Source organism: Aythya ferina (assembly GCF_964211825.1).
Source record: "Aythya ferina genome assembly, chromosome: 2".
NCBI classification, from domain to species: domain Eukaryota; kingdom Metazoa; phylum Chordata; class Aves; order Anseriformes; family Anatidae; genus Aythya; species Aythya ferina.
In genome coordinates this window covers 131,273,188-131,417,366 of record NC_140297.1, presented here as the reverse complement: position 1 = coordinate 131,417,366, position 144,179 = coordinate 131,273,188, and the positions used below count along the sequence as shown (strand labels likewise).

General features: G+C 41.1%; 1 protein-coding gene across 9 annotated transcripts; it reads left to right on the top strand.

The window, feature by feature from the left end:
• The first annotated feature begins 29,545 nt into the window (after nucleotides 1-29,545).
• On the top strand, nucleotides 29,546-138,462 carry PAG1 (phosphoprotein membrane anchor with glycosphingolipid microdomains 1). 9 transcript variants are annotated; one of them, XM_084511230.1, is made up of 12 exons: nucleotides 53,342-53,510; nucleotides 53,708-53,831; nucleotides 54,397-54,467; nucleotides 54,919-54,978; nucleotides 87,285-87,326; nucleotides 93,449-93,513; nucleotides 116,515-116,726; nucleotides 118,843-118,894; nucleotides 119,425-119,521; nucleotides 121,691-122,289; nucleotides 126,964-127,023; nucleotides 128,604-138,462. In XM_084511230.1, the coding sequence occupies exons 7-12, from the start codon at nucleotides 116,602-116,604 to the stop codon at nucleotides 128,952-128,954; spliced, it is 1,284 nt and encodes a 427-aa protein (XP_084367356.1). In that variant the 5' UTR covers nucleotides 53,342-53,510; nucleotides 53,708-53,831; nucleotides 54,397-54,467; nucleotides 54,919-54,978; nucleotides 87,285-87,326; nucleotides 93,449-93,513; nucleotides 116,515-116,601; the 3' UTR covers nucleotides 128,955-138,462. The 9 variants fall into 9 exon arrangements, with proteins under 9 accessions (XP_084367351.1, XP_084367358.1, XP_084367356.1 ...); XM_084511226.1 differs by lacking the exon at nucleotides 87,285-87,326; XM_084511231.1 differs by lacking the exons at nucleotides 53,708-53,831; nucleotides 54,397-54,467 and having other exon boundaries at nucleotides 53,417-53,510.
• Nucleotides 138,463-144,179: the final 5,717 nt, after the last annotated feature.

Sequence of the window (144,179 nt, the reverse complement as noted above, 5' to 3'; positions counted from 1 at the left end):
CATGTGTTAGAGCTTTGACATGTGCTGGAGGTACAATCAGGAAAAAAAAATCTTTGAATGAAATCTGGATTTTGAGTATTGGATGTCAACCAGAATTGGAAAATACAGCTTGCTGAAATTACAGGCCTGCTAATTAGGCTGCTGGTTACTCCAGAGCAGCCTAAAGAATGATCTGACAGCATAATATGAATAAAATAAAACTATTGCGAGAACAACGGAACAGTGATAAAAGATTTATTGATACACCTAATCAAAACACATTTTTGTACGATTTTGACACAAACTGAGTATTTATAATATACATTTGGAGTGAGACAAGTGATTTGCATAGTCATCTGTTGTGCAGAGTGTAATGTGGCATGGATCCACCCATTAATAAAAAGACTACCAGAGAGATACAGGCACTCTTCTGCTTTTCCCTAGATTGCCTTTGCAGTGTCTGAATGGCCACCCTTGCAATAATTAAAAACATTCAGTACCACAAGTATCTCCAACACCAGCAGTAAGAAGAGCCTCTGTTACTTTAAGGCCTGTATTTCATGCACACAAAGGTTAGATCCCATTCAAATCCCTGGGACTTCTGTAATGCAGGAGTCAGCCTAGTGACAAGCCAGCTGCCTTAACGCATGTCCTCCCCAACTGCCCAAATAAGTAATGCCACTGTGCAACAAAGGACTACTCGCAAGAAAAAAATCACTGGGAGGGTACAATGGGCCCTTCATAAGGCCTCCTTCTGCACTTTTTCGAAGTCAGTCATAAGCCAGCTGTTACCATCTGCTGGAAAGAGCTCTTGGCATGGGACCCGTTGCAAAAGGCTGCCAAGCACCAGCCCCTTGACGAAGTGGGCCATCCGACTTCTCACAGGCTGAATCCCCTCCAGAGACACAAGGATTCATAGACCTGGGGACAGCTGTAGTTATACTTGCTGTCCACGTATCTCCCAGGTAGCTGTTTCAAGGTAGAGGAAGATTTTTATGGATTGAATCCATGAAAGTGAAATAGTAATTTTTTCATGGGTAATTAGGAAAAGCTGATTTGAATTTTAAGCACAGATACTGTCATTATTGTAAAAGCAACACCTTTTGGGGGCATTTAATTTCCTCTAAGCCATCTTTAATAATCATTATATTTTTATTAAATTTCTAGCCCTAGGACTAACTATTAGCATTGATTTAAAGAATAAATTACTGATGAAAAGTTTTTCCATAACAATTTCGTCCCAGTCTCACTTAGATACTGAAGACTGTCAAGCTACCACCATTAAAAACAGTTAATCTCAGTCTAAAATTAAGCAGTTGAATTTATCTGCATAAGGATAAATTGACATCTTTAATCCCACAGAGAAAATTCCATACTCCTAATACCAGATCCTGTCATTTAAGATTGTGTTGGTGTTGAAGTCTGGAGATCCTCTTAACATGTGATTTATTTTTAATGCTTCACTGAAATTACAAAATGATCACATTTCTCTTCAATGGATTTAAGTGTTTTTTTTTTTTTTTTTTTTTTTTTTTGTTTGTTTGTTTGTTTGTTTTTGTGTGTGTGTGTGTTTTTGTTTTTTTCCTTTCCAGCTATGCTCAAGCACTGCACAAAGATTTGAAGCTATTGATGCATCACTTCTGGAATAGTCTTCAAAAGAAAAAATGCTCAGCCAACATTATAGGAATTTGCCTTGGAAACATTCATATAGCCTGACATGCAATGTGAAATGTGAAATGCAATGTGAAACAGGAGGAAAGGGTGACTGTAATAGGAAACTAGTGACATAGTCCAGAATGAAAGGTCCGTTGAATATAAAAATACAGATTGATAGTTCACACCTCCATAAATTACATTGCTTTGGACTTGTTTGTAGCAAAGAAAATAAAGTAATTTAAGACACCAAGCTCTGAACCTTTTAAAAGCAGTATGCCTGTTGTAACCTCTGTAACAAAAGTCTTGATTTAAATTGCTCATCATTTATACACATGTAGGAGCTCTTTGAATGACAAGTGTACACACTGCTTTAATACCTGCATCTGTTCCAACTCATTAAACCCAGCTGTTCTTTACTTTTCCTCTTCCCCTTACGGTTCAATGGCAGTAAAACCATTCCTCCCAGGCCATGAGTTAAAATCAGAAATAGTGTTTGAAGAACGCCTTGAGGAAGAGCATGATTTTCCATGCTTAAGTGTAAACTGATCCACAAAATATATTCACTGCACAGAAATAAAGCCCGTTTTGCTGTGGAATGGTAAGTCACACACAGCTATGCCGATGTCCTCACAGCATTGTAATGATACATACAGGTCAAAATGGAAATGTAGAAGTTCCCTCAGGCAAATTGAGAAGTCCTGGTATGAAGCTTGTTCAGCTGTACACAAGAGACATACCTGTCCTCATGCCTGAAATGCCAGTATGGCCTGTGCTCATACACCAGCTCACAGCCATCACAGACTATACCACCATACTACCACAGACAACTCCTTCCTGACAAACAATTCTTAAACACTCATAACTACTAGCACAATCCTATTTTAGATAGGGAGAGGAGAACCAGACCCACATGGCACACATAAGTTAAGTTCCCCCTTATTTTAACAAAAGCTCATAAAACCTGGGTATGTTACTATGGCCCTACAAGGCTGACCTTGCTTTCTTAGGCATGTAAGCATAAAACGTGCTGCACAGGGCATCATCAGCTTGATCATGTATCCGACCTTAAATTCATATCAGTATTCCTAAAATTAACATTTACCACTGTGGAGTACTCCTGATGTCCCACTGAGAAAGAGACCCCGTGATTTTGGGATGTTTGTATGGAAGTCTAAGTAGGCACCTTGTTTCCTTCTGTCCATGGCAGAAACAGCCTGCTGGGCAAGAGGGATTGTGCACGTACATGATGTAAGTTAGGAGCTCTGCAGATGTCTTCCACTCCACACTATATAAAGCTTCCCCAAGGCACCACACCTTACTGTAAGGATGTGGTAGGGCAAGAAGGGCTGCAAAAAAAAGGGTTACTGTATAGGAAAACAGACCTAAAATCCTGGTTAAAGTGTTGTGATTTAAACATCTGTTAATGCTGGATTATCGATAGTGATAACACAAGCCTCTGTTAGCCTTTTGCCAACACTGCACTGTAGCAAGTGTTCATAAACATGAACTTTATTCCAGATCCGTGTTTTGGACACTGGCTGCAAGCTAAGGCACCAATGATTTTCTTCTTTCTGTCTTCTGTTTTCTTAATACAAATTTGACAAGCATGAGCTCCACAGCTGTATTTGATGGGTATTACAGTTTACCAGATGGATTTTTAGAGCACTATAAAACTGGCAGCAGCCTTGGAGAAAACTCTGAAAGCAGAAGAAGCAGGATCAGACCCCATCCTGGGGCAGATCCTGGAAGTGGGCACACAAGCAAGCATCTGCAGGAACATTTGGGTAAAAATTAAGAACAAATCAGAGAGGAAGCATCAGCAGCAACTTGAGTCACAGCTTCATTCAAGCTGATGCTGCCTGGACAAATATTCCGTGCAATCTCGTGACAGATGATTGGCATTATTTTGATTGATACTACTTGCTGTAGGATTGCTTTTGTTTCAGTTGAGGGATGAAGCTAGGTGTTTCTGCCATCACTAACATGTGATCTCAGTGAAAGGAAAGCAAAAATCAAAGCATGCAGCTAGGAACTTTTTCTACTAGTCTTTAACTGAATACCACTTTATAACTCAGCATCCTGATTTTTTGCCTACATTTTTTTCAGTCTTGGTTGTTGAAGCCTGGTGATTTTGAACTCAAACGAGTCGCTACAATTCCTACTCCCTCCTGTAACTTGCAATCCTTCTTCAGCCACTGACTTGTTGCTCCATCACCAAGTGACAAAAGGCTTCTTAGAACAGAAACACTTTTATTTGAGAGCTGAGAAAATAGTGCCTGCTCCAATTTAGCAGCTGCAGTAAATTAACATAGATAGACTATGGTATAAAGACCATAACTGGTAAAAAAGGTCATGTTTGAATTTTGCCCTGGCTGTCTGCCAAGCTAAAAATTATTTCCTTGATTTTTATAAAAATAACTGAAATCTCAAGCCATTGCTATTGTTTCTGCAAGCTAATAACCTAGGAGGCAAACACTTCTCGTAGATGCACATTGAAAGAAGAAACAAAGGCTTAGTGAACTGTCAGAGGTATCTAGTTGTGACCTTGCTATGGGAAAGAACATGAAAAGGTATTTTCTTTCATTACTTTCCTTGGACAGAGAAAATATTGTCTTGCACTCATTGTGTGTCAGGACTTGCACTTTTTCTAGACTGTAGCAGCCATTGAAAGCTTTGGAGAAAGGAACTTTGCCCAGCAGGGGAAAGGAGGAAGAAAAAGAAACTGCAAGGATGTGCAGGCTATGTGAGCTTGGCCACCTCCATGAGCAAGGAGCTAGAGGAGAAAGGGGCAGGTTGGTGATGGCCAGAGAAGGTAAGGAGATACCAGAGTGCCACAAGCAAAGATGGACAGTGAGGGTGCAGGGGCAGGGGGCAGCCGGGATAGGGCAGCATATCTCTCCATAGCCCCAGCTCCAGCACCATTTCTGTTCTGCTGGAAATGCTGTGGTGGACAGAGGCCAGTCAGGACATCATCACTGGCACAGGTTTGGGCCCCTTCCTCCTCTGCCTGGGGAGAAAGGCAGAAATAGTGGTACCATGTAACCCCAACACTGGGGAAGCGACACATTGTGGAGATGGGGTCCTCTCCACACACAGCACAGCAGGCATTTTGCTGCCATTCACAATCCTTATTTACTCTCTGCTTGGTTCTTAACAAAGCTATTTTTGTTATTTTTTAAACATCCATTACCTGCTGCAATAAAGACCTTAGTTCCACAGCTCACTGGTGGATAAACACTGAAGGAAACACAAAGAACAGAAAGGCTCATCCAAACTTTTAATGGATTTCAAAATGACATGAGGCAGTTGCCAGTTGGCATCGACACAACAAAGCAATGGCGCTGCATTTCCTCACCCTGTTTCCCCACACACCGCCTCTTGCCACACAAAGCTCCGGGCGCACAAAGCCCTTTCCATGCCTGCCTCTTTTGGACTGCTCCCAATGATGACAGATGAGGTTTTTAGCTGCCTGTGCCAGACCTGCAAACTGATGGTGTCCTGAGCCCACGCCGACAAAAGCTCTTTGCATTATCTGTGTAATTGTTGTGCCATTTACCTCCTGCCCCATGACTTTGAAGAACACTGGGTTGCCTGGCACCTCAGCTGGGTTGCAGACAGTGCCATTTTGCTTTCAGTTTGCCTAAAACTGGTTCTGCTTCCATTAAGCAGCAGTTCAGTGCACAACTGAGCCATCTCCTGCCAGGTGCTCGCATAGCAGGAGATGGCCTCATCAGCCAGGCTGGTAGAGGGCACACTGAACTCTCCTGAAATAACAGCACGTACTCATATTTTAGAAAGGAGAAAAGATGTTTTCATATTCAAATTGATTTGGGCCACATAGCACTGTGAACATTGCCAAGGTATCCCACCGCAGTATTCACAAAGGCTCTGTCTACAATAATAAATTAGATGTGCCTAGGAGCACTCCCAGGTGCTGAGGCCAACTGGCATTGAATAGCTTGCATCTATGCTAATAAATTGTCTTATCCTCTAAAACAGGGCTGCTGCATGCAAACCACCTACAGGTCTCTAACCATGCCCAGGAATTACTCAGGAAGCTTGCTAGCTGTGGTGGGCCAGGCGCAGTCTCACAGATCGATCTAACAGTTTACTAGAATAGAAACTTGTAGGCTTGCTGGGCACGCATGAATCTGATAGCATGAGAGCAGCTGAGTTTGCCCTCATCAAATAAACCATCTTCAGTGTTTCGGTATTTTTCTTTCACACTGATATGTCCACAGAGTTTCTACAGTGCAGCCACTGTGTATGTGGGAAAGGAACATTTAAGGATGTGGCACTTTGGAACTGTGCTCTCCTCAAGCTGGGTATCACTTCAGAGGCAACAATAAAATCATCAGTTTGGCAATCACTATACATTGGTAATCATGGCACAAATTTCCACCACCACTATATGGTGCATCCAGGGATGGATGCCCCCTCCCTGAAAGCATTTAAGGCCAGGTTGGATGGGGCTCTGGACAACCTGATTTGGTGGGAGGTGTCCCTGCCCACGGCAGGGGGGTTGGAAGTAGTTGGTCTTTAAGGTCCCTTCCAACCCAAACCACTCTATGATTCTATACCAATGGTTTGCTGGTTGGCATCAGACTGATCTGACATCGGCTTGTAACAGTCACCACCTGCTGGATCCCAGCTGTAATCTGTGTTGGTGCTGCCTTTGTAAAGCTCCATGAAGATACTGCTCGGCAAGCACAAGCTCTTCTGTCCGTACTTGTTATCTTGAGTCTGCAGCGCAAAGGGAGTAGCAATGACTGCAAAACATGAAATCCGAGAGATGATAATAGGGGAAATTCTCTGATCTTAAGACCTGTCTTCTTTAACATTTCCATCCATGATTTTAGCACATTAAGTAATAGTAATGTTGATGAAATTTGCTAATGCCTTGAAGCTGGACAGTATCATAAAATGAGAGAAGGCTTGGATATCCTATTCAAATTACCAGATGAACTTCAGCACCACAGCAGTGGAAATTGAATGAATTTCAGTAAAACCATGAACTATATATTTGATGAAAACAAAAATCAAACACATGAAACTTTGTTGTTTACAGACCTTATTGTTGACAGAGAGAGAGGCATGTATTTGCCAACTAAACAAAGAATGACTATGAACCACCATTGGAGACAACCATATGAAAAGCAAATGAGATTCTAGGAAGTATTTGCAGTGATGAGACCTTATGAAGAGCCCTGCCTACTGGGCTGGTCACTCATCATAAGAGTGAGTGCAACAGGTAGCAGAGGGTGGGGAAGGGGAAGGCTGTGTTAGGAGAGAGGGCTTGCAGCCCTTCACTTGCTCAGCCAAGTGGGGAGCAGTAAAAGGGGTATACACTTTCTACTTATAACTGTACCACGGCAGTGGTGTAGGAACACTTCAGAGAAAGGACAGTGTTGGCACAAACCAATATTTTGCATGCTACATATAAATACACTTAGGCTAGGAAATAGAGAGTGCCCCCCTTTTCTACAATTGTGCTCTCTGGAACAGCTGTTCAAGGACAGCATAAATGAAGAGATTTTCAGGCAGTCCTCATTAAGTTCAGAAAAAGAATTGTAAGAGGTAATTGCTTGTGAGGGCAGGGACCAGGGCCCGGCAGTCCATATATCCAGTGTGGCCCTTTTGTCCTACAGGGAAGAAACAGCTGTCTGTGCTTGTGTACATCCCAGTCCCTGAGAGCTGGGAGAGGGTTCAGAGAGGCTGCTGCCTGCATCAGCTGTCTCCACACTCGCTCTGGATGGTCTCCACGTCATGGCCTGCCCCAGCTGCTGCTGTCCTCTAGGGATCTTCTCCCAGCTTTCATATCCCTCATTTGCATCTGTATTTGTGTAATTGAAGAGAATTTTTTAATTTGCTGCCCTTGATTACTGAAGTCAGGTCTGGTAGTGGTGGAAAGGGACAGAAGTGAGGAGATTGCAAATGGGAAAAAACATCTGTCTTGGTGGCCATCTCTCCCCATCAGAAAAGACTGAATATATCCAGAGGCATAAATGAAAAACAACATATAACCAGTGAAGCCCTGACGTTTGTCAGTATGAAGTGAAGTATCATTAATTGATACAAATTGTTTGTTAAGGAGTGGCTCATTTGTCATGGCTTGCACAGTGCCTTGAATGAAAAAATTCTCAAAGACAGAATAAAACCATTTGCTCTAGTTGTGGAGGAGTCTCTGGAACAAACTGCACATATGCTTTCTAGCTCTGCTTGATGCCTGCCAGAGCAAGACTTTTATCATTCATTTTCTGGTACTAGTACGGATCTTAAATGAGCAACCATCACAGTTGGCAGCTGATGCCAGTTCTGGCTGGGAAGGATGCGAGGAGCTCTAGCGATAGTATCAGTGTTGTGTTTATTGAAACTGTCTGAAATGGATGGCAACACCGGCCTTTGTGGAGCATGGAGGCCTGCGCGGCCCTGCTGAGAAAGGGGGGAAGAAAGCTGGGGAGCTGGGCCTGTGGTGACTGAGGGGATGGCAGGCAGTGCCGCACCGATGTGACACTGTCCCCTGCACCCAGTGAGGACAGCGGGGCACAGCCGGTGACAGCAACAGGCTCAGACCATGTTCGGGCCCCAGCAGGTGCAGCCCCAAATGGACATCAAGAGTTCAGCTGTCCCATGTGTGGTGCTTTGCCCCTTTTGTCTGAGGGACAAGTCCTGGGCTTAGATCCAGGGAAGTACTTTCTAAGTAAGGAAGAGTACAGGACAGAGGCCAGCCTGACAATTCACTCACTGCAGTCTGGCTGAAGGCACAAAAGGTTTTGAGGCAGCCAGCTTTGGTCACGGGTGCCTGCTCACAGGGGAGACACCATCAGCCAAGCACCTCACCCTGCTCCTCCGTGTGAGGCGAACCCAATGCTGAGGACAGCAAAGTTTTTCATGCACTTCTGCTTCAGCTTCCTCCTTTGACAATCAGATATGCACCCCATAGGACTTCAACAACCAGCATTCTTGTATCATTTCTGTGACACACCTGCCATTTTTTTGTACATGAGCCCTTTGGGTCTGTAACTCAGCTACTTGGCTAGGTAGGCCTAGCATGCTAAGGCCTGTCTCCAGTGTTGGGTTGTCCATTTTCTCATATATTTTTTTTTTTTCTGATAGAAGTGGGCAATTTTACTTTGAAGACCTCACCAAACACACAAAAATCTTGAATTTGTGGAAAACTGGAGGGTTAGAAATTTCTATGGACTGCATTCAGCAGTGTAATTTCACCGGATAGAGGCTACTGCTAATCTAAGTTTTGTTATCAATTTAGGGAAAAGCCAGAGCAGGAATTACATGGGAGTCTGTACTGTTATTACCAGGCTGAATCGGTAATAAAGTTGCATGCATTTTTCTATAATCTGAAATTTACTGCTACCCCTCTTTACTGCCCCTGCTGCCCTTGCTCATTGACACATCTGTGCTGTGTGTACCCACTGAAAGAAAGTCAGGAACAAGAAAAAAATTACTCTTTTTTTTGGTGAGGTAGGTGTTATGCAGAGTAACTGGGACTGTGCAATAAAAGGGATTTTCATCATAGATCTGATCTGGACACATACAATACAGTAAAGTGTTTCTCAGATTTGTACTTTGCTGGTGGTTGTAGGAAATCGGTGATAACGTGTCAGGGCTTGATATACACACTTGATCTTGTGTGGATGAGGTCAAGCTATCATTACTGGTCAGGAGCAATTACTGCTGCAAAGATAAAAGTCATTTCCACCTTCAGAAGCTTTATGTTGTTGTAAATTAAGATATTGGTTTGAATTTAAATTGAACATTTCACTAAGAAACAAGCTGATATAAATTGATCCTTATAAGCCAAATACAAATTATTACAGCAGTCATTAATGTAACCAGCAGTAGGAAAATATTACAGCTATGAAACTGTGTGTTGTAATTACTGGTGTTATCTCAGTGCTTTATATTCAAAGTTCTCTGTTGTGGACACTATTAATGAATATTGATCAGAGAACAGAAAAAGAACTTCTCAATATTAAAAGTGGTTTAGCTGTATTTAAACCAAGACAGTTCCTTTTTTTTTTTTTTTTTTTTTTTTCTGCCTTGGCTGTATCTTTAGACCCCTATCTAACAGCAGCTGTGATTTATTTTTAGCTCTTTTTCTTTGCATATTTAAAAGAGTGTTTCCGTATGGTGTGAAGCATAAGCTAGTATAGCAATTAACCGGCAAAGAGACTGAGCTTTACTATTCTGAATAACTCAGAAATCAATTTCTGCTATGAATCAAAGACATCTACACAAAGTGAATAGTACGCCTCTGATAAAGACACATTTTATGGATTTGTCCAATCTAGGGACTCAGTGGTGCATACAAGCTGAATTCAAAAGAAGACATCTAGCAGTGGGTTTAAATGCCCATAATACCACGATGCTAACTGAAGTGTTGTAGGGTTGTCTTTTTAATTCATATTATATCAATTGAATATTGCAGAAATCAGCAATATCCTTTCAGAAGCACTACACTGTACATGTTTGTAATGAAGCAAGATCCAAAGGCTACATTTGCATCTAAATACAATGATCCATGCAGAAAATATCTGGCTTTTATATATAAATTACAATGCTGCTCTGAATTGTTCTCTTTGAAGAAAAGGAAGCTCCATCTTCCAAAAGGCAGTGAACAACTGGTTTCATATTGTTTGGATAAGGTACAGTGATCTTACCAAGGCATGTTGAACATAAGGAGTTACAAAACTGTGACTATATAAATGGTTTTTTGTTCTACCATGTTCAACTAGTCAAACAGCCTTCAGTAAATAAATGATGTGAGTACAGAGCAAGCTCTTTTTGCACTGCATTTTAATTAAGAATTAATTAACAAGAACTCATAAAGAAATAATTAACTTCCAGATCTTTACTTTTCTGTTTTGTTATTCCAAACAAATCTGTGGGGGTTTTGACCTAAAAAAAAAAAAAAAAAAAAAAAAAAAAAAAAAAAACACAAAAAGTCTTCACAGCTAGAAAGCACCCTGATCTTATTGTTGTGCGCATTAAAATTTTAACAATATAAATCAGTGTGGGGTTGTTTTTTTCATACTTACAAAAACCCATAGAATTCTCTGTCTCACCCAGTTCTTTTTCAGAGACAAGGCAGTTGGTTTCTGACCTCTGTGCTCTCATCAGCAGGGATGGTGAAGAAGGGCTTAGGTTCCCTGTTCTGTTTTGCTCATTTATGCTGGTTTACAAAGCAGGCACTTTAAACTTGTTGAATATCTTCAGGGCAGGCTAAGACCACCCTAGGCCTCCTTCAGGCCTTTCCAAAAGGGGCACTCCTTTACACAGTCAATTAAAAACCAGCAGTGAAACCTGCAGAGATCTGGCCAGACACACAAATCTGCCTCCTCAACGCATGGCACTCTGTCTTCCCCAGCTCCCTCACCCTGTTATCGCTTCAGCTTGGCCCCTCTCCAGGCTGAATCAGGTGTAGCTAGTGGGTATGAGCTCTACCCAGCCAGAGCCCCTCTGCTGCTTCCCAGCTCATAAAGGGACAGAAAACCCATCTGCCTGCAGCACTTAAATTGAGGAACTTATCTGGGAGACAGCTTAGAAAATACTGCTTTTTAAGCAATTGCTTAGCACCACAGCAAATCTCTGGCACATGGGATAGACCCTAACTTCTCTTCATTGTGCACAGCCACTCCTTCCTCTCCTGTTCCTTCTGAATACGCCTGCATTGCAGTCACTGTTCAGAGAAGCACTGCCAGACTGGGTTAAGCTCACTCAACTCCTGCTAACTGCTGCTGTAACAGCAAAAAGCCCTCTTACAAATGCTGCTTCAGCAGATTTGTGCATTGCTCTGCTTTTTTTTTTTTTTTTTTTTTTTTTTTTTTTTTTTTTTAATTATCTGTAGTTTAGTTAGACAAAACTTTTAAAAGTGAAGGTCTGTGGCCTGGCTGTCTGAAGAGCTGTGCACCCAGGAATTCTAGGAACAAGTTGTTTATTTAGATGCATGGATTCAGGCATTCACTTTTTAATAAACAGTTGCCCATTGTAACTTTGTGAACTTCTGCTATTGAAAAGATAATTATATTGGGTAATTACATTTCCATAACAAAGACTGTATTTCTGCATATCTCTACTCATTTTTTCTTGAAATTCAACAATAGTCACCAATCTTCTTCTTTCTTCTCATAATACTCAGGAGTTTCCAGTATACACCATCAGGGATGAAATGTGTGAATTTCTGCACAACTCTCTCCAAGGACTTTTTCTCTGTTATTATGGCTGTGTTTATCCCAGGCTCTCTAGGGACGTGTTCCCTCTTTTCCTCCCTTCAATGCTTCTGTAACAATGACAGGAATAGGAGAAACTTGATTGAGGGTACTGGGATTTGCTACCCCAAAGCCAGGACAGGTTTTGGTCAAGGTTAGATAGTCCAGGACCAAAATCTCTGTGCTCTGGCTGCAGTACAAGAGATTTCTCTTATCACAGAGGAAGGACTGCTATACAGTCATCTGAATTCTGTGGAGGATCAGGTTCCTGCATATGGCTATACATCTCTGGCAGATTTATTGCATGCTGAAATACCTCCAACAACACTACATGATGCTGCAGCTGTGTTACCGGACATGCAACAAGACCTACATCCACAGCACATCGTTGTCCTGACTTGTGTCCATTAATCTTCATAACGTGGGTGTCTGGTAGCAACTTGTGTTGCATGGCACAACTCACCACTTCTGGTCCTCAGTTCAGATGGCCAGATCAGAGCATGCTGGGGCTCTCTGGAGAGCAAAAGGAGCAGGATTCCTCTGCTCCTCTACCAACTGGAGCCTCCTACACCACATCAGTGGCACTGGTAGTAATGCTGCTGTTGCTATGTACCAATGTGTTTGCTAAGGAAATGAAATCTCTGGACTGCTGAAAATGCTTTCATTGTTCATTCATACATGATTAATTGTTTACATGGTCATCAAATTGCCCTCTGGAGGGTATGATGGGAAAATAAGTCCTAATGATAAAGTACACCGTCAAAATTGTCTTCATGTAGTTTTAATTACTTTGGGTGTTAAGCATAAACTCTACTCCAGTAGACAATTATTCCACATATATTTTATAGTGGGTCTAGATGTACACATAAAATTAATTGATTCAAAATGGAATACACTGTTTAGACAGCCAGCTTTTGTTAAGGAGTGTGCTCCTATCATTAAAGGAGGGAATATAGCTGAAGTAATTTATGAATGACAGGTGGAACATAGTATTGAATAGCAATGTGCTGAGCATGCTAGATACTGAAAAACAAATATATATATATATTTTTGATTGTCTCTTTGAGTATAAGTGGTGGCACTTTCAGGAGCTGTTCTTTCATCCTTGAAGGCTCAGACTGAATATGTGAGAAATTAATTAATATGTCACTACACAATTTCATCTGTGGGACAGCCATAACTTTGCTAATATAATTAGAAAAGCACATCTTTCAGTATTTCTATATATGGTGTCGTCTGTGAAGGTGAAAATGGCAGTGAACTTCCCATGAAAAAAAAAAAAAAAGACTTTTTGGCAACTGGGATGCCAAAATACATGCCCTTGTCACAGCACACAGGTCCAAAAGCTTACCAGCCACTGGAGCATGGCTTCTCCTTGGTGAGGTGCATGTCAGACCCAGGCCACTTCTATCTTTGTTCGGTTTGCCATCTTTCAGCCTGGAAAGGAAAATTTGAATGTAGCATCTTCCAAACATCACTCAGGACCTAAGAGTAACCAAGCTGAGTCAGATCCATCTAACCCAGGTTCTTCTCTCTAGCTGGGACCAATAGCAAATGCCAAAGGAAGGGCATAAGAAACGGACAAGCATGTAGTGCTATTTCTCTGATAGTCTCTCCCAGCTTCCAGTGAGTTGTGGCTCAGGGACTTCCTTAGCTGGAGGTGGTATTTAATAGCCTATTAAATGCACTCAATGGTAGGTACTTAATACGTAGCATGTATTTAATAGTGCTCAGTAGATTATTCTTCCATTAGTTTATCTGAGATGCTTTTTTAACCCATGGAAATTTTTAGCATCCAATGTACCCTGTGGCAAGGAATTTCATAGCTTAAACTGGACCCTGTATGAAAAATATTTTATCTTATTAACCTCAAATTTGCTGCTGTTAGTTGCATTTTTTTGCCTCTTGCTTCTTATATTTAGAGAGACAGAGAACAATCATTCCCTATTCACTTTCTCTATGTAACCCACAAATCTGTAGATTCCACTGTTTCCCCTCAGACATGTCTTTCTTTCTTCTCTTTGTCTTCCTTTTCTCCCTCTGTACACCTGTTTCAGTTCTCCTTCTACTTATTGGGATAGGGAGATCAAAACTGCATACAGCATTCAAACTGTGGATTAATATTCTGTATACTAATAATTTCTGACTTGGCCTTTATTTTTTTTCCCTGTGTAGTTCCTAACATGAAACTTGTTTTTTTATCAGTACTATGTGTAGAGCTTATATTTTCAGAGAATTATTTATTTTAAATCTCATTCCTTTGTGGTTCAACTCGGTCAGAAGCCATCACTGCATATATAAAGTCAGAGCTGGTTTTTGCTGTGTTCATCACTTTGCATTTACCTTCATTGAATTTCATCTTCTGTTTCGTTACCTGGCTCGCTCAGTTTCATGACTCTGTCTGTATCTATTCAGAGTTGGCCTTTTCTTTTCCTACACAAATACCTTAGGTTCATCTCACAGTGCTACCTTGCCCTCAGAACAGTTATGAATATGTTGAACAGAACAAGCTCTCATGGGCTCTCTTCAGGGCTCTGTCTCCCTGGAGTGACCTTCCCTTCTGTGAAAATAGACCTTTCATTCATAGCCTTCATTTGTTATCTTTGAAATAGGAATTTATCCAGGTGAGAACCAACCTTTTATATACCATAAAAATTTGGTTTCAGAAGCTTTAGGTGAAAGAGTCTTTAAAATAGCTTGTTAAAGTCTATGTAGAATATGTCAACAGTATGAGCTGTTCACATTTGTTGACTCCTCACACTCTGGTACATCTTGGAGACCTTCCCAAAAGCACTGTTTGCTGTTAACACATTCAATTTTTGATGCGTCCACTCATTCTGTTCTTTAGAAGAGGTTCGATGAACTCACTTTTTTGACCTTTAGTGTAATTTCCCCCAGAGGCCAAGCAGTGCCATCAGCTTGAATTCCCTATAAACAACGAGCAGCGGCAGCTGAGGGCTTTGAGCACACCTCATGGAGTGACAGTATCTTACAGACCCAGGCCCAGGCTGGGCTCACAGCATTCTGCTGCTGCCATCGCTGTGAGAAGGTTTTGGTACTGCAGTTTAATTACTGTTGGCTCACTGGATTCTGTCCCAATGCTAGGAAAAGTAAGATTTGCTTTTTAACTGCTCTCCTTTTAAAAGTAAGAAGGAGTCCCTGGGAAAGCCCATCCTATGAGAAAGAGCACCAGGAGCTGTGGATTGTGACATTACACTTGCTAGATTTACCACTCCATTTTCATTCATGGATCAACTATTGCACCTTCTTCATCTCCATTTTTAGACCCAAACTAAACTTTTTAGACTAAAACCTTTTCCAGTCTTTTAGAAATAGCCCTCCTCACAGTTCTACTAGCAAGGTCAGAAATGAATCAAAAAAAAAAAAAAAATAAAAATAATAATAAAAAAAAAAATCTACTAACATTTCAGAAATGACAGTGTCTGCACATCTACATTAGCATTTCAGTTCAGATCACAAGTCTGCTTTTGAAGTGAGTCTCCTGATCATGCTCTATCAGCTATGGTTTCATTTTCATCCTGGAGTGGTGTTGGAGGGCATGAGATGAAGTCCTTTTGGATGTAACAAAATGAGGAGACACCTGATGTACTTCAAACAGAAGTTGGCATTGAAACCATAGGGCCAGACTAGAACTGGTCCAGAAACACTCCCTGAAAGATGCAGACTTCTGATGCCATTACATGATTGTATTGCAAACCTTGTAAAACTACAGCTTCCTCAGAGGATATGGATGCTGGATCTTCAGCACCAACTGCTTTGCTATACAAATCACTTCACTGTTTGATGTGACTGGCTAATATAAACAGCCTATAGCACATGGACAAGTCAGCAGCAAATGACAAGAATCTGCTGTGCTCAAATGACTGAGAGGAGAAAGGAAAATGGATTAGAAAGAGCCCTTATCTTCTGAGTGCTGAGAAAAACCACAAGCACCAAGTTCTGAAGTGCAAGATTATCAGCTGTCACCCTCCGCCTGCCACCAACCTTGATGAAAGTGCCTGTGCAGACACTACCTCCATTGCCTCACTGGATAAGTTTGTTTGTGGTTACACCCACCTGTGTTTCTGCTGTGCGAATCATACCAAAAGCACCAAGAGGAAGGAAGACAGAGGCGACACTGCTACTTCTAGTCTGGGGATTCGAGTAACAGAGATCAGAAAATAATGCTGCAATTAAACTCAACTGAACATTTCTCAAAAGAAATCCAACAAGACCTAGCCCAAAAGACTCAGAACCAAATGCCTTTAGCTGACAACCAGTTATATTTGCATGAATAAATTATTGGTATATTCCTCCTCAGCAATCCATTTTTGGTATTTCCACTTTAAATTCTTTTGTACCTAAATTCATAAGATCAAGTCAGAATATTAAGCCTTTCTTGTACAGCTAGGATATTGATTTGCATATAAACATAGCTATTTAGTTCCCTTGCTATTTATTCTCAATTTTAAATGTTTGCAAAATTGCAGCCTGTTTAACCGCATTTTGAAGGAGCTGCAGCTGTGTAATTCAAATACGCAATGTGTTAGAAAAGGGCACCTCTAAAATAGATCAGTAAATTAAAAAAAAATTGGTACATCATCTTCCAAGCTTTTCCCATTCTTCTTAAAAACCCCACATGCCAGATCCTCAGGTGGGAGGAAAACCGCCTTGGTTTACACCGGCTGGGAAGCAAAACTGTTAGTGCCTATCCTGAGCTGCTGTGAGCCCACTACTTATTTCACATGCAAGCGCCTGGTGCCTGAGCAGAGCCATGTGACAGTCAGTGTGGCAATACAGCTTCCTCATACTGAATGCAAGTTTGCAGCATTTGTTCAGAATATATTCCATGTAGACGAGGTTTAGCCAAAGTGAATTACCAGTGATAGTGTGCAATGGCTTGCATTTGCACACAGAGATCTGATGAAACCATTAAAAAATGGGAAGTTTGGGTGTCATGTCTGTACTGGTGAGCAGACAACTGTTACAGTGAGAAAAGAACAAAAAATAAGCCCACGCTTTTAAAAACACACAGACAAGGTAAAAATCAGCTAGATCAGCTTCCTGGCAACAAAGAAAAAACATAGTTTTTTGAGGTCACCAGGCTGTTTGCTAACTGGGAAGAAATATGAAGAAAATCTGGTATGTGAGATGCAGTTTTTAAATGAGTTGCAGTTATATGCAGATATGTATTGATTCCTGGCCGATCCCTCAAATAGAGATGAATGAAACAGCAACAGCAATAATATTTACACATATCTAGCCCCATATGTATCTGGGAGCAGACTCCTCTATTCTAACCTAAAGCCAGTAATGCCGTGTGACTGCTTGCTGCTTCTCCCAGGCTCTGCATCTGACAGCTGATGGTGTGACTGTACATGCAAAATCCCCCCTGTAACACACAAAACCCCTTTGTCTGATGCCATTCATTCCGGTAACCATTCCCGGTCAGCCAGACAGGTGTCAATCAAAGTAATGCCTCTCAACACAAAGCCAATCTGTCTGTGGTTGCAGGGTTTGAGCCAATTTAATTTAATTTATTAGAGTTGAAAGGAACCTTTGCCTCTGTGACAATGGGTGAGACAGTTTGTAATGATTCTCATTTAATTGATGAATGTAGACTTGGCACTTGACAATTAACCAGACGTGTTAAGACACTGGGGGTGAAATCCCAAAAGGATTTCACAAGCATCTTCATGATGCCGAGGTTTACTTTCCTACAGCAAGTTCGTCTGCAGCCTTTCTCAGCTGGGCAAAGCTGGAGCTGCTCAGCTGTGTCTCATGGAAGCAGACATCCACCATTCAGAGAAATCGTCTTGCTGTGCAGGAGGAGGACCCAAGTCCCATCTCTGCTCTCAGTGTGAAACCCTTTGTGCTCAAAATACACAGCCCCGTGGCTAGTCTATTCCTGCACAGTCCTGTGCTACGTGGACCTTCTGCCCCTGATGCACCTGTGCACGAGTAAGGGACATTTAAAAATGCATTAACCACAAAAAGCCTACAATGAATTAATCATTCTGCACAAGGCTGCTCTGAAGGAGAAATTTTGCTTTCTGGAAGCAGTTTTTTTTTTTCCTACCTCTTTTCCTAGCGCTGAAACATAACTTGTTTCTACGTTTTGTCCTTTATGGTTGTCTGATTAACCAACCCACTTTGATTAACTTTTCTGTATTAATTAACACACTTTCAACCCTTCTAATCACATATTGCTCAAGGGTGGTTATTGTAGAGTCACAGATTTTAAATCCAGGGTGCATCATTGCATCATAACACCCTACATTTTTACCCTATACCCTGGGAATGCCTACTGAACGCCTATCTGTTGACTGAATGAGAGCATTTTTAGAGGAATTACAATACTGGTTCAAAGATTTAATGCAAGAGAGAAGCTAACCACATCCTCTCATGAGCTGTTGCATTGGTTGAGATCTAGATTTTATTTTTAGCTTGAACTTGCCCAGCCCCAGCTTCTACCCACTGAATCTTTAGGACTTTTTTTTCTGAAACGTGTCATTTACAGACTGTGACAGACCACTTCAGAATCTCCTAATTTACAGGCTAATTAGATTTTTCTACAGACGTTTTTATCTTTCTCACCAAAAGAAAAACCCTGGAGAACAGCTTTTGTCCTCATGCTTGTGCCTCTACTTCACAGCAGAGTCTCCTGATTTGCACTAAAGCTGCTCCTCGCCAGCACAGTACTCTCCTCACCAGGACAAAATGTCTCCAGGTCCATCAGACTGTCACTGCCCTCACCCCTGCCTGCTCTGGTGATCACCCAGCCAGCAACAGCACCAGCACCAGCACCAGCACCAGCACCAGCACCAGCATTGGTTGCTGCTTCCATTTTTCCATAGCCTTTCTGAAGTGCAGCCTCCAAAATCTGGATGATATTCAAACATGATACTGCGATATTTCTTCTTGGTGGTTTCCTGCTTCTCCAAGCCTCCTGTCAGTCTTCTGACCCCACATATCCCACAGGGAGCTCATGTTCACCCATCACCTAGGAGGCCACCTAAATCCTTTGCACAATCCCTGATCTCCCCATCAGTCCACATTCTAGGCAAGCCACAGTCACTCAGATGTTTTTATTTTTCTTTATTGACAACTAATTTTTCTTTTTTTTTTTTTTTTTTTTTCCTTTTTTTTTTTTTTTTTTTTAAATCATGTTAGTCCAAAGGTTTATACTCCAACAGGAATTGTTCTGAGAACTCCTCCATGCAATATCTGTAAGCTTAGTTAACATGTTTATGCCTGCTCTGTCCCCTGGTGTCTGCTCTGTAAAGAAGGGTTTTAATATTGTTTTAAAAAGTGATGTTCAAATTTGTTCTGACGTACTTCAGATTTGCTTTACCTCCTTTTCTCCTTCTCCTTACACATTCCTCTGTCTGCAGCCTACGTTTTCTGCCTGCCAGCTAAAAAGAGATTTCAGAATTTTAAAAATAGCTATTTAAAAGCAACAAACCAAGGCTGAAACGAAATACAGCAGGGAAGAGCTGTTCTGGGGAAACTCAGGAAGTTAGAATACGCCAGGGCTTTCCTGCAGGGTTTTAATGGCGACTGCATGTAGCTGCAGAGACCTAAACCTACACATTAGCTGAACCATCACTGTGAGAGGTCTGTCTTTCATGTGAATGCAGCTAATTGCAGATTTACATTGTGAAGAGTAATTCCAGAATTAAATGAATTCAAACTAAGTTTTATTATGTATCCTTCTGTTTCTGTGAAATCTTACTCTCCCTTCCTGAGAGTTTACAGGCTAAATCTGGATTTAGATGTCTCTGAGCAAACAAACTCAACCAATTTTTCTCCATGGTATTTAATGAAAAAGAAAATGCCACGAGGCCTTTCCCTTTGGAAATAATCAGCTGCGAAAAGATTAGTGAAGATAGATTTATGTTCAGACTGTCCCCTGCAGCGAGGTTAGGGGGTTAGGGGGTACATTCATCATATACATCAGGATTAACTCAGTTTCTGTTGTAGTACTGCAGTTCCCTTTAAAATGTATAGCCACTGACCTACTTTTCAGGTGTCTTGGTGAAAGTCACTCCAAATCCTTCTGGCATTTCAGCGCCATAAAATTGTGATGTTTTGCTGGAATAGAGCATCTTTCTGAAACAGCAAATAATACAAAGGTAAGTCACACAGCTGAATCTGGAATCTCACCCTTGGGAAAACAATTCTCGTTTCTGTAACAGGAGCACACAAACAGCGAGCCCCTACTAAAATGCCCTTCAGGAATTTGTCTCCAAGGGCAGGCTCTGTCCCCAGAGATCTCATCATCTTTGATGCCATTGTTCTTCTGCTCTTCTCTTTTTTGTACGAAAGTTACCGGTAGACTTTCTTCTAGCTTTTATTTCACCCTTATTTTTAATTCATGCAAAATAGTAGCTTTACTAAAAACAGGCCTATGTTTATGTAGAATTGTGCCAGCTGCACACTACCCAGCACTGTCTATCTCAGTAATTCCTGAGGCTGAGATAACACCAGCTTTCTCCACAGTCCTCACACACTGCTAGCACCGTGTCTGTGTAAAATCCCTCTAGGAATATTGACCAGCCTGGGAGCGAGGTGGTAAGAGCCAAGGACTGGTCTGTCCTGCTCCTTCTTCTGCTGTTTGCACCCGTATATCTGGAGTAGGACACATGGTAAATTAAAGCAGCCCAGTGTGGTATGGACACAGCATTGGCATCCTGGAAAAAAAAAAAAAAAAACAACAACATGGAAGGATGGCCACATGTGGTAACAGCAGACAGAAAAGCAAGAGCTTACAGGGAGCAAATCCTTAATCACTATCTTAAACACAAGGAAGATTTCTCATAAATTAAAACCTACCAGGTTATTATCTTAGGTTCTTTAAAGATTTGCTTCTGATTTGACAGTATCAGCCTCGGTGTAAAGTGGAACAACAGTTTCGGTAGTGACCTTACAAACTCCTGAAGTATGTTATTTTATAGCAGGAGCTCTGGCAGACGCTGTATCTGCTGTATCACTAGCATTACAATGGTAAAACGATCTGCTGCACCGCTTTAGCCCTTTTGAGGATCTGGTGGGGTTATTAGAGAGCATGTTTCTGCTTTCAGCCCCAGCTGTACAAGACTGCCCTAGAAAAGAGGGCATGTACATCACTCCCAGGCATCTCGAAATCCACATTGATTTGTCTTGCCCAGTAATTACACTGGTATTTCTGTAGTGGGGTTATACTGTATAGCCAGGGGGGAAGGCAAGAAAAAGGAACTGATGAAGGAAAAAAGGACAAAGTCAGCGAATTAACTGTTCTGCTGAAGGATATGCGGTATATTGCATATTGTTTCTGCAGAACTTTTTTCTTCAGAACAATATTGCATATTGTCTCTTTCAGAACTGGTCACCAGTTCAAGAAACTGATAGCAATATTTAAAGTAGTCTGTGTTTCCATAAGAAATGCTGGAGGATAACTAATATAAACATAGCTCAAAAATGTGCACTTTTTATGAGCAGTGAGAATTTTCCCTCTACTACCCTGCCATGTACATTGGAGACATAGAGACCAGCTCTCACTGGTGCTGAAAAACCCACCTGACATACTGCAGAAGTGCCAAGAGGGACAACTCAAGTGGAGGCATCAAGGTTGCAAACGCAGGAACCAACTAGGCAGCCTAAAGTTTGTAACATCTGGAAGAAAAGCATCTGAAAATGTCAAAAAAGAGTTTGTATCCAAGGAAACAGAAGGTTTGCGTCCAGTGGGACAACTGACCCCTCTAACAGGTCCCTTGGAAGTGTCTCCAATGAAGACATTAATTTGGCTTGTTTTCTTTTATAAGAAAAATGTTTTATAAGAGAATTTTTTTTTGTTTTTAAAAAAAAAAAAAAAAAAAGAGCAGACACTCCTGTGAGTGAATGTTGCAGAGTGATATAGGGTAGTGGCTGCCAGGAGTTTAAAGAGTCTTCAGAAAATTGAGGATTAAATGTCTTTCCTAACATTAACACTGTACTAAATCAAAAGCTTTACTCCCCTGAATTTGAAATAGGTGTAGCTATAGAACTAAGCAGATATCCTTTGAAACAGAAAGGCCTTTTTATCAAAAAGGAAATAGTTCCGGAGTTTGCCTGAGGCATGTTTCTTTCCATAAGATTTGGAAAGGTGGGAAAAGAAAGTGGAAAAATCTTTCATCTAACTTATTTTAATACACACATAATATTACATTTTTGCATTTCAGATAATGGCTTGCTTTAATTTTATTCTGTCTGAAATTTTTCTCTGTGTAACAGATTTTGTTTGCCCCTCATTTTAAACACATCCCTGTCTTGGGGCACCTGAAGTACACATTTAGCTCAAAATTAATTTCTGCAGTTTTAATTAATTATGAGGGCTGTATTAAAACAGAACTTCAAGGTTATTTGTAAAATCCTTTTTTCTTACTTGTAAGATACCAACAGAGAGGGTAGATATACATAGCCATATAAATCATTCTCAAGGTTGAAAATAGATTTATTAATTTGCTTTTAGGTCTTTCAGGCTTCTCTTCTGATTGTGTAACAACCCAAATACCATCGGTAGAAGCCTGAAACAAAAAGTATTGCAGGAGTAAAAGTCTATGTGGGGGCTGGACCCCCAAGGTACACCAGGATAGGGTTACCTCTCCACCCGTGAGCTGCTCCTTTGAAGATGCTGGGGCCCTGTGGTCACTTGTGCCACCTGTAGCCCTCGTGATAGCACTTCTCACTGCATAGAAAACCACAAGCCTGTCATTCAGCTGCTGCATTTAGTGATTTTACTTATCACTCTGCAACATTTGCTCACAGAAGGGTCTGTTCCTTTTTTTTTTTTTTTTTTTTTAACAAAACAAGTATAAAAGAAAACAAGCCAAATTAATGTCTTCATTGGAAGCACTAACTCACTTCCAAGGGACCTGTTAGAGAGGTCAGTTGTCCCACTGGACACAAAGGATCAGAATCCTTTAATTTGACCTCCAGCTTGCTGGTAAAGGAGGTTAGAAAGGTCAACTGCTTTAGGCTGTAATCCTTCAAACCTCTTCCTCAATGTGGCCAGCTGTGAAAAGAATTCACAAGGTGCAACATTTGTCATTCAAACTGAGCATTCAGCCTGGCTCCTTCCACCCCTAAGCCCTGCCAGACTGGAGACCCTCACCCAGACCACGAATCTACCCGAGGCCGGGGAGGCAGGACCCGTGTTTCTGCTGGGGGTGGGAATGGGCAGCAGTGTCTCATCCGCTATATGCTGATTCTAGCGCAGGATAATTTGCACCTTGAGAAATGTAATTCCCCTCCTGCATCACCACAGCTTCTTCCCTGGGCCATGACTTTAGCACTTTCCAGGCAGAGCTTTCCTGCTCTCTGCATTTTTCTGGTGTTTTGTGAGTAATAATTAATCACTCTTAGCCTAAGGCAAAGAATTTTTTCTAGCCTTCACAAGAATCAACCTTTTACCTAAATGTGTGACAGAATGGCAATAGTACTATTTTTCCTTTCAATAATCTTTCTTTCTCTCTCTCTCTCTCTTTTTTTTTTTTGGCAAAAAGCTACTTTTGAGCATTAATGGCCACAATGTGTTCAGGTTCATTACACTTGGCAGGTGGGCTATTAATTGAAATGTGCACTAGTGAATTCAGAAAGTCTTTTTTTACTCAATTCCTCAGGCAGGTTTTGATTTGTTTCCAAATGCTCTCTCCTCATTCTGGCTAGACATTTGTAATGGGCTCTGCTATGGTAATGTCTTGGATTTCTTGATATTTCTGTTTTTCAGTCTGTTTTTAATGGTTACTTCAGCTTCTTTACACATGATGCAGTGCAACTTTGTCCATATTGCTCCTTGATTCTCAAAAACCAGCAATATGTCTTGAACTTTGCTGCAGCAAACTGCAATTGTGTAGTTATCACATTTTCAATACAAAGACGGGGAGCTCAGATAGACTAAGCAATTTGTAGATTCAAGCATGATGCTTGTAACTGCCATTACAAGTCCGCCTGCCTTCCTAGTAATTAGATTCAGATGGGGTTTGGTCAAGCTCACTTGCTATACTGCTTCTCCTAGAAAATGATCCTACATGTTCTTGAGCAGTAGTTTAAAAAATGTTGAGGGAGCTTTATATCACAGCAGCCTTCAAGATTTTATTTAGGGTAGGTATGAAAAAAAAAAAAAAAAAAGTAATTTGTGTAGTTTATATACATAGATTGTCATTTTTCATATTAACAATGAATTTCCTGACTGAATAATTCGTATACAGATTTCTAATACTTGTGAAAAAAATTGTATTGATGAAATGTTCTAAACCAAAATATTTTCTCAGTCAGTTACAGCCATTAATTTTATTTATTTATTTTTTTTCTCTTTCCCAACCATCATCTACAATCAATATTGGAGATGCATCAATAATATAACTTTTCCAGTTCTCTATCATCATACTGAAAGTCTGATTCTCAGAAGTCAGGTTAAGAGAGCAAACATTTTCCTTTGTCCCAGTCAGACTATCCCCAATGCAAAAATAAATAAAGCCATAAAACCAACAATATTTTCCAGTAATGAATCAAGATAAGAAGAGTAACAAATTGCTCCTGAGTAGCAATACCAAAGCACTGTCAGCTAAAATGCTGCCACGGACACCTGCTCACTCCCTCTGAAAATAAACTGCTGGATTGTGTCACCAGAATTGATGAGCCCAAAACTCTAATGTCTCATGACAATAGGATTCCTGGGTGGAAACCTGTTTGTGGAAAACTACTGGGCATATGTGCAGTGGACCTCACTCTGATCCGTTGTAGTTGTACTGCTGACGAGTAATTACAATGGAGACAGGGCAGCGAGGCACTCAAAGCTCAGCAAAGTGGGTCCATATTCACAGTTAGGCTTTCAGAGCTCACCTGCAGTGGGAAGGCTGACCATTTGCTAAGTCCGATCTCGGGTCCAGGTTCTGTGGGGCAGAGACAACAGCTGCTTTGTTCTTCTCCTTGTGTAACCACTGAAGAGAAGCAAACTGCATGTGGAAGTGGGCTTCCCCATTGCTGGCGTCATGAGGAATTACTTTGTCAGTTTAATGAATTCCTCTCCTTTGGAGAAAACCTTGGCCCAGTGCTTTTGTAAGAAAATTGCTCACTTGCCCACAAGGACCCAGCATTAACCAGGATGCAGAACTAACAATGATCGTCTCAGATAAATCGGCCACGCCAGGGGCCGTTTCTTTGACAGAGCTATTTTACACGCCTCAACCATAATGTGATTTGTCATTGATTTGAGAGATGCAGTAGTCACTCAGGCTCTCACAGGGTTTTTTGGACTGTAAGAAACTTCTATTAGATTATTTAATGTCCTCTTGCCGGTGGCAGTTTCTTACTGATGTGCTCCTTGAATGGAAGCAATGCTTTCCTACCAACCCCCATATTTCTTTATAGAGTCCTCTTCCTATCCACAGTGGCTTGGTTTCCAGAGGTGCTTGTATCCTCGGGTCCTTTTGCCCCTTAAAGAACTAGAGCTGCTCAGACCTCTTGAAAACCAAGCCAACAATGTACAGACAGAGGGGTAGTTGTTATCTTTGGGGGCAGGTCAGGGCAATCACATAATACGCCCTGTTAAGTAATGACAAAGTCCATGTTAGATGGAGTGGGTGGATGAGAGGCTGGAAGTGAGGCAGGATGGGGATGAAGAAAGAAACACGCATCAGCCTATTCAACGTGTTTGCCAATGTGGAAGGAAAGTGTGGAGGATGAGCCTCTCCCTGGTCTCAAAGCATATAGTTCATGCTATATCACACAAAGAGGCTTGGGTGAGGGACACTGGAAGGGCTCATTTTAACAGCACTTCCGTTCATTAGTCACCCAGAGGAAATTTACATTTGTGTAGTTTGGTGTTGCATCCTTGTTATAATAGGTTTGCTTATACTATATACAAATGGTAATTAGGGGATATCTCAATGCATCTTCAAAAGATATTTCACTTTCCCCAAACCACAGAACCCTGCAGGCTGAGAACTCAGAGTTTTCCCCAATTACTTATTAAAACTCCTTTAATGAGTATTTCTACATGAATAAGAGATGTGGAATTAAGACCATGCCATACATTACATAAAATAGGAATTAATTTAGGGACTGCAGCCAACTGCAGAGCTGCCTGCTCTGGCAGAGTTAGCACATTTTTGGGTTAACGTGTAAATTGCCCTCTAATGCTTCACTTATGAGTACCTAAGCACATTTGAAGGCTTGCTCTTGCCATAGTGGGAAAGTTTTGTTCCTTCTCCTCCTTTTCCTTCTCCTCTAAAGCAGACCTCATCCCAGTTACATAGACCCGACCTCCTCAGTTGCAGTGGCTCTGGAGCTTGTTTGACTTGCCTGTGAGCTGATTCAATGCACTGACCCAGCAGAAAACTGTGCACCTGTTTCTTCCTTGGTCATGTTTCCACTTGGTTAGTGAATGGCATTAAGTGAAGGAATTCAGACATCAGAGCTGAAAAAAGAGAAATAATGGGATTGCATGGCTGGGAACAGGGCCTCCTTGTCCTGCCAGAGGTGCACTGCTGGCTTAATGTGCTCCATCCCATGAAACTGAAAACGAACTGATCCAGCTGGAAAATAACTCGTCCATCCAGCTCACTTGCAAAGACTTGCACTGGCACAATGTGGGACAGTGGAGGGCTGAGCAAAGGACTGAACAGGCTGCTCCAGTCCGGGAAGGTGGTGAAGGCAATGCACATCCAGCCGCACCTTGCTGCTGCTCTCTGTCAAAATGTTACAAGCCAAGGGCTGTGACCTCCATCAGCAACCATGTCTTTGCTTATTGTGTTAACTTCGAGTCCTGCACGGCTGACTACTACCAACAGCAGCTTTTGGGGCTAACGGTTACATTGGGTACTCGATTTTTCTGGTATTTTTAATGTGCAAAAAATCAACAGAAGTGATTGAGAAGAGTGGGTCACTGATACGCATGTGCATTATTCACATATTATTCAGATATGGTTGTGAAGTAGTGTAACATAGGTTCCAATGCAAGCTTTCAGCTACCCTTCCTCTCCTTCTCCCTTATGCTATTTTTCACATTCCTTTGCTGCATTTTGGCTCAAGCTAAACTGTAAGGCCCTTGTGGCAGGGACCACGTCATTTATGTATCAGCACAAGGCCTCACATAATGGAGCTCTAACAGTGATCGGGGCCTTTGGGAACGCCTGTCACAGAAATGACAAGAGGGAATAGTTTCACTCTTGCGGAGTGTAGAATTAATTGTGCCTGAGAGTGCTTGATTTTTGCCAGCCTTTTTGAGGGACTTCATCTTTTCCTCTTGCCTGCAGTCCCTTTTCCTCCATCTCTGCCATTGCCTTCACACACGTGGGGACACACTTTCTGTTTTGACTCCATGACTGGTCCTTCCCATTTGTCAAGAGACCACAGGTTACATCCTTTCCTTCATACTCTGCATCTCTCCTTTCCTTGCTGATCTTTTCCTGTATGCTGAATAGGGCTGCAAATAAAGGTTAGTTAATGAACAAACCCCACTTTCATTGATTATTGTTTGAAAGAGAAGCATATAGTAACTTTTATTCCTAAATACAGGGGTAGATAAATTAAACCAAATGGCATTCAGAGCTAGAAGACAAAGGTCCACCTAGAGAGGAGGTGGGTGAGAAGAAAGGTGAAAGGCAAAGGAGAGCTGACCTTGGACTTGATCTTTGTAGGTCCCTTCCAACTGAACTATTCTATTCTATTCTATTCTATTCTATTCTATTCTATTCTATTCTATTCTATTCTATTCTATTCTATTCTATTCTATTTTCCTTAAGAACCATCTTCAGCGTTGTTTACATTTGAAGAGGAGCATAGGTTAAGATGAGAATAAAAATTATTATGGTAATACCCTTTTTTATACTGTACATAGTGACTCTTGTTCAACAGCAAATATATGGTTTTGATTTAGCTTATGGGTTTTTTTTTTTTTTTTTGGAAGGTTTTGGAAGGTTAGCTTACGTTTTGGAAGGAACTAATTAAATTTAAACAAAAGAAGTATCTGGAGGACTGGCAATGTCCGCATCAGGTTAAGAGAGTTTTAATATTTCTACTGGTTTCAGTGTACCAGCATGTTTTGTGTATCCCTTGTGAATGCTTGAGGGAAATTGCTTTCTGCTGATGACATCAAACTGGGCCAGAAGATGCAGCTGAAGGGGGGCAGCTGCTAGAACCTTGGTTCCCAGTCTTTCTGGACCTGTACACTAGTCTCCAACATTTCCTACAAATCACAATGCAATTTCACGCTTTAAACTGAAAACACTGTGAAGGCACTAAGCGTCAATGATGACCTACCAGGACTTTATGGGACACCCGTGATCCTTGTGTAGAGTTGGGGAACCACTGGTGCAGAATGAGGGAGGACAGAGGTAGAAAAAAAAAATCTTGATAAAGTGGCTAACTCCAGAAGTGCAAATTGTCATTGACTAGAATGACAAGAAACCAACACAATTGGCTGGGAAGGAGTTAAAGTCATTCTGATAGCTGGGTTCATTGCAGAGTCACCGCGTGGGATGTGGATGGAGATGTGAGGGGTGTCACAAAGCATCCTTGTTACCAACGGTTTTGATAGGAACTCTGTGTGAAAAGGACAAGCAATGGAAATCAGACAACGTCAGAGAAAACCATCATTAGGTCAGCTACAACGTGTTGGGTAGTACAGTGGCATGTGAGGAACAGAGAAGAAAAACAACACCAGATTGACAAAATGACAATAACCAGCTGGATATTACATGAGCTGACAGACTACATGATAGAATAATACACATTTTGTGGCAGGGGCCACATGGATAAACTGGGCTGTGCTCTTCTAGACATGGACGATGTTGTCTTGTGAGGACAGGAGTTGTTGGACAAAGAGCATAAAGAAGGCTCAAGAAATAAAATAAATAAATAAATAAATAAATAAATACAAACTTATATGCTGATGGCCATGCTGTATTTGGATTTTTATTTATTTTTTTATTTTTTTTTTTTATTTTTTTAGAAAAAGAGCAAACCAAACCAACCAAACAGAAACCATCTTCCTTCACAGGTAAGTCCTTGCTTGGCAAGCATCAAATGCAGATGCAGGCTCAGACCTTGAGCCAGCCGCATGTCACATACATATTACTGCAGGATGGAATAGGGGGCTTTGAACTTGTCCTCGGGAAGTAAGAAACTCACTGGGTGTTAGGTCAGTCCCCACATGTGGGTGGAAACGTATAGTAATTGTGCAATTTCCCTAAAACTTCCCCTGAGATCTAAGTTAAAGCGTTCTGCCCTTGCAGCCTTTCCTGCCGTTGCTCTCAGAGCGCCCTGCACTCGGTCCTTGCACTCCTCTGCGCGATGAAAAACGCGGCGATCCCTTCCACTTCAACACCTTCTTCCTACATTAAACACCCCCCCAGGACCTACCCGGAGGTCCTTTTTGTCCTAACACCTGTCCTTCCCAACCACGCTCGCGGAGCAGAAAGGCAAAACAACCATCACCATAATGAAAAATAATGATGATAAAGAATAAGAATAATAAAATTCCTCCTCTCCCTCCCTTCCAGGCTGCCCACCGCGGGGACATGCGCACTCTCCGCGGGCCGCGCTCCGGCCCCCCCCCGACCCTCCCGGCGGGCGGAGGAGGAGGAGGAGGAGGAGGAGGAGAAGGAGGAGAAGGAGGGAGGGGAGAGCACCGCGCCGCAACTTGCTGCTGCTCCTCCTCCGTCGCCGCTGCCCGGCCCCTGCGGGCAGCGCTCCGCGGGCTGCAGGCGGCATCCGCGGGGCCGGCGCCTCCCGGTGAGTCGGGGCTGCGGGGGGCTGCGAGGGGCTGCAGGGGGCTCGGGGAGGTGCGGGGGGCTCGGGGAGGCTGCCCCCCTCCCCTGTCCGGGCTCGGCGGCCATTTGGGGGCGAGTTCCCGCAGGATGCGGCCCCGCAGCTGCGGGCACGGCGTTGTGCGGGTGCCCGGCCGCCGGGATGCGCGGCGCTTGCGGGCTTCGCTCGGCTGGGTTTTGGGTCGGGTGACAGAGCCCTCCGGCTCTGCTCCTCCGCTTGGGACCTCTGGAAACACAGGAGGAGGCGACCGGGGTAAAGCTGGGGCCGCTTTTGGAGGCGCGAGGGGCAAAAGGAGCTCGCTGCCGAAAGTTGGGCTGCCCCGGTGTGCCATGCGCTAATGGCCTCAATTAGCTGAACAGAGCGCCGCAGTGATTCGTAGGTGCCTGAACTATAACGCTCTGAGTGATAGAGCTCTTTAACCTTTCTTTCTAATCTGCCCCGCCGAGATTTGGGTTTAAGCAGAGTCATATATCATCTGTGGTGCTGAATGCTTGAGTTGATTGCGTTTGTAAAAGGAGCGGGCTTTGAAATAATACTGAGCCATTAAGCAACAAACGCAGGGAAAGAGTGACAGTGAGAGAGAGCAGAGAGAAAATTCTGGCAGAAGAGATTTTTCCCCTTCCTGTCAGACAGGCTCGATTAACTTTTATCCAGAGTTCTCATTTTATTAAATGAAACTTCAAAAAATAAGTGTGCTGTGTGAAACCAGAAGCAAGTCTTACTTCGTCCTGTTGAAAGTCTGTGTTGCAGGTAAATTATGATTGGAGTCACATCTATTAAGAGACTTTGCAAAAACAAGCTCTGCTTAAGATACCTCGTATGTAAATGGAAGTACTTTGTTACTGTGTTTGTTTCCTTTAGATGATACAGAAGCAGAAACTGCAGGGTTTCAGATTTTAAATCTTTAACAATGTTATCCTGATAAACATACCTGTGTGTGAGGGGTACAGCTTCGTTATAGCAAAAGTGCCTCCCCTTGCTGGAAAAGTGATTTATTCAGCTGTGAGTTTATTTAACAAGGGCCAAATTCTGCAGCCTGTAGCCCAACTCATGTAAGGGGTGAGAGGCTCTTGCTCTTGTCAAAAAAAAATAGTGAGTACAATATACACAGCATCTTGCAGGCCTGAAGTACAAGAGCAGTTCTATCTTTAACCAGTATTTCAACACAGGATTTCATTAACATAAAATCAATATTCAGGTCAGCAATGAGGATCTGCAACTTTTGAATGAGAAGCTGATCTGAAGGCAGCACGTTGCTTATATGAGTAAACGTTGTGGGATGTGACACTCGACGAGCTCATCTATCTCTTATTAAGTTCCTTTTATGAAATGTCACTTAATGAGGAACAAAGGAGGTAATCTATTGCATTTTTAGGCACAGCGCTCCTCAAAAACCTCATTGCCAGGCACTTGAATCTGCCTTTAGATCATGTATTGTATGCAAATGACTACTACTACTAGATAACATACTCTCTAAATCTATCCTACTATTAAAGTTACATTGATTAGAAAGTGGCAACTGGACTTCAAGTCCTGAATAAGAAATGCTTGATAATCTAGAAGTAATTTATATTTTAAGAAGGCTGAGGAATCCACAAGAAATGCATTGAGTTTTCCTTGCTGGCTGTGCAGTGGCATTTAGTTAACGAACACTTTCCTAGGGCAGTGCTGACTTCATTGACAGACAAAGGAGTTAAATCCGTTTATCAGCTCATTGATGCTAATGGTGAAGTGCTGGTGAGTTCAGTGGCTGGAGCAGGACTCACACAGTCCTTCTCCTTCCAGTGGGGATGGAGGTGGAAAATGCAGGGGCTTTTTCACAGTAGTTCCAGTGCTGTATCATTTGTAACTGCAAAATACAATGCAAGAATAAGATTAATAGACCAAGTAGACTGGAAGACATTGTTTAACGTTTAATTGAAACAATAAATCATTCAAAACAGCATGATGCTGTAGGGATGCTGCTGCTTCCGGGTGTTTTGAACCCAGCAGGTGTTGTGACCTGGGTGGGAGCGCTTTGCTGCGGTGCCAGTAGCTCGGCCCCAGCACCTCTCTGCCCAGCCACGGCTCTGCTGGGGTAACTCCCTCGCAAATTAGGGTGTTTGCATCCCAAGGATGCAGGAGCTGTCTTTGCTATCCGTTGCAGTCTGTATATTGTGTATAACGATGCCACAAATGTCTCTTCTGGTGAGGGAGAAGGTTTGGGATGGCTTCTTCCTCAGGCAAAATGCACATTTCTGAGCATTTGTATCATCAGATATGGCTTATGCTGACTAAAACATGGAAAGGGCAAGCAGTGCACATTCATTTCTGTAGTACTGCTGGTAGTAAACTCTAGACTTTGAATCCACTGCATGTTCGTGAGGACTTGTGGATGTCCTGTAGAAACCCGCTGTATGCGGCAGGAAGCTTAAGCCTGAAGGCTTAAGTCTGAATGTTCAGGTGCAAATTTACTGAAGTTAAGACCCACTTAGTTGCTGTTCCCCCATCTCCATCCTGGTATCTCTCATGCTCTGAATTGATATGCTCCAGGGCTTCCCTGCAGGTCTCTCAGGGCACATGCTACATCCTGCTTGCCTCGTCCCTGTGTGAGGAACCCCTGTGTGCCAGGCAGGCACCGCTGCGTTGTGCAGACTGCTCATGGACCAGGGTCAGCAGGAACCCCCAGCTGCTCAGCGGCTTCTTCAAGGGCAGAAGCAGCAAACCCCTCTGTAGTTTCACCCTTCTTGTCTTCAGTGGGAAAACATTTTATTTTACAACACTGTCTCCACAGTTACTTAAGCAAACTGTGGCACCGAAGCCAGCAGCATCAGTCAAATCTGACAAGCAGCATGTCCCTCTATGGGAAGGAGCTTGATTCAGCACTGCAGTTTGGGGATTCTGGGAGCATGGGAGAAGGTGGTGGGGGATCCCCTGCAAAAGGGCACCAAGCAGCCAGGTTGTCAGGTGAAAATGAATGACAGGAGGCGTTTCCTCACTTCGTGTGTGTGGTATAACCAAGGTTTAATTAAAACAGTGATGGTAGATTATTAGGGCAGATAAATACTGCCTTGTTACAGCCCTCTTGGGTCGTATGTAAGCAGTATTCGTTTTAGAAAGGATGAATGAACAGTCAGTGTGGAGGATAAAGATCAGCATTGTTAATTGCTCTGGAAGTCTTCCGTGGGAAAGTATCAACTCATGAGGAAAGATACTGTCCATAAATGCCATTTAAATATTTACATAACTCAAGGATAAAATTTCAATATTAAAGGCGTGTGAGTACAAAGTCATGTTTTGGGTCCTGTTGGAGATAAGCAGGACTTGTACAGCTGGGTTTGGTCAGTGGTTAATGTATTGTTTGTGCTGTGTTTCCGAATGCTTTGCTGGCAGTAACCAAGAGCTCTTCTTCAGTGCAACCTGTGAAAAACCTTTAATTGTTCTTGTTTAAGTACTGATTAAAAATTTAGATACTTGGGAGACTACATTTGCTTAAAGCCTTGTGCTTCAGATGTGGTTAACTTCTAACTTTCGGTGTTCCGGGGAAAGAAGCATGGAAGTCACCATTATCTAAGCTAGGTGCATGGCGATTGATCATCCACTTACAGTTTGTGGCTGTTGATAAGTCTGCAGGGTAAGAAGGAATTGTTCCGATGGGATTTTTTATTTTTTTTTTGCCTTTTTTTGGTCTTTTTTTTTTTTTTTTTTAACTCTGTTACAAATAATTGGAAATGGTAGGAATGTTCCTGTGCTGATCATTGATTTTGTAGTTCTCGCAAAAGGTGATTTTATTTTATTTTTGTCATTTTCCAGTTCTCAGAATGTGGTACAATGCTTTAAAAAATCTGTCTGCTTTCATGTAAACATGATGAGGGTGAGCCTTTGAAAACATATCTTAGCTGATGTCGATAAACAAACTAGCTTGGCCAGAGTAAATCTTTTCATCTAACTTAAAGAGCCACACTGTAATGAGGTAAATATAGATGTACTTAATGTGCTCCTTTCATCCAAATACATAACAAACCCCTTAAAGTACCACAAACAAATCTAAAATGGATTTCTAAGTGGCTTTCTTTGTGATACTGGAGCAGTTTAGTCTAGCCAGAATAAGACAGGAGTAGAATTTATTCCTGGAGTCATTGAGGTGCTGAGGGGAGTGCTGGCCTAAATGGGAGGGTGCAGAGAGCATGTGGGAGACCCAGCTCTTCTCCTGAAGTTCTATGAAAAAGGCAGAAAATGCTTGTTCTCAAATGTGTTTTTTTTTGAAAGTGTGGCTTTTGAAAGAAGCCACTGTAAGGTCTGCCTGGAGCTTTTACTTCAGGCTGCATAACCGCAACTCCCTCAGCCTGTCTGCACAGGAGATGTGCTCCAGCCCTCTGAGCATCTTTGTGGTCCTCCCCTGGACTTGCTCTAACTGGTCCATGTCCTTCTTGTGCTGGGGGCCCCAGAGGTGAACACAGCACTCCAGGTGGAGCCTGACAAGAGCAGAGCAGAGGGAGACAATCACCTCCCTCACTCTGCTGGCTACATTTCTTTTGATGCAGCCCAGGATGCAGTTGGCTTTCTGGGCTGCAAGTGCACATTACCAGCTCGTGCTGAGTTTCTTGTCAACCAACACCCTCAGGTCCTTCTCCTCTGAGCTGCTCTCAATAACTAAGTAAATGTGGCCTCGGAGCCACCTTGACACTCACAGAGAGGTATGAGCGGCAGTGTCGATGACGTTGGCAGTACCATGTTGGTTGGAACTTGCAAGAAAGAGGTTTTGAAAAGAACAGTTCAAGAACAATCTGAAGGTGTGACAGAGGGTTTGATTTTCATTTCCAGACTTCCAACATGACTTTTCAATCACATCATTTTAAAATAGATTATTTGCTTACTGTGGAAAGCATGCTTAGCAAATTTAAACATTTGGTTCCATTGTCCTTGCTTCACGAGGAAGACCACCATGTAACATTTGTATTTTCCATATCACAAAAAAAGTCTTTGGATCTTCTGTTTAAAAAATGCAATTAAAAAATATAAAGGGAAGTGTTTTGTTTTGAAAAAGATAAACCCTCTTTTGGAGAAAAAGACCATAGCTTGGTGTTTTCTTTCTAAACAGAAGAAAATCAGCTCTATTTCATTCAATTGTGGAATAAAATTTCATTGAAAGCTGGGTGATATGTTTATAAGATTTTGAAAATTAGACTGTTTAGACAACTATGCTAGCATAATTACAGAAATTTTTCAGGATGACCTTTTTCTTTGCTGAGATGTTGATGAGTAGGAGGTAATATAAAGAATGATTTCTTTGAGTTGGAGGAATGTTGTGAAATAGCTTTGAATCTAGCAGACTCTTGTACTTTAAAAACATATCAGTAATTTACTGATGTCCAGATTCAGCTCACCATTTGACACCATGAGTAGTCAGACATCCAATTTAGCTCGTGTCTGGTTGCTTTGTGCCATGTGTACAGAAGTGAAATGTATTAAAAACTGTTCAGCTTTGGATGTGTTCATCTGGGGATTTACTCATAAATAATTGATAACCCTCTGAAACAAAATCTCTTCATTACTCCTTGGATTGCTCACCTCATCCCGCCCATGCTCATTGTTCTTGTAGACGCAGGGGAAGAAAGAGGCACTGCTTTAATGAAGGTGTACATCAGCCTCCAGTGCTCCTTTCAAAAGGTCACCCACCTAAACAGGGGAAATGAAATGCATGACAACAGATAAACATTTTATTGTCCTGTGGAGAAATGTGGCATTTCAGTGTTTTAGAGGAACCACTTAGCTGTTGTATTTAACACTTCTTTTCATCCTATCATAGGAGCAGTGCTTATGATGAATTATCAAATCAATGAAATGTTTGCATCTAGTGCCCAGCAGGATAGGACATCAAATTAAGGGCTATTTGATGTGCATTACCAATTATAACTGTGATATTTGGGTTTTATCTTTCAAGATTTTACTGCTGTTAAGTATCCTTGCTCAGACTGTTGACTGCAGTGGAGCAAGTCTTTGCTTTGTGAGCAATGGTTTCTCGGTGGAGTAAGGGTTTGCATGATTGAACTCTTGTTTACCAGACATAGAAGCATAATGATGAATTTCCTTTCTTGTGAAAAATGAAAGCCTTTCTGCTACCCACAGATCTAATAAAATGTATTTGATTTGATCTAACAAAATCTCGTTTTAATGGAAAAAGTGTCTTAATGTAAGTTCATCTTTCTGATGACTTGATTGCTTTAGAGTTATTAGCCAAGGTCTGTAGCAGTCTTTAATGGTGCTAATATTTGCTTGCAGTTTAATAGCCCTAACCAGTGCTAACGTACATGAAATGTTCAAATCACATAATTAAGAGAACCCTAACAAATATTACAGCTATTTTAATGTGAGGTTTCAGATATTAGTCTTGTTTAATTGAAAGGTGAATGCTGTAAAGGCTTTGTCAGTCTGCTGTTTCAGTATGACAGCACATTCCATGGAGTAAACACAACTCCCAGAGTGCTGATTCCAGCTTTCAGCTTCAGGCAGGAGTCATAGCTCAAACACTTCCATTTTCGCCTGGCAGAAGTGTGCATCTGTGGTGTTATCTGAATTTGTGTCTTCCAAAAAAATACTGGTTTCAATCAAATAAAACAAGAAAAAAAAAATGAAATAGTCACGTTCTGCCTGATACTGGAGAAAAGGAGGCCTTCACTCCTTCTTCTATAAACCAAAAGATTAAGCTTGCTTATAAAGGATTAACAGAGCTCTCTTCTGTTAATTCGTAGTGGTGTAGTCAAAGTGCCTGATTCTACATCAGTGGAAAATCCATTATCAATCAATGGGAATTTTACAGCTGAAGCCAAAGGGTTTAGAGGCTCATCATTTGGAAGTGACTGAAGAAGAGAAAGACCTGGATATGCTTGTTGTCACATGGCTGTGAGCCACCACTAGGGTACGGCCGCCAAAAATGGCAAAGCAAGTCCTAGGTTGCTTCAGGCAGGTTATTTCAAGAGATGTATGAAAGGACAGGGGGGCAGGGCTGTGCAGAATGTTACCTGGGATGACACTTAGCATCCTTGTTACTCACCTGCAGTAACTCACAAGGCAGAAGGGGTACGCAGAGAAACGCATCTACCATGCACAGAGAAACGCATTGTACCATGGTGAGGAGAATTAATGTGAATTAATGACCCTGGTTTGAGGAGGTCAGACATCCAGGATTTAGGAAGAGACATGGAGAGTGGCACAGATTTGGGAATGAGGGCTGTGTAGGAGCACTGGTGCCTGCACCATGCTGCTGCTCACTGCCACCCGGGGACATTGTTTTAAGAGACTGGAATATAAGGGAGAGGCGGGAGGAACTTACTCAGTTTTGAGTATGGCATCCTAGCAAATCACACAGCCTGCAAAAGTTTCTTCTAAATAAATAATTGCTACTTTTCCTTCTAGTAGAGTGTGTGGACCAGTGTTCAGACTATTAGAGCATGCACACCGTGAGAAAAACCCGTAGTTCCACACTGCTTTAATCAGGAATATTCATCAAGCACATTCCTAAATGTAATTTTTCTTTCATTTGAAATGCTGTCATTGAGCTTAGTTTAAAAGTAGCTCTGATCCAGAGCCTCGATGTGGACAAAAGTCCCCATGACTTCTGCTGCAGCATTTGGCAGATACATTTCCAAGGGTGGTAATTAATACATCACACACACACACACACACACACACACACACACACACACGTACACACAAAAACAACAACAACAAAAAAAACTGTTCAGAGTAAAAAATACATTTCATACAGTGATTTGGTAAATGTAAATGTATTGTTTTTATCTGTTATAATAGGCAAGATTGTGTGATTTATTTTGGCAATTACAGAGATTAAATTAATTTCATTTTCCTTTATTCTTGTTAAATGCAAAATAATTGAGCCCACATCATGGAAGGTTGGGGCATTGCTGTTTGTAGCTTCATCATTTATTAATCTAACGCATTAGATGAGAGGCTTTATAGATTTGCTTGCCTAAGGAAAAAGAAGAGGAAAATAGATAAAGGCCAAACTGGATCTGTGTATTCTGCCTCACACTTTGAGGTACTGTCAAACTGTTGCCTCATTTTTATCACGTTTCTGTAAGAAAGAACACTTCCCCTGAACAGCGACCTAATGCTTAAACAGTCTGAATATGCCCAGATTTGGGCAAGCCCTCCCTATCATGCTGCTCACGTAGGGATGTAATGTTGTAATGGGACAGGCAAAATAAACTACAAACAAGCATGCCATAGAAAGGTATGTTTAGTACTATTTGGCCATCTTAATTGTCTGTCCGAGTTACAGGAGGAAGCCAGAACACAGTACTGGCCTAATGTAGGCTGTGTTGCCATAATCAGCTCAGAAGTGACAGAAGTGCTCCTTTCTTACCTTGATGTAGCTGGAGGGGGTTTGAAAATTGGATATTTCTCTCTGCCTCTGCAGCTCCAAGTAGCCCTGACACTGCCAGCCACGGATTAGTAAAATAAATCCCTCACGTTGATAGTTAAGTGGAAAGTAAAAAGAACATTTTCAGCTTTTTTTTTTTTTTTTTCCTTTTTTAATGTGTCATTCATTGGCTGGTACAGTGACCTCCATTTCATGACTCTTGTGATGTGACTTGTCACAGAGCTTTTCTGCGGGGATTAATTCATCACACAAGGGAGTAGTGGCATGTGACATTATGCATATGGACCTGAGGTAAACGGTTGCCTATAGACCTCCTATAATGAATCTGCACTTAAAGTGTTATCTATTCATGCAGTTTGACTTTCTGATGTGATTTTCATTCCTTCTTGTTTTATCTCTTCTTTTAGCTATGTCCTTGGTAGTCAAATGAAATGCGTTTATATAAGCACCTCTTAGTGTTGCCAGTGTAGACAACTTGGAAAAAAATATTCTGTCAATTAAGGACATGAAATTTGCCAATGTATTGGAAAACATTTCTGTGCTAATTATGTAGAGGTATGGTACAGCAGTTCGGTTTTCCAGGGTGTCTTGGTTGGCTGCCTGTCAAATCTTTTAAATTATGGCTCCAGTCAATTTTATTGGCTGAAGTGAAAGCAAGAATTAATTTTTCTTTCCATTCTTAAGATATCACTTCATACTCTTGATTTACATTGCAGCATCAGCTGTGTATTTTAATGTGTGAGTGAACCCTGCAGCCCTTTCTCACTTGTGACTCCTCCTTTAATTTTATTTAACATGTCCATCTCATTTCTGAGCCACACACACCAGGAGCTGATTAGAGTTAACAGTCAAATAATATGTGTGGAAAAACGTGATGTCTGTATCTGGTTACATGAGTAAGTTATGGTGTAGGCTGTAACCAGTTAGCATGAACTAATGGATGTTGGTTTTTCAGGTGACTCTGTTAGCATCTTCATGAGCAGTTTTGTTTACAGAGAAGTGCTGGAGAAAACAAACTAGCCTAGAAGCAGAGCATTGATTTCCCCCCAAAAAAGAGAGGTAGTTATTATACAGAAATTAGCTAAATTATTTACTCAGCAAAGCAGGCAGCCAATAATTCAGCATTTATGCCTTTACTATTTTTTCAGCATTCAGGCACAGTGTGTGCATGTAACGTGGTGCAGTTTGTTCTTGACAGGCACGTTAACATCAGCAGGTTCAGTTAGAGACAGCTAGGGTGGGCTGACAGGAGAGGCCCAGGCTGTGAGACATGTGATGGGACCCCCAAACTCTTGTCTGGTCAACCAACAAAGGAGGGCAGCCTCACCAGAGCTGCCTGGCCACCTGGTTTCCAGCACTGTCAGAGATGCTGGGTAGGGCAGGTCCTGGGGAGGTGACTTTGGGTTTCATTGCCATCCGTGGAGCACAGGGCCTGGAAGTGCTGGAGCCATCCAGCAGTGCAGGATGTGGCTTGATGCAGGAGTGAGGTGGCCCAAAGAGCTGGGTAGAGTCACCCTGGAGCACCACAGCCCTGCAGGTGTGGATCTCATGCTTGGCTGTTTGGGAATCTGGAAACGCTTGGTTGATTTTTGTCACTTTGCTTCTCCCAGCTGTGGGAATTACTGCCATTGGACAGTGGTAAAATTAGTAGGAGTTGTCAGTTTTAATCAGCAACCAATAATATTTTATTCAGGATATACAGGTAGTAACATTTTCTGAAAACTTGTTTTCATTTGTTTTTCTGAACAGGGCAGAAATTATATTTTGCAGTGCTGTGATAATAGGAACAAGAACTTCCAAGGCTTTGCAGCTACTGTGTTCCATGGAGCAAGCTGCACGCTCTGCTCTGCTCTTTTCTATATTAATTTTGAGCTCGTATATTTAATTACACTGATGATTAAGAAACAGTAACAGCTTTAAACAGGAAAGGCTTCCTTTCACTGGAGTCTAGACTAATAGAAATAAATTAAAAAACAACAGTAACAACAAAAACTAATTTCTATGTTTAAGCTATCTGACGATAGATAATACTAAGTTTTCTGAGGTATAACTCTGAAATGTTAGTTTTCATCATTTAATAAAATTCATACACCCTGCAGTTCATCTGTAGCTGACACTTAGAAAGAATGAATTCAGAAAAAATAAGTGTGAAGATAGTTGTGGGTAAATGACCAGAACTGAGAGATTAATACCTTTTTAAACAACTAGGTACCTGGTTTTATTGGTACTCTGGCACCTCTGGTGTGTGTCTCTATCAGGATGATTTTATGCAGGTAGGAGCGAGCTCTTGCAAAAAAATCATTTATTTTAAGTCAATTATTCTTTAAAGAGTGAGGTTTCTGTGACAGGGAGAAGTGCAGTACTGCTTCCTCTCCCTGCAGCTGGTGTTTCAGCCTAAAAGCAGAAGGGTGCTGAAGGCACACGCTGCAAACTTGATTTTTCCTTACCCTTCCATGTCACCCTCTCTAATGGACTTTTATCCCTCAGCTCTGGCAGTGGTGAGGGTTTGATACAGTAAGGGGTTAACTTCCCAAAGCGTAGCCTGGCAATTTGGTGTGTACCAAACTAAATTAGGGGATGCTGATGCTGCAGGTAGTTCTTGGAGGTGGATGTAGCTAACATGGGAGTTAGGACTGGAGGTAGTTTGTATTCTGACAGGGGTGCCTGGCTTCTGGTGAGCCACTTGTGCCTGTGGCTTGCCCTGGCTGGTCAGTGCTGTGTCCAGGGGATGTCAGCTTCTGCTGCATTACGGACAGTAGCCAGGAACTGTCCCACATCCAAAATTTAAATATGGGAATAACTGGGAACAAGGGGAAGTACCAGGTCCTGTACCTGGGGAGGAACAACTGCAGGCACCAGGAGGTGCTGGGGGCCACGCAGCTGGGACGTAGCTCTGCAGAAAAGGACCTGGTGGTCCTGGTGGGTGACACATTGAGTGCGAGTCAGCAGTGTGCACTTGTGGCAAAGAATTGGTATCCTGACTGTGTTAGGCAAAGCATTGCCAGCAGGTTGAGCGAGGAGATCCTTCCCCTCTTTATGCTCAGCACTGGTGAGGCCACACTTGGAGTGCTGAGTCCAGCTCTCCAGTACAGGAGACACACGGACATACTGGGGAGAGCCCAGCAAAGGGCCATGAAGATGATAAAGGGATGGAGCACCTCAGATATGAGGAGAGGCAGTGAGAGCTGGGACTGTTCAGCCTGGAGAAGAGAAGACCTAGGGGGAATCTCATCAATGTCTATAAATACCCAAAGGAAGGGTGCCTAGAGGTGAGAGCCAAGCTCTTTTCAGTGGAGCCCAGTGACAGGACAAGAGGAATGGGCACCAACTGGAACACAAGAGGTTCCCTCTGAACATCAGGAGGCAATTCTGTACTGTACAGGTGACTGAGCACAGGCTGCCCAGAGGGGTTGTGAAGAATTTCTGTATATCTCCCTGCAGATCATCAGAAGCTTCATGGACATGGTCCAAGGCAACCCTCTCACTCCAGGTGTCTCTGCTTAAGCAGGGGGCTGAAAACATATAATTTCCAGAGGTTACTTCCAACCTCAGGCATCCCATGATTTTGTGGCCACCCCAGCTACTCTCATAAGCAGCTGTGCTGGATGAGTGGTAGGACCACCTATGGGCCATCTTCTGTGCAGACTTTTTTTTTATAGAGCCTGCTCTTAAATAACAGTTCCCTAGTTTGTTCTTTAAAGACTTTGAAATGATTCTTCACTCTCACCCAGAAAAAGATCTTAATATATTATTGGTACCTCTTGTCTGCTTCTCAGTTCATTCCTGCTTCTTCTCTCTCGGTTTTGAAAACAGAAAATCTCATGTGTGCACATTGGGTTGGTTGTTCAGCAGGGAAGCAGGTTGTCATCTTCTCCTGTTCCTGCAGGGTGTGTACAAAAGAGCAGGATTTTCATCTCTGTTGTGACCACGTATGTGAAAAATAAGCAGAAACCTCATTCTTAGCAGTGACTCGAGTCTGTAAATGTTTATTGTGCAAGTTCCCTGTACAGCTTTTTCTAAGTATTGCTTTTTCTTAAGAGCCCATTTTTACTAGCTGTGTTTGTGCATCACTTGTAGCCAGCATTGTGCCACATTTGTCTCCATGGAATAACAAACTAGGTGGTGAGCTTGGCTGTCGTGCTGATAGCCCGTAAGCAGTATCATAGCCAAGATGCAAGGTGGGAGACTTTTATCAACACAGGCCTACAAAGAGCATTTTTGTTGTAAAACACAAAGGTGTGCCACTGAGTTTGTTTCTTCCTTCTGACAGAGCTAACAGCAGCTTGCAAACAGAACACACAAAATATGCAGCTTTTTACACAAGTGAAAGAAATGGAGATGTTATCAGTGACCTTAGCTTTCTCATTTTGTTTTGCAAGCTAATTTTGTATTAATTGCAGGCACAGCTTTTGTCTTTGTCAATAGGGCAATGGCAGTGGAGTTACCCTTTGACTATTGATGTCCAATTTGTTTTTATCCCCTGACTCTCTATTTGAAGAATAAAGTCTGAAACCTTTTTTATATTAATTTATTATTTGGGATTTTCAAAGTTGGAAAAGAGACTGTTCACTGATATATTGGTGCTGCCTTCTCATTGTAAATAGTATTGCTCAAGTGTGGTCCTTGGTGACTGGGAGACTTTCCAGGTCAGGGATGAAGTTGTTTGAGGTGGAAGAGGAGCAGCCTTAACGCAAGTTGTTTGATTTTCTTGAAGGAGGAGAGTTGCCATTTTAGAAAAGGATGAAATCTAAGCCTTTACTAAGTCCTCCCCAAATTACAGGCACAAGAGCTGTTTAAATTCTGGATGTACCTACAATATCAGAAACTTCCAAAGAGAAATGACTGCGTATATGAAACTGTGGCTAAGACCTTCATGAGATGCAAAATGGGTGATTTTTTTTTTTTTTTTTCCAAGACTTGAACTGAGAAGTGGACGCAAACTTTGGTAGGAACAAGTTTAACCAAAGGAGGAACAGATACATGTATTTCTTCCTGCAGAAAACAGATTTCGTTTTTTGGTTTTGGTACTTGTAGCCTCTGGTGTGGGAAGAAAAAACACTTGGCAGGATTGGAGTACGTATGGTGTTTTAAGTCATTTTTACATGTTTCGAATGATTAAGAAACAAATCACATTGTTAAAAGAAAAGTCTTCAAAAGTCAACAGGCCAAATGTACTTGACCAATAGCTGTTGATGAGATTTCCATGATAACTGAAGAATATGTGGATTTTAAACACTTCGTAATTTTGTATGTTGATACCCTGTTGTGGTTTCAAAGGGATTATGTATACAAACTCCTCTGTGCAGAGAGGTGGTTGTGTGTATAAAATGACACTTGGTGCTACATTTGCTCTTTATTATATAAGAGATATGTTCATTTTAATTTCATTTGTGTAAAAACTGTACATTCCTAGCACTGAGAAGTATTCTGATGTTTCCCTCTTTTTATTGCAGCAAATTGATGAGGTATACTCTGAATTGATAAGAGCTAATATCTGAAACTAGTAAGAAATTTTATCAGATTTTTTTGACTGTTGTATGTTTGATTTGCCTCATTCATGCACGTGTGGCATGAGCAGTGAACTTGAATATATGCTCTTGTTCCTTTTAGGAAAACTTCCCATTTGCTACACAATGAAAATGCATACTAAGACTTCAAAGAGTTTCAGAAAAGGTCCAAGTTACAGTGTGTGCATATCTATCTTTTAACTTTTAGGGCTTTTTAGACACCGAAGTACCTTTCCCACACACAAATAACAGAAGACTAGTTAAAAATAGGATTAAAGTCAGGAGGAAGAAAATTCATTTCCTCAGACCCTCAGAGTCGGCATGGGAGGCTGCTTGAACACGTTGTAAAAGTCACATAAGGCATCTGCATCTGAATACAAGCAAGCAGAAACAGTGGTCTGCTGAAAGCACAAATGTTAGGAGTTGTTCGGACTACAAAGCTATTCTTGAGCATATGGGTATCTGCCCCTAATGAATCCAACAGAAAGCAGCCAGGCTGTGTTGAGTCAAATACAAGCTGAACACCGAGATCTAAAAAGGACTTTGAAGAGCAGAGAGTCTGCAATATGAAAGTAAATGATAAACCGCATAGATATCAGAAGGTGGATAGCTGTAAGAGCACTGGTGGGCATGCAGGATCACCGTGCTGCTGAGAGGACATGAGAAGAATGAAAAGATAGTTTAATTGTTCATCACAGGGGAATTTGGGCAGGTGCTTTGCTGAGTGACAAGGATGAGAAGGTGTCAGACTGCTGACATATAGAAACAGAAGTGCTGGGAGAAACTGGCAAGCTGGGTACGGAGATGTCTCCCTGTGTTGCGCAGAGCGTAGCCCGTGCTCTGAAGAGGCAGCATTGCTGACAGAAAGCATGCCACGTGCTGGGATGCTGCAGCTGGGATTTGTGAATCTGCACTGCCCTTTTTGGATTTCACATTTAAAAAAAAAAAAAAAAGGAATTGGCAGAAAGGAAGAAGTGATTTTAAAGAATGGTGATAGTCCTGGGAGGCTGAGAGCTCCCTGGGGATCAGTTTCTCTCCTTGGCACACTCCAGCTGGCTTTCTTTGCCTTCTCCTTTCCTCTCACACAGGTGGGTACAGCCATCCTGCTGTGGTCAGCTCGTGCAGAGCTCTTTGTAAGCCTGTAACTAATTTCACTGTGCAAATCCATCCTTCCCAAAACCTAGCTGTTTCTTGGTAAATGCTCATCTTTAGGTTCTCCCCTGATTTCTGAAACTGAAGAAAAATAATGGAAAAAAATGGATGGTTAGCCTTTTGGATATTTCATGAGATGGCTGTATTATTTATAAATAATGTATGACTTTGAAGCTACACACTTTCTCCCCAGGTTATATGTCTTGCATAACTGAATGGTATGATTTACCTTAAATTGCCCATCTGACATGCATCGTGAATCTCTGCACACCACTGTTTTTCTTATCCACAAGTGAAGGCCATGCAGGATACGAGATTTGCATAAAATGATTTTTTCACGTAAATGTGATCAGGCCGAGGCCCCAGCATCTTGTTATAACATATGTACCAATCCTCTTGAATTGGGTTAGCGTCTACCTCGGTAATTGAATCTATTTGTTTGTTGCTTTAGTTTCAGGAATTAGCACTGAGCAGGATGCATGCACTTGGGTGTTTTTACTGCAGTCTTTGTATCGTTGTCTTATACTAAGGATTCACATAAATAAAGCACTGGGCAATGGTCGGGAAGGGGTTTCCACTGAGGCTGCCTCCAGCTCCTGCCCAAATGGCTTCAGGCATGCTTCTCACCTTATCTCCACTGGCCCTGACCAGGCGGCCGGCCCCCATGCAATTAAAATGGTGTGTAAGCTGGGGAGATAAGAGTCCCTGTCATTCAGGTGGTGACACGGTGCCCTTCAGTAGAAGGAGTGCACTGGAATCTGCCTTTAAACCCTAGGAGATAAGGCACCATTGAACGATGTGGTGAGCCTGAGCTGAATTTTCCTTTTTCAGACTGCCTTGGAGGCCATAGGTTTTGGGTGTAACACTCTTCAGAGGCGAAACTGGTGGTAGAAGTCCTGAGCAGGAGCAGTGATGAAGAAAGCCGTGGTACAAGTAACTAGGCAGCGGCTGAATCTTGTTCTGACAGCAAGCTTGGGGACTGCCTTGAACAACAACTCAGAAGTGCTCTTCAGCTGGGATTGACTCCATTTTTGTTTCCTGGTTTGGATTAGAAGCTTCTCTCTAACCTTAGGCACAAACCTTGTGTCTTTGCTTTGGCAAACTTTACGATTTGGGTTCTCCACTGTTCAGGCAGTGGTAGAAGAGGTTGATGAGAAGAGAGACAAGGATTTTCAGGGGAACCCGGTGTGACAGCCCTCTGGTAGTTTGGCACAGGTTCTGTCCAACTCCAGCTTTATTTGATCTGTCACAGCAAGTCAAGGTGCTCCTGTGGCCTACTGTTGGCCAGGGAATGTGTCGGGGCTGGGCCTAGCACCAGTGTGGACCCTGGTCTATGTGTCGTTGTCCCCGTAATAATGTAGGAGGCTCTGCGCAAAGCTGCTGCATTCACTGGGCTGGAGACAGCCCTGTGTTTGTGTTGTGCTGCCCCGGTGTCACCAAACTCTGAGTCTGGATAATCCAGAAACCAAATAGCATGGTCCTGATTCCACTGGCTTTAGACGTGTATTTGTACAGCTTTGAGTGTTGGTTTTGTGCTTTTTTTTTTTTTTTTTTTTTTTTTTTTTTTTTGTGTGTGTGTGTTTTGTTTTGTTTTGTTTTGTTTTTAATCCCTAAGCACTGTTTTTGGCTGAACCTCTTCATTCATGTTCTTTCCTTCCTTGTTCAGTTTGCTTTCTTTCTGTTCTTCCAGCTCCTTGGATAGCCATCTTACCCCAGCTTCTGTGATCTTCCCCTAACCTCGTTGTCTGTGCTTTACCTGAAGCATGAATAAATGAGATAATGAGACACAGGCCAGTCATCCCAATTACGTTGTATATGAATGCATATGTATGTCCTAATGTCTCCCTTGTCTCTCATCTTTCTATCCTTTTATACAGCAATCTCTGGAGGACGGGATTATCTTTTGGTGTGCATCTAGCATGTTGACACTGCTGCGGTATGAATAGCATTGACTGATGGTATACATTTTTGAAAAACTGGAGCTGTATTGTAGTGTTCATTTGGGCTAGTAATAGCCAGCAAATTACGGTGAAACCTAGCTTGTCATCACTGTCAATAAAGTATTTTCCTGCATTCAGGTTGTCATTGTACAGCTTTTACTTTTGAAGTCAGAAGGGTAGATAAAATGTAGTGGGTACAGCCTGTAATAATTATTTGATGCATTTTATATTAATGTTAATGTGTTCTGAGTAATGGTTTATGGGAAAGATGTGCTAATTTGGGTAATGGCGGTAGTATTTTGATCAGGTGTGTAGTAAATGCAGAAATTTAAGGGTATATTTTGAAGGCTTCTCCATCTTTCTGTAATTACCAGATAGATAATATGAACTTGCCAGATCCAGCATGCTAATGATTGCCTTCCAGCTTTTAGAGAGACAGAAATTATACGCTAGCTGTGTTTGAACGAGATTTTTCTTTGGTAGTGTAATAAAACATACAATACTTTGCTCGCTTGCCGTTTCGTAAACATCCATGAATATGTCCCTGGTCTTTCAATACAGAAAATAATGAAGATGAAGCTAAATCTACTTTAAGAGTACTCAAATGGCTATTGATGGCTGGGGAATGCTGGGTTATCAATAGTGGATGAACTGCTTTGCTGCTGTCTGACACTTTGGAGGGGTGTCTCGTGAATCATTTTCAGATAAAAGGTGAATGTTCTTGCTGTCCAATTTTGCTCCTCTTAAATTGCTACATTTTTCAGCTTCATCTGCAGATTTCCTGGAGCAAACTCTCTGTGGCTGAGGTGCAGGGTACTTTCTTAGTGAGATGCCTTTTTGAGCTGTGCTGCTTGATTAAAGGCAAGTCTGCTGAGATTGTAGCATGTGATGATCATCTGCTGCGCTCTGTATTCCACAGACAACTTATGCCATTAAGAAGAAAGTAAAGAGAAGGGTATTTGGATAATATTCTTAAATGTACCAGGTACCCATGGTGCCTCGCAGTTGGGTCTAGAATAATGGGCAAGGGAGCACGTTGGCTATTGTGCCACTAGCCATTTCATTAGTTACACCTTGCTGTATCTTACTTTTAGAGGAACAATCTGCAGCCACAAAAATCCCCCCTGTTGGAGGGAGTTCTTTCCAGTATATATTTTCTTCTGTAATACATTGGGTATAGGAGATTTACTCGGAGGGACACAGAGAGCTTTAGTCTTTCATCCTTATTTCCATCACATTGGGACTGTGTAGGCAAAGGAGCAGTTGAGGGTAGCAAGTCAGCTGTTAGATGAGGGACAAAAGAAGTGGTAGAAGCTGTGGCAACAATATTTCTGAGTCTGCAAGAAATCATCTAATCCCTAGTTGATATAAAACACTCTCAAATTCGCCTAAGCTTTTGAAACGGGCTTCTCTGTTTCAGAAGCAAGAGATGCAGCCCCAAGGCAATGAGTGGCATGAGTTTGGTGTGGTGCTGCTGAGGGAAGGCCTTTGGATGTGAGACCATAACACTACTTGGTTGTTTGGCTCCAAAGGCGTGAACCAGATCACATGTTGTTGGAGAACACTCTGCAGGGTGCGGGGGGAGTCCTGGGAGAAAGCCTTTGTGAGTTTATTCTGTTTGCTTTATTCTGAAACCAGAAAAATGAGATGCTGCTATTAAAAGTATCTGTTTTGGGCTGGTCTGTGCTATGAGTAAGCGGTGAGGCTCACATTCTCCTGTGCTTTTTCCAAGCTACATGTACATAGAGCCAACTCTTGCCAGGTACTTATTTGTATGGTGAGTATCAGTGTCTGTAAACAGTCGGACTTCTCTAGCTGATGTGAGGACTGAAAGATGGTGCCTGAAGCTTTGATTTGGGCACAGAAACCTCATTAATGGGTAATGAAGGGAGGAGGTGGAATGCAAGGAAATCAGCTTTTATGTTTTTGGCAGACTGGAAGGCTGCTGCTTATTCTCTGGCCTTTCCTGTCTTTCCCCCCACCCTCCAGGATCTCCCCTTGAATTTGCTCTAGACAATTACATGAAATTAAGCTTTATTATGTGAAATTAGACTTTATTAAAACTATTGCTTCAGACAGTGGTGAGATCTCTCCCCCTTTCCCCCCCCACCCCCCGATTTCTTCCAGTAGCTGAAGAGGCTGCTGTTGACATCTAAGTGTATTGCTGAGTTGCTTTAAAAACTACTTCAGTGCTGGGTCATGGGAAAGGTTTTCAGTGCAGTATTTTACACTGATGCATCCATAACTCTAGCAGCAGCCATCATCAGCACCACTGCTTTCGCTTCTTCAGTAAATAAATAAGCCTCACAGTCATTATTCCTGGGCTCTGTGTGCCAGTTCCATGAATTAAAATGCACAAAAAGAATACAGCGTGAGGAGGGGTGGTTGTGTACTTACCAGTTACCATGGCAATAATTAAGGGCATGCTTACACCAGTGGACCCAGGAGCACTCAGATCTGGGGATGCTGTATGTGTTGACCCATCAGGATGAGACTGGGAAATGTTTCCCCCCCTTTTCTTTTCTCTTCTCTCTCGCCCCAGTGCAGTGTGGTTTGTGGAGAGGCAGCACCTAGAGACGAGGCCTGCCTGGTTTTCCCTGGGCAGGAAGGACGCTCTATGGCAGACCTCTCAAGCCTCTGGCATGTCTAAAAAAGACAGTTTGAACAAAATCCACAGCTAATGTCAATTAGGATAGCATCGTTAACAGGAACAAGGCATTAGCATTTCATGGTTGTGAAGAACTGTACTACAGTATCATGTCATTCATATCATATATTATTTTACTGTTTTCTGCTATTGGTGCCAGCAATGCTGAGAGATGAGGTAAAGCAGAAGAAATGCTCTAGACCAGTTTTTCCCAAAATGTCCTATGGTTGTGTACCTGCACTCCTTCACAGAATTGGCTGTGAAGGTGAATATGCTTTAATGGTACAGGCTCTTCTTGATATTTCTGACAAAATAAGGTATTTTCTGACCTCATTTTGACTAGACATGCGTTTTCTTTCCACTCCTGCGTTGCTCATCTTTTCCTTAGCCTTATTCTTGCCTCATCTCACTCTTACAACTCTCCCAAGTGTACTTCCCTCTGCAGCCACTCTTCGTATTTTCAATCTGTATGTTTTCTCTTTTTCCCCAAATGGTCTTACATTACTTTCCTGGCTTTCTCTTGACTCTTTGTTGCTGCCAGCCTCTCACACAGCCTCTCAGGTCTCAGTTGCTGCCTCCCTTGCCCTGTGTCCTCCTGCCTCTGCCAAGGCACTGCCAGACTTCCCTTGTTCCAACTGGAGGGATCTCAGTTCACCCTGTTCTCATACAAATGGTTCCCAATCTCCTTTTTCACTCATTTTTTTTCTCTTTAGCTTTTGTCTAAACTGACTGACTCTCTCACTCTCCTTCCTCCCTACTTTCATGCCCTCCTTTACTCTGCTTTTCTCCCTGCCTCTGCAGCCAAATTTCCTTGCCATTTCTCATCCATTATCTTCCCCTCACATCTCTTAGTCCCGATTTTCCCCTCTTTTCCTTACTCTTCTGTTTCTTTACTGTTGTTCCTGCTTTCACAGTATTACGCCTCTTCCATTTCAGTGTGCAATAAAAAGCATCTCTCTGACAGAAAGCTTTTTTCTTGGTTCATGTCAAGTCCCTACTTCAAAGAGCAGAGATACTGGAGCTTCTCAAAGGAAAAGGATGCCAAGACCTTTTCACTTGGGCAAGGAAAGACATTTTTCTTTGGCTTTATTTTCACAAACACAAGCATTGTTTTAATGAAAATTTAGCATGAGGCTGCATTTTTTAAACATTTGAAAATGGTTCTGCAAGAGAGAAGTGCCAGACAGCTTTAGTAAGCAGTGCTGCTGCCAGCCTCACCTCTGTTACTTATCATCAGGAAATGCTGTTACCGTCTTCCAAGTCCTTCTTCTCAACATGTTGGCAAATACATAGGCTTGGAAGATTTAATATGATGCTTCAAATTTTGCAAGGCTCTCAGTTACCCAAGGAGAAAGAGCTGGGTGAGCAGTGAACTGCTGCCTGCCCTGGCATCTCAAAAGAGGCAGTTTGGAAATGAGAGCCCCATTTTGGAGTTGGGCATTATTTGGGAAACCCTTGATGTTAGGATTGCACATATATATCTATATATGTATAATCCTTCCTTCAGAATTAGTTCTATATACATACATATATATATTTCTATATATGTAAATGAAAGCCACCTCACAAATTACAGAAGCCTGTATCACCATGGTCATCCCAGAAGGGTCAGATTGGGATGCTGACACACAGAAGACAGCTGTCAATACTGCACAAAATTTGCAACTACTGAAATAGATTTCTGGATGTTTAATGAGGCGATTAAAAGAACAGCTCTACCAACCTTATATTGTCCAGGGTCTGTCTGTCACGTTGCACTTTTGCCTAGATACTAAAAGGAAGGCGTGATCCCCAGTGAATTAATAAAAATAATTATTTCATGCTGGGGAAAAAAAAAATGAAAGAAAAAATGAGCTGCAGAAAATTTGCCTGTGACATTTAAAGTCTAACTCTGAGTTTGTCTGAGCAACTTATCTTTGAGTATTTGCAAGAGAGAAAGCAGAATATGAATGAAAGCATCTCAATTGTGTTTGAGCTTCCTGATAGATGAAGAGAATTTCTGGTGACTCCATCTGGCTGGAAGGTCTATCTGTGTGATCTCTTCTCTGGCAGATGGAATATAACACTAGGAGGAGTCCTTTGATTATCAAAGCATGGGAATGACTCCAGTGCAGTATCACCCTGAGACACCCCTTTCTTTCAGAGTGACAGGTGATGTTTCTGGGATGTTAGAGAAAGCTGATTTCCCCCTGCTGCACTGAACATGTGTACGCCAGATTTTCTTTTGGCAATATTAAACCTGTCCACCTTGCCTGTCTGTTGCTGGTGGGGAAAGAAATGAAAATACAGAGTATGCATATAGAGAACATACTGAGTACAAAGGGACTGAACGAAGAGAATATGTTTATTATTTCATTAATATATATCAGTATATGTTGTGTTTTTTTTTTTGTTTGTTTTTTGTTTTTTTTACAAAAGTGTTTGGGTTTGGATTCTTGTAGTTTCTATGAAATACTTTTTAAAACGCATAAAAGATGATTAGGCTGACATTTCCTTAACATAGAGGTTCTTTCTCAAATAGTGTAATATTTTTCCCCCCACTATTGTTAGCTTTCTCTTTTCAGTCATATCTGCAGCATCCCATTGAGCATTTTCTCACATCTGTCAAGATTTCTCCTTGCAACACGCCGTGTTGCAAGTGAACCTATCAGCAGTCTCGCATCCAAACCTTTCTTTAATTTCAGGGAATAACATTCAGCTTAGTCTTGTGAGCTTGAGCAAGTAAAAAAGGGAGCCAACATCAGCCTTCACTTAATTGCAGGCCACTTCAGTGTCAGAAAGGAGCTGTGGGTGTCAGTGACTGCTTGGCAGGGGAATGTGAAAAGACTACAGCCATGGGGGCCATGCTTCAGCAGGGTTTCCTCTGATGTCTGGGGAAATGTATGCTGGGGAAAACAGCCTCAACCCTTTTCTGCCCACATTGGCCCCAGTTACTACTCCCCTTGCTCTGGAGGAGGTGTGGAGAAAGTTGTTTCCTACAGCCAGACCATGCCTTTTCCAGCTTACCCATGCTCATCATTGCAGTTTGGGGTAGAGAATTAGTGGTCTGAGCCACACATCAATCCAAATTAGTAGAGATGTGTATAGGTCATCTTTGGGGATAGGGATGCTTATGGAGAATTCCTCACTGTCCACCCACATGGCTCTTGATGGATGACCTTCCCCCTTTCACCACCTACCTATTATAGCTTTATCTGTGACATTAGTTTACATTTCTATAGGCAGTCAGAGCTTCCTTTCTCAGAAACCTAGGGTGGCTTATGTGTTAGGGACAGGCAGGTTTGGGGGGAATTTTCTTAAGCGAGAAGAATTGCTCTCTGTGAAGCTTCCCTGCACAATTCATGGGTACATCCTGATATTCACCCACTTTGTTTCACCTCTTGGGTCATCCTGCTTTTCAACATGAGATCCTTAATCATAGCTCATGGCATTATCTCCAGGAAATGTCCAAGAGTAGTCTTGCTGTTGGACTTTCTCTCACTACTGACCAGCACCAGACAATACAGACCTGCCTGTAAACACCTGAGGTTACAAAGAAGCGAGGGCATCAGCTGGTTATTCTACAGACTTTAATTGAAATAAAAATGTTTGCTACTTTTTAACTTTTTTTTTTTTTTTTTTTTGCTTGTTCTGTGTCATTATTTATAAAGCCTTTCCTTTTAACTTCCTTAAGCTTAGACGTGCATGTATGTAATTAGCGTTGGTGATTAATACATTTAGTGGAGTTTCTGTCTTGAATGCGTTTGCTTTGGCACTCGTCCTGATTTTTTCTCTTTGCTATTCATGTTGGCCCCCTGAGACACTTTCTAATTTTTTTTTATTTTTTTTTTGGCATAACATTCATTTTGATTTCATAGCTGATAGCATTATTATTTTATCAAATAATATGATAAATTGTTACAGCTATCCTGCAGTAGCAGCCAAAGCAATGATGCTTTCTAATGGCGCACTTTACCTCTGCTGTATTATCGCCGCCCATTTCATTATTGGCATGTTGATTACAGCTGTGTTTCTCAGGGGCTATGAAATATTCAGCAGTGTAGAGTAGCCTGGGGAGCATTGCAGTCCTTGCAGCCAGACACCTGCCCTCAGAGGCAAAGGACCAAAAACTTTGCACATTTAAAACCGATGTGAAAATTCCTGCTTGCTTTAGCTTTCCCTACAGCACTGGCTAGAGATGCATGCTAATTAAAAATTGCCACTTTGCTTATCTTGTGATTGGATGGGGTAAGAATTGCAATAAATACACAGTTAACGCATTTCTGCCACATTTACCTGGCAAAGAAGGAAAGAAATGTTGGTAACATTGATGCCTGTGTCATTGTGAGGCAGTTGACATTTTGGGTGGAGTTGGAAAAAAAAATCTGTGTTAAGGGCAAAAATTAATGTTGCAGGTCATTTTCTCACACTTTGTCTCTCTGCAGGACTAGGCACCAATGATTGACTGAAAAGTGCAATATTTTACCAAGTAGGAAGCAGATAAGATTTTTATAAACAGGATACTTCATCATTAAAGCAAAGAAACAATTGCTTTGACCTTGACACTGAGTGAGTAAGGCCAGCATTGTGATAATTGAGAATGTAACCAAGCAACAGTTCTGTAGTAGCTTGCACTGCATTATTTTTAGTAGACTATACCAGTAATGGGGAGGCCTGAACTAGCAAAACAGCTGGTTAATGCTTGCAAAAAAATAAATTATTTCTTTGTGCAAAGGGTTTGAGTTGTAATATGTGCTTACACTAATTATAATTTGGGCTTACGTCAAAAGAAAGTAATTGAATCAGCATATCCTTCTGTGGTCTGAGCAGGCAGATAGCCTGACAGGATCCCTGATTTCTTAAGCTGCTTTAGAAACATGAATCTCTTCTGAAAATTAGTGGCATAGAAGAAATGGCATATTCCTTCAGAACTAGCCTATTTTAAATCTATTTCCACTTTGGCAGTAATTAGAATTCCTAATCCTACTTGTTAGCACTGTATAGCCTTATTTATTTGAGAAGTTGGACCATAGCTTTAGCTAATTTAGTTTGGAAAGTCATAACTCATTTGAAGAAGCCAACTGGTGAAGATGTGGTTTAAACTTTGGTTTAAATTAGTCTTTCAATCATACAGCAAACCAGTTCCCTACAAAGTTAAAGGTGTAAGACCCCTTACATTTGGAATAAGCATCCAGGGAAAAGAAGGTATTTTCTTCTGTCAATTTACAAACCAAGCTAGTTTTTTTGTTTGTTTGTTTGTTTGTTTCAGAAACCTCTCTAAGGGTCACTGCATGGGTATAAACTACCCTAACTTTATGTATATGAGCCTTTCATTCTGATCTGGTCCATGAAATCCATACTATTGGAAACAATACATAGATGAGAGAATAAAAATTTCAAAATTCTCAGCCTAAATTCTTCATAAGATCTTTGAAAGTCAGAAGATATTAAACAAACAAAAATAATGAGTTTAAAAACTATATTAGTTATACTGGGGCATTTTAAGTACAGGAAGGAAAACTCTTTCTAAAAGTATCTTTCTCTGAATATGATTTTAAATTTGAAGAAACAGGAGGTAATGTATATTCTCTGTTATTTTCTCATAGTGTGGCATAATTGTTCAGAGCTGTGAAATTTTCTTTCCTTTTTTGTCTAGGAGGAAACGTTTGTCAATACCATATATCACTGAATCATCAAGCCCTACAGAGACTCCAAGGTAATTATTTATGCGTCTGCTTTTTGTTTCCTGTGGTGGTCAGCTTGGCTTTAGTTCAACTTTATGAAGACACCTGCAATTTATGAGCATGCCAGTGCTAAGCAATCACACTGGGTAGCAGTGATACTACAAATAGCTTTTACGGAAGCTGTTGCTAACAGCTTTGTGACCCATAATTTGCTGGGTAAGATGTGTGTGTGTGTAAAATAAAGACATGATATATTCTGAAAATGCAGTTCTTTTTATGTCTTAAGAAGCAGTACTTCCAGTCCCAGCTGAAAAAGGTGAAATCAGCTGGATATGTTTATTTTCATGCTTATTTAGAAAGCTTTTCCTTACCTCATTATCTGCCTCTGGTGCTGGGAGGTTTGCTTGGTAGGTCTGTTTTGATTAAGGAAACCAACAGGTGCCTATCAGAAATTGTCATCTTTGCTCACTTTGCCAAGTTCTTAAAAGCTGTTTCTGCTGCTGTTTGCTGTAGATCCTACAGATCTATATATTGCTTTTGCTTGTTTCAAAGCCTGTTCTGAAAGCATAGCTAATGAGGTCTCCATATATATGGACAGAAAACAAATAACAAAATAGACAGCTGGGAGTTCGTATTTCACAGTTAAGTTACAAAGCAGGATGTCAGAAGGTACAGAGAATAATATAGTAGTTAAGAAGTTAGTCTGAGCATGCAATCTGCCATTTGTACCTGATACCACTGTATGGAGACCAGTGAGATCAAGTCTTCAGTATATAGGGTGCTGCTTTCATTCATTTCTGGAGCTCTGATGAGACTTGAACAAAATCAATTTTATACCGTATTGCCATTTAAATAATTAAGATCTCCCAACATCTAGCAGATGTTGATTTTTCAAAAACTGCAGTTTTTGAAAAAGTATCCCAAACTTTGTTGTGTGGCTGTTTCTAGTAAGTGATAATGTGGCACTGGACCAAAAGATGAATCTAGTGGCGGTAGGGCTAAACCTATGCTTCTGGTTATTCAAAATGGCAAGTTAACAAATAGATCTTGAGAGACAGAGCTGTTTTCCAAAGCTTTGGCAGTCATTTGCACTTTCACAATGTGTTGGTTTTTTTTTGTTTTGTTTTGGTTGGTTTGTTTGTTTTTGTTTTTGTTTGTTTTGTTTTGTTTTGTTTTTATTTTTAACCAAACTGAGTTCAGGAAAAGAAGAAACCTTTTATTTTGGGAGGAGAAGGACAGACAGCTGCTTAGTGACCTGCAGGCTTATCACTAGACTAGGAGCTACCTTCTTTACATAAAATTAGGTTTTCTTGTTCATGGTGGATTGTTGTTGTTGTTTTTAAGCTAGTGAATCCTAGTGTTTGCTGTTTTGACTTTATTAGCCAGTCAGCTGAGTGAGTATTTGTAGTTTGACAGATTTTTCTCAAGGGCTTATCAGTACCGAATAGGGTGTTCAGTTCTTTCTGAATATAAGGTGTTAACTTGTGCAGTTCATTTTGTTGTATGCAGTGCACTCACTTTGTGGCTCAGTTGATAAATACTGTGAACACTCCAAGTCCCTTTCTTAGCACAAAGATAGCCTTGAAACTTTCCAGGGAATCAATGCTATTTTAGGGCATACCAACCTGGTATTCCTCACTTCCAGCATGTTGATAAGACCACAAGTGAAAAACTTTCAAGGTGACCACATCATGCTGACTGACCTTGTGCATGTTCCTAGCTTCTTCTAAAGGAAAGTTCATTAGCTGAGAGAAGCTTAATGGTTTAACTGTTTTTGAGAAGCAAAAGCTGAGAGCACACCTGTGGTAGCATACTGGGTTACACAACTTGTTTGACTTGCTATCTCCTAAGCTACAGTGAATGATTTTGTGTGAATATACTCCAAGCCCCTCTCTGAGTCTCTTTTTATTATCCACACATAGTTCAGAGATGCTTCAGTCCCAGATCTTGTGCCCACGTGAAATACATAAATATAATTGGTGTATAATTGATGGAAATATTGCTTCTTGGTAGTAATTGCCTTTAAAATTAACATAGAAATCAACAAACCTGGCCAGACACCTTAAAGGTAAAATCCATATAAAATCAATTTAATATTACCCATGCTTCTAATACCTTGTGAAAGCCAGAGCATTGTGATAGTTGTCTTTAATCTGTCAGAGATGAAGTGTTTTAGTTCCAAACTCCTGTTCTCTGTGAATGATACTCAGATCTGGAAATGAAACACCTCTGCAAGGTGAGGGGTCTTTCTCTTTCCTGTTGAATCACTCATCATTTTGGAAATTCTGTTTGCAATAAGAATGTGTCGATGACTCTGCTACGTTTCTAAAGGACCTGGATATGCTGAGCTCTTGCACAGGAAATCAGGAATTGTGAGCAGGTTATCATGCTGTGTAATACTCCCATCAGCATTAGACAGCCGGACTACATCATCTGAGTACAGCTGTAGCTCTAGTGGTTTTTCTTTCTGGGTCAAAAAAGTTGAGAATCTTGGAGCTGAAAAAAAAATAAAAATGTTTTGGTGGGGTTTCAGAGTCTTTTAAAAATCTGGATTTACTTCTCTGCTCCCATCTGTAGTACAACCCAGAGGCAGCTGTTTTGCCTTGAGTGAGGCTGAGTGGTAAAGTCAGGATCCTTTCAGCCAGTTTTATTGCTGGAGAAATAGCATCAAACTGTACCCTGGCAGCGTGGGATTTTTGGCTGTGTTAAAAACAACGAACCAGCTCTGGGTCAACTGGCTAGTGTAGTTTAGAGTGGCTGAATAAAGTGTGTTCAGACTGAGGTCAGGAAGGCAAGTGTGGCTAGCAATTAGGGAGGTGGTTAGATTGAGGACTTCTTTCAACCAGTTACACTGCTGAGGGTTTCTCAGTGTGAAAGCACACCCCAGGCTGCTGCAATGCCTACACAGAAGGGTCTGGTTATTTCACTGAGGTGTTCCTCCCCTTGGGTGGGTATGGCTCTACCACGCTGAGGTGGAGAGGCTGCGGCCAGTGTCACTTCTAGGAAGCATAACTGATCATTTAAAATAGCATTAAGGTATTTTTTGACAATATGCGTCATACCATGCTTTTTTGTCTACATATATAATAAAATATCAGAGCTTCAAACTGCTGCTCATTCTGTATTTGATAGTCTAATTATGCCATCTTCTGAACATGACTTCCAAACAGAAGGGAAGAGAAGGTGGGCATCTGGCAGCAGTTTTCACATACTACATATTGTACACAAGAGGACTGCTGCAAAACTGGGCCTCGTCTTTAATTCAGATTTTCCTTGATGTTATCAAAATCTCTTGCCTCCAGAATAGGAGATCCCTTGCAGGATCTTGGCAAAGTCTTCTGGGTACTCGTTGGGCTGCCCTTTGAACTCAGCTCACAATACTGCTTCATTTGCTGACCTAGAAAGCAAGTTTTCTTATTATTTCTGGAAAAATGCTCAGAACTTTAATTGAAAATCTGTGTTCTTATTTGTAAGAAGATGCATTTAATTATTTTTTTTCTTCAAGCATAGCTAAATGTAAATAATTGTACAAATTGCAGGTTTTATACTATCAGAGGAAATGTATTAATTTTCTTCAAGAAATGCCTAAACAAATTTCACAGTTCAGGTGACAGCTTCCTTCTTAGCTGTGTCCTGCAGCTTAAAACCCTTCCTTGTTTTGGTGTCCTTCTCCCATACCACATGTTGGTGTAATTTCATGCTATGTGACAGACGTGTTGGTGGCATGGGGTGTACGTCACTGCCTGCTTCTGCTCTGCTGAAGTGTGCTTGCTTTGCATAGCCCCATTATTCTTCATTGTGATCAGCAGCGACCGGAGTGATAAAATCTGCTCTATGGCCCTCACAAGTCTGGGATAGTTTTGGTGCAACCATCAGCAAAATTACGCTGCTTTCTGCCAGCAGGGAAGGGGCTGCCCCATACATAAGGCATTTTGAGTCAAGCGTGCCTTGGTTGAGTGTCCTACACCACGTGGTCCTGTCAGCCAGGGGTTGGTGGAACTACAGAATCACAGAATCATGGAAAAAACACTCAAGATCAAGTCCAACCACCAACTTGACCTACCAGTCCCATCACTAAATCATGTCCCTCAGCACCATGCCTGCACATACAGAATCACAGGATCATGTGGTGGGGAGCAAGATGAGAAGGTCTGTTTTGGGGCACACGGTGGCAGTGGACAGCTTTCACCGCGGTATGCCACATTCCTGTGTCTCTGCACTGGGTCTTCAGGTCCAGCCTTGACGTGATGAGTGTAGGAGGTGTGTGTGTGAAGGACAGGGTGCTGGCTGGTTGCAGGTCAGAGAGGGCTTGCTAACATAGCGTTGTTCATCAGGACGGGGGAAGAACCATCAGGATCCCAGCTCTGCCCGTCATTAGAGAGGCAGGACACACAGGTCCCCCAGAGCCCCTTCAGTGCACAGGATGTGCTCGTTTGGTGCTCAGAATTTGGAGCCTTCCTGTGCCTGAAGTAATTTGGGAATAATTGCTCAGCTCTCAGTTCTCTTCCCGCTTACTTCCCTAATAACGTTTAAACACAAACAGTGCATCAACACTACCAGTGGTTTGGGGTTTGCATTTATTCAACATCAATAAAAATACACTCGAGCTTCATCCTGATCCTTCTCCTTTTTCCTGGATTTTTCTTTTTCTGGAAAGCCACCTCTCCATGTCTTTACCATTGCATTTTCTTCTATTTGGTAAAAGAAATGTTTTGTATGTATGCTGATGGGCTCTTCTATGCTGTCCTTCAGTGTGAGCCTCAGAACACCTCAGCTGTAGCTTCTGCATGTCTGTAGGTTTCTTTCCCCAAGATATCAGGTTTTTCCTCTGCTTTCTTTAGATTGCACTTCCAGATGGCCAGCTCTCCCTGCAGCACTAACCACCCTCAGGCCAGGGCACTCAGCTGCAGCTCCTCAACCTGCAAAGGTCATAAATATATGAAGTTTGTGCTTTTCATTATGTGAATGTAGCAGGAGGAGCTGCCTTGTCAGCATGCTCCCAGGGGGAGGATCTGCACTGAGAGGTCTGCACAGTGGTGGAGGGGAAAAAGACCTTTGAGGGCAATGTCCCTGGGCTAGACACTGTTGGCTTGGAGACAGTGGTCTCAGAGATTGTTCATGCGTCTGATGACAGCTCGCTGTCTTGTCTTTACCTCTTCTTTTTCTTCCTCTGGTGCTGTTTGGGTTGCTGATCTGCTGAACCTCAAAGCTGCTCAGAAAAAACACCAGAGGTTTGTACCCCTTTTGCAGAACACCCCAGTCATGTCCTCACAGGCTTCATGTGTGAGGCTGACTTTGGTGAGAAACACAGCAGAAAGGAGATGTTTTGGGGAGATGAGGAGCTGTGAGACTGCAGCTCTTCTCAGCTGTAGTATAAATGAATTAAAGACCTCCCTTGTGACAGTAGGCAAAGTTGTCTTATTTTGACCCATACTGAAAAAGTAGAGTGGTTCAGGTGTTCCTGCGATGGGTTTGCATCACTGTGACTTTGGTGGTGGATGCTGGATCTGCAACCAGTGCTGGGTGTGGAAATAGGCTTACACTGCAGGAATGACTAAGGCGATTAGGGAGCTGCATGAATGATTAATTTGCCCTGCTTTTGTTTCACTTTTGATCCCAGGCCCTCTGTAAAAATAGAAAGCATTTCTGGAAGAGGATATTTTTAAGATATAAATTAAGGCAGTTGTAGTAGCAGACAGCTTTATTACACAAATTCGTACCAAAACTGCTCCGAGAGGAACAAAGTAAAAATTAGTTGCTTCCATACCTCTGTAACATGTATATTAGAAATTTGTAGATAAGTAATTGCCAAATACTTTGCAATACGAATATCTATTTGCATTTTAAGAGGGCCATATTATTATTCTTCAAATGGGATACACAGCGAAATAGTGGCAGTGCTTTCTTAATAACCCTCCTTTAAGCTCAGTTTAGAGAGCATTTGTTTTGTTATTAAAATTACTCCACATATTTGAGACAGACTTCAGCTGTACAACGGCCTAACACATGCTAGACACATATTGATTTTTTGTCTTAGACCAACGCTTCCCTTGGGCATCATATTATTTATTCATAAAGCAGAAATGATGTCTGACAGGCAGTTAGAGGGGTGTATATCTCCAGTCCAGAAACAATGTGAAAAGCTTTGCAAGGACCCCAAGAAATCAATGTGCTGATGCTAAAGAGCAGCCTTTTAATTCTGAGCACACATTCTTGCAATCGTTCAGTGCAGAAAAGGAAATTTAAATAACAAATAGTTACTATTAAAACTGCAGGCCTAAATTTTCATTCATCTTTATTCCAATTATCCGAGCCAAGGTGGAAGTCGGCAGAGAAGGCAGATATCCAAGCTCAGACACCTCGAAGTCATAAAGCAGGATTGCCACTCTCCTAATTTGCTCGTTTGTATGTAGATTTCTGTTAGAAATACAATATTTTTATCAATAAATATTTAAAACCCAAGCATTGGGTCAGAAATTCCCAAAATATGCGTGATTCATAACCACTTATTCTAATTGAATATTAGACTAATGTCTGTACAGCAGATTCAAATAATAAATAGCAGGTATTTTTAGAATGGGAGTTAAAATATTTTGATAAGCTCTTTGTTGTGATTGACCTGTTTGAAAAAATAAGGCAAAAGGAGATTTCTGCTGATTTTGTTCATTCAGAATTAGATGGCAACATAGTGACAAGCAGTATTTGCTGGTGGAAGATGCATTTTATTTCCAAAAATGTTTTGTCCACTGAAAAGGAAAAGATCAAACTCATGTGTATTCTTAAGAAAATTCTTACCTGACTGTGTATGTCTCTCTGCAAGGTAAATGCTTGTGTAATTTTAATTACTGAGGTCATATATTTGAAATGAGATGGAGATCTGAATATCTTGCCGGGTCATTACAGAATTTGTTTGTTTTTATTTAGAACACAGGTAATGAAAAAATTGCATGTCATCATGTAATTAAATATTTAATCTTGATGTGTAAGCTCAAGGGAGCTGAACTAAATTTGTACTGGCATTTCTTGACTCTAGTATTGGCATTGAACCTGAAGGTACTTTGATTTGGGAGTTCTGAAATTTGGTTTGCATATTCTGAGAGGGGAGGGAAATGTAAAAGAAAACAGAAACAATAACAAAAAACCTTCTTTCCACTCTATAGACTTGAAAGTTACTGTCTTTCCCTTGGTTAATAAAAGGGTGGCATTATTTAAAGTGAAACCAGGGCACATATTAACCTTCTGAAGCTAAGAAATTAATGTGTGTTCCTTAAATTGGTTTGCAGACCACCTTATAGTTTTCCCCTAGGGAGGCTTTGGCCTCTTCAATCACAAAACATCACTATAAATGCAATTTTAAATCACTCAACTGGGACAGCGTAATCTATGTCCAGCTAGAATATGTAGGACTGCCTGAAGCATGCACGATTTCTGTTTTTATTTATTTATTTTATTTTTTTCCAGGAAGTGGTATGGCCTTAAAAAGCATGAAAATACATGATACTTTAGAGGTAGTTTCTGAGAAATCAAATATATGAACTTTCACATGCAGTGTTCTGGCATACGAAGAGATGCTACAGTGTTTTCATACGACTGTATTTTGTGGATTTCGAAATCTAATTTCATTTGACTTGATCTGAAGAAATTGTAATATAAATGACTTTCTTCTGGGCTCTTGTTGCAATGGGCATGTTTTTTATGGTTGCTATCTGATAAAAACATGAAGTCACAAAAATAATTAGTTTCTGAAAAAGGCATACATTTTGATTTGCTCTTGCCGATACTTTTGAACGCTGCCATTAGCTTGCAAGAGTTACCGTGTATGTACAAGCAGGTGTCAAAAAACGAATTTACTGCACAGCATTAAGAATATCTGAACGTTAAGCAGCAACTTTAAATGTCAGTTTTCCAAACTGTTAAACTAGAGCTGTAATAATAATTCTTTTAATCTGCTTAGAGAGATGGTAGCTGGTCAGTTAATAAGGTTTGTTCATCCAAAGCTCAGCCACATCTCTCTGCCTCTCTGAACTCTATTTTCTTAATTTAGTTCTGTCATTACAGCTGTCAGGAGCATAACTTTTAGCTTTTGAGAGCCAACTAATATGCAGCCCCAGAACTACAACATGAATACACACATTTTCTGCCTCACCAGCCTGGAGTGCTCTTCAGGACACTCAGACGGAGGATGTCTGCAGCGAAGCTGGTCACCCGAGGTCTCCCTGTAGTCGGCAGAGAGAAGTAGCTACTTTTAGGACATGGTCCATTTAACCTAGCTGGGAAGCTTGTATGATAAGTTGCATCCTATAGGAGCCTTCCAAGGCGCCATAGTCTGAGGGGAGCTCCAGTACCCAGTTGCAGGGTGGAATTCAGCGCCAGGCTGAGACGTGTACATTTAGTTATTTATGAGTTGCCAGGTCCTCATGGGAGCGCAGCATCTCCATCCAAGTTGGTGGAGATGTAAAGCAATGCCTCTCTCAATGCCTGAGCTATTTGCTGCTGGCTGCTCTGCTGGATTGCCCACCTTGGAAGACCGACCAGGCTGGACCCAGTGCAGTTTTCTTGTTATCTGCACTGAGGACCAGCATGCTCTCTTCCAGCGTACAGGACAACGGCATGTTAGCTAGCTAGTTTGTTACCTACCAGCTTTCCTTCCAGGGTTGATCCTTAACTTCTGGAAGAGTATTAAGCAAAATACCTGCTCTAGGAAACCTGCTTTGGCAGGGTGGTTGTACCTGGTGATCTCTTGAGGTCCCTTCCAACCCCTACAATTCTGTGATTCTGTTAAATAACTGGAGGCAATCCATGTGTTAAACAGACCTTTTGTTGGTAAGGTTTGTCTAATTAGAGTATGGTGAAAAGGCTTCCTTTGTTTTTATGAAGTGGTCCTGAAATTGCTTTTTTCTGATGTTTTGTTGGAACTTTAAGTGTAGGGTAATTGATTTGGAAACTACCATTAAAAACTTTGTGGATGGAAAGATGTCTTCTGCATTTTTCTACTTTTACCTTTTTTTTTCTCTGAACAATAATTTACCAAATATCAACATGTTTTTGTTGAAATACCTTCCCTTAAACAGTACAACAGATGTTTTGGGAGGTCATTAGACACTAGTCTGATTTCACAGATCAATTAGATAAAAGGCAGCATTACTGTTGAGATTATCACCCGAAAGTCAAACGTGTTTTAAGACACAGACTTGTTACTGAGCTCAGACTCCCCCCCAGATTCCACTGGTTTCTTAACTTTGCAAAATGGCTGAGCTAAGGAAAAAATGGAAAAAATATTATCTGAAATATTTTCCAACAGAATTAAATAGCAGGTAGAACATATGTAAATAAACTAATGTCTAAAAGACCAAAACAGTTGTGGAGCAGAGAAGTTTCTGGTTCTTGCAAACAGGTATTTAAGGAGTAGAAGATAGTAACTCATGAAAACAAACAACTTAGCTAATGGTATCCTGGATTTTAAAAAACAGTTGTGAACTATAAGTCACGTTTCTTTCATGTTTCATAGGGATATCCGTGGTCATGAAACAATGCCACCTCTCTGTCCACTGCCAAGCATGGTTCCCATAAAGCCTGTATAGCTCTTACTTTACTCAAATGAGATGTAAAAAGAAAATCATTTTCTTGTGAGCATTTCAGTAAAAATCATCACTCTCTCTTAGAATAATAATAGGAAGAAGCATCCTGATTTCTTATCCAAAGCCCTTCCGGCACATCTATCCATAAGTCTACTCCAGTTCACTTGTGATACCAGCTTCATCACTGACTTACCATGTGTTCAAACCAGCATCTGTGTGCTTTGTTCTTTGCTGTTACTAAGTTAAGGATGAGCTCTGAGCAGACATCAACACACTTAACCTCATTTTCTCCTTTTAAATCCCTTCTTAATATCTCCTCTGCCATAATCCCTAGGAAAAAAAAAGTAGGTTAGTGATGAGTTACAGCCACTGCCTCTTGTGTTCAGTGATGCTGCCTCTTTGTTTCCTCCTGTTTCCTCGTGAACCATCCATATCCATTTATTATCCTTTGTTTTATGTTTGAATGTGACCCTCAGAGACAAGAACCATCTTTTTGTTCTCTATCAGCACAGCCTACAGTGTGCCTATATCCTGTCCTGTGACTCCTAGATGGTACTGTAATGTATCCAGGAGAAAATAACTGTGATGGCTCAGTGCTTTGCTACTTCCAGAGTTTTTTTCACAGCACTGTGTGAGGAAAAGGAATGCTATTACCACATAGCAAACATGAAAAATGAAGACATATGCCTTTAATAAAAAATGCTCCAAAAATATTTCTATTAATTTTGAATGTCTGAGCTGAAGTACAGCTTACCCTTTTTCTTAAGGGCTCGTGGCATTTTTCTTTATTCAGTATCAGCTCTCCCTAGTCAGATCTCCCAGCACTTCTATTTGCAGGTGCATGCTCAAGACTGCTGCAGGTCAGAGGCTTGGGAGATGGGAGGGTTGAGTGTAGATGGGGTGTTTGCCAGGCATTTTTGCAAGCTCTGTGACAGAAGGAGGTACTGAACCTGTGTCATGAGTTCAGCCATAACCCTTCCCTTCTTCAATCTCAGGTCTCCTGCCACTTTCATTTTAGACCTTCCAGATTATGCAACAAAGGCAACATGAGCTAAAGGGGTGAGGTGGGCAGGCTGGGGACTGGAGACTGATTGGGGTCTCTGCAGGTGCATGGTGGATGGTGGGCTGAGCAGGGACCCTCCTTCACTTCCTTTCTTCCACTTGTGAGCAGGATTGAGACACAGGAGGTGTATGGGTGGTGGCATTGGGGCACACCAGAAATGAGAGGTTTCAGATAAATATTTCATATTTTTTTATTATTATTACTTTTAATATAAAATACCTCACTGCTGTTACTACTCAGTAGTTTTCTTAAAATGTAAGTTAAACTTCAGTATCTTTTATCATTTCAGTAACTGTTATATTAATGCTAGTAACACATTTAGTCAACAAATATGTATTGAGGGACATAGGTTTCCTGTAGATTGCATATCTTATAAAAACTCTCTAGTGTGCTGTTAAATGAATTTGCTTCCTTTTATTGAAACGTAGGGCCTACACACAATACATGCCAGTAAAGGGGAGGGGGGTGGGGGTGTGGGAGTAAAGGATAAAGTTTTAGTTACCATTTAGGGTAGGAATACTATGTAATTGACGTTTAACCTATTTTTTAATGTCTCTGCTGGCAAATCTGGGTGTTGTACTCTTATTACATAGAATGTTATGGTGTTCCCTTCCTGAAATCACACCGTCTCTAAAGGTATGGTGTGTTGTTTCTTTGGTGGACTTGAACATCATTATTTTAAATATCATTGTCTGTGACACTTTTGAGACAACTAGCATATGCCAAGGAGAAATGCCACACTTCCTTTTCAGTGGTGTTTTGTCTTCATGATGTCTTTAAATAAGCTGTTGCTTTCTCTCTGCAAAGCAGGTGCTGTTCTAGGTCTGGGTACTTTACATATTTGGCGTGGAAAATGTCTTCATTTTTTGCAACAGAAACAGGGAATGTAACGTTGACAGGTTAAGCTTTTGAATGAGGGTGAACTGGGGTTGCTGGCATATGCTACCAGGAAAGTTAGTGAATAGGAAAAGTGCATAAACATTACTTACCATGTGTCTGCTGTTTGTCACGTTGCATGTCTGTATGTGCAGGATCTTCATCTGTGTGTGTGTGTAATGCATTTCTAATTGGCATTTGAAGAAACATAGATACGGACACAGTACAGCACTTGTTACTCATGTGAAAGAGGTAATTGAGAGAAAAGTCAAAATGTACAAAGCTCTAAAAATACATGAAGTAATATATTTCTTGCTTATTGAGGAAGTCATAAAGTGGATCTGGAAACATAGATCATTTAACACCATAAAATCTGAAGTCATAGTTCAGGTTCTTCAAATGGATTTGAGAGGGAGATCTCTAAGATGTAGCAAAGTTAGTTTCTTCTTGTTTGTCTTCTTCTCAGAGAGTCTGAACTGCTGCATGTCTAAATGTGTAAATCCTTGTGTAGAGATGAAGTGGAGTTCAGTGCTGGTGGGACTCCACTGTTGGGAACTTGCCTCTCTGCAGACACTGTCAGCAAAGTTGCCCATTACGGTGGCATTTTCCACGGTATGGGTGCTGGGTGACTCTCAGATGGGCTCTCAGGCCATCAGTTCAGTTTAAGCAAACGTGGTTTTACCAGCTGTCTCCGTAGTGACTTGACCACCCAATTATGCTTAGTTCTGTATATTCTTTTTATATTCTATTACATATTAGATATATAGATATATTATATATCTATTTATATATTTTTATATTCTCTTCCACTTATTTTTCACCTCGTATAACTTAACTGCTACTTGGGAGTTTAGATTGACTAATGTTAATCAGTTTAATATCCATGTATTACTTCTTCAGTTTTTCAAAGGAAAGTACTGTTTACCTTGACATGATCAGGAAAGGATGTGGGCTTGGGCTTTCAGCCTTATCTCTGTATATTCTTATATTGTGTGTTAAGAGACTATCTCTTGTGTATTAAAAGACTATAGCTATCTGAAGCTATCAGAACTTTTTATTGTATTTCCATTGAACAAAGCAAACTGCAAACCTAGCATTGAACATAAACATTCTTCAGTGCTGCTGATGGACTCCTTTTTTTTTTTTTTTTTTTTTTTTTTTTTTTATAGAGATAATGAAACTGTACTCTGCAACTTGCTTTGAGGTAGCTGGAAAAGATGATGGAGAAAAATCAGTCCTATCAATATGCCATCACTGTGTTTCCTGTTTAGAGGCTCTTTAAGCATGCCTTTGCAAATGATTGCCTTAAAGCTTTTGATATTCTTGCACTGCAAGAAACTGAGCAACATTTTCAGTACTTATTCACAGCATATATTCTTGGCACATATTCCTGCAGTCCACACCAGGCAGAAATCCCCCTTGAATTAAATGGGCTTTTTGCCTGACATAGTCTCTCGTTCTAAATTTGCAGTAATAGACTTGAACTATAAATTTTTTTTTTTTGCTCTGGGCAAATTCCCTAATAATTACCCTCCACTAATAAATACTTCACAATATGAGTGAAATAAAAGAGCTTTTGCTTTTAATTCTTAAAACTCAGCAGCCACCTTTAATTCAGGACTGCTTCTATTGGAAGGAAAGTTTGGTTTGTTTTTATGGTAAGAGAAATCACTATGAAAAACAAACCTGGGGGTATAATTAGGACATTGCCTTACGACAGTACTACCTTGTGATATGTGAAATTTGAATTTCTTCCCCACTGAGCACCTTCTGCATTAGAGGTTGAGTTGGCTAGTTCTAGGAGAGTTGGATTGCTTTTTTAAATGCTTTCATTTTCCAGGTATGCATTAATATTGACAAGAGGCTGATTCATGCTAGACTACATTTTTAATATGGATTTAATTCCACCAGGAATCTGGGTAGTGAAACGTGCTGCATGGCAGCTGGCACAACAACATTTTTAATCAAATAATAGATTCCAGCTGGTGGGGAGTCAACTGAGTTCTGAAGCAGACGTGACTTAATGCAGACCTTCCTTATTTCTTCAATAAAATGCATTACCTTTGCATATTAACCAATCGTAAATGGAGGAGGGGAGGTGAAGGAAAGCAAATTCATAGATTTGGTAGAAATAAAATGAATCATTATAACCTCATAAGGCAAGTTATGCAAGGGAGAATATGGGGTCTTGCATTCTGTGCGCTAAATTAACTTGAACTCTTCACACATATCCACACATCAGAAAATGATTTCTGGTTTGCAGGTGTGCTTGTGATTATTACAGGGTTCGTTCTCTGTACTCTGTCACATTACATTTGGTGCACTTTAACTACATACTGCTGTCACTGTCAACAGGAGTCATCTTCAAGTTAGTTGTTGGTCTCCATGCAGTACTGAGCTGACTAAGTCATAGCACTGTGGTTTGAACAGTTAACCTCAGCAGCAATGTGTGGGTCCATGTGGGAGTGACAGAACTGAATATTGTTTCAGACAGTCCTTCTTCAGTAATGTCTTCTTCTCTACATACACTAAAAGTATGAGGGTCTTGATGAAATTCAGATAATGAGGATCTTATTGATATGTAGAGCTGAAACAATGTAATTCTGCTTCAAAGCCAAATGTAACGACACTGAAAAGGTTGCCACTTATTGAAAAATGTCAAATATCAAAAAATATTGAAACAGGTGTCACATTTTTGTGTTTTGTTTTGTTTTGTTTGTTTGTTTTGTTAGTTTCTTGTTAGTTTAGCTAAGCATGTAGCCATGTAGCCAGGACGAGCAACTCGTTCATCACTTGATGCTTGCTGGGGTCTGGGGCCTAGTTCTTTCTGTTGAAAGAAATGGCAAACAACAGAAAAAGAAAAAGCTTTGGCTAAAGCTTTCTCTTCTCATAGTTTCGTCCTTGTTTGGAGGCAGTACACTGACCAGTTGTCTTTCTGTGATGTCACTGTTGGGCATTCCCTGGGGAACCACGATATAGTTGAGTATTGCCGCACCAGCATTAGCAGGGGCTCGTTGGGAGCTGGTATTCCAATGTCCTGCCCTCAGCTGAGAAGTATGGACATTTGATAACTCTCATCCCATTAGCTAGATCTGCAGAGACTTAATATTTCACACAGTCTGGTCTGAAAGTAGGGTATGAAAAACTTGAGAGACATTTTATGAACAGAGTGATTCCCATTCCCTCTCAGTTCTGCTGAGGTCACTGTTTGAATGAGGAGCTGTTACATGATAGCAGGATCAAATCTGCTAGAAGTAGTTAGACCTCTCTCTGATACACTAAAAGTGTGCTACAGGGTAAGTTTTATTAAAAAAAAAAAAAAAAAAAAAAAGTGTTTTTATTTATCTGTTTATTCATAACTTCATCCTCAGTAAAGTTCTGTGGACGAATACTAGGGAACATTTTTATGTAGGTGGTTGCAATTAGCTTAAATCTGTTAGCCCTGGCTTGCAAGAGAACATTGATTTCAGTGTTTGTGCACTGCCTTCTGACAAGATGTAGAAGTGATGTGTGAAAAACAAAGCTAAATTGGTCTCATAATTTCAGGAAGTGTCCTGAAAATAAAAACAGATATTCATATACCTTCAATTTATTGCCTTTATTACTTCCGTGATGCTTCTGTGGTCTCTGTCAGTTTCTGACAATATTACAGTATGTATTAGAGATCTTTTGTATTCAGCTTGGTTTTGCCATGTCACTTGTCTTGTTCCTCATATAGCTTATTGATGCCATAAGTAAGTTTAATGGTTCTGAATGTAGAAAATGCACAGAAAATGTAAGAACAAATCTGAGATATGGACAGATATTTATAGGGATTTGGAATAGATATCTAGGTAAGCATTTTTGTAGATATTATGAAAACTTCATATTAGGTTTTCTGGGTTTTCTTTTGTGCATGCCCTGGAAGCCTGGTTGTTTTTTGTTTGTTTGTTTGTTTGTTTTTACCAGTCATAGACAAAAAGTTTTATTCCAGAATGCTAGATTTGAAAATTGCTTTTCTTTTGTACAAAAGTGAAACTGGGCCTTTTGGAAACATTCATAAAACAATATAGAGAAAAAATTCTTCTAGAGTAGACAAATATATTTTATTCAGGCACTTTCCTCTAGCACCAATATCTGGTTTCATCTGGCACATCCTGGATAAATGGTGTTTAATATGAGCAAGTAGCAGCTTTTGGTCAGGAACAGGTCTCTCTCACTTTCTCCTGCTTTCTCAATTCATCTGGAAATCTTAAGCTACATCTGGAAAATATTTCTAACATCAGCTTTCTCAGAAAGTGATGTACTGCTGCAAGACTTTGAAATTTTCACTACTTTCAAACCAAATTTAATAAATTTAGACCCAACTTTTGTAATTTAAACTAACCTTGGCAATCGCAGGATGTGTTCTCATTTTCAGAGGGACCCCATGAGTTAGCAGGCTGCCTTTTTGTCTGAGGTGTGTGTTGATGTCCACTGACGTTGGGATGTGAGTTGAGATTGTGATGACCAAGTTAAAGATATGGATTTGTCTACAGCTTTGTTGACTGGAACGACAATACAGAGGTTTTCACTTTGTTGGACTGAATTTCATGCATCATGTACAAAGGTTTGACCAACAATCTGTTGGTTTTAATGAGTCTGTGTCATATTCGCAGGATTCATTGTAATGAAAACTGATAAGTGAAGGGTAACAAATTATATATTGGTCATGCGGTTTAAGACAGCAGCTAAGAAATTCAAAACTAATTAGTCTATTTATGAAACAATCTAATAAATTTTTAATGATTTGTTCATTTATTATAAACACATACTTGTGCTTGTAGATGCCAATTACACGAGCAGAGCCCTTCACTTTGCACGGGCAGAGTTATATTTGTGTTGAAGTGTTTGCTGTATTCATGCCAAAAAACAACCAAAAAACCTAATTAAGATCTGATCCTTCAAACGTGTGTGTGCTTAACTTGACTGCTCAAATAATGCTGCTTTGGCAGTGTTGATTTCTATACTTTGATCATGAAATACCTCATCTAAGGGGGGAAAAAATTAATACAGCAGTAGTGTTGATCTGTATAAACAGCCATTAATGAGTACATGTTGCACCTGTCCCTGGAGGCGGAAAACCACGTTTCCTCTGAGTTGATGAGTGATGTTCACTGATGATAGTTATTGTTTGATACCTATTTTGCTGCTGCTTTCTTTGCCCAAATTTAGACTTCAGAGTGACTATTTCTGTGTTACTCAAGGTAAAAGGCAGTGTGCTGCTCTCCAGTGTTCAGGCTTTTCCTCCTATTTGCCATATGTTAGCTGCAGCACCTTCAGCACAGTTCCCTGGGCTAGGCGAGGAATGGTATAAATATGTTCATAGAAGTAAACAAGAACATTAGTCAGCTGTCTTCACAAATAACAGAAGATAATTTGTGTGCCCAGTGGAAGAGGAATGTTTACTATCTAGCAAGAAAGCAGCAGTGCTTTTCATCCAGGCTTTACTAACTAGAAAGAATTACTGCAGCTGGAAGCAAACTGGAGCCCCAGAACCTCTTATGTTCTATACCAGCAAGCCCTCATCTGAGGTTTTAGGGATACAGAAGAAGAGCCAGGAATATAGCAGGGGACAGGCTAAGACATCACTGAGAAAGAAGAAAACAAAAACAAAAAAGCAAAACAAAATTAATGAAGGGTGCAGAAAGGATATCTACAAAAACAAGGTGACAAGGGTGAATTTCTGTGACGGGTGCTCCTGAAGGATGGCTAGCAAACACTCCCACCTGGCAGTGGTTCACATGTCTGTCTTCTTGGCCAAGATCTCATTTATAATTATAATGAAGTATTTGAATTTCTTTTGTACTTCTGTGTGAAGTTCTTCCTGCATTGGTTTTCATGTTTATTTTCTTAAAGAAGAAAAAATGTGCAGACTGCCTGAATATTCTAAAAAGAAAAGGCAGCAGTTTATTTAAGCTTGCTCTCAATATTCAGAAAGTTGCCTCCCAAAGAAAATGCTAATGTGTGGCTTGAGGCTTTTCTGGGAACACAAATAAACTCTTGTTTATTTTTTTTTCTTTGGAGATTTGATAGGTGTTTTTAGTTCCGCTCCATTCTTTTAAGATGTTTTTGATACTTATCTATCATTTCACATACCTTTGATATTTATCTTTGCAGTAGAATAATTTACATGAAGATATGCAGGTTTTGTGAATGTTTTCTTTACCAGTAGACAGAATAGGAAGCTAAGTCATCTGTTTTCCATTCCGTATCTGTTTTGCAGTGCATGTTGAAAGAGACATATGTTGCCGCATGTGTGATGAGGCTAATTCTGTCTTTGCCTTAATGGAGTTGTTCAGTGAGCTTGCATTCTGATGAATTAAAAGAGAAATTGTGAATTTGGGTTTACAGTGGCTCTTAAGAGATTGCTTTGTTAAAGCTGACTGCTTGCTCAAAGGTCTGTGAAAACCCTCCAGCTCCAGGTTCATCCCAGCCTGCTGTTGCTGCTGAGTTTTGTTTTCTGGGCCTCCTGATGACACTTCCAGCACCTTTGCATCAGAGTCTTGTGGAAATGGGGTAGCTGTAAAAGTGATTTTCTCTTTTCTTCAGTGGGTAGGTTCAGCCTTGATGTCACAGACGTTGCAGATTGTACAAGTCATGGATATTGCTGAGGTGGGCTGTGGCCAACCACATAGTCGTTTTGACTATCCGCATCTGAGCTTCAGTGAATGGCATTTAAGGATTTATTTTTAATGGGCATGTTAAACATGGGACAAATTTAATTTTAGTGTTGTCATTTAAAGTCATTTCTGATACAAATGATTTGATGGCAAATGGGACCTTAGGTCTACCGTAATTTGGGAGTCATCCAAATTTCCATTCCTCTAAACACAACTGATCCAACTGATTGTTCAGCTGTGCGCAGTGCTGCTCAGTGCATTAATGGAGATGAGTCATTCTGGCCACGATGATGAGTGCATTAGATAGAAAACATATACTTTAATGACAAAATGTGTTTCCTTTAAAAAAATCTGAAACCCCAGCATGTTTGGTGGGCTGTTACTGTCATGCTTTGCAAGTGGGATCTGCTTTAAACAAACACTTATCTCAAAGATCCCCATGGGTATTTTTAGTGCAGAGTATGGTGTCACTAGTCAATATCTGAAAATAGCACAAAAAATGCATTTAAAATAATGAAAAATGAGCGAAAAAATATTTAAGTTGGCCTAAAAGAAAAGAAACTAAGCTTAAAATAAAGCCCCTATAAAGAGGCATATCATACTTTATATAGCAATTGCACTGTATAAAATATTCTGGTAAAATTTCCAATTTCACAACAGCTCACAGTGCACTGTTATGTTCATGAAGACAGTGGTCTCAGGTTTACTAAATTAAGGACAGCAAAATTCTTGTGGAACCTGAGTATGTTGTGCATGTAGCGTGGAAGTGTCTATTATGAGATTACTTTGCATTTAGATTCATGATGACCTGTCTTTTCTTTTTACTTTGCTTTTCCGCTGACTTGTAGTCCCTGAAGATTACAGGAGCAGAATGCCTAAAAGTGCTCTTTAATGTTTGGCAGCAAGGCTCTGACAATGTTGCACACATTTTAAGCACGGTAACAATTGAAGAATAATGCTGTATGCAATAAAGAGCATTTACAGAAGAGGTAAATGGAGACTTTTGTGGCTTATGATGGAGAGTCTTTGGTATAATTGTTTCAAAAATTAGATTACAGTGTATATTATTTGAAACACTTTTTCAGTTGTATTGTAAATCTAATGGCAAGGTTTTGTTAAAATGAGCTCTTGTGGTCTGCAAGCAAGAAAATCAATCAGCATGTGCCTTATAATTTTTCTTTATCCTTGGTAGAGATACAATTAAATTCAGTCAGAAAGGTCACAGTGTGTGGTATACATTAACCTCATACTAAGTCCGTGTATGATACTGCTACTGAGAATGAGTTAATAAAGATACCAGTTGGAGCTGTATATTTGTTCTCTCTTTTCTTCATCCATATCTGTGTATACACACGCTTCTAATTACATCTTCGTGCATGATATTAGTATATACCTAGACTATTTGCAGTGCTGCTAATTAGGTCGTGGGCTAGTGTAAAGTGGAAGATACAGCTGAGTGCCACAGTTGGTGGCTGAAAACACTTAAACTCATTTGTTGAAGTTAATGTTTATGCAAGGGTATGTCAATGAGACAAGACTTTGCTCCATTTCCAAACTGATGTTTAAAACAGCAGCTGCAAAAAAAAGTGTGTTTAATTCCAAAATGCGGTAGTTTCTGAATAATATTTGCATTATACATGTTTGCTCCAAATGAAAGAAATTAGATTTGTTATTGAGAACTGTACAATTACTTTGGGGGTGAAGAAAATCTTGACCTTTTTAACCTTTGTGATTAAGTTATGGGGAGGTATCTGATTTTAGGTTTCATGTGGAAGGCCTTTATAAAGAGGAACCATGTTTGCTATTTTACCTAAAAAAAAAAAAAAAAAAAAAAAAAAAATAGCCAGAGTGCTATGACTTTAAGAACAGTAATGCAGTTTCAGGGACAAGATAGAGAAACATAATATCCAGCAGTTCTTTTCCAGAGACTAGCAATATTTCAGAAGTCATCAAATTCTACCTTTAAAAACATTTCTGCTCCTGCCTGAAAATATACTTATTGATATATGAGATTGTTCAATGTATTTCTTAGAAATTCTGCAATGTGCAATGAGAATGAGAAATATAAAATTTATGTTTCAAATTATGAGATAGAGCTAGCGGAAGTTGATTTGGGCAAATAACAGCCTGTTAAGGCAACCTCTAGAGTATGTAATATTTTAGGGAAAATTTTGAAGAAGATAATAAAGTCATGGAAGCAAGTGGGTAATGAGATAAAAATCATTAACAAATATATTGTGCCGAGGGTAGCTGTTTCATCTTCTTTAGTTCGGTTGCTGAGGAAAGGCGATAGATGTAATCCATGTCAACTCTGATAAAGAACTTGAATAGGGTACTCACAGGGAGAATTACCAGTATGGTAAGAGAAGAAGATTTACAGAAGAAATTTTGAGTAGGTACCAAATTGAATGAAGAGGAATAAATAATGAATAAATAGTCTTGAAAGGGGAGTGTTGGGCCAAGGGAAGGCTATTAATTAAGTTCCTCAAAGGAGATTAAACACTTTGAATATCTTCCTGTCATTGGCACAAATAAAAAGCAGTGCACTTACGGATTAGCAGATGACTCAAAGGTAAGAGTCACTGACATTTCAGAACAGAATCATAACATCATACAAGGATTAGATTTTCTTCCAAGTTGGAGTAATAGACTTGGGATGAAATGTAATTGTGCAACGTGAAAGGCCATGCTTTTGGGGAGTAACCTTCTGAATTTAGTCTGGGAGCTGAAAGCTCATCAATTGAAAACCATGAAAAAGTAAACACAGCTATCTTAGCTCACCTAGGACCAGGATCCTAGATCTAAGACTTATTCTAGGTCTGGGATCCTGTCTAGAATCAAGCTACCAGTATGCTGCTCCTTATAATAAGATAAATGTATGACAAGAGGATAGTGGGTGAGGTATTTCTCACAGGGACAGGAAAGCATTAACAACGTATTTTAAAGTGTTGACAAAACACAGTAAGAATAGCATGTACTATGCACGTTAAAGACAGATGACATGTTCAAACTGGAAGAGGTTCGCAGTAGGGCTCTCAGGACAGCCTGGGGAACAATGGATTGCACGTTGAACCAGAAAAGCTTGGTTTGTTCAGATAATAAAACAAGGCCAGAGATGCAGCTCTCTCTAGGAGAGTCAATGTCCAGGAGGAGAGTAAACACCAGGGAGGGAAAAGAACTATTTAGGTTAAATGACATAAGAGGAAGCAAACGATCCAGGGGTGAAGCCGGGCCAGGAAATAGAAGACAGTCCCTGATAATCTCCAAGGCTTGGGAACAGCCTTTTCCTGGTATAGCAAAGGTAAAAATAAAGATCATCTCTAAGATGGCGATTCTTCAGTTTATAGCAGGGATGTGGGAGTCTTCGTGCAATTCTGTGTGCCTGAATGTTTATTTAAGGTGTTTCTCTTGAGAAATAGGATGTGCACGTGCCTCTGTGTGTGTGAATGTTTTAATTAAATTGCTAGCTGCTTCCACATGTTCGGACCATTCCCCAGTGGTGTAATGTGTCTGCACGCTATGGGCGGTGTAGGAGAAGATGTGTTTTTGGGCATGTAGCTGCAACAAAGCAGAAAATGGGAACGCTTATAAGACCACAAGTTGGACAACTCATGATGGGACCGTTGTCAGATACATCTGTTTTTTTAAGGTGCTTTGGTTTTGTGGGAATGTGCTGAGTTTCTTCTTCCTCTTTGATAATGAGTGATCACTGTGCAGGAGCACAGCCTAAACCTTCCTAGAGCACATAGTTTTACTTCTTGCAAGACCACCCATGCTGTGAGGGAAATTTCAGCAGTTTCACAAAATCACCATATGGTTGAGGCTGGAAGGGACCTCTGGAGGTCATCTGGTCCAACCACCCTGCTCAAACAGAAACATCTCCAGCAGGTTGCCCAGGACCATGTCCAGGCAGCTTTTGAGAGTCTCCAAGAAGAAAGATTCCACCAGCTGTGGAAGTTGGATGGAAATCACACAGATGGATGTTAGACGGGATGGTTCCTGGCAGTTACAGTAAAATTTGGTGTTGGAGTGTGGTTCAGGTAACTAAGAAGATGCAGGAGATGAGAGAGAACCAAGCACTGTTTTTGTTGTGCAGTTGAGTGCCACGTCCCATGTTGGCATGGTGCCTTCCAAAAGACAGGCAGAAGCTCTTTATTTAGCTCTTCAGTCAAGTTATTTTTGGCGTCAGTCGCAGGGCAGGTGAGTTCTGCTCTGCCAACAGAGGCCGAGTAGGACACCTACATATTTAGTTGTGTGCTCAGTGCTCTGAGTGAAGCGTGGCTTTTGTTCTGTTTTGATAGTGATGCTGGGGGAGGATCTTAGGCAAGCGAAATAGGGAGCTTGGATGTGAAAGGAGGACATGGGGAGTTGCTAGCTTGGCCCCAGGGTTGCCCTGAAGTCCTACCATGGGGGTCATGTTTGCAGGGCACAGATCAGGCCCAGAAAAGCCAATGCCTTTTCTTTTCCATTCTCATCACTTCTCATCTTGCATTACCATGTGCAGCCCTTTGAGCATTGTGCTGCTCTGTGGATTTCAGAAGAAAGCATGTGTCATAATCTCTGTTCTCCCTAACCTTGAGAGGAAAAAATATAATTAAGATTTCACAGAAAATCCAGCAATTTGTTTTGTACATTCATATGTTAAAGCTCATGTTTCTTTAACTGGCAAGCAAGAGAAGAATAGAGATGACAATTTATTCCACTTAAAGCATGCAAAGCTTTCTTTTGGTTCAGCCATAACAATGGTTATCATTACTTGCATTGTATCCTGTGTAATAAGCAGCAAAAGCATCTGCCTCTTTTTTTTTTTTCTCTTGAGATTATTCTCACCCAGTTTCTGTGCTTCCATTTTTTATGCTTGACATGACTATTTGTTCCAAATATATTAAACACCTTAATTAAGATTTCATGGCTGAAGCAGGTGTAATATGCATTTTTAGGAAAGTATTGGACAGACTTTGCTATTTTTCTGAAAATTTTACTTGCTGATTTACTCTGCTTTGAGAGCGAGGTTGTCTTTTGTGTCAGACATGCAGTGTGGCAAGCCAACAAACTTGAGAATCAAGAATGACTCAATGCCACAAACAAGATTGCACAGTTTTTCCCTCTTTCCTTCATCTTGTTTTGTTTAATACCAGCGGAAATGGCACATCTTCCACCTGTGCGTGAATACAGCTTCTGCATTTTTACAGTACATATGGAAAAGTTTGATCAGGGGTTTACCCACACAGGTAGAGGAAGATGTGGCACTGCTAACTCAGCACACCACTTCCCCAAGATGAATCTGCTTTACAGCTCAATTGAGCAAAAGTTAGAGTCATAGACAGGTATCTGACATTTCATTTTTCATGGCATAAAGACCTATGTATGTGCTCGATAACTATGCACTTCACTGTATAATTTTCTGGTTAATGATGTTTTAAAATTTTAGAGTGATTGTATTAATTTTTGTATGGCATTATGGTGAGGGTTCAAGAGCGCTACTTAACCAATATTGAACTTCAAGTTGAACACTGAGGTTCATGGGTTTATTCACTTAATGTCTCTTGAATTTAGCAGAAGTGATAATCACAAGGGTAAAATAAAATGAATGTCCTATTTAGGGAATAACATAATTGCATATTCTTAAGAAGGGCAGGAAGAAAAACAAACTAGTGTGAGACGAAAGTGATGAGAGATGGAAGTGATGATGGTCATCCTAAACCCACTACTCAAGACGAAGAAAACTTGCCCCAAAATTCACATATTTTTGCAGTTACATTATGGGAACTATTCTTTTTGTTTTGGGGAATAAAGAAATATGTGGTCTTTCAGTCAGAGTACCTATTTTATTATTTTCACATTATTACTATCAACATCACAATTCTGCCAAATATCCAGATATTATATGCCTGATATTATCCGTGGGGTGGGGGAAGGATCTAAGAAGATTACATTACAGAAAATTGATTGCTGATCTTCATTTAAAAGGGAAATCTGTTTCTAATCTCCTTGTTTGAGATAAGAATTCATAATGACCATCTGCATGAAAATTTTACCCATAATAATCTACTAAAAAAAAAATCTGGCTCAATTTCTCAGCTTATTTTTTTCTTCTCTGAATAAAGTTTCCTAGTCTGGCATCTAAGGGAAGAGCATCTGCTGCAAAGATGTGTTTGGAGGTTGTAAGTTATGACTCTTTACCTTTTTAAACAAGCTTTTCCATCATGCTCTGTATTACAGTTACAGAGAAATCTCCAGCTGTTGTGAACAAGCTCTGTAGTAAAGACATCATCTGGTTCAGACTGACTTCATTAAAGATTAGATTAAAATCACACTTCACTCCTTACTATAAATGTCTGAGTTCATTTTTTTTTTCCCCTAAAAATAATAATTTGACATGGTGATTTTCTTTCATTAGTCACAATTGTTGGAGATTCCTTGTATTAAAAATGGTCATGTCTCATATTTCAGCCTATTAAAAAGAAATTTCTTTACAACAGTCAGACAGAGAGCTAATAATATTTAGGAAGTCCAGTCTGAACTAAATTTTTTCATCATCTTTGACAACCTATTTAAATATCCTATGTTTGTAAATTCAAGCCCAGATTTTCAGGTGGTCTCACCAAATGTATTTATTGGGATTTACAAATGCTTCATACTTAAGCTGCATTCTATCCCACGGGAACTTTTTTCAGTGGACATTCAAATAATTATCCTTTATTTACATAAATACTTATATAAATATTTAACATTCACATTGCATTAAATAACATACTTATGTTAACGTAATATGTTGACACTAATCTAAATTAAAATGTAAAATGTTAATTGCAAGTACTTGAATATTCTCACTGCAACCATGTATTAGGTTAAGGATACTATTGGGTATCAGAGAACAGTGTTCCTGAAGCTCCTTGACCTGCTTCACTGCAAGAAAGCAGTTAAAATCCGAATGAGGATGTGAAAATATCTTTCACAGCTGTGACAGCACAGCATATGTTACTACTTTGTGTGAATATGAGCAGAGACAATTTAAACTCTGCATTTGGCCCATTAGTCTTATGGTGTCTTTTCTTTGACAATAAAGATGCCGTTGGCGAAACCTCTCCAGAAAGGACAGAGTGGGTATTTCTGCAGAGAATGCCTGGTATATTGGGATGCTGCTGGCATACAGATATTTGTAGCAGATGTTTCCAATTAACTGTAATAATGCTGGGGGAAAAAGAAAAGAAAAGAAAAGAAAAGAAAAGAAAAGAAAAGAAAAGAAAAGAAAAGAAAAGAAAAGAAAAGAAAAGAAAAGAAAAGAAAAGAAAAGAAAAGAAAAGAAAAGAAAAGAAGAAAAAAAAACTTTCTCCGGGATCTCCTAGATCAATATCAATACAGCACAGTTCTGCTCCCACTGAAAGGTCTTAATGTACTGGTGCTCAGGATAGGGGGTGAAAAATTGAAAAGTAAAGAATTTGTCACAAAAGTTGAGGTTCTTGTGCGGAGGAAAATTAGGGAGCGAAGTTTTCTTGGTTTCATTGTATTTCCTGGCTTGTCTCTGGTCAGTCCTGACTGCCTGCCAAGCCTGGCTCCCCAGGCACCGCTGGGGACAGTGGCAGTGCCACCGCATGTCCACAGAGCCCCAGGGCTACAGCAGCCCCAGGGAGATTGTCTTACTTCCAGCAGACTGGTGTGGATGGTTGTGTGAAACCACCAAGTGCATTTGGTGCAAAAGTTAAAGGGTGTTTTCCCTTTGGTGCTGGTGCTTCAGAAGGACACTCAGGCTGTCAATGCTCTTTTCAGAAGTTAAAGCCATGAATGAGATTATTTGAACTAATCATGTCACTGTTTTAACATTTCTGACAGAGGTTCCTTGAGTGATTGCCAAACTTTCGATCTGTGAAGCTCCTGAGCACTTACCTGACAGAAGCTGCATCTCACAGAAGAAGGGAAATTGGTGCAGGGTTATCTTGAGCTTTCTGAATTTTTGTTACAGTGGAGAGATGCTAAATCTTGTTTCAATGCACTTTTTCCTAAACTGTCTGGACATTTGCTGGACAGAAAGCTCCAACCTGATGGATCCCACATGACCAACCACCCTAGCCACCAAGCACATTGATCTCACTGCTTGTTATTTTAGCACAGGCATCCATTTAACCTGCTTATCAGGATTTGCCTCTGTCTTTCTGGAGGCTTGAAGACCCATATTTCGTTGTGCCAAACCCTCCTGTGGCACTCCAGAGAGTTTAAGCCTGCAGGCAATGCTTCTGTGCTGATGATGGAGAAGTGATGGTGTGGTCCAGTGGCTGGGTAACACCTAGCTGTGGGGAGCAAAGCCTCTCAGCTGGCATTGCTGCCCCAGTGCCATGGCTGTTCTCTGTACAAGCCTCCAGTAATGCAGCTTCCCATTCAATTCTGTTTATTGCTATGGCTATTTTATGTGAGGATGGTATTTGTGGGGTTGCAATGGAAACCTGCTGTGCGGGGTCCTTCCTGCTGCTTATTTCAGCTTCCAGAAACCCTGTTTGCAGGTCCATGTGCTGGTCCTGTAGAGAATGCCCAGCTGACTGTGTATAAAGTTAAGCCACCTCACTTTCCAATACTTCACCTCACATTATCTACTTTCAGTAGAGAACTATGAGTTTGGGAGACAGAAAGTTTAACGCTACCGAATAGTTTATTACAAGACTTTTTAAAGGCAATGGTTCTCTAAGCAAACTTCCTTAGTTTTTGGCATTTGGGAGTGTGTCTCCTTCACTGCAGTTGGGAAAATAAAGACGAGGTCTCTGCAGTGACACTCACCTTTCATGTTTCCTGTGTGGTTCTGTTTGGTTTCATTTTCGTGCGTTCATCCCAGACACAAGGAGTGAGAATGTAAAGTTGCGTGGTGGGGTAGGGCATCTGTTTTTGTCTTCTTGTTAATGCAAGAGTTGAGATCAGCAAGATGGTGCTGAGTCAAAAGAGTCCTGTGTGTAGCTCGCAAAAGGTTAGGGCCAAAATAAGAAGACAAACAAGGGAGCTTGACTGAATGGAAATGATAAATCTGAAAACAGAAGTGTAAAGGACAAATGGTTCCTATGAAAACATGTCTGTATTCAAAAAGACTATGCTGAGAACAGGGTATAATTTGGGGTTTTAGCTGCACACATGTACATGGATAACACTTTTGATATGGGAAGGATGGAGCTGCTGGCGTGGGGAAGAACAGAGTTAGTGGGTCACTGCTAACAGCAGATCTTACCCACTCTGGTCTGTCGGTCTGCCTGTTAAGAGTGGTTTTGTGGTTTTGAGCTTTCAGTTAAAGGGTTATTTGTCTGGAAATGTAGCTTTAGCTGCAAATTGTTTTATGCCCTCCCCTGTGTTAAGTATTGTTATTAAAAAACAAAAAAAAAAAATAAAAAATAAAAAAAAAAATAGGACTATGGGTGTCCTTCTTTCTATGGGTGTCCTTCTTTCCTTCTTTTTAAAAAAGGAGCTATTGGCAATTATATCACTGAGAAACAACATAAAGGCCAAAGCATTTGACACCTTCTATGCTTGCTGACATTAAATTCGTGCAAAGAATGGCCTCCTGTTTAAACGAGCCAATATCTAAATGACTGCCTAACATAGTCACCTTTTTTTTTTTTTGCTTGCAGTTCAAATCCAGCAGATTTTATTGGTCATGAGTTCATGAAACACAAGTAAAATGAGTTTGTTTTATCAGGATTTGGAATTAATTAAAAATAAGAAGAAAAAGAAAAAGAAAAAATAGAAGCTTCATAAAAAGAGGCAGACAGATTTCTGAGTTTGCCCGAGACCTGTAATTATTGAAAGTGTCTTCCAGCACACATATCTCCTTGCTAATAGGATCTCTTGGAGAAGATTTGTGTCTGTATTTCACATTTTTCATGTCTGTGATTTAGCTTTGAGGGGCCTCTGCTTTTGAGATAACCTAGCCTTAGTTGAACTTAACTTCTTGCTGTCCTATAAAATTTGGAAAGTTTTTTAAAAATAAAAAAAAAAGAGAGAAAGAGACGATTTTCTGAACTTTATTAGCCATTTTTCATGGAACAAAAGCCTGCTCTATCAATAGGATTGTAGGCTGTGGTGCCTCTCACTTAAGGGAGCAGGAATTGGTGGGCCAAGGGAAGCTTTCCAAGCTGGTGTGAGCAAAGATTCAGGCTTTGACTCACCATGACTTCTGGTCATGGTACAGAGAGGCTGTTGACAGCCACCTTAAACATCTGGTTTTAAAAGAGATGGAAAAAGGAGAATTACTATTTTATCTTTCCCTTCCTCAGACAGTAAAAAAGGCAGGGAGTGTACAATTGCCATTTGTTGTGTGGTGCACAAAACATTTAGAGGAAGTGAGGCTTTCCTAAACATATTGCATGAATAACTTTTTTTCTTCAGCCCCACTGATTGCAAATGAAATATTCATCCTGCCTGCCTTGTGTAGGGCACCCTCCCTCTCCATCATCACAGGGCAGCTGCTAATTTCTCAGGGGCAGCAGGTAGAGCCCCTGGGCCAAAGCGCACAGCTGGCTGCAGCTGATCCATCACCTTCCTTGGGGACAGAGGAGTGCGTGTGAAAAAGGAGTAAAAAAAACATAATGAAATTTATTAACAAATGTGAGGAGGGAACAAGCTCAGGAAGATGAATCTGAGTAGCATGAAAGCTATATACAAAGCCACTTTCAGTGTTGCAATAGCTAAGAGCTCCAAAACTGGGCCACCAAGTCCATCTCTGGTGGAAGGTTCTGTTTGCTCCACACCTGCGGAGTGGGAGCTGTGAGCAATTCAGGCTCTGAGTATGAGCGTGTGTGCATGTGGGGACTTCTTTGCTTCTTCATCTCCCCTCAGGCTTAACAGAAAGTGTTTGTCTCCCATCCCTATCTGTCCTATCTGCCTTGATGTGGGAGAAAAGGCATACTGAAGCCCATGTGATTCCCACGAGTTCAATGCAAATACTGAACATGAAATTCAGGATTTGGTTAAGTGTGGGTTTTTTACAGGTAGGCTAACACGATCCTCTGTGATGTGCCATTACGTATTCTGGCAAAGATTCCTCATTTAAGCAACTCCCATCTCTGATCTCTGTTTCAGGGTTTTATGCTTGTGTCTCTCCCAGCCCAATTAGTCTCCCCATCCATGGGCAATATTGTTAACTCTCTTGTCCAGTGTATTTTGTACTGCACAGAGTCTGGAGGAGATGAACAGGCTCCTGCTAACCCCTTGGCTGTGTTAGCAACTTATGTAAAACTGACAGAAGTCACATCCAGAGATGAAAAAATCTTGCAATCCACCTGGCCTTGAAGGAATTCTTAAGCATCTGGTTCTGTTCCCACTGAAGGAGTGATTTAAGGGTAGATTTTCTGAAAAAGGGGATGTACAAATATCCTGGGTTGTCCTCCCTGTCTGAGCGCTGCTCGGAGCAGTGATGCTGCCCTCTATGTGTCCGTCAGTCTGCTCTGCCTGCCAGCTCCCATGCACAGGAGCTGAAGGCAGTAGGCAGGGGCATGCAAACAGCAGGAAGATGCCAAAGCCATCCACAGGGACCAAGGCAAAGTCTGCTGGAAGCAGGTGGAGAAGGAGTGGAATATTCTGCTTTGGCAGCTTTCTGACGTGTGGATGAAAGAACTTTTGACCTGAAACTTCACTAAATATTTCACGTACGTTTCTAGCTTCTCCACTCAATTTGCCAAAAAGGAAGCTCTCAGATCGCTCTCCTGTTGGTCAGAGGCACCTCTGGCTGACTGGTCCTTGCTCAGACAAGTGCTGATTTCAGAGGCTCCATGGAGCTTAAAGTATATTCGAAAATCAGGGCAGGGTACAGTTTATCAGCAGCCAGGCATAAGCCTGCATTTATCAGACATTTATCAGATTTGCTTTTTTAAAGTTTTCTTTTCAGTTCCCATGAATCTCTAAATTATTTCAACACAGCATCTTGAACCAAGTTTGGGTGAGGCTTCCACGTATGCACCAATCCATGTGTGGCGAGTACATCAAAGGGAGAACAACGTGCTTAAGGACAATACAACAATAAATAGCCAAACAGGTCTGCACTCTTACAGGTAGTGTGCAGTCCAAACAAAAAGCATAAAATCCCAAGACAACAGTAAAGAGACAGAAGCTGGAAACCACAGTTCTTACTCATCCGTTGTTCATCTGCTTCGGGAGCTATGTGAATATGAGGTGCTTCATTAGCCTGGTGTTGTTTTTCTTTCCCTTTTTTCTTCCTTCCTTTCTTCCTTTCTTTCCTTTCTTTCCTTTCATGCCCATAACATAGGTCAAACACTGGGCAGTATTCCTACATTTCAGGCTAGTGCCACATGGAGCAGGTGTGCAGGCAGCATCTCTCTCTGCTTCCTCCTGTGGGTGCTTTGGAGAACATTACAGACAGCCTTCCTTGCATAAAGAGGTGCTTGGCATAATTAGTCAGCCTTTTATGTGTCTTTGGTGTGGATTAAGGTTGCTCATCTTGTTTTTCCTGCTTTGTAAACTGATTTTCACTTATGAAGGATAATCAAAGAGACTAAGCACTAGTAGCTGGTGGTCTGCATCCTATCCTGTTTCTCCTGAAATGGGTCTTCCAATATTAAACACCATCTCAATCCACTCTGATTAAATCAAAGTTTCTAAGGGTGGTTTGTTTTTGTTTCCCCGCTCTTTCTCTCTCTTTAGTAGATCCTTTCTTTTATGAATAAATAAACTGAACAGAGATTTTTAGCACTGATTCAGTACTTAAACGAGCTTCCAAAAGTTTCTGCAGAGAAGTAGGTCTGGTGAAGGACTTGAATAGTTTGTGCAAATACTTGAAATAATTCCTTGTTACAGAGCTCTTAATTTTTACATTTTAACAAATAGTTTTCATATAACGCAATCTGCTGAATGCAAACAGTTTTATCAGTTATGCTTTTGCTGAGTGTGATGCCACCATTCCTGGAAGCAAAGCTGGGATAGTTCAAACAGGTTGGGCAGGATCAGAAATACAAGTCAGCCCAGGGAGGTAGGATGCAGCACAGTCCAGGCTGGTGGCGAGGCAATGGCACAGGTATCCTTCTTCTTAGCTGCTCTATCACAGCTTGTCAATAAATGACAGGAGGATGTCATTCTTTATCTCCCTATAGCATTTATAATCCCAAATCCTTGACTGATATATAGATTTATATTTTCTGGTGGCTATTTTGCCAATTACCTTGGTATCGCTTCCATTTCCAAAACCTCTGTCAGCTAATATCCCATAGCCTGGCCAATTATTCTGAGCACACTTTAATTAGATTTGACATTTAAAAATAAATATATGATTCCCTTGTGCATTTGTAGTTTAGCAATTTGATTTAGATAATCAAATCTTGTCCATATATCCAAATAATTTTGGAGAGTTTCTCCTGGTTAGTTATGACAATACCAGATAATGCATTTGCACTATTTTTAACCAAATATAAAAACATTTGTATGTCATGAGTCTGAAAGAGCTTTGACCTGAAATTTAATTAAGGACTGGAAAATAGGGAAAGTGGGAGGATGTAGCAGAGAATTAACAGAAGAAAAAGAAAATTCTGGTCATTGCTGTTGTTAAATGCAATGGTCTAGAGAGGTCTTGTTGCAGAATTGTTGGGCCTAATAGAGAGTATACATTTGAAGACTATGAGGAGAAGAAAATGAAATTTCAGTGATGTGATTTTTTTCCTTCATTTTTAATAAAAATGAGCAAGCTGTGAGGAAGAACAGAAGGCAAGCTGAAGCTGAAGGAAGCCCATTTGTAGCTACCCCTGTCCTAATGAATACCATTAGAAAACCATCTAGAAGTATTTAGCCTTGACCGATGCTGACTGAATAACCTGGCATTGTCTGGACTAAGCAATCCTAACTCTATCAAGTAGTTGGGTGAAAGGACAGCTGGAAATTCCAGTTGCCACAAATGGAAGCCAAAGAGACATGATCAAAAGCTCGATAAAAACAGCCTTACTAGAACCAGGTGAGGTGAAAGTTTTAGTTCCATTATTAATGCTAACCTGACAGATTACAACAGAGAAGAAAGAAATTTGAAAAGAAACAACAACAACAACAAAAAGTGTTCTTTAAAAAACAATAAAGCTTCCCCAAATATACAGTATTTTGTAATTGCTATAATCAACTTCCGTTAAAAAGATTTGAGAAAATTTTTTGCATTCTTGTAGTACAAAATATTGAACTTGGATTGTATTGGTACACTTTGATCTTCATAGGGCCTTGACTTGACTTCTGGAAGAAGGGGCTTGAGATATATGGTAAGTAGGTCAAGTTAAAATCCAAATGACCATAAATCTTTTATGTAATTTGTATAGGTGATGTCTTCACCTGAGGTAGTCAGGAGCCTTCAGTGGAGCCTTTGACTGTAGACCCAAATGATCTGTGTCATAGTAAGGTAATTCAGTGAGATAGGTAGCTCAGTGTGAAATGCAGTCGTCTTCAACAGAAAGAGCACACAGTCCAGAGTGCGTGTGCCTTCAGAGGATGTAGGAGATACACAAGTACCTCTGAGAACTGACAAGCCAAAGGTGATGTGCTCCCAGATGCTTGATTACAGTGTAATTTTGTGTTTAATACCTGGATTTCCAGCTCAAGCTGCAAAATATCTCATGCAGTACAGCACTGGGCTTAGGCAGTGGAAGGACATGATGAGATGCATCTACCAGTGCCATGCCATGCTCCAGATACAGCTGTCAGTGAGAGTAACTCTCTTAAAAAGTTAATGCAGGAAGGAGCAACAGTCGAAAGTTTGACTGGAAAATCTGTCATTTAGGAAAATTTAGAATATGCAGTGTTATCAAAATGGATTTCTTCAACAGCTAACTTTAATTTAACTAAGATCTCTATCTAGACTTAAGGCTTCATTAGCACCTGATGCAGGCTGAACACATCTTTCTTTGACTAGTTGGAGATTTGCAGTAACACCAATTAGAGAAGTAATTTACAATTGTAAATTGTACAATTTCCATCTCTATGGGTAGACATGTTCATAATTTGCTTAAAGATGTTTGCTTTGTATTTGTAAAGATTGAATTTGATAGGGTATTAAAATATCAGTGACTGAGTCTTGGCATATTTTCTTGGAGAAGTAAATTACCGCTCTCATGTTTTCTGAAAAATGAATATTGTATCCCTCTGTCTCTTAGTTGCAGATTTGCAGAGAGAGAGAGTCACAAAAGCCTGTGATCAAACCAGATTTTTGGAGTAGCAGTGTCCAGAGAAATATAATCATTCCATACCTCCAAGACACATACTGCACCTTATCTTCATGCAAAAGCATGCATATTTTTACAGAAAAGATATTCTCTGAAGCTTTCTTTCTGTAGTTCTTTAATCCATTCCTCCACTGAGTGACAGAACTCTTTTGTCACCTAAACTGCTCTGAGCAATACCTTTGTGTTATGCTCTTTGAGAGCTAAGGATGTGTGAGATAGAGGTGAGGAGGATTCTGATCTCAGATGGATGGTATAGATCCAAAGATACTGGAAATTAAGGGAATTACCTTTGATTTACACCAATGGAAATGAGGTAGCCTGCACTTGAAAACAACAGTGAGAATAGTCTGAAAGTGTTCATCTTTCATGTGATTCTAAAAAATAATCGCCTGATCTTTGCATGCCATAGAGGTGGAAAAAGAAGACAATAAAGCTTTTAAACAATAAAAAACAAATGGATCACAAAGACCCAGAAAAAGAAGGATCTACAAGGAAAAAAAATCAATAAGCTGTCATAAGCAGAGATTTATCATTTACATATACGTAGCTTATTTTTCCTTTCAAATGTAAATACTGCGCATTTCTGTTTTCATACCTAGATTTATCCACACTAAATACATGAGCCCTTAAGCAAAGTCTAGAGCTGCAGACAGCCGAATTGGTAGAGGTGACATGAGATGGCACAGGCAGTCTGTAGCACTCTTCTGCTCCATACTCGAGACTTTCCAAGAGCAGTAACTGTCATCATGTTCTCGGCTGCTTCCAAGCCAAACCATACCATGTAGTAGACACTTGGCATTAGACAGACTGGTGACACTATGTGGTGATTCCCAAATGTTGCACAGCGAAGGAGGAAAATGCCGTGGGGAGAGCAATGCTGAGGAGCACAGATTCACATGGACTAGAAAGTTGGGAGAAACAGAAAATGGAGGGGCAATAAAGCTGGCCTACAGGACATTGTTCTTGATTATACCTGACCTGTTTTAGTTGGGGTAATTCTACTTGCTGCTAGCAACAAGCATTTCCTAAAGTATTTTAGCATTAGACATTACATCCTCTAATATTTATTGAATTGCATTTGTCAGCTGGCCTCCATGCAGTTCTCTGTTTTAGGGTGTACTTTTGACTCTAAACAACTGCCTCAGCACTTTGTTTTAAAGGATAGAAATATATGGATTTTTGAGATTACTTAAGGAGTTCTACAGGGCAGAAAGAGATCAAGTTTGAGATCCATCAGCTGGGATACTGACCTGGAAGCTAAATGCATGTGTTACTCTGAAATACGTTTTAGATATTTATGATGTTCAGTCAAAGAATATCTCATTTTGTTTATTGCCACAGAGTCATCTGATTCTGCTGGAACAAAGCAATCTTGATCTTGCTTGAGTCCATTTGGCAAGATGCTAAGGCAAATATCTTGATCTTATTAGTATATCAAAAGAAAATAAACTTTTTAAAGAAGTTATTAAAGAGCAAAATTCAAAGAGGTGGTTGCTCATTTACAACTTTCTGTTCTTAGCTTAATTTTGAGTACAAGATGCACAGTCTTACTGGGCTGCTAGTATCCACTGGCACCACCACTCGGTTTTCCTGAAAAAGGATGTTGGAGTTTTGGCCACAGCAAAATGCTTTCAAACAATTGGGTTGTTTTTAGAAAATAGTTCCAAATTTCTATCTAGAAACGTCTCAAGTTGGAAACTCACAGGCAGTGATTTGGAAGTGGCAGGTCTGTGATGGTTACCAAAGGCAGCTCTGGCCGGTTCCCCAAAATTTAACTGCAAGAACGAGCCCTTGGAGCTGCTGTGCCAGTGATGCATGCTAGTGGCTCTCAGGCTGACCTAGTAGGACTGCTAAAAAAGTGAGATGGGGCCCCTGTAGAACTGCCAGCAAGTCACAATTAATACTAATTGCATGGGAAATCATTGTAATGCTGTGGTGGTTCATCAGAGGCCTGGAATGAGTTCAGAGTTGTGCTGCACCCAAGGACTGTGTGTCTCTTGTTGTTTGTCACTAGAAGTAAACCCTTCATTGCTTACTGCAGTGTTCAGTTGCAGTATTTTAAGGTCTGAATTATAATTAATGTGAAGAAATGTGGAACGGCTACCATGCGTCATGTAGCTTGGCTTGGGAACATTTGAGTTAAACTGTGAAATTCCAGTTGGTCTCAGCAGGAATCGCCGCTCACTTCCCTGCAGGCAGGGCGAGATAACTTCTCATTTGCTGATAGAAAAGAAAACAAACTTGGAGTGTATGCTGTGCACATATGAGAGTGTGCTTTTTAAGAGGGAAAAAAATATATATAGGCATATAATTGTGAAAGGCTTGCCTCTTAGAAGTGCTGCCACTTTCCTCTCCACATACTGACAGCTGCAAACAGCTGCCGGGAGGGTGACCTGTTGCCTCATCACACAATTTTTGGGTGAGGAAAGCATATCATTTTCCTGCCTTCTGGAGCAGGAAAATGGCACTGCCATGTGGAGGAGATGACTGGCCAGCCTGGCCAGGAGCTGTGGGGTGTGTGTGGCTCCAGAGCCCTGTGGCAGCACAGTATCGCCACTGCGTCCCGCAGCCACGAGTGGAGGTTTGGGTGGGCGGGTGGGGTGGCCTTTGTAGCGCTGGCCCTGCTGTGTCACCAGACTGCTGTTCATCACAGCCAAGGCTTCGAGTCGAGAGTTGCACTTGGGGTGACTCCTCCCCTGCTTCCGATGCTTGCTCACGCAGCCACCCACAGCCCTGAGAAAAAAACGTGTGAGGTGAAGTGGGGAGCCACTGCCACGACCTTCACCTCCCCTCCAGCCACCACCTCCTGGTAACGCAGCGAGGCTTCGGCTGATCAAAAATACACTGCTTCTTTCCCTCACCTCTCCTCATCAGAATAAGCGAGAAGAAGGAAAGTAGAAGTGCATGGCTGCACATTAGGGTGTCTTTGTGATAGAGCCCACTGCCAGGGCGGACAGAGGCAGCTTTGTGCGCGGGCTGCCGCGGGCTGGCAGCCGCCAAGGTGGAGGTCCGGCCGTGCATGCAGAATCGCAAAGTGAAGGAGGTCAGGGCTGGAGCTCCTGGAGCTGCATTATCCGAGCCACTGACAGCTCCTCCTGGTGTCCTCCGCACAGCTGAAATGGGGGTCTGGACGTGGAGGTAATGCTCTTATCCCTGTGGTGGCACGGCGGTGATTGCTGCTGTCTGGTTATTAATTGAAGGGTGTGTGACAGCGCGGGGAGAAGTTTGGAGTCCGTGGGGCTCTGCAGGAGAGCAGCTCCGTGGCTGTCGTGCTGCAGCTGGGGGTGTTTGGAGTTCGTCTGATCCCTGTGTGAGGGTTTGGTTTGCATTACAATCAGTGAGAAAAATCTGTGTTCCCATCAGAGAGAGAAAAGACCATTTCGTCTCGTGCTTTCTTTCATACTTTCTAAGCCAGAAGCTACTATACATATGCAACGTTAAACGGGTTTTGCTAATAGAAATACATTAACATACAGCCATTAGGCAAGGTAAATACTTCTTCCTATTAGCAGTTCCTCACCCCTGCAGGTACTCAGGGTGCATAAACTGCTCCGTTCAGTGGGAAAAAAATTAACATTTGTTCCACACACCTCAGCAGAAATAAAAATGCATTTATTTTTTTTCAACCACTTTCCACTTTGGAATAACTAAGAGTAGGCAGACTGTGCTAAAGAGATTTTATGCTGGTGTGCAGTTATTTCTCCTGTGTCCTTACTACTTCAATGATATTTTTAGTGTGTGTGGTTGGTTTTTTTTTTTTGTTGTTGTTATTTTTCTATTTTTAAAATGAAGATATATTTTGTCTGAGCAACTCTCAAGGTCTTTCTTGCTGTCCTTATTGCTGTTTGTTCCTTACAGTTGTTAACTGTATTCCTGAGAGTTTGTGCTGCTGATTTGGTAGATAATGACAGTGGTGGTAGAGGTGAGCACCCAGTGGCTGCTGCTCATGCTGTGTGCCCTGGCTGATGTGCCTGCAGGCACGAGCACTGCACATCCCTAGCACAGCTCCAGGTTTGGAGCGCTGACTGTCACAAACAGTCTTTGAAAGATACTGGGATTTTGGGGGGGGGGGATTTTTACAAGGGGGATATCAGAGAGGAGGACAGTGTCATTTGTGCACTGCAGGGCTCTGCTCTTTTTTTTCCAGCATGTCTGTGGCAGCTCCTTTGGTCGCCTGGGATTTGAAAGGGCATAGCTGGTGCCTCCTGTTTGCCTGGTGGCACATACCAGCCCCAGGGGACACACACAGCTCTTGTGCTGCTGCTTGGCCTTAATCTTCAGGGAGCAACTGTTTCAAGGAACAACCGTGTTGCCTTGAATGAGAAACTCTGGAAAACATCCCACCAGTGACAGCAGCAGCTGGTGCCGATCACCCTGGGCACCCATCTGCCAAAACCAGTGGCACTGGCTAGGTGGCCAGCCAAATTATCCAGCTGTGCAACCGATGGATAGCTGTCCAAGTGGGACAGCAGGTGAGGAAGTCTGGAGGAAACAACATTTGTCTGTTGTTACCCCCAGGAGAGGGAGGAGTGGAGCCTGAGGTTAGATGCTGAAAGATCTTGGACTTCTTGGGGACCAGCAAGGGTGGGAATCCCAAACTGGAGCTCGTCTGCAGAAGCCAAAAAATGGAACCAGAGTGATTAAGTTGGCTGCAGTTCACACCCATTATTCAGCAGATGCTTTGCTGTAGGCACTCACGTCAGGAAATAAAAATGTCCGTGGATAAATACAGTTTTCAGTTAAATCAAAATTGCTCAGTTATTACTGTGAATACACTGGGTTAGGATGGTGTAGAGTCTGTTGCTTTACTTTACAATTTCTTTCACTGCTATGTTTCAATTGGCAAACAGTTACATGGTCTCATTCTCTATTAGTTGGAAAAAGTGAAACAACTTTGTCTCCCACACATCAAACTATCCTGCTTAAAGTTCATGAGCTGAATGCTGCATGCCTCATTTATACGGTGGCGTTTATAACCCATTTCCTCTGGAGTACACGACACCAAGGCAGGGTCAATTTAAAATAGATAGCTTTCCCTTACATAGTCAACTTTCATCTATTGTATATGTTTCTGTAAACAAAAAGATGCAGCAGTTTGTGATGGGCGTCAGCACAGGCACAGCCTTTGCAGTAACCTCTTAACCAGAGCATCATCTTTTTTTCAGCACAGAAGCTTTTGCTCCCTGCCTGGGACATCCCGTATGCAGACCTGCGTGGGCATTGCTGTAAGGTAAGGAGCACACCCACCGAGGGTCGGGAATTATAAGTCTTTCTTTCTTTCTAATTTTGCATTGCTGCTGAGTTTCCACGTGAGGAATTAATTCACTCTGCACCTGTTTTGCTTTCAGAAGGATTTGCATGCGTTTGATAGTGACAAGCATGTGATCAAAATTAACTGTTTATTGTGTAGATAATAATGTGCCTTAAATGATATGAAAGTTTACAGTCATTAATACCTTTTTATTTTTTTTGTCCTGTGAGCTTCAAGCAGCCCATTTGGGGAGAGGGCCACGCGGGCCTTTGGCACAGCTCTTTGTGCTGCAGGTCTCTACAGAGCATCAGTTGCAGTATTTTATTCATTTATATTAAAAGAATAGAGTTTGGTGGGTTTCCTGAGTCCCAGGAATGCTACCACTTTGTGGCCTTCCCCTGCCAGCTGTAGTGTTGCTTTTCCTGCTCAACTCCTCCCTTCTTTTCCTGATTCTCTCCTCAATCCCATAGGGTCATATAGCAGCCATTTGTCTGCTCCTTTTGGGGAGAATTTGGCTTCCTTTAGTGCTACCAAACAAGAGGGTGGTGGGACTTCACTGTCTCACTCAGCAGCAGCCCCTGTCCTCTCTGTGTGCCTCCTACAAGTGATCCTATGGTCGCAGCCCCGTTCTTACCTCCTCTCCCAGCACTGACACACATCATGCTTCAACCCACCTTGCGCACCAAGCGGGCAAGTGAATGATCAATGAATGGAGAATCTGTCTGAAATGCAATGACTGGAAAACGTGTAGCTCTTCTAAATGTGCGTCCTGTAAGACAGGCTTTCATGCAGTGCTAGACAGACAGCACGGCTGGCATGGGTACTGCAAAGGCCAGGCATGTTAGCATAGTATAGCTGTGCTGCTTTTTTCCCTAATCTGCTTGTTTAGAGACACCCAGAATATTTATCTTAATCATCTGTTTCCGCTGCAGAGTAGGTACAGGAGGAAATACCACAGAGAGCCCTGTCACTGGGAAAGCGCATCATTTGAATGTGCAATGTAAATATTTTAACTAACTGAATGTAAACACTGTTTTGCCTTCAGTATGGGAAAAGCCTGTCGCAGTCAAAAATGAGCTGACATAAAAGTGACCCTGTATAGAGGAGATACAAAATTGCATTCACACATTATGGTAATCAAAATAAAGTGCTTAATGAATTGCATAGTGTGAAATGAATTACAAACACAAATGTGCCTGACACAAGATGATCGGAAGTTGCTGCTGCATTAGCTTGAGAAGGAAGGACTTTGATGATTGATGGGGATCTGAGGTCATGGGAGGGCTGGTGTGTGCTACAGGGAGGCTGAGGACTCTGGAGGAGAGCTTAAACCATAAGTATGCTCTGCATGTCTCCATGCCTCTGGCTATGACTTATTTTCACCATGCCAATGGAGTCAATGCAGAAGTTTCCAAGGATCAGAACCAACAAAGGCAAATAGGTACAGTAAGAAGCACCTCATTTCATTCACACATTTGTTGTGGAGTTTTTTTGGTTGCTGGATTCAAAGGAAAGCAGAGTTGTTAGAAAGCTTAGAGAGGTTGCTCATTAGCTCTACCTACACTGACTTCTTAAGTGCTCGAGGACAGGGCTTTAAGGATGGCACTTGTGTCCAAGTCACAAAAGTAGACGTGAGCAATTGCGAGATGCCAATATTGCAAGTGATATTGAAGATTATGTCACTGAGAAATTTAGGGACATGCTGGAAAATGAACTGTAAACACTTGGTGCTATTGCTTGAATGTGAAGACCTGGAGTATATAAAGAAACAGCCTTGTGGCTTTTTACCTTTCTCATGGACAAGATGGTCAATTGGTATGTGATAAGAAACCAGACATGGGTTTAACTTGCAGTGCTGAGTTAGGTCCTGAAAAATAGTGGTATAGCAGAGATCATGGAATCCTCCAGATACCACTCAACTTTATCATCTAGTAAATGCAAAGAAGTAGAGACCCTACATGGTCATCAACCATTCCTCAAATTCCTATATGGGAGAAACGTCTGGAGGTGATTTCTTCGGCTGTGCCTTTCTAGCCTGTGGATTGTTAATGTCAAAAGAGGGTGAAATGGCGCAGAGGATTTGACTGGACTCCATCACTTATGAGAAATTAGTTAGATATTATTTCTGTAGGCACAGGTCTATGTAAACATCCAAGCAAGTAATTCCTTGTTGTTTTTTTTTTTTTTTTTTCATATATGAGAGATTTATTTTTTTAAGATAATTTTTTCTTATACTACAAAAAAAGGTTAATATGTATACATCTATCTTGGATGTGCTGCTACTTTGCTCAAACAGCTGGAAACAAACATTCGCACATAGATCTCAGCTTAAAATGTCATTCCCTAGTTTAAAAACCTATATTGTGTTTTGTCATTCTCCTTGTTAGGGAAGGAGCTATCGAAATACAAGGAAAAGACAAAAGGGAAGAGTAGTCCCCAGTGATAAATGCTTACAGTGGGAGCACAGATAAATCACAACCAGTGTAGCCTAAGTGGCATCGTCTGCCATTGCTGCTGTATCCAAAGGAGCAGATCTATTAAAAGTAAAAATTATCCAGAGAGAACAGAAGAAGCCAAATAGTCTAAGTCATCAGTAAAGACAGGAATTATTCTGAGTATAGAGTAGGTTTTGTTTTTGTGTAGATACAAATTGTTTTGTGTAGATGAGACTAACTTAGACATTATTCTTAAATAAAACTTCCGTTGCCTGCAAATCAATCATTTTATGCAATAACGTCATGTAACTATTCTCTCAGATGTAGATAAACCAAATCTTCTTTACCACTCAGACAGATATATCAATTTTCATGAGAAAGCATTGATACATTCAGAAAAAAAGAACTCCTATTTTCCCTTTAGGAATGGGAACCTCGTAAGTTTGTTATTTTATTTTTTTTTTAAGAAGAAAGAAAAAAACCTGCTTGTTTTAGCATGGGAGAAAAGGTAGGAACAGATTAGTTTGTAGTACTGAATTCATAGCATTGATCTTCTGAAAGAAAAAATTGCTATTTGAAAAAGAACTTTAGATGGTTGATGAGAGGGAGAGAATTTAAGAGGAGGGAGTTGAAATGTAGCCGAAAAATCTTTGGAATGACACTGTAAACTTCAGGGAGGAAAGGAATTAGATAAAAGAATCTGTGAGAGTGAAAATAATAATGTGAAGGGGAACAGATTGTGCTGGTGAGATCTTTTGGCCTAGGTTTTAAAAAGAATTCAGAATATGATCTGCAATCTACATCTTTGTTTGGGAAGGGGAATAGGGATTTTTCCATTTATGGTAAAATGTAGTAATAATGTCAGCTGTTAAAACATTTTAAAATCTGCTTCAAACTGATTATTTATTGCAGTGTTAAAGGATAGGCTGTTGTGGTCAGAAGAAAGAGAGGAGTTGGAATCAATCCCAAAAAGTGCATGAAAGGATAATTTATATTTCCCCTCCAAGCCAGAAACTCTGTGAGTGAGGAGCAGCGGGACCGCTAGTCCAGTCCAGCTCGCTGTCACTCAGTTATGAGACTGTGTTTTTTAAGAAGCCTTTTTGGATATAGTTGTAAGTTAACAAGTCTCAAGGATCAAATCTCTAGGTGGAACTTGGTAGTCTCCATGAAAACCAGGGATAAATAAGATGTGTATTTTGAGTCTGAAAGTGAGGCTACCTTTCTGAGGCATGTGAGGACCCATCCCAAGCATCCCTGGCATACACCTGAGAACTGGCTCTTGCATTTCTAGGGAGGGTAGCTGGGCTGCACAGGAACTCCCACACCTCAGAAGCCACACCGTGGTGCAGAATAGCCTCTGATCTTTGCCCACCTAGTCATTTCTAATGGAAAGACTGGAGGGAGCACAGTCTTCAAATTTAAATCTACCTATGACCTGGTCCAGGTGAACAGCAATAACTTTCAGCATTAGGTAAGTCTGTCTGTGAGATGAGTTTATATTTAAGCTGCCATAGACTGTCACTAGCTGTAGACAAGCCACTGTCATCAGACTAAATTAGTTTCTTAGCTCTGCTCTTGTGGCACAGCCAATTTCATTTCAGTGTATGTCAATTAAGTAGAGTATGCTCTAATAATATTTTACATTTACACAGCACCTCTCATCCCAGAGTACTTTATAAATCATGTATATTCAACACCACTGACCTTTCACAGTCCCTTGAGTGCAGGAGATCGACCATTTTACAAAAGCAATACAAACCATAGGATTTTTTTTTCCTCTGGAATACTGGGGTGAACCCATTTATTATAGAATAAATTATATGTTTTCTAAGCTACAGCTCCAGTTTTTAAAGATCCTTATTGAAAACTTCATCAAGATAAGGTGCATGATCCTACATTTTGTGTACAGCATGGACAAAGAGCTATTCCATCTTCCCAACACTGGACCTTTAGCATCAATTCAGTCTTGCATCTAAATGAACATAAAAATGTCAACACCTCTATGTCTTGACTGTCATTTTATCTGTAAATTGTCACCTCTTCTGGCAAGAACATGTCTGATAAAAATCTTATAGTCTGCATTCTTTCTCAGACGTTGAGGATCCTCCCAACTGAGTGTGAGAGGTACAGCAATGTAGATACAATAGAAAACCCATTAAATCCCCACTGAGGGGTTCAAGTGTAACTCATCTTCCAGGATATCAAGGTCAAAAAAGTGAGCATAGCTACTTGTTGGGCCAGCATATGCAGAGGAGAGATGAGCAAGGCCAAAGGCACAAGAAGAAGGAGGTAAATGGCGATGCACCAATCTTCCTGGCATTCAGTGTCCCTTCCCATAAACGTTCAGAGGGTGATCCAAAGCCTGCTGAGATCCATTTGTGTCTATCTCTGCTGCATTGGAGCTGTGGGGGCTGGCAGTGGCCATGGGGGGGTCCTCAGCCTGCTGGAGCATCTTCCCTGTCATGTGCTGAAGCTCAGCTGATCTGCAGGACTCCCTAGGTGAGGGCAAATTCCCTCTATTTACTTCAGAAAAAAAACTCCAGGGGAGCTACTTTCCTTAATTGTAAAGAAGTAAAAAGGTAAATATGCAGTCTGTTATGTTACAGTATTCACCAAACCAGCAGTTCTGGAGGTTAATTTGGGCCTTATTTAATCTGTTGTTTTAAGCAGGAGAACAGCAACGTTTCTGTTTTAGTTGTCCAATTCAACAAATGGATTATAAAACTGCATTTAACTGTGAATGCCATGGATGGTAACTCAGTTAATAGCAGATTAAAAGAATCTTTAGTTTTTTTGGTGTATTGTTTTGCCATTTATCTCTCTTCATAGCTTGTCTGTGTTTAATGTAGTTTATTCCATTTAGGAGCATTACTGAGACAAACCCCATTAAAGTAGGCATTATAGTCCTTGTTTTGATTAGCACTCAAGGCCACTAGATAATGATGCTTAAAAAAAATCTCATCTTTCTCTTGTGGTCATTAGCACTGTGATCACCACCAACCTTTCTACGGCAGTGTAAGTCTTTTTCTTTTCCCCTCTTTAAATCCCAGAACCAGCTGTGAATGCCTTTGATGTGGTCTGTGACATTTGAACTGGAACATTTATCTCAGAAATAACAGTTTGTGCTCTTTCATTGCTAATGCTTGCAAGAAATCGGATCTTCCTATGTGAGACATGGCTAAACACTATCAGTACTAGCCAGTATTTTGCAAAGCTATATTATTGGGATTATTTTATTTCATTTTATTTCACGGTGAGGCTTTCCAGATTTTCAGGCATGTACATATTCTTCTCAAACAACACTCTGACTAAAGAAAAAAGTTTGCACCTCTCCTACCAAGCTAGCGAGCAGGACCATTTCATTCCCAGACTGGTATGGGCAATTAAAATAATTTCTTCACATCATGTTTTAAACAGTGACACGTAATTCTAGGACAAAGCCTCTCAGCACTTCTTTCCAACACTCATCTGTGCTCAGAGGATGAGCAGCTGCTGTTACATGCTAATGCCTTTCGAGGGTGAATGCCCATTTTAGGACATTATCAACACTGTGCAAATGGGTGAATTTTCCAACCTACTGCACAGAGTTGATGTCATGTGCTGTTCCCTTTACAGGTTTTAGTGTTGTTAAGCAAAAAGAAAGGCACGATGAGAAAACAATGAGTTTGAAGTGTCCTGTTAGGCTTGGTGGCTTGAAGGTTGGGGAATCCATAATTACAAGCTCTAGGCATAGGGAGCAGATAGCTCACCTTACAGCTGTGTGAAGTTGCTGGTCTCTAGGAGCAGAAGGCTACCTAAGACAATTTATCAGTCCATTTTACCAGTACTGCTGGATTTTACATGCTGTAGGTGAACACCAGTGTACATGAAAAGAGGCACTTACCTAGTCTTCATGCTTTATTCTTAAAGACCAAAGTATCCGTTTCTTTTCACTACTCTCCAGCTGCAGGTGCAAGAGCTCGACAGTCTCCTGAGGTCCTTTGAGCTACTTGTCAAAGCCTCAGAGCAGGCTGAACACTTGTTTTCATGAGTGTATTTCTATACAGAGATAAAAACTGATGTGTTTCTTTTTTTTTTTTTTTTTTTTTTTTTTTTTTTTTTTCTCTCTCTCAAAGTCCTGAAGAAGATAAAGATGTGTGCACAAAAAAGCATGCCATATGGAACTTAATTGGAGATAAGCCTTGGCTTATCATTCTACTATATTACCACTGATGGCATGTTTCTGGCTGTTCCTGGCCCTGCAGTGGCCCAAGCCACTGAGCACTTATTAAAACAGCCTGGCTTGGGGACCGTGTCTGTGCCAAAGTCACCAGCCCTCCAGAGTTAACCCTGGCCCACAGCAGGTCATCTCACACACCTTTCAGGTGGCCTGAGCTGAGGGGCAGCATGAGAGCAGGGGCAAATGGCCTGGAGTGCCTTCTTTCAGTGATGTGATCCACCAGTTATTTGGGCTTAGAAAGAAAGGGAGACAAACTCTGTAGACAATATTAGTAATTTTCATTGCACTGCTTCTCTGTTCTTCCTGCCAGTATAAACCTTCTGAGTACAGAGGCCCTTTTTGCCCTTTTATCATATTGAGTCACTTTATATATTGAGTCACATATTGAGTCTGTACTCCTTTAGTTTGGGGTTTTCTTGAAGAAATTTGCTCTCTAGGGCATCCAGTTCTGTTCTATTTCTACTGCTTGTTTTGTCTAGCCTTGCTCAGAGTAGGTTACTAAGGCCATAGTTAAAAAGCATTAACATGTTGGTATTTTACCAGCAGTTACACATGAACCAGGCTGAAGAATGAGCTTCAGAGTGGAATAACACTGGATTTAGTACTCAAGCAGACAACAGGTTAATTTGCTTTTCCCAGTTTACTATTTTTACCTGGATTGTTGCCACACTTAAATTCAAAGGCATCACCCAATATTTAAAAAAAACAAAGATAACCAGATCTCTGGAAGAAATTATCATAATAAAATACATTTAAAACTATTTTCATCCTCACTTACAAATTCCTGATAAAAGGAGAATAAATTCCTGCAGTTTAATTTCTTCTTATTTATTTAATTTATATACCATTTTAACCGTGAGTGAGGCTCTACAAAATCACAGGGTCACAATCTTTGTCCTAAAGAGATTGCAGCTGAAATGAGACGCAACCAATGGCTTCAATAGACAAAGCAGGATTATACCAAACAAAAATTAGTCATATTGTGTACGTTGTATACATTGTAAGCTTGTGATAATGCAATTGTTTGGAAAATACCTTTGTCACCCCTGAACATGGCAATTATTAACAAAGCTCTGGAATAAAGCCACCATTAGCACTTGATCTTTTAAACCAGAAAACCTAAGACACTAGTGAGTAATTATTTCTTTCTTAAGGGACAATTAATTTGTAGAGCTGGATTTGATGGAAACAGTTTTCAGTGGTGTATTTGACTTTCTAGATGATGTGGCCTCCAAGGATCTTCACTCTGTTTTTAGACCCTTCTTCTAGGCTAATGACGTTAACTTCAACTTCAGTGTTTTATTACATGATGAAGGGTAGGGCCTCTTGGAGGCTCCAGCAGGACTTTCGCACTTCCTTCACCCTTCATTGAGGGTATGTGGTGGTTAGAGTCACAGGATAGCTTAGGTTGGAAGGGGCCGTTTAGATCCAACATCCCTGCCACGGGCCAGAACACCTCCCACTAGATCAGGATGTCCCAGCCTGGCCTTTGCACGTGGCCTTATTGAACCTTGTTGAGGAAGAGTTCACTGATTTTTAAGTAAAGGAGTGTCTTAGTACACACACGTGGAGGTCTATTTCTAAAATTTAGTTAAAAGTATCCTACTCACACTTTGTTTCTGGGAGTAGGCCATAATAGTGCACTACATTTTTTGAGTGTTCCTCAAGTAGAACGGGTGACCATCATCAGGTAAATAATGTATGTAGTTAGATCAAATCCTCAGGTTTTATTTTGACATTTGAATAACAAGGTGGTTTTTTTTAATGGGACTTTTGGATGATGAACAGAGGTTTGCCCACTATTTTCAGAGCTCTTCTAAAATAGAGCTGATCTCATCCAACCTTCAGAGCAGAGGAGCAGGTGACACATCAGAGGTCAGAGCAATGTGGGCTGGCAAAGGGTATGGGGCTGGAAACCCCCCCAACTGCTCAGTCCCCTCCGCAGGAGAGGCCAGTAAATTGCTCAGATACTGAAGAGGGTTGGTGTACTTACTCACCTACCCACAGGCTTCTTGTGTGGCTAATTAGTCAATATTTACACAGCTTTGTGAAAATGCTTTAGAAATGCCAATTATGAATTATAATTCTCTTGCAAAGTTGATTGGGAGTCCACATTTGCATGTTGAGTCAGGCCATGGGAGTAAACCTTTCAAATAATGTCTCATTTAAATGCCTTACCTATTCCTTATCTCCTGCACGCTTTTTTTTTCAAAAGGATGATGAGAAGCATTAGTTTACCCTCAGGAAAGATCAGGTCTGACTGTTTTTAATAATGAGTTATGTACTTAGTCACAGTAGGTAAATTTACAAACCAAGCAGGACACACTCAGAGATCGATTCTGTCTGTTCAGCAGATGGCTTTACACCATAGGCATCAGGACGAGCCTGCTGAGACTTTAAAACAAATACTTCTAAGTAACATTGCCCATAAGCCTGTTAATACAGTGGCAATTCCTATTTTAAACTCTGCCGAGCTCCTACTTTATTTATATCCTATCTATTTACTGAGGTATAATAGATTTACTCTGGGAAGAGACTAAATCTCAGCAGATTTACACTGAAGACTGACATTTAAGTTTCAACTTGCTTTCATGAGATAGTAACTAATGCTTAGCACTAACCACAGGGTATCTGGATATTTTTTTCATAGCAGCACACCGGTAATAAAGACAAAAGCAGAACAGCCTACAAAATAACTCCATGACTTGACTTAAATTTTCAAAATTCCTGGGAACTCTGTTGCAGCAGGAATACTTTTGTATGATTTTCTAAGGTGTCTGCTTTTTCTTGTAATTTTTTTTTTCCGGTCTCTCTAATTGAATTAAAAAAAAAAAAAAAAAAAAAAAAAAAAAAAAAAAAGTTTATTATATATTTTATTTTGATGTAAATTTGTTGAGCAAATAATAGCCTCTATTGCAGTTTTAATATTTCAGCACTTGGATACTTATGTTAATGGTGCTTTAAATAAAAAGAAATCTGCAGTTGCACTTAATTCCAGAGACGGGACCACTTTCTGTTTTCAGCTTTTATGTAAGAACAGAATTGGGCCAGAAGTTCCCTGCATACCTATCTCTTTACAGTAACACAAAATTTTAGTGAGGAAAAACTACAGGGAAATGAATACTTCATTGTAATAGGTTCACAAAGGGAGAAGAATGTGTTTTGGTTTTTGCTTTGCATTGTTTTGTTTTGTTTCTGAAATCTTTTGACAGTTGTTTGTTAATCCCATGCTTACACATGTATTCTGTAGATGCATGGGGATGTTTAACACAATGTTGGTAAGGGCACACAAATTGATGCTCCACAGATGGGTCTTAAATATTCAAATGATGGCCAGATTCATGTGGTTTTATTTGCTTCTTCTCTTCTCTACCCAGGGTCCTAAGCATCATCAGATAATTAAACATTATAGGGTCTGTGGTATGGAACATTTTGGAAAATCTGGCTATTCCCTTTCGGTTTTGCCAGCTGGAAGGACTGTGATGCTCTGGCATTGTTCTGCTTGCAGAAAATAGTTCTTTTGATACTGGACTGAAATGTTTCATCCCTACATAAATCCTTATTGCTTTCTAACAAGGATTTAGTGCTAACTGTATTCAGCACTTGTGTAAGAAATGATTGTAGATGAAGATGTTTGTATCTGTTTAACACTTATGTATACTGGTATGAGATTCAACTGCAAAGTAAGACTCCCAAATTTTGGGCAGTACCTGCAGGCACCTTCTAGCCTCACTGTAGCAGAGACCAGGGCCTCCCTCAACTCCCCACCCAGAAGCATATGGGATGCTCTGGGATGTTTTTCCTGGTCTTTAATCTCTATTTGGAAAGCACAAGCATTCCCTGTAGGTCCTGTGCCACCTCTGCCAGCCACATCCAGGTGCCGTGGGTGTTGTGGGGAATTCCCAGTAGTGCCTGAAGCCTCTGCGTGTGCCACGAGCTAGTGCTGTCAGGCAGGGCACATAAAGCTGCTTTAAATGCCTTAGGCTATCTCGGCTGGCCTCCAGCTGCCGTGCCAGAGGGGTACCAATCCCCTGCTGTTCTTGCATCAAGTTGTCCATCTCCACTATCATATCTGCAAAGCCAAGCCAGAAAAAGGCATCAAGGGAAAACCAGTGTCCCTGAGGCTAGGCAGCACTAGTATACTGGAATAAATTGGGCATCCTGAAGCGGCTCAAATGGCTATCTTTCCAAGATAGCAGTAGGTATTCTATGGTATCTGCCTTATTTTCTCCATCCATTCGGGCAGACCTTTGAATTTTTCATCATCATTTTGTCTTTTCCTTGCTTTCACTTCACCTGTGTTTGCCAGCAGTGCTGTCGTTGCCTGTTAGCTTTTGTGTACCAACTGCTGTGCTTTTTCTTTTTCTGGCAGTTTCCATGCAGATTTTGCTTGCTGTTTTCCCAAAACGTTTTTGGTGCACATCAGCATTTTATCTGTTTGAATGCACTAGGGAATGATAGGAGCCATGATCTATTTGGGTCAGCACATGCCTGTGTGTAACAATTCCAGAATGAGGGATTTTTCTAAGAATAAATTTCCCCTCACCAATCTGGGTTCTCATCCCTGTCCACATAAAATCCATTAGCTCCCTTCTGCTATTTTTAGGCTTGTGAAACTGGGATAAAGTGAGTGGAGTCTTTCTGTTGTTTTTGCTTTCTTTCAGCCAAACTTAGGCTTGAGTTTCTCTTGAATAACTCATTGAAATAGAAAGGCAAGTAGTCTAGCAACTGCTCCAAGCTAAGGTCTGTGGTCATGTGTTACTTGTCAGCTGAAAATCCAAAAAGGGTTCTCCAAAAGGAAGTCACAGTTGTTTTTCTGAAAGTAGCACATCAACTAGATACTGCATCAAAGAACACAGAGAGCTGCACGACCTCTGCTTTTCAGGCAGTTAGCCAGCTTTTCGTCATAGTCAAGAAAATCTTTCAACAAAAGCAAAAATTAATTTGCTGTCGCTGCCATCAAGTTAACCTGTAAGCGTTTCAGCTTTCAATAACTAGCAGTCACCCTCTTGATTGGTGAATGCTTTCTTTCCAAAACTGTCCCATTGAACTGTTTCCCATCTGCAGAATCTGACTTCTTTACAATAAATTTGTCTCCCTAAGCAATGGAAAAGGATGAAACGCCTGTTTGTTCCCCATTAGTGTTAGGTTATCCGTTAAAATAAGCCATATTCAGGAGAGCATTACAGCAGGCCTGAGCATGGCACACTGTTCAAAGAACAAGGATAAAGCAGATTAAACACTGCTTGGTGAAGTCATTTCCTGGTCATGTGGGAGCAGAGGCAGTGGCTGCTTTCATGGCATGCGTGCAGGTGGAGGCAGGTGCAGCTGCATGTGTGTGTCCGTGCCGTGGTCACGTCTGCACAGCTGAAAGGCTTTAAAGAAGAGGTGGATACTGCTGGCCAGCCACACACACCTTTCAAACTGCTTTTCCCCTCATATATCACCAGTGTAAGACTATTCTTTTTACTGGCCCAGTTTTGACTTTCTCTCTTCTCCCTGGAGAACAGTTATGCTGTATCCAACCTCGGTTTTCATCAAATTCCCTTCTTATTCTTCACCTTCAAAGCCTTAACAAGACCAATTTCTTTGGGGGAGAAAAGTAACGATTGGGTCAGCACAAAGCCAAAAAATGGAAGAAGAAAAGGCAGGCGGGTTATTGATTCATAGACTGTGGGAAGTGATGTGATGCTCCACAATTCTCGCCTACCAGCAATTGCTTGTCTGTCATAATGCTTTGGCAGTTCTTCGCTCAAAGTAGTGGTAAAACTTTCTGCAGTGGGATTGATGTACTTGTCTTTATCTCTGCAGTGCTACACGTATCGTAGGTCTTCCTGCTAAAGTCGTGCTAATGATAGTAACAGAGGAAAGCACAGAGGCAGGGGAAGTCTCACAGCGTCAGTGATTCTTAAATTGCAGAAACATTGATGCCAACAGGCAGCAGAAAGAGCAGACTGGAGGAAAGGGAAAAAATGATATATTTTTTTAGTCAGTTGGTTGTAAATGAGCAAATTCAAGTTTCCAAGCTACAGGCCCAATTCTGTCTTCTGATTCTTGCTTAAGAAGCAAGGGGTGTGTTTTTATTAGAGATTACAAGTTATTCTTGTTGAGGAAATGCTCTGTTTATTTCAAGTTCATATTGCAAAGTGGTGGTTAGTAGATGACATTCAGACTAGAGATTTTCCTTGAAATGACATGAGAAGTTTTATTTCATGAAGTTCATTTCCCATCACAGATATTTTCGTACACAGCTCTTCAGCACAGATCTCTCCATCAGATAGCTAGCCATCAGGAGAAAGAGATGAAAAATTGACAGACAACTGTCCTTGCTGGATATATAAGTGCAGTATTCATGCCTAGCTTTATGGGGAGATTCTTTCCCCATATGAACCAAATATCTCAATTAAACCTCGAAGGAGAAGACCTGTTTTTCATTAGCTGTGAAGACGTTCAGAATTGCATTAGTTGCAGCTCATTAGATCTTATAATCGTATTTGCTGTGGAGGAGGGAGTGAGGGGTTTGGGTGTGCGTGGAGGGAACCCTGCTCATGGATCATTCCCATAGGACTGCAGATTAGCTTTTATTGCCTCAGTCCATTGGGATCAAGTCCAGAGTTTTCTATTTCACTCTTCACAGTAGGAAAGCTGGAGAAAGAAATGCCAGCAAGCCAGTGTTGAGGAAGGAATTAGTTTGATTGGTTTTATCTCATTACCCCATGCTGCTCTGGCTGGCAAATGGGACACTGTGTGTGTCTTGGTGTGGAGGAGATGTTGCAGGATGTGCTGGTATATCACAGGCAATCATCATTTGCATTAGCCCCAGCTCTTTCCCCACCTACTATTTCCAGTAGGAGCAACAGAATGAAATCTCTGTGCCCATCTTGGAGGGAAATTGCAATGAAATGGTACAACAGCAGGAGACCTGTGTTTCCAACCTGAAGGAGAAAAGAAAGATGATGAAAATATGGCACTGGCTGGGGACTCCAGGTATCTGGGATCAGTTCTCATCTCTGCCAAAGGTCTCTTCAACAGCATTCTCTGTCTTGGGCTCTTTTTTTGTGAGAAAGAAGTTATTTACACAAAGAATCTCTAATGTGCTGCATTGGCCTGATCTAGATAAAACATAAACTCTTCAGGATCTGTAGCAATGCAGAAGGTCTTGCATATGTGTGCTGAATAATTAAGAGAAAAGCTGGCATTTCTAATGAAATGCAAATGCTAAGTTGAAAAATCACTTTTCTGAATGGAGTGAAGAAATTTGAACCTGGAGTAGATCTTTGACTTTACAAAATGTAAAAGTGAACATTTTTTTTCTTTCTTTAAATTTGTCTGTCACTAAGCTAAATGACTGACTGCTACTTCTAATACTGCAGGGTATTACACAGCTCAATTCTCACTAATTTCTTTTTCTTTGAGATTATTTAATCTTAAATATAACAAGCCCTTCTTATGGAATTTGTGCTTTACCTCCATGGACTTCCCCTTGGCTTCCCTGGAACACTCCTTTCTTTCCAAGTTTTAAACTACATGCTAGTGTTGGCACTAAGTGATGTGGGCTTTTTAGTTTAAAAATTATTTTGTTTAGGTTTTTCAAAACTGGAATTATTTTGGTATGTTTCAGTTTGGGGGGGATCTCACTCATGTCGTATTAAAAGGCCCTAATACCCAAACATTTTGGTACGAGGCATTTTTAAAATTTCTCAGTTTAGGTATAGTTAATTTCATTATATGTACTAAAATTTTACCAATGTAAAAGTTAAGCATCTACATGTAGTCACTGAAAGTCATCTAATGTCCTCCTGTGATAAGTATAGGAGGTGAGACCTCTCAGCCCGGATCATTTAGATAGTGTCTGAGTGAGCAGAAGCCTGGTTTTAGAGATTTAAACACACATGTTAGCGTTAGGTTGGAGGTTGGACTCGATGACCTTGAGGTCTCTTCCAACCTAGAAAATTCTGTGATTCTGTGATTCTGTGATAAGTTGAAATCCACCCTTATGAAGTAGCCTTTCTTTAAAAAGTATCCCACTTCTGTGGCAGCATTTCATCACAGACAATCAGAGCATTGTGTTTTGCTAGTGCATATTTTGCGAGCTCCCATATCTTTAAAAGTTCAGGGTCTTTTGGAAGTCGGAGGTAGCCTCTGGAAAAGTACTGTCTCTCCATTGTGTTTCATGGGCCTGACTGGGACATCAGTTTGAAAAATGGATAAGACTGACATGGAGTTTAGAGGTCTTTTAGGTCAGGTCGCGGAGGCAGTCTCTGTGTGTGCCTACGTTCTGAGTTAGTTCCATTTCCATTATTATTACCTGAGTTTGCAAAAGGTTTGATCAAACCACTTCATGTAGAGGGTTGTTGCACTGCAAAGGCTAAAAGGGCACTTGGCATGGTAGAATTATAACCAGCAAAGTACAATTATAAACAGGCCGTGTTTAATAAGAAATAACATCCAGTTCCCGGAAAAGCAAAGCTTTTAGGAATAATAGTGTCAGAGCTGGAAAAAAAATCACAAAGACAGCTTTCATTTCTATATGCTCTAAAGTATGCAGTAATCATGGTCTAATTACCTCACTGCAGCCAGAAAGCAATATGGGATAGTGTGGGGGTGTGGGAAAGAGAATAATATGCTACAATTAAGCTGTAGTCTTTGGCATGGTCACTCATCAGATAAAGCTTTTCTGCTGGAGCATTCAAGACAGTCATTACTTGGCTGCTAAAGCCTGGAGAAAATATGCAGTATAGTTCCTGCGAGCTGTTTCACAGAGGCTTCATTATCAGTTTCTTCCCCAGCAGCTGCCAGGGCTCTGTGCTTGAAAGCTCTGTCCTCAGCACTGGTTTGTCCCAGCTTGTGCTGGGGGTTTGCAGGGCTGGTAACGGGTAGTTCTCTTATCAGTGACACAGGAGTAATGTTGTCACCCACCCTGGCATGAATTTGTGAGCTCTAGGCTGTTAGTTTAAAATCACGTTGGTGTAAGACCTGATTTATAACATCAGATACTTTCGGCAGAGATTTGTGAGCGTATGGCTTATACACAGAAAGACCTTGTGGATGTGGCAAATAACAGTGCTAGCTACGTGACAAGTTAGGTGTGTAATTATGCACATTTATTAACCCCTGGTTGCAGGCTCTACTTTGCTGGGACACAGTCACATTCACATACAATTATGCTCACCCTCCTTTGAAAATCCAGTTCTACAGTCTGCTAGAAAACCTTGCTCTTGTTTTCTGAATAATAAAATCTATTATTTTCTAAACTTCTCCACCATTTTTATAGAAATTATTCTGCTGACTTGAAGCAAGTTCTTGAATTCATGTGCTAATTGTTCATGTAACTGTCTTGATTTTTGCTGCTTTCCAGAATGTCTTTCTGAGGAGGAGGAAATGCCTACGATGCAGGCTTGTGTGCAATTAGGACCACTGGGAGCATAGGGAGGGTTGGGAAACGGGAGCTTCACAGGGGAGGCAGGCTGTGAAGAAGTGAGCAGCAGAAGGAAGGCCAGGCAGAGGGAAGCGAGGAAGCACGGCGTGATATTGCTCAAGCTGGAATACACCTGAGGCAGAGGTACAAGTTTCTGATGCAGAATTGGAAGCGGCAGAAGGGAGATTTTATGATGTTCTGTGCCTGGAGGTTGTGGAATTGGGAGCAATACGTAAGGAAAGAAAAGATATTTGGTGATGGCTCTGAGTTTGTGAATTGCTAAAATTCTAATAGGAATAGAGAGCAATATGTAGAAGTCAGTTCAACTTTGAATATGTTGACCTTCAGGTGACAAGGTCTGACATGGCATGGGTGGGTTGAGTGCAGGTGGCAGTGTAGGTCAGCATTTACTGAGACACAGGCCTTTTTAAATGATTTCTGTGATGCCACAGATAGATGGTTTCAGAGATACTTGGTTTCTCTTTGAGGGATGTTAATGCTTAAAAGGGGTTAAAAGTGACTGGTAGTTTGGGACTGCTCAGTTTTGTCTGGGGTCTGTTTTTGCATTGTAGAGCACACACAGATCTTTGATAAGCCAGCAGTGATTTCTGTAAAAGTAGATACAGTGGGGGATTAGATCAGGACCTCATCATTCTGCTGTTTCACAAAGCAGAAACGTGAGCTTTTTTGAAGGCTTACGGCACGCACAGCCTCAGCAAGGCTCATCTGACAGCCTACAGCAGTGCTATAGTCCATGTCAGTAATTCCTTCCAGCATCAGGCTTTCAGGACCAGCCCTTAATTATGTGCACATCTGGTCTGCTGTAGCAGTTCCCGACTGCTTGCAATAAGACGTGTCTTTTTGTCTTCAACTGTTCCAGTTACATGGGTGCTGCCAAGCCAAGTAGCTCAAAATGCAACTGCACTAGGAGAGCATTAATCTGTCATAGGGAAGGATTTGTTCTGATTTAGTGCACACCAACCCCAAAAGTGAAATACATTAGACACTGAAAAACGTGATCTTGGTCTTAATGTTTGCATAGTTCAGTACTGGCTCTAAATATAATCAACTAGAAGCTGAAACACCATAAGACAGGTGCAGAAAAACTAGCACAGATTGGTCATACAACTTTTCTACAGCGCATTTGCAGAAGCCTCAGTCTTGATTCTGGTAGCGTGGTGGTGTAGGGAGAGTTTCTGCAAGCAGGACCTCAGTGTAGACAGCAGTCCTGTCGCCTGTTGTCTCCAGAAGCATCTAATAGTGTGCAATTACTCTTAAGTACCTAGCACCAATTTAAAGCAAGGATAATGTTTTTGTATTCAGGCTGTTCTATAGTGTCATCTATTTTAATGTAGAAATGCCTGTGAATTATCTGAATTTTTGCTTTTTGATAAAATTTCCATGTCTTTGTACTTACTTTATTAGGTACCCATGCATGCTTATTGCTGTGTTAGCATTGTTTTAGCTACTTATAAATTAGGTGATTGCCTCAGGCAGCAAACAGAAGTGGGTAGTGAGCAGACAGACAGGAACTGGGAGCTAATGAGAAGAGCCAGGCTGGGTAGAAAGGTGGGCACATCCTGTGGTGTAGGAGTGCTGAGAGAATAGGAGGATTTCTAGCACAGGGGCATGAGGTCAAAAGGACCCACTAAATTCTGATTCTCAGTCTGAGATAGGAAGGATCAGTTTTTAACAAGTTAGAGCAGCCAGAGGTGTGCTTTTGCTTGCAGTCAGTGGCTCTTTCCCAAACTAATCTCAAGCAGAGCTCAGGAGTTAACTTAGGCTAGGGACCGCTCCTGATGGGCAGGTTGGTGGACAACCACCATTTTATGGAGAAGAAGTAAGTTTAACCTTATGGAGACAGGCTGTACCATGCCAATTGACTCCAATACATGACAATTATCCCATACATGTTTAATTTACTACTGTGGATGTGATCTTGAGCACAACTCCCACTGCCTCCTGCAGACAGACTTCACACCAGGATCTGCAGTAGTAGATACCTGTGAAAAGTTTGGCCGAATTATTTTGCCCATGCAGGGGCAGGTGCAGCCTTGATGGCATCCCAAAATTCGGGCATTGTGTGAAGTTTTGCTATCAGGAGTCCACCAGCTGTGGCAAGCTGCAGAAAGGAAACACTGAGGGGCCACTTCCAGACAGCACTAAAGGATAAAGGGAGCTACATCCATGATGATACTCGCACCTCCAAGGCCTTCTTCCCCACTCTCCCCAGTCCCTTCTAGGTCTGCACTAGTACGGTGGAGAGGATCTTCCAACCCAGATGATGTGACTAAACTGTTTTATAGTTTAGTGATGCTATCATAGTAACTGGAGGTACTGGAAATGGGAGAAGTGGGCAGGAGAAGTGAGTGCGAGGAGGTCTTGCAGCCTGAGAGGGAAGCTCAACACAGGGGCAGGCCCACGAAGCTCCTGGTCTGACAGCTCAGGACAAAGAGCTGTGATCCTGAGCCATCCCAGTGTCTCTCCTGTCCTCTCGCGTTTGGGTTTTCACATCCAAAGTCACTCAGTTGTCAGAACAATTTCTTCCCTTGCCTAGAATCTATCTATAATTCATTAAGGAAACCAGAAATGCGGAGCCATTGGCTTTTCCCACCCATTTCCCCATGGAAGCTGATTGAAACGTGGGCCTAACATGGTTTGTAACAGGACATGAATGAAATGGTGGCAAAGCCCAGAAGCAGTGAGAGGACACTGAGGGGATGGTTGGTGGGAGAAGTGCCCATGGAGAGCCTCAGCCCTGGCAGTGGGCATGGGCACACGCCATCATCTCCTGTTGTGCCTCCCAGGCCACCGGGTCTGCATGCACAGGATCTGGCCATCCCCAGGCTTGAAAGGAGTCCAGGTCTCGATCCAAGCTTTTGCAGCAGCTCCCTCATGAGCTGACGTTCTCACTCTATGCACTCCCAAAAATTGCAGCCTTCCCACGCTCTTTTGTATATCTCACGTTCAAATTGCTTGCACATTGTACCCTTCTGTCCTCACTCTGAAATGCCTGAGCTGTGCTTTATCCCTACAGCACTCGTAATGAAAAACAACACATTATTCACAGTAAAAGTGCGGGTCATGTAGTGAAATATCCCTCTTTCTGAAACTACAAACATAATTGTGCATTTAACTGCAATTTTGAAGAAATGGCTATGGGTGTTATTTGTTGTATAGATTCCACTAATGGTAAATATTGATGTCTAAAAAGCAAGAGAAAGTTCCAACAAGAAGGAGAAATTCTATTCAATATAATGTAAGAATTAGTTTTCTGAACTGATAATGATTTTGAAATGTGAACGCAAGCCATCATTGGCACTTTGCCCTAGATGAAATAAGTTTTCTTATCCAGGTACCCCAGGTCTGTCTTTATTAGTCTTTATTTTTTTTTTTTTTTTTTTTTTTTGGGGGGGGGGACTTTGGTGTCACTAGTAACTTGAGATTTCTGAAGAAAGATACCCTTGCCTTTTTCTGGAAAGAGTGCAGCTAGAGAAATCATCTTCAAAGATCTTCACATACTGAAAAAAAGTCAGTTCAGCTGACCATTATCCTGTCCCACTGGTGTCTCCCCTCAAGGTTAAGCTATTCAAGTCTGGCAGTCTTTCAAGGGTAGTATCAGGATATTTTTTCGAGCCAGGGAGATGACAGACTCTGTGAAACTCCATCCTTAGCAGCAGGGTTTTTTTCACCTCTGAAGCACCATCACACGAGCCGTAGCCGTGAGGACAGCAGGCACAAATACCTTTTCCCTAACAGAAAGCCTCACCAGAGGGCAGCACGATATAACTTTTTATTGTGAAAGCAGTAGTTAACCATTTCAGGTGTCTAGGAGATTTTTGACAGCTGCTTATTGTTCCATAGTCATGATTGCAAGTAAGTTTCTGCTTAAAACTAGCTTCTGAAGCAACTCCAAAATCCATTATATTAACCGCACATTAAACTTTTAGTGCCCAGGCGGAAACAGACGAGTCCGTTGTATTTTCACTGTCCTCTGTCAGGTTTCTGTCCCAGGCTGGTCGTGGTAGTTGGTGGGTGCTTGTCCAGCTTCCAGAAGCTTTCCTGTGTCAAATGCACCTACCTGAATGAAAACTGTTTTAACCTCATAGTTTGGGAGGCATTGAACAGTAGGATTGAATCCTCTGATGGCACCACCTGAGAAGGGTGCCGTCTTCAACACAGGGTGAATATACATGCTTTGTTTGTATTATATTTACTTGTTGCTGTTCTGTACTTAAAGCAGAACTGTTGAGCAGCTTCCAGGTCCTTTTGCACAGATGCCAAACTCCTCCAGGAGCTAGAAATGCCACAGCACTTGACCATTTCTGACCTTTTTCTCTCAATTTACAGTCAAAGCTTTGGTGTCTGCATTCTTGGCCTTTCACTGCAGAACAAGTACAGTTTCTGTCCTTGGTCATTTGCTTTCCTCCATTTGGCTTCTGCCTGGTGGGGTTTCTCATTTCTGGCTTCAGTCTTGCACGTCTTGGCACTCACACATCTCTCTCCCTTGGCTCTCTCTGTGATCTCACTTCTTTTTAAGCTCAGCTTAAAAAGCTTCTGCTCATCGCACAACTTCCTAACTGTGCTGAAGTTTTCAAGGGATGCAGCTTTCCTGTGTGTCTTTACACCATGCATCCTTAGCTTTCCTTAGCTCCAATATTGTCTGTATTTAAAGGCCAGCAGCCTTATATGTAGAGAAACTTTTTCTGCTGTGTTAGCTTTTGGCACATCGCTTAGTCTTTTGAGAGGAGAACAGTATTGCTCTTCAGAGTAAATATCATTCAAGACAACTTTATGCCTGCTCCAAAAAAAAAATAACCACGTATTTCTGTTTTCAGAAACATACTTTGAAATCTCTATTCTTCTTACCTTTTTTTGCCTAATATTTGAAAAAAATCTGGATTTTTTTTCCTCATTCATGTTCTCTAAATTTATATACTTATTTATTGAGAAAACTAAGAAAGAAGACAACTAAAATGCTGTTGGGCACTTACTGCTACTCAAAACTATGAGTAAAACACATCCAGCACTTGTACAACATGTGACACCTGCTGCTCCCTTCCCATCCTTTGTATTTATGGGTTTTGTAAAGTTACAGATTATCTGACTTTCCAGTTACTTGGCCAAACCAGAAATACTCAACTACACTTTTAAGCCTATCTTCCTAGGACCAGCAACTTTTTTATTCTTTCATAAACTTCTCCATCTTTTGGTTTTTTTCATATTATTCCGCATATTCTCTGTTCCCCACAACAAATACAAACCAGGGTAAATTGGACATGGCTAGAATGCCTCAGAAAAATTAATAAATTCCATGTTTGTTTCTCACCTCTTCAAGCTACTGCAATATCATTAATAACTTAAATTTTGTTTTCACCATGGAGAAATTGGTTAGAATTGGTTCTTTTTAGAAGGTGTCTGGAAGTCTGATCCTGCATGATGGAAATCAATGAACCAATTTTGCACGGGAACAGAAACATTACTTTCTACATAGTAAAATAACTCGGTTGTTTATTCTGCTGACTCAACAGATTTCCTTTGATGTGACTGGCATTTTTCTAGAAATTAAACTTTTTTTTCATAATATTTTAGTAACAAAATGGTGACATAGTGGTTTTTGATACAGATATGATGTTGGTACCACATTGAATTTGTTATTAAAAAAATGTGCTTCTGGTGCTGTAGAAATATATATACATTTGTACATACATATTTGATATGCATAAACTTGCATAAACAAAAATATATACATACAATTAAAGTATATTTTGTATTAATGTCTGACAAGGTTTTTTCTATGTCACCATCAGAAATGTAGCTGAAAATTTGAAAGTAAGTCATGTTGATTTAAGTCATTATTCAGTCTTATGTTTGGGATGCTTTTTTTTATTCCCATAAGATAACTACTCCTTTCTTGACCATTGTATTCTACCTGAGAGTTTATCAATCCCAAAATAAGGCTGAAAGTCTGCAATTGTATTACTTATTTTTAAATTATGCAGAAAGAGATATCTTCAGCTGTGCAGAATGAAAGATTTTTTTTTCTTTTTTTCTTTTTTCTTTTTTTTTTTTTAAATTTTGCCATATGTCAACAGTATGTTATATTAACAATATTGAACATATTGAATAACAAAACTTACGGATTGTAAATGCTGTTAACCCAGGAAGTGTCTGCAGGGGCTGCTGTGCTGTAGCAAAAGTTGTGTTTGTTCAAGCTCTAAAAAACATCGTGTCTATTTTTCTCATTAGTTGTTATCTTAGGTGTCAATTTAGTTGGAGAAAAGCAAAAAAATAAAAATAAAAATCAATATTACTACTCTTCAGACCACTCTTCAGACCAACTATTAAGAAAATAAGTATCGCACATAGAAACAGATTAAAAGATTAGATCTGATCTGCTGTGAGAAAGATTTTTGCATTATTCCTTTTAAAATCTTATCTAACTTTCTTATCATTGTACTTGAAACACCAAATCCCATGGAGGCAGGAGACAAGGGAAGGAGGTAAAGTCCTGCTGCAATTATGTTGTGTTAACTTTGCAGAAGTTGTTGTTTTTGAAAGCTCACCTTTCAATGAAGTTAACAAATAACATTGCAAAATAGACTGCTCTGGTCCCTGAAATGGATTTATAAACTTTCTTCTTCAAAGTGTGAGTACGGAGATGTTGTACTACATTTTATTCATGTTGAGATTGTAGATACATAACAGCTTGTGTTAATACTTGACAAAGTTTGTTCTATGTCACCATCAGAAACGTAGCTGAAAATATCTTTGGCTGGCTGTCTTGTAGTCAAAACTGTTTTTTTGTAAGATCTGGTTTTGAAAACCTCTCCTGTCAGATTTGGAGTTGTCAGATTCATTATCTTCAAAATCTGTGCTAACTTCCAAAGATGTTCTTCTTTCTGCAGAAACAGAAGCTGCGTTCAGCACAGATGCCAGCCTTCTCCAAGGAGTAACCTCTCCATCCCCAAGTGACACCAGCTCCTGCTAGTATCATGGGACCAGACAGTGGCTTCTTCAGCAGTGGACGGGTCCACATCATCCTGTGGGGAAGCCTGGCAGCTGTGACAACACTCCTGTTCCTCACCTTCCTCATCTTCCTCTGCTCCAGCTGCAACAGGTATGGCTTGGGAGCTTAGGAAGCAATAACACTTCTCAAGTAAAGTACTGCATGGATTAGCTTCCTGAGGAATTAGTTAGCAAGAAATACTGAGGACTTAGGTACAGAAATAAATTACCACATTGTAGTAAGTTAATGCAAAGTAGTCACTCTGTATTTTCAGAGGGATAAGTTAATTCACACTACCCTGCCTTTTGCACCCGCAGGCATGTCTGTGGGTTTGCTTACGATATCTTTTTACCCTCGGGGTAATTTATTTGGGATCTCAGGCCTGACAGCACAACATCTGTTTTCAGAGCAAACCTGAATTTAAACAGTTCATACTGTTTTCTCTTGTAGAGGAATAATCTAAGAATTTATTTTTGGTGTGAAGGAATAATGCTGTAGTGCTTGCTAGGTGCTGTCATGGACATTGATGGCAATGCCATGCCGGGTGGCAGTGCCAGCTCTGCTCTAGCACCACCCATCCTGTACATCACTGCTGGATCCCCTTGGCATAGCATGGCTCTGTGAATTCCTCTGGGTGTAGATCACACACACGCAGACACACACACAAAAATTAGCTAAAAACATTTTTAAAGACAATAATCTGTTCTGAATAGTTTCTTTACACCAGCGTTAGTATTAAATGATGCTTTATAACTAGCTGGAGGAGTGGGAAAAATCCCATGCTGAAATAAAAGCAAAAAAATTTTGCTTTCTCCCTCTGAAAAACTGCACATGTGGCAAAGCTATGTTACAAACCATGAGGGAGAGCTGATCTGAGCAGGGAAAAGGGAGAGGAAGGGCTGCAAATCTTGGTGTCACCTGGGAGGGAGATCCATACCAGCAGAGGTCTTCTGCGAAGATCCACTGTCCCCAGGGGTTTGCAGGACAGGAGCAGCATGTTAGTGCTGGTCTCTGCTGAGGAAAAGGCATCAGCTGTGTTCCTATGCCTCTGTTTTAGCATGTGGTGCAGTGAGATGAAGCAGGTAAAGCAGCAGCTGCTGTCCTCCCCTCTGTCTTTCTGCAGGATGCCCTCCTCACAAGATGCCTTCCTCCCTCCAGCACACACATGTAGTACTGTATTCTTAACTTGGCATTTGGACCATTGGTCTCGCCAGGCTTTCTGAGAGAACAGGAATTTTTGCAGAAAGATCTGGAAGTGAAAGTTTCTATAACCTGTTATCAATTGAGAAAGTGAAGTGGGCTGAACAGGACAGAAAAGCATAGGCAAAAAGGAAAGGAAAGGAAAATAATTTCTATGTATTGCAGCTTTGCTTTGGCTGTTCTTGGAGACCAGGGAATTGATCCAGACCAAAATGATTAAGAATCAGACAGTGCTATTAATTAATGGTTTGTGCTTATACCATCCTTATTTTCTTCTCCACAAGAGATTGCACAAGTACAAGCCCTTCTACTGACTTTGTTCATTCAAATTTCAAGGCTCTTTCAAAACATTGAGGCTCAGCCCTGCTGAGAGGGAGCCAGGCAACCTGCACTCACCCCACAGTGGTAGATATGATCTGTCAGGCCTTCACAGAGAGAAGAGAGCTAAAAACCAAGGGAGCTGCAAGAGGCCGAGTCACAAACACTGCTGACTTCGAGTTCAGCCTCTCTAAAGGGTAGGATCCTACAAGTGTCTGTCCTGCCTAGGAGACACCTGCCAGAATGAGAGTTTTATTTCCAAAACGGTAGAAATGGGAAATTCGATCCATACCGGTAGCCCCATGAAGTACAATTGAAGCAGCATTCATCTTGAAAAGTCTCTGCTGCTATGTAATCTGTAGGCCTTCTTGAGCTGCTCGTGGTTATTGTTAATTATAACTAGTATCCTGAGTGGAAGTAGAATGAATTTTGTGGGTGTCTTCTGCTGCTTCTTGTGATCTTTCCTTAAACAAGAAAAAAGGTTGTGTGTGTTTGCTGTACCTCTTCAGATATGTTCATCACCACCCTATCTTGCTGGTGACCTTACACAGAAACCTTACCTGTCCCTGTAATAATTTTCAGTTATGAAATTTGTAATATTGTGGTGAATCACAGTTCTGCTCCCCGCAGGTGTGTAAAAGCTATTAATGATTGGCATTTGTGGAATAGTGTAATCTGGAGTAACTTTTTGTGTTGCCTCTTCATTAAGGGAAAAGAAGTCCAAACATCAGAATGGAGATCATGAAAATCTGATGAACGTGGTAAGTGTTTATTCCTGGCAGCTTGTGTCGTCTCGGGGTTGGTTTGCATCACGCCCCTTGCAAAATACTGCAGGCTGAAAAACAGATCAGAAGCTTAGAGACTGTTAAGCACAGGAAATTTTAAAAGTTTCAGGACAGGAAAAGGAAGACAACTTCTGCTGATCTCAATAATTTGCATTTTGTGTTGTCGCTCCGTATCTCCTGCTTTTTCATTCTTTCGGGTTGCAGTGCAAGTGCAGTTTACCCATTTGTCAGCTGTTGTCTTCTCACTGGTTGAAGCTTTGGTAATTTCTATTACCATAAAGTCTGGAAGGGAGACCACCCTGGACACACTTAGATTTGTTTTTTTTTAACATCTGTAAACACATAAATATCTGTTTGAGTATAATCAGCCTGATTTTACCCTCCTGCCAGTGATGCATGCGAGTCAGTCTCTCTCCTGAGATGGGAATGAAATTCATTGTGATTCTGTTCATGCAAACATGCGTTCTGACCATGTGTTGATTAAATCCCACTGCTTTGTGTTGCAGCCTTCTGAGAAGGAGGTGTTCAGCCACTCCATCACGAGCTCGGCCACGGAGCCACCCCCCAGCAGCGAGCAGAACGGGGCTCTCAGCAATGGCGAGGGTGAGCAACGCTTCCTTTTTTTTCTCAGTCTTTGCTTTGCTGAGCACTCAAAGTGATTCACATACATTGAAAGTCAAGTATCACTGGAAAATATTTTGCTCAGCTGCACCTAAAAATAAAACGTGCTCTGGGTTCAGCGCTGCTGGGAGCCAAATGCTCACCGTGGCACCGGGGGCTGCATACCCTCCTCCCAGCTCTCCTCCAACCTAACTGTGAAGCTGGAGGTTGAGCTATTAAATCTTTACCCCTCGGAGACAAGTGACCAAAGGAATTTCTAAACTTTGTTTTTGTGGTTCATCACAGCTCCTGTACATTGACTTGTTGCATTTGGGTACGCTCACATTTCTGAGTGGCTCAGTGCACAAGGAAAAGCCCTCTGGAAAGGGGGAAGCGTTTCTGCTTGCCACCAGTCACCACACATTCAGCTGTCAGAAGCTGCTCCTGAAAGGCATGCTGTCAACTATCAGACAGGTTTTAGACTGTCAGATACTACTCAGCTTACAATTTGCGTAGCAACCCTTTCACAGAAGAGGAAACAATTTGCTTTAATTTCTTATTTTATGTTTTAAATATTCTTTTTGTTAAAAGTTATTTTGCTGTTTGCCTTTTAAGCAGGGGCAGGGCTATGGGAGAATCACAGAATCACACAGAATTTCTATGTTGGAAGAGACCTCTAGATCATCGAGTCCAAGCACCATCAAATGTATTATTTTTTCTTTTGCCCAACTTGTCAGAGTTTTGTTGGTGGCTGCTTGTCTGTACTAAGCTCTTTGAAGAGCACAGAAGTCCCTGAGGGCCAAGGCCAGAAAGGGAAAATGTTCCAGCTTCCCCAGGCTGGTCCTGAAGTTCCTCAGGAAGTCTGCAGGCATCCTGAGGAGTGAACAGGACACCTTGAATGTGACTTTTTCCTCTCAAGGTGCAGGAGGCAAGCAAATGGAGAAAGATGTTTTCCCTTTCTTCTCCTCATGTTTCCCATTCAGACAATGATTACCATCTCATGCCTGAAATTCCAACTTGAGTTTTTCTGTCAGGTTACAGCTCCTAAAGGAGCTGTTGTGTGAGTCTGCATGTCCAGTGCTGAAGGTAGAGAAGCATATGTGACAACCACCAAATTAGTGGCACTGGTTGCTTCAGCAGCACTTGTTGTCATGATGTCAAACACACTAAAGGAAATGGAAGAATAGGTAGATTATTCCAAGAGAACACCATAGGAACTGTACTGTAAAGCTGTCCAGAAGTGATTTTTCAAAGAAATGGTGTCTCATAAAGTAACACATCATGTACTATCCGAAACATGCTTGTATGTACCCACGTATACATCCCTGAATGCAGGTAAATGTCACACGTGTGCACTGTAAGATGAGAGGTCCCATAAATTTCAGTCCCTGATACTCTCTTTGTGACAGTGACATGTGGCCCACTTCTGCTACTTAAAATAACATGTTCTGCCTAACACTACTTTCTGAAGTCTACTTGTCTCTTTTGTGCATATGGCTGGCTTGTTAGTAGGTTGTCAACCTACATTATGTGGTGTGAGACTAGGAAAAGTACGGCACAGCCTTCCAATAAGGAGCTCCTGGTGTGGCGTGCAGTGCAGCTGACTTAACAAGCCTGGGCAAGGTGTGATTCAGAGGAGAATTTGGCCAGTGTGTTGAACAAGGTGAGGGCTGGGCAGGGAGAAGGCAGGACAGCCTTCTTTTTTGATTACAAAGGATGAGGAAATGGGAAGAGGAAAATCCCACAAGATATTTTGAATGCAATTGGTTTGAGGCTTCCCAGCAGTGTTCCCCATCTGAAACTATTGAACAGTCTGCAAGCATTCAACATAACCAATTCAAGTATAAGCCAGCTGAACGTAAGTGCCTGCCTGCACCTGCCCACCCAACCTGTCTTTATTGTGAATACCGTTGCTCTGTAAAGCAATTTGGGGGTGCACAAAGCATTTAAGATGTTGTCAGAATGACATTTTAACAGTTGAGTGCAGAAAGCTCTGTAACTGAAAGCTTTTTCTAAACTGAAAACATGATGACTACTAGGCATTTCCAGGCATTACTGTCATTTATTCTTTTTAATAAGACACAGAAACAGAGTAATGTAGAGAGTACCAAATTGCATTCAGCTTTCTTAGTCATGCAGTTGTTTTAAATACTTCTTTATAATTTTCTCTAGTGCTCTCAGAGGACAGTACAACTGCCTGTATCCAACCTTATGAAGAAGTACAAACATCTGTCTCTGATCTGCTAGATCCACAAGACAGTCTTGGAAAATCCATAAAATGTCACCAGAGCCGGGAGCTACCCAGTATTCCCCCTAACAATACCATGGAAACCATCATCTCAGCTAGAAATGCAGAAAATGATCAAGGTCTTGGAATGGAAGGGCCTTACGAAGTCTTAAAAGACAGCTCCTCTCAAGAGAACATAGTTGAGGACTGCTTGTATGAAACTGTGAAGGAAATCAAAGATGTTGGAGCAGCAGCCAACATGGAAAGAAGCTGCAACAGAAAGTCAGCAGCTTCACTGATGGCATCTGAAGGTCAGGATCAGACTCCTGAGTGCAGAATTGAATCAGCAGAATACGCGTCTGTAGACCGAAATAAAAAAAGTCGCCAAAGTGCTAATTCAGAAAGCCCTCTTGACAACACACCAGATGTAGAAGATGAGCTTCCCCCTCCAGTACCCATGAAACTTCTTGACGAAAATGAGAACGTGCAAGAAAATGAAGTGGAAGAAGGAGAAGGAACAGAAGGAGCAAGTGAACCAGAGAAGGTAAATACTACTTGTCTTTGTCAAACAGACAGACAATCACTACAGAACACACAGGGCAGAGGAATATTTTTTAAATAACAAAAAAATGGCAAGAAATGGAGAAAAAAAAAAAAAGTAAAAGCACACTCAAATCGATGCAAGACTGTAAAATATAGAAATAGGAAAAATCATGGTACAGCATTACACTTTAGTAAAAACATGTATTCATGTTTTTGGAACCTACATGTAGGATCCTTGCAGCATGCTGTTCATAAATCTTTTCTCAAATATTATCCAGAAGTTACATAGGAAGCCTCTGCTTCTTTATCCAATGGTATTATACTTGTAGGAGAAATTAAAATAGGTATCCAGTGCTTTTGTTAACAACCATATATCGTTCAGAATCTTGCGCTTGTTTTTTTCTAGTAAAACCTAGATTTGTGGATGGAAGAGTGAGGCATTTTTGCTAGGTGCCTTAGTTTTAGACGTCTCTCTTCTGTTGGGCCACTTAACTGCATCTTATGCATCTGCTCGAAGTTTCATCTGGTCTCCCTCTGTAGGAGATAATAGGAACAGAAAAAGAGAGAGAGAATGAAGTTGAAGACTTTTGAAACATAAGATCTACTTTTGGTCTTGTAGCTGATATTCAGCAATTCCTATGTAAAAAGGATCACAAAAAATAAGTACTAATCTCCATTAAGCCAGCCATAAAAGCTGCAAAGACTTTATCAACCTGTAGATTTTATACTTGTTGAATTCTGTTTGTCACACATGAACAGAGTAATGAACTTCTACCTGGTAAAATCACAGCCAAAAGTTGTGTTTTCTCAGTGGCTTATTCTTTCTCCCAGCCTAGGGACAAATTAGTGGTGAAATCCTTGAAAAACAGAGCAATGACATTTTCAACAAGTTGTTTTACCAGTCTTAGTTTTTCACCGGAATTAATTGCAAGAATGCTTTTGAATCACTGCACAGAGTTGTCACAAATTGTTAAGTTCACATTTTTCAGAACTTGATGAAATAATTTGTAATTGTGAAGAATAGAACTGTGATTTTAACAGGTTAATATAATTTTGGAGTCTGAGTCATGAAATAATATTAGGTATTCATGAAAATTTCCAAAAATCCTTCAGGTGTGATGGAACATTTTAATGTAAATATATACCTGAAAAATCATAGGAAAGCTGAGGTATTGTTACTTGCTTCTGTTTGTTCTCTTGTTTGAAGTACTTCAGTAATCCAGGCAGAGGGCAGAAAAATACCTTGTTAAAAAACTGATTAACCATGTAATTTATAAAGCCCTAGAGTATCGATGTGAACAAAGGGAAGGCTACTTAAAATCTAAAAATTGTTTATCCAGACTCTTCAGTGCACATTCTTAAAAATAATGAGCTTGTTAACTAGTAAATTAAGGTATGTCTGTCGATAATAATTCATCAACACTTCTCTCCCTCCAAATTCTGGCCACATGTAATTTCTAATTAATCTTTTAGAGAAGCAGCTTTCAGTACTAATGACATTTTCCCTACCAGGTGTGAAAAGACTTCCAGAAAATCATTGTATTTCCCTGTCACTGATACAAAGGAAACGCATTTGCTGCTCAGTAGCTCCCCAGCACACCGTGTATACAATGTCAGTGACTGCAAGGACTGGGAATTGATTAAAATGGTTCCGGTTTTGAAGGATTAATCAAGAAATGACACATGCAGTCCCCTAAGTGCCAGAAAAAAAGGTGTTTGTCTAATTAAAATTTATTCAGAGCTAAAGTCATCCTGAGTTAAGCCTCAGCAGCGTCAGCTCCTTCCAAAGTCCTCTGCTAGGTACATGCATTATGCATTGAGGCATGTGCCTGTCCTGTCCTTGAGAGCTACAGCTGCAGCAGAGTTGGAAATGGTAATTGATTGAATATATAAATGTCATTATTGTCAGCATTGTACGTGGAGGTGGTTGCAGGATTGTTTTTCTGTTGTGGCGATGATAATTTTTTCCCTGTATTCTGCTTCTTCACACAATGCACAGCAATGCCTGTTTTTTTTCAGATGTGGCAACCAAGAACAAGATGTTTATGGAAATGTATTTTAGATTTGTAACTCTTTTAGTTAAACAGACTCCATAGGTGTCTCTTCTTGCTTCCTGTCATGTTTGGGAGGGAGCAAGGCTGGCCAAGCCTGAGACTGCTCCAGAGTTTAACAGCATGAAGAGGAGTTCTGGTGCGACAGGTTGAGCCTGGCACTGTTTCATTACCAGCAGAGGTGTGCCCCCAGGTAATGCCTGCTGGATCCAGAAGAAGCACACTGCTTGGTCAGCGTTCCAGATACAGATACAGCAGTACAGATCCTCTTTTTCATCCAGGACTTTCCAGAGTGAGAAAATCCAGGAACACTGGTAAAAATGTTCTCTGTGTGTACATTTGGCTGCTGCCCATCTGGTTTCAGACTTTCACAGCTTGAGGACGGGCAAAGCATCTCTCGCAAATGCACCCGAGGAGAATGGTGTTCTTGTTCTGATGCCTGAGTCAGGAGCAACAGCCAAGCCAATGAGCAAAAAATCCAGTGCTGTTGAGGAACAAAAGGAAAGTGGAAAGAAAATAAGAACTTGTTCTGTTTGTGTTGAGGCTTCAAATGTAATTTATAAAATTGCTAGGTACAAGGTGTTTAGGAGCAAGTATTTTCTTCTGTTTCCAAGATGATGATATCCTTCAAAATCAATGTGTCACAGTTTCCACATTTAGAAGAAAGGACGCTGTGTACCAGGGAAACAGACAGGACTGTCAGTACTTGGGGATGTTTCTCAATACTGGACTGGGAAACGGTAGAAGGGATCCTGGCACACGGTGCTTACAAACACACTGATTAGAGAAAATAACATCACTGCAGATTCTTTCTAGCACATATTTGTTTTAATGGTCAAAGCTGACACTAAAAACTTACTCCTCAAGACAAAACATGTCCCGCAAACGAGAACAAATAAACTGAGCATCTGTAGTATTGCAGATTCAATAAAAGGCTACACCAAAATGCATTTGAACTTCTTTTTTTAATTGGTGAGTGAGCAAACTACAGGTTAAAGCGTAGATTTTCCAGCCAGCAAGACAGAAGTTAAAGATGGTAGGCCTAAAGGAAGCTCCACCAGGAGTAGGATTCAGAGTGCATTGGGTCAGAGTCTTCCTGAGACCTGCATGAGGAGCCTGAAGTTTGGAATTTTTCAGAATTAAACCACCAAGAAAAATGAAAGGAGGAAGGAATCTGTTGTAATGAGTCTTTATGGAAAATAAATAAATAAATAAATAAATGAATATATCTTGTATGTCTTATACATTTCTGGAAGCAATATTTAATTGACTGTGCTAAAAATAGCTCTACTTCTCCATCTTGGTCTGTACTGGAGGAGGTCTGAAATATTTTAAGTGGAAATTTTGCATAAAACTCCAAAATGTGGGGCAGGAGTTCGGCAAGGTCTGCTTGCCCTGGTGAGGAGGACTTGTACATCTGCTGTGAGGTAGCCAGGGCCCTGCTTGACATAAAAGTCACAGAATCACAGCATCACAGAAAGGTTTGGGGTGGAAGGGACCTTAGAGACCACCCAGTTCCAACCCTCTGCCATGGGCAGCGACACCTCCCACCAGACCAGGTTGCCCAAAGCCCCATCCAGCCTGGCCTTGAACACCTCCAGGCATGGGGCATCCACAGCTTCTCTGGGCAACCTATGCCAGGGCCTCACCATCCTCATAGTAAAGAATTTCTTTCCTGTATCTGATCTAAATCTCCCCTCTTTTAGTTTAAATCCATTCCCCCTGACTCAGCGTCCCTCCCCAGCTTTCCTGTAGGTCCCCTTTAGGTACTGGCAGGCTGCTGTAAGGTCTCCCCAGGGCCTTCTCTTCTCCAGGCTGAACAACCCCAGCTCCCTCAGCCTGTCTGCACAGGAGACGTGTTCCAGCTCCTTGATCATCCTCATGGCCCTCCTCTGGACTAACTCTAATACTTCCATGTCCTTCTGCTGTTGGGGGCCCCAGAGCAGATCACAGCACTCCAGGTGGGGTCTCACAAGAGCAGAGCAGAGGGGGACAATCACCTCCCTCGCCCTGCTGGCCATGCTGCTTTTGATGCAGCCCAGGATATGGTTGGCTTTCTGGGCTGCAAGCACACATTGCTGGCTCATATTGAGCTTTGAAGGTTGTGAGTGCACCTCGGCATAGTTGCTACAATTTGTGGTGGAGGAAAATGTCGCTGCCTTGCAGAGCTTCCAGACCTCGCTGAAGGAAGGACAGTAATCGTAAGGAAGGCTCCAGCTCAGTGAGTTCTTTTGTAATCTAGGAGTGTATCTGAAAATCAAGCAGAAGGCTGGCTAGTGTTTCACAGCACCTCGCTTTTAATTGTTCAAAAGCCTCTGCAGACACTTTACTTCATTGGAAGTTTAAAGGCAGGGGTACAGCGCAGCAGAGATTGTTTTAACCATTACATTATTTTTGCCCCTTTTAGGTCAGCACAAGAGCAGATACATTAAAAAGCTCTACTAACCTCAGGGCTGTTATCTCCAGAGATGTACGCTGGATATTAGCTCCATAAAATGGAACTAGTGAGCAAATGACCATAAAATACAATGTATTGATTGTAATGTGAGGGTTTTATTGCAGGTTCCACGCTGTTGACTGGTAATGAGCCTTTTTTTTTTTCTTTCTTACTTCCTTTTTTACAGAGGCATAGTTCGATGTCTTACAAGTCTCGGGAGGAAGATCCATCTCTTACAGAAGATGAGGTTGGTTTCTTGCATGAAATTCAATAACTAGCTAGAGACCTTTTTTCAGGCAGAAATTAGCATAAGCTCTGCGTGATTAAGCAGGATCTAAGAAAGGTGAAAATTGTCTGAAGGGAAAATGAAAGCTGAAGTTTTTCTGTACAAAGTTTGCACTGTCATATTTCTGAAATAGAAGTATTTATAAATTTCTGAATAGAAGTATTCTAGCATATGGCTTTGTCAGGCCAATAAGCTTAAAAAAAGGTGTCTGAAAATAATGAGAGACACTAATTAGCTGATCATTAGGGCAGCTCCTTGGTTTGGTTGCCAAGTTCTACTTAAGAAGTTTGAAACGTGCCCTACCTTTCCCATTCAAAGTGTATGGGGCTGAAAAGCACAATGAAAGCATCGGAACGTAAACTGTTCTTTTAAATGTTTGTTAGTCAAAGAAATTGAGGAGATTGAAACAGAGATAGAAAAGTGAAACAGAAATAAGATTGCTCGTGACCATATCCAGTGCTTCTTTACAATTTGATACAAATCCATGGTGGTCTTGCATGCTTGGGAGGAAAGACTTCAAATGTAGCAGAGGAGCTGTATGTCAATTACAATGCTAGGTACCAGAGAAGCAAAGCAAAAAATTTCAGCCTTGTGGCCCACGAGAGGGAAGTTATGCACATCGACTGGCAGAGGGAGTCAGGATGCACTGGGCACCAGCCAGGAGCACAGGGACACGTGGATGTGGGCTTCTCCTTCACCTCTTCGTGAAGGGCCACCTTTGTGCAGCAATTTGGGCGTACCACCTCCTCTGAGAGCTTTTCTAGAATACTGCTTATACAATTTGTGCCATTAGAAATTTACTTTTGGGAAGGTTTCTCTACCCTTGTTGGGTTCATTGTTCTACCCACCCCATGTGGAGCCAGAAGGAGAGAAATTCCTGCTCCTTCTTGTGTTTGCAGCAGCTGGGAGGTACCAATCTCTGGTCTTCAGTTCTGACAGGCAGTGACTGAGGTGCAGCTCAGGTGCAGGCTAGCCAAGGGAACAAACCTTGCACATCAAGGCCAGCACTGACTATTTGCTATTTTCTGGTTTTCCTCCTGATTTTTAATGCTCTCTTCACGTTTTGGTCCCTCATTGGCTGCACCTATAAAACCAAGAAATAACTGCTGTCCTATTGCAGTGTCTGTAAAAGCTGGAGGGTAGCTGCTACCATTACAATGAAAGAGCAAAGGTCAGGCAGCATCCTTTTGCCTTCCAGCAGCTGAACCTGATCATCTCTTTGATACCTGTCTCATTCAGCCCAAGTTGGCTCCAGTACCATAGCAAAGCTTGCAAGAGCTCCTGCTCACAAAGCCAGTCCTGGATCTGAATTGCCTGCAGGGATTTATATTCAAATAACTTTTACTTATCTAAATGTCATCATTCTTTTTTGAAGGAAATAATAAATTTATAAAAGCATGCAAGAAAAGCAATTTTGTAAGTAAGGCAATGTATTTATTGGAAGGTCCTGTCTTTCAATATACTGGTGGTGGGAGGGGGGCAGACTGGCACCCAAGCTTTATGCCATGCTTAATCACTCAGTGGGTATCTCCTTTTCCTAGATCTCAGCCATGTACTCTTCAGTGAGCAAGCCAGGACAGGCCATCAAGGCACTGGATTCTCCTTACACCTGTATTCAAGAAATCACATCTCAAAGGTCCCCGTCTGTTTGCAGTGGCCTCTATGCAAGTGTGAAGGACTTTGAAAACACCCTCAGTACTACCACTGTGCCTCAGTCAGCAGACAGACCCAACGGGGAGCTGGAGCCTGACTATGAAGCTATCCAGGCAGTGAGCCAAGAAGAAGACAGGACCTTGTCTGTGCCTAACACAAACCACACTGCTCTTTCGGGAGAGAATGACTATGAGAGCATAGGGGACTTGCAGCATCACAGGGATGTCACCAGACTTTAACTACTCTGGCAGCCAGATTTCAGCCTTTATCTTATCTGCTGGTGTTTTCAAAACAACATGTGAGACAAGGAGAGGGGATCGCTTCTTATTTTGAGGAACAAAGCTAAGTATGGAATAGAAATTGTGAAGAAGCCGTGCATGGTTCAGCCTGGGTGTGATATCCATGGGGTTGTTCTGGGTGGTGGACGGAGGCTCACAGGAAAATTTATTTTTTATTGTTACCTTTTTATTATTAGTTCCAAGATGGCCAGAATTTGGGAAGGAGTGCTATGTTTGTCGTCCTGATAGGATCACATACCAAAAAGACTGCCTTTACACAAAGCTAGCTTTTCAGTTTAGAAGATTATTGCACATCATTTTCTTCAACGTGTTTTTCAAGAATCATTCTTCATTCAAGCTCGGGCATCCACTTCGTGAAGGTGTGCTAACCTCTTTGTCTTTGGGAGCATGCTGTAAATCAGTCCTTGCAACCAGATGGGGCTGAGATGGAGTCAGGATATCGGTGTGTCCTTTCCACTGTCATTACAACTAAAGTGCAAATAACAGTCACTTCACTTCATAAGGGACCTACCCCAAATGTACTTGAATTAATTCTGTAGGCTTTTTTCTTTCTTTCCTTTTTTTTTTTTTTTTTTTTTTTTTTTTTTTGTTGTTGTTGTTGTTTGTTTTTTTTTAATGTCGGGGCTGTAGAATGTGACTTGCAGTATTTTGAGATGTGTACTGGTATTTGTAGGGTTTTTCATTTAATTATTTGTGAAATACTGCTTTTAAATGGCAAGTGACACTCCTAGCATTCTCACTGTGTCCCTCCCGTGTGCACACATGTACCTACACATACACACACCAGACGACTGTCATGTTGCAAGAAGTTGTACAAATGAATGTGTTGGCATAATGTTTAGTCTAACCTTAATAGTGTTGAGTCATCTTTTAAAGAATTTTGCCCTTTTTAAAGACTTAAAATATTTTAATATCTATTGTATTATATAGGAAAACTTCTGTATTGTGTTGGGTGGATGATATTTTTCATTTTTACAACATATTTTTAATCTTTGAAGTTTTTGTAGATTACCTTACTGCTTTATGTAACCAGAGGAATCCCATTCCTTCCTTGGGTTTTATTTCTTTTTCCTTTACATCTTTTTCCTATTTTAGAAGTACGTAAACAAACAATTGCTATATTATTTTTTTTAATATTCTTAAGCAGGGATGTGGACCATGCCTTGCTGTTTTTAAGCTTAAAATAATTCAGTCTGTGTAAAAGAAAAAAGGCAAAAAAGAGGTAGAAAAGAGAGTGGATTTCTTCTGGAATTGCCATTGGTCATCCTTGTTCCTCTGCCAAAAGGAGCAGGAGAGTCATAGCTAAGGGAGACCGCAAACTTCCTGGGGCTCTGACAAGCAGTTTGAAAGCCACTGTCTTTCCAAAGGTACCAGGTTATTCTGTTACTAGTGAAAGAAAAAAAAAGTACAGTACGCAGATGAAATAAGCAGGTACTGGACTGATACTCGTTTTCTTCAAGAATAGTGCAATGATGAATAGTATGATAATACAAGAACAGTCCAACAGTAGAGAGTAGGCATTTCATTATATGCCTTTGTACACACTGACGTGTACATCTGTGCACGTGTCCCTGTGCATACACACATATACGCGTGGTTTGTAAGCAAGGACAAGCTACGGCCCAAATTTGGTAGCATTCACATAATATTCGCATACATAATATTTGCATGTGCTTGAAGAGTAGTTTATTTTTAATGCAAAACAGGCAGTATGTAGACTGAGAGTGTCTCATTGCATAGCAGCCCAGAATGGGTTTAGCTTCAGCTCTCTTGGTGCTGAGGTTTGGTATATCAGGCTGGGTCCTTCTCGGATCACTGGCCAGCGCGCAGCGGTACTTGGTACTGTACAGGGCAAACACAGCCCTGGGTACACACATTTGTTAGAAATACCTATAACTGAAGGAAGTGTACTGGTTTATGGCGCAGCCTGTAAGGAGCATGGCTGTGAGGAGCAGCGCTCGCCTGCAAACTGCCCACAGAGTGACCGAAGCTTTGTGGAGCCTGACCTCGCACAGCCATGGAGCACACTTGAGCTGGGGCTCTCTTCCTGCAAGGAAAAGCAGCTCAGACAGACCAGTCTGTAGCTATCTTGATCGTGCTGCCATGCTCTCACAGCCGCAGCAAAGACTTTTCTTCCACTTCACTGCAGTGCTTTTTATAGCTGACTTTGGTCTTCCTCCCCTTGCAGCGTTCCCTCGAATGTGAATTCATGAAGTTCACCTTTGACTGTTCTCTCCTTCTACTTCATGCTGTTTCAGGCCAAAGATAAAATGCCTCACGTATCACAAGGTCTTCTGTGCTGAGTTTGGAGAATTTCTGGAGGTTTAACTATGTGTTTGCTGCCCGCTTCGTGCTCAGGTGTACTCGTTTATGTATGTCGTCCTCAGTCTGACTCCTGCAGCTCAGTGGGAGACATACACAACTCCTGAGGTTCCCAAACACATCTCAGGATGCAGTTATCCCTTAAGGGCTGTCTTTCTCGTTACATGGATGACTGCTTTTGGAGAAACAGTAGCAACATGAGGTTTGTCACATTCACCAGATGCAATTTCAAGATCAGTTTAAAAATAAAAAAAATAATAGCAGTTAATGATAGCAAAGAAAAACATTGAACTCCAGATTGCAAAATTTTAAGCTGCAAAAGAAGAAAATCAAGCATCACTCTAAAAGTACCCCAAGCCAACATCAGCAAGCCTAAGGAAGAAGAAGGACTGCCTGGTCACACTTTACTGTCTTTCAAAGCAGAACCATGAGTTCTGGACTGGAGGAAAGGATGTCCGACTCAGCTCGTTCCTTCCTTTCTGATCCCTTTTGGGACCCCCAGACTTCCCTTTTTCACAGTGAAATCCCTTCCCCTGTCTTTTTCTGTTGCTGTCTCGGTCTGCCTCACACAGCATGGCACTCAGCGCTGATGTGCCGTGGTGCTGGCACCTTCCTTCCCATTTCTGCCACTCTCAGGCTGCTCATAACCTCTGCAGAACAGCTGCTGTGGACAAGACAAATCTTGAGTGGTGGACAGGGTCTGAAATTGGTTTTATTTCCTTCTTATGTGAATTGATCTTGGACATTAGAAACAAGAGCTTAATCTTTTCCTTCTACCCCTCCATCAGTCACGAGGTGGAGATGGGTGCTTTATCTGCATCTCCTCAAGCTCTCCGCCTCCAGCTCTTGACAGATGACACAGTAACACAGCCAGTGTTTATTGCAGAGTGTTTAGTGCAAGCTGCTACCCCCACTCTGTCCTTTGCCACATTCAGGGGCTTTGACCACGACAGTCTTCTCTGAAGTCATTGCAGGAGGGATCTGCTTCCAGCCCACCAGACCCTCAGCCTGGTGGGGAAGGCGGTCAGATTATGGATTGCTGCTTGCAATGTTAGCACCTGCCCTCACCCCCTGAGACCTCCTGACACTTGGGTTTTGGGAGCCGAAGAAAGGAATTACCCTTCTGAACAAGGACACACGGAGGGGGCAGTGTTATAGCTCCCCTGTAATCTCCATTATGTAGTCTAATGCTATAGAAGAATGTTTTAGAATTCAGTCCAAGGTGCTTAAATGAGCAATTAACATCACTTTAAGATAAATAAATAAATAAAGCTTCTGCTTTAGTTCCCTCTTTCCAGAAGTAAGATCTGTTCTTTCATGGCTATTGCCAATGCTTCCTTTTCACTAATACACTGGAAATACTTTCCCAGCAGCAATCTTCAAATACATTATTTTTGCTATAAAGAAAGAGGAGTCTCTTCTACTTGTCTCATCACTGCTATTTGTTTCTCTTTCACCACACCCGTAAATAAAATATCAACACCAAGAATGAATTATTTGTTACCTGATGATCTTTTCTGGGGCAACTTCACAGGCTTATTTCTTTACCTCCATTTGTTAGCACAACTGTGTAAGAAGATCGCACTTCAAATTGACATAGTGAAGCCAAGCGCAGCTGCAACGTCTCTGTAACTACACTACTAGAAAGGTCTTTTCTGATTCCCTTCTGGGAAATGGTAGAAATGGGAAATGCAGTTTGGACATCTCTTCCCTGAATCCATCTCCCGTGGGACTTCTATCCCCATCCTGAAGCCAGTAGTGTCCCTTTCTACCATGACAAGTGCAGAATTGCTTGCTCAGTCACAGAGCAAAATAAATGTTAAGGATATTGTACACAGGCATGTACCTAGTTACCACAGTTAGATCAGCTATAGTGCCTTTTTTACTAAGTAGTTAGTACTTCCATACTCCTTTTTTCCATACTGTTTGTTTGACACAAAACTAGAAGGCGCGTTCCCCCCATTTATCTGTGGGGAAAACAGCTTTGGGAACAGTTGGTAACAGCTTTATAAAGACACATCAAACATACAGGACCTCAATTAGCCTCAGTTTAGCAATAGTCTCTCACAAAGTTCCTCTAGAAAGCCCAGTAATGTAGCTACGGTAACTAAGCTTTGCAATAAGCATGATCAGTCTTCTTTCGAAGAACCTACGTTTTTCAACAGTGAGCAATCAGGGAGGCTGTGGTCTGTGTCCATGTCAGCTGTGAACAATTGGTAGCTTCAGTCTTTGTGTTAGTATCAATTACAGGCTTGCTTACACATAGCAGGCTGCACGGGGCAGGGATGAGGGGAATGGCAAAAGAGGAGTGGGTGCTGGGATTCACATGTATCAGTCACCCAAAACTGGGCCGTCCCACAATAGCGACTGGCTGAGGGTCAGCTGCCTTGTTCTCCAATCCTCCAATCCCTCACGCATTGTGCCTCTGAGGAATCTGTCTTGTGGGGATTCTTCTGGGCTGTGTACTTCTCCTTGGCTCCCTGAACAGCTCCTCTCGGTTGTCTTGATCAAAATTCTGTGTACACGGTGCTCTCTGTTCAACCTTTCAATGGTGCTTTTATAAGATGCTGGATAAATGGTTTCAATGTGCTTTCTGAAAGCTGACATGTAAAGTTGTGACATAAAGTGTTCTCTCTAGCATTTTCTGCTTCACAGAACTGAGCGTTAACTGTGATGCTCTGACTGCAAAAGTCTGACAGGGCTTCCCTGTTTCTTCTTCACCCCACAAAGAACTAGAACGAAGCCATCACGTAACAAGCCTGGGTTGGGCAATACTTTTCAGAAGCAGCCATTCAGGCCAAGTGCGTTGGCTTGAGAGCAGCTAGACACTTGGCTCCTCAAGGACGTTCTTCTGTCTTTAATTGTGTGTGTGCATTTGTTCACAAGATGACTGTAAGAAATCTATTTCTGCAACAAACATTTTGATTTGGGCCAAATTCCAAAGAGGATATTTGGTTAATTAGCAGTTATTTCAGATGAGTGTTGTTTATTTAAGTTGGAACGTGCCTGAATAAGGCTGGTATGTGCCTCACAAGCAACTTGGTGTGTGTGGTCTGTTGAGAACTGGGTGAATGCAAAAGATGCTCGACCTGATGGCTGCTCTTGGGATAGTGTGCTGAAGACTCTCAAGGGCAAATCTCTTTCTCGGAGCAGGAAGCATAATTATCATAATGTTAATATGATATCATACCCTGGTGCTGAAGTTCATTTGTATCTGTCTTTTGGGATGATCATGGCTGAAGACATAGCCAGAGCAGATCTCAACCTTAGAAGGAAAAAAAAAAAAAAAAAAAAAAAAAAAAAAAAAAAAAAAAAAAAGGAAGGGAAAGGAAAAAAGTTAAAAAAAAAAAAAAAAAAGCATTTTTATATCCCTTGCTAACTAGCCAGTTATCAACATGTTGAGGATTATGCTGAGAATAAGAGCTATGGATGAAGCATCACAGAGATAAAAGCAGTGTTTTCCTTTTCTCCAAGGAGGGAGAACCCCATGTCATTGGGTCAATACAAAAGATCCCACACTCAGCATTCATATATCCTCAACAAAAAGTATTAAACAAATCAGTTGCCCAAGTAATATTTTTCCAGTAGTGCATTAGTGTATCACATACACCAGACACTGTTCTTTTCCTATGGACAACAGAAAGTTGAAAGCTTATTGTGATATAAAGTTCCCATTGATTAAACTTACATGTAAGCCATAGGTCATCAAGAGAGGGTCTACACAATGTAGATATATTTAATCTAACTCTATATGATGAGATGTTGTAGGCAGAATCACTAGAACATCTCCATGCTCTACACTTGGTTGGCCCTGCTCATATGGCAATGTACATAGCAAGTGAGTGGAGTATCTTTGAATTAGTATCCATTGGCCTACCCAATCTATAGGCAACACAAAGTTTAGTTCTGATTTTTTTGAGCTGTGGGGTTTGTTTTCTGGACATCTTCTGTCTCAAACTGGACAGAAGGACTGTCACTACAACCACAACAGCAAAGTGCCTAAAAGTAAAGATGTTTCTGTAAAAGTGAAGATGCTCACTGTTACTGCACAGCAGCTTGTCTACTGTATGTGGTACTCTCTTGCCATACACATTTCTAAATTTGTCTTTCATTTATTGTGTTCATTTATTGTTATAACTGCCTGGCAAGTTTTCCGTCTCTACAAATTCAATTGTATAATTTTAACTAGAACATTTGTTACTGAAAATATAAAATGTGACCTTTGTTCAGTTTAGAAGGCAGCTATGTTTTTTCTCATAATTTAAGATAATGCAACAACCTGCTTAGATTTACAATGTATGTAAAACGTGACTTTAAAAGTTTTGGTTTAGCTTTCAGGATGCCTCCCTTTCGCTACAAGGCAATGTTACCAACTTTGTGATTTTAATCTTGTATTGTTTTAAAGCCTTACAAATCTTATTACTTATGGAGGAAAAAGAAAAAAAGAAAAAGAAAAAAAAAAAAAAAGGCAGCACTGGTGTTTTGACTTCCTAATGTCTACAAAGAGACATTCATATTTTAACTTTCAGCATAGGTTGGATTTGGACTATCTGCTTATTTATGTAACTGCTCCTCCCCGTCATGCTCAGCCATCACTGTCTGGGTTCTCTCTTTTGTCCTTGATGAAATACAGCACCTGGCCACTGTCCAGCGGGCACAGAAACTGCATCACTTCACAGTTCTGAACGGGGTTTAGAAGCCTGGACTTGTGCTCTGAAGTCACACATTTTGGGGAAATCAGATCCTGTCCTGCAGACTTCTGTGGAGATCTTCGCTTTTTCTCAAGGCAAAATGTACCATAGCTCAGAAACACTCAGCTGACACAGAAAGATGTACAGTAAGAGATGAACTGGTTTTTTGTTTGTTTGTTTGTTTTGTTTTGTTTTACATTAGTAAAAAAATGCTTAAGAGCACAAGAACCTCCTTTTTCATAGGCATGAGGATACTAAACTTGGTCTTTATCTCTGAGGCTGCTTGAGAATGGTCACGTAACCAGTCTCCTCCGAACGTCCTACCCGTGTGGCAAATTCAGACCTCAAATGAGCTCCAGATGGACCACCTTCGTGCAGGACCTGTCTCAGCTCTGTGGTGATGACAACTTTGGAATGGCCCTTGCCTTCCCAGTCCCAACCCCTTGAGCTTTGAAGTGTGAGCTGCTCCTCCTCAGTCTGCCTGGTGTTGCTAGTCTGAGGTGTGCCAAGAGTCAGTGCCAGCCCAGAGAAGAGCATGTAGTGTCAGGGCAGGACAGGCAGAGCCTACTGCAGCTACTAGGAAAAGAGAGGTCAGAGGAAAAGTAGCTAAGTTTCTTTTGTGCTTCACCCATATCACAGACTACCTATTCCTAAAGGTTTTTATTGTAGAGGAGGTTGCAGTCAAGGGACAAGTTGCAGAGGATGGCACAAGAGATGGGTGGAGCTGTTTACTATTCTCAGTGTTCCCTCAGCCCAGAGAGGAAGGGTCAAGCCCTCTTTGCCCCACTGTCATGTAGATTTCCCAACCTTTTATCAGCTTAAATGAAAGGAAAATAAACTATAAATACATGCTTTTGCTCTATGATAAACCCCAAATGGGCAAAGGTGGGTGCACTAATGTAAGTACCTCCATCCACCTGCAGATCTGGACTTCCACAGAGGTTTTTTGAGAAAAAAAAAATAAAATCAAATCAAAACCAGGTTATTTTATTTAAAAGTAATAATTTGCATGAGGTAAGAGTGCAGGATTAGACCCTAAAAGTTTAGAACGTTTGGTTTGGTGCTAATGTATTTCTGTTTGTATTTTCAGTGAAGTGAATTTTCTTTCTTTTATGTTAGTGAACTGATATGACTTCCATAGGAACAACAAACAATGCAGAGTCTGTTATATGGATAATTATCTCCCATGGCTGTTATTAAACTCCTGCCTCAGTAGGATTCACTTTAAATTGGGTGCTGTAGGAGCTTCAGCACAAAATTGCTGTACGCATGGAACATTGCCTACATAGAACATAGTGGATAAGTATTTGTAATTACAGACACTTTCATTTATTTTAACTTGTTTTATAATGGAAAAAAATATTTATCAGTAAAATGGTTTTCTAGCAATGTTCTCCTAAGTAACGTTTTTGCAACAAATTGTGTTTTCTGGACAACTATTTGATTTTCTGGTCACTGAAGAACTTCAAAACATCCTCTAACCAGCATGATCTTCTGAAAAGAGAGGATTAGAGCTGTCTCTGGCTGTCTCGGAGTGGATACAGTTAAAAAAACTGTGCGGTTTGGATCTGCAGGTAGCGAGAGCAGTTCAAAGAAATGACTGTAATATATAAACCTGGAGTCAGTGCATGCAGACTTCCAAGCTGGCACTGCTGAGGCTTGTTTGCTACACGATTGGTTATTTGGCTTGCTACCTTTCTGAAATCAATATGGTTTTATTAACAGCACTGCAGACAGCAAAATACTGTAGTTTTGCAGAATGTATGTTCCATAAATTGTAGCTTGGCTGTAATTGCAGGGCTTATACTATGGTTAGAGCAGTTCAGATCCAAGACTAAGTTGCGTTTTTTAAATTGATAAATGCCATGAAATTCCTTTCAACATTTTCTAGTAATATACACAAGTTGATGTAATTTAGTCATACCATTATTCGAAGAATCTTCATCTGATGTTTCTAGCCAATTCAGCTTTTGGCTGCTGAAAGCACAGTAGGTAATTATGGTTATTTACTGTAAATGTAGACACGTTTTATGTAAATATGTCAGGGGGAAAAAAAAAAAGGAAAAGAAAAAAAATGTTACTTAAATGTATGAGGCAGTTATCTAAAAGTAAGAACATACGTCAATAATATAAAATACAACTTTTATTTATGTACAGTAGTATCCTAATATTTACTTGTTTATATGCGGAAGAAAATCCTAAGATTCTGTACTGTATTCTCTGAAAGCTTTTGAAATAGGCTTTGCCATTTTCTTCAGTTAATATATTTGCAAATAACTTTTGAATTTAATGGAAATCCTTGTAAACGATGTCAAATGGGAAATGGTACATTGCAATGAAATTAGTTTAATTTAAAGATCCTGCAAAAATTTGGTGGATTGAAAATGCTATATAAATTCAGTAGCCAGATAGAAAGAATAAAACACAATAAAGAAGCTTTGTCCTTTTTTTTTTTTTTTCAATTTGTGCCTCCTTTCTGTTTGTTTTTCTTAACAAATGTTTTATTTAGTCTTTGTAGACAGTTGCTTTTGTATGTCCTAATATCTGCATTATTTGACAGAATTTTATTTATTGCAGGCATTTTGTGCTGACTTCATTATCTGAAATGAACTTTTAAGTCTCCTTTGTGTTATATAGCACCTTATTCCCCCCAAAGCCACAATCCTGTCAAGATTCAAAATGCACTGCACAAATTTTAAATTGACTGCAGACTGAAGCTGGAACTCCCATGAATATAGCAGCACTGTGCTCTTTAATGCAGGTAAAAATATTGGTCTTGAGCCTTTAAAAGTTGTGCAGCTTTTAGCATTTTTAAAGAAGAAGCTGCAATTACCAGCTTTATGGGTTATTTTCTGAAATTGTCATAGAATTTGGTTCCTTTTGCTTTGCTAAAGGTGCTCTCCAGGTAACGTTCCCCAGCCATTTGCAGCACTGCTCCATCAATGGCAAGACTCTCCTTTGTGAACATACTGAAACATTTCAGAGGCAGCTAAACTAGGACCACAGCTGAATACATAACACAAGTCTGTATTCTGCACCTAAATAACACAAGTAAATGTCATCTTTGAAGCATTTCACTGGAGCGAGGCTTCTTTTTACACTAGAGCATGAGGATGAAGTGGTGCATAGCCTGCTGGGACTCACATTCTCCATGAACTGCACCTTTCCCCCTCATTATCTTTAATTACAGATGAGAGAAAAGCAGCTTTACCCATTTAATACCAAGCTATTACTGATGAACAGGTTCCTGGAAAATTCACTGTGCAGCCACGGATCAGTTATACTGAGTTAGGAGGCTGCGAAATTGCACTCACGCAGACAAATAGTATCTCTTCACTGTCAAGGTAATGGCTCTTTAATCTGTGTTAGTGTATCTTAGTATTGAAAGATATAAGCTTATATGTCAAATAGGAAACTTGTAAAAATAAGGAAAACACGCAAAATTATTCAGCATCTGATAGTTTAATAGATTGCCTTTCAGTCAACATTTGTTCACGAACCAGAAAAACTGCAAAAGACATAACTTAATACAACTTATTAATGAACTAATTTCCTGAACATCACCCAACAGAGGCTGTTCTAAAAAATACATACATTATTCTCATCAAGAGAACTGTATCACAGATACATACATACATATATATATATACATATTATTTCCAAACACTTGTTCTTGGCGATAAAATAGTTATATTACAATGGCTAGCTTCAGCTTTGAAGGCTACTGTGTAGAACTACAAATGTAGCTGGTTGAAATATTGAACAATTTGCCCAGATTCTGGCTAACCATATAGCTGCATGCATGCAGTTGGGAAAAGAAAGTAGGTACATCTTTGTTCTCCACTCCTCTTTGACATTGCTTAAAAGCCAAGCTTTAACCAAACAGGAGCTTGGTATGCTGTCAGGAGTATACTGCAGTGACACCTGGTGTTTAAAATAGAATTATTCCCTGTGAACTGTGACTGTCAATTTGCTTTTAATTGGGTACATATTCACTCAAACACTCACACTTCACCCTCTGTTCCTGGAGCACAACATTGTATTGAACTAGAAAGCGCTGGAGCTAAAGAGTGCCTTGACATTACTTTGTATAAAACACATCTGACAGATTCGTTTCAAAAGCCAAAAATTGCAGGGACATGATCTTTCATGAATGGTCGTTCTCCCTAGCACTCTAGCTGTCAAGGTACTTTATCACTACTTCTTCTTGGCTGGTTATTACACAAATGAGATTGACCCTTAATATAACTCACACAACTGGAATCGCTGCACAGCTTTTGTGGAAGGACTGATAGGCAAGAACACAGAGCTGTGAGCTTAGGCAGAAATTGGGAACCCTGCGTCTGTCATGATGCTAGGAAGAATATTACAGCTATGGCAAACATTTCTGAAATAGTCCCTGCTAAAGAGCTCGTTGACCAAAGTAGTCAAGCTCTGTGCATTTACAGATATGACTGGCATGGAATGTAAATCACATCATCAGTTAAAGTAATTCAGACTATTATGATAAAATAAGATAATTAATACTATCACAACAACCATTATTATTAAGGATTACAGTCTGCCACAAGACAGGGAAAAAATAAGGAAAATCTGACAGCAATCTGTATATTTAGACAGCTTGACAATTTCTATTATGTAAAGGTTTGTGTGACTTGCTTTGAGCCACACATGCATGCCCCACATTTATGTAGTTAATCTTTGAAATTTGGCAAGGGCACAACCTTAAGGCTAACATTGTATTTTTCATTTGTCACACGAATTCTGTAAGGGTTTGGCTGAGCTACAAAAGCCATATACTACAAGTCACAGTTTTCCTTCTTTAATTTTGGGGGAAAATGATGGGAGCCTGCAAAAAAATATCTGAACCTAAAGTTTCTACCTTGCACCTCCAGTCGAGCAGCAGAGAACCAAGTTTTCTCCAGTGCATACTCAAAGGCCAGCACTTCAGCTAGCAGTCAGAGGTCTTCTTCCTCTCTCACCTGCAGCCTTTTTTTTAGCAGCAAACTACAAAATAAAAAGGGCCTGTCTCCAGGTCCTTGGACTTCCGAGGGCCAGTCTTACTGTTAAAGACTGAGCAAAGAAAGCATTCGGTATGTCAGCCCTTGCCATGTCCTGTGTCACAGGGCCCCTGCCACCCTCAGCAGCAGGCCCACATTTTCCCTAATTAAACATTTTCCCTAATTAAACTTTACAATTAAACTTGACTCCTTCACCAGATTCAATTTCAGTCAGGCTTTGGCTTTCCGAACTTTGTCTCTTCATGTACAGACAATGTCTCAGTATTCCTCCCAAGTTACCTGGCCATGCTTCTGCCTTCTGTAGGCTTTTTTTGTGTGTGTGTGTCTGAAATTTGTCATCAGCTCCTTGTTCATCCATGTAGGCCTCCCAACATTTTTGCCTGACTTCTTGCTGCTTGGCTTGCATCACTCTTGAACTTGGAGGAGGTGATCCTTGAATATCAACCAGCTTCCATGAGCCCTCTTCCCTCCAGGGCCTTATCCCATGGGACTCTTTCAAGCAGATCCTGTTCAGCCACCTTGTTCACCAAATCAGGAGATTCTTGTGGAAAATTAGTATTGTGACCTTATTTTCAGTGGCCTTGTCTTTAATTGCACAATCAAGTTTTTGGTGTTGTTTGTTTTGTTTTGTTTTGTTTTTTCTTCCTTTTTTTCTTTTTCCCCCATAAAAAGTGACTCAGTGAGTTATGAGCATAAAAATACCACAAAAACTGTACGAAGCACATGAAGGTTGTTGTAAATCTGAGTTTTTTCTCCCTCCAGATTTTGCAACCTAGGTCACACTTAAAGGTTTGGTACATGACTGACAGATGGCGATTGCCACATGCCTGTGACATGTCTGTTGGGGACAGTGTAAGGAGCAGTAAATGGAAATGGAAGAAGACAAGGATCCTGTCCTTGGTAATTTGCAACTAAAATACTCATCAGGCAGATGAGTGGGAAGAGAACAGTGGGAGTAAAGTCAATTTTCTGTTATTCATTGTAATGTGATGCTTATGGTATTCTAGACAGAAATATTATCTTGTCAACAGTTTCCAAATCACAGTTAGGACCACCTGGGTGTTCTCCAATGGATCTGGTGTCTGGGGATCCCCTTAGCTCCAGCACAGCCTGTTTTTGCAGCCCATGCTGGCAGAGCTTTCTGTGGGCCCTGGCACAGGGGGTGATGCCCCCTGAGCTGCTCCAGCCCCACATGGCCAGGACCAAGCCCCAGCTACGGAGCCTCCTCGCAGCCAAGCAGGCCTGTGCAGCAGGAGCTAGTGTGCCTCTGCACCAGCACTGTGGTTTGGCCACAAACGAGGTAATTACTGCATATAAGGGAGATAATTAAGCGGTTTTGTTTTATTTGTGTGTGTGTGTCAGTCAACGGGGAGGGGAGAAGCCAGAGAAATGCAGGCTTCGTATCATGCAACTTCCCTTTTCAAAGCTTTTCCTGCACGCTGTTCCACTTTGCATAGTCCAAGCAATGGCCTACAGTGAGAACTGTCAGAAAACATAAGTTGGTGTGAAAATGGGGGAAAAGCTCCTCAGTCTGTGGTCAGTTCAGTGTGGTTCATGGAAGAGGACAGTTTGGAAGCATGCTGGAAATGTGTGAGCTGGAGGCAACAACGCCATGAGGTGCTACAGCAATGCAAACACCATTCATGAAGGGGAGATGGCCTGGGGGTTATCCTGCACCTCTCAGCCACAGATATGGCAAAACTAAAACATACATGATTAACCTGGTGCCTGAGGGAGCTGTACAGACATGCTTTTAATGAATTAAATAATTTTAGATTAATCTAAAAAAAATACAAATTCTGTGGGGTTTCTTTGAACCTGAGCCCAGCAAATTTTCATTTGCTTTCAAGAATAAATGTTTTAACATGCATGGAGGATGCTAGTGAGGATCTTAGAGCCCTAGATGCCTAACAGAGAAGAATAATTAAGAGTCTGAGTCCTCCATACCACTAACGGCACCATGAAAGATGCTTTCAGAGGCGTTTCAAACAGGCAACGTACTGAGAACAACCACTTGAGGCAGTCAGTAGGGAATGCAGAGGAGAAGATTAAGGGTTTGTCTGCCGCGTGCAGGGACCAAACCATAACAGACAGATACTTCCTGATGCTCATCTTCCAGACACAAACCACTCCAGTTTGTTCTGACAGCCTGTGTCTTGAAACCTGTGTGTTGGGTGAGATAATGCCAACTACTATTTGTAATGCGGAAAACTTAGCCTGAAGAAATGCTTGGCACATACTCTCTTCTGGAGAAGTGCAAGGTTGAACTCATCCAGAGAGCAAGCAACCATGAGTACACCCATACGGTGAGCACACGTCCTTTCCATTCATGTCTCCGTGCACCCTTGCCCTCCTGGCAAATCCACACAAACCTAATGCTTTATAGCACATGTCATCTCCATCGTAAGGAACTGAGAAATGTAAAGCACTGTGTAACGCATCACAGTGCAGTCAGAACTGCTTAGTGGTGTGCCTCAACTCCTTTGAGATAAAGATCTGGCTTGAGAATTGGACAGATCTGGATGCCAGGGCATCCCCCACTGATTTAAGTGCAGTCCAGATGTCTCTCTAGTGTTTCAGGACTAACAACAGAAGCTGCACATTGAGGGACTGGTCTCCAGCAACGTGTGTGCAATTTTCATACTGCAGGAAGATGAAAGTTGCAGCACTGAAAGACAGGCAAGTCAAATAATGCCATCTGAAGTGCAGTTAATTCACGATGAAGTTAACTCACCTGTTCCTTTGTAAAGTACTTTTTCAACAGAGGAAAAAGAATGAGAAGGCTATCATACCACATGGGGCTTCTTGCTACTTCTGTACTGACTCTTCACGGACAGAGAGCATAGTCTGAGGCAGGTGAATGAGCAAGTGCAATTTTCTTCAGCTAGAATTTCCCTACCTCTGCTTGATTTTTATTTATTTATTTATTTATTTTAATGCATGCCCACTGAGTGGGGCTGCTAACTTGGCAGTTCCTCTTCTTGGCTTGAGAGATCCAGTTTGGTAGATTTGGGACATGTCAGGCTTGGAGCTACAGCCAGAGAAAGATTCACATATCAAAAATCACCCAAAATTTCAAAGTACATTCCAGACCTACTGCTGTTTAGCAGCTGCTTGGTTAGCTCTAAAAA

Coding starts and splice junctions, on each gene's coding strand:
- PAG1 (XM_084511225.1), top strand. CDS start 116,602: ATGGGACCAGACAGTGGCTTCTTCAGCAGTGGACGGGTCCACATCATC. Junction 118,895..119,424: donor ATGAAAATCTGATGAACGTG/GTAAGTGTTTAT, acceptor TTTGTGTTGCAG/CCTTCTGAGAAGGAGGTGTT. Junction 122,290..126,963: donor GAGCAAGTGAACCAGAGAAG/GTAAATACTACT, acceptor CCTTTTTTACAG/AGGCATAGTTCGATGTCTTA.